Genomic DNA, 139,224 nt, shown 5'->3' with positions numbered 1-139,224 from the left:
CAAACCAGGATATTCATTTATGGGGCCACCTTAAGAGCAGTTACCAAGTTCAAAAGATTTAACATTGCATCAAGCTTAAGTCCCTATTCCAGTTTTTTCATCTGTCCCAGTAATGTCCTATTGAGCCTTCTCTCCTCCCTCGTTAGAGTCTGTCCAGGACCATCTACTGCATTTAATCGTCTTTGCCTCGCTAGTTCCTCTTCTTGTTTTACGTGGGAACACAGATACAAGATGGTCCCCTTATCTCAACATCTCCTGAACATCCCTTTCTGTGGGATTACTCGTATTCACACTTGCAAAGTCCTTACCATCTTCCATCACTGAAACTTTCTTGTCTCCCCAGGCAGACGGCCTGCACCGGCTATGCCGACCCCCCACGCCCCCTGCCCCCATCCGGTGACCTGGGTTCTCATTTCTGCCTCTTTAAGTCTGCACTCTGGGATGGTTTCCTCGCAGTTACCATGGGGCTTAAATTTAACATCCTAAATCTGTAACAATCTTGTTTGCTTTGACACCAACTCAACTTCAGTGGTTTACACACACGACGCTCCTATGCCCTCTGCCCCCTGCCTTTAGGTGGCTTCGGTCACAGGTGACACATCTATACACTGCAAGTCCAACGCCACTGATTTCCCATTCCAGTTTACACACTTGCCTTTTAGAGACCAGAGGAGGTGGAGGTGCAAAAAGACAATGGTCCTGGCATTTATACTACCCCCCCCCGCCCCCATGCTCCCCTTCCCAGACACCTTCATCCCCTGGCCAGGCTCCCAGCCGTCTCCTCCCCAGCTGCGGAGCCCCCTCTACACCTCCTGGGGGCAGGCCCGGGGGGGCGGACGCCCTCAGCGTCCGTTTGCCTGGAAGTGTCTTCATGTCCCCTACTTTGGAAAGACGGTTTGGTTGGACGTAGAATTTGTGGTTGGAGGTTTGTTTTCAACACTTTAAACGTCACCCTACTGTCTCTCGCCTCCTGGCTTCTGAAGGAAACAGGCGCCGACTCTCCTTGGGGCTCCTCGTGAGTGATGTGCGACTTCTGTCTTGTGGTTGCAGAATCCCCTCTCCATCTTTGGCATTCGACAGCTTGAATATGGTGAGGTGGAGGCTAGTCTGTTTGGGTTTATCCCGTTTGGGGTCCTTTGAGCATCTTGACAGCATATTCAAGTTAAATTTGGGAAGTTTCCAGCCATTTTCTCTTTGAATATTCTCTGTGCCCCTCTCTCCTCCTCCTGGGACCCCGCACTGAGCACGCTGCTTCGCGTGATGTGCCCTACAGGCTGCTCAGGCTCTGTGCGCTCTCCCTCATCCTCTCCTCCTGCCGCTGCTCAGACGGGCGGTTTCCCTGGTCTGACCTTCACGTCCACTGATGCTTCTGCAGCTCGTCTGCCGTGGGCGCCTCCAGGGAACACTCACCTCCTGTGCCTGTGGTCTTCAGCTCTGTTTGGTTCTTTTCCACGATTCCCATCTCCATATTAATATTCTCTCTGCATTCAGCTGCCACTTTCCTTTGGTTCTTTGTCCATATTTTCCTTCAGTTCTTTGAGCATATTTAGCACCAACTTTTTAAATAACATTTCCTATTGTGAGACATAACGTATGTACAAAAGAGCAATAAATTTTAAGGTACATTTTTAATTATTTTTTAATGAGTTTACGGTAAAGTAAAAGACAGATACAGAAAATCACACATAGCCAATGAATGATTAAACATATTGTGACCTGAATACCCTTTTTTTATCACATAGTTGTATATTCATCATCAAGATCATTTCTTAGAACATCTGCATCAATTCAGAAAAAGGAATAAAAAGAAAACAGAAAAAAATTCATACTACCATACCCCTAACCCCCTCTTTCATTGATCACTAGCATTTCGATCTACTAAATTTATTTTAACATTTGTTCCCCCATTATTTTTATTCCATATGTTTTACTCGTCTGTTGATAAAGTAGATAAAAGGAGCATCAGACACAAGGTTTTCACAATCACACAGTCACACTGTGAAAGCCATATCATCATACAGTCATCCTCAAGACTCAAGGCTACTGGAACACAGCTCTACATTTTCAGGCAGTTCCCTCCAGCCTCTCCATTACACCTTATCTAAAAATGAGATATCTACTTAATGCGTAAGAATAACCTCCAGGATAACCTCTTGACTCTGTTTGTTTTAATTTCTCAGCCATTGTCACATTATTTTGTCTCATTTCACTCTGCCTCCTTTTGGTCTAGGTTTTCTCAATCCCTTGATGCTGAGTCTCAGCTCATTCTAGGATTTCTGTCTTGCATTGTCAGGGAGGTTTACGCCCCTGGGAGTCATGTCTCATGCAGACAGGCGGAGGGCAGTGAGTTAATGTCACGTTGGCTGAGAGAGAGAAGCCATATCTGAACAACAAAAGAGGTTCTCTTGGAGGTGACTCTTAAGCCTAATTTTAAGTAGACTTAGCCTGTCTTTTGCAGGGTTAAGTTTCTTATGAACAAACCCCAAGATTGGGGGCTCAGCCTATTGCTTTGGTTGTCCGCACTTCTTGTAAGAATACCACGAAGTCTCACTTGGGGAAGTTGAATTTCCCCCTTTATCACCGTTCCCCCAAGGGGACTTTGCAAATACTTTTATTCACTGTTCAAATCCTTCTGGACAAACCTACAAAATTTTATGCCCTACTCAAAGTACATTTTAACAGTTATAGAATGGATTGTAAAGTTTGGTATGGTTACAGGCCCACAATTTCAGGTTTTTCCTTCTAGCTACTCCAAGACACTGGGGACTAAATAAAATCTCAATATAGCGACTCAGCAGTCACACTCCTTTGTTAAACCCTGACTTCTCTGTTATACTCCTGCTTCTCCTCCAATCCTTTCCCAATCTTTAGGGACATTTGGGCATTGCCCACTCTAGCTTTCTCATGTTGAAAAGGGGTGTCGACAATATGGGCTGGGGGATGGAGCCGGCTGCTCTGGAGAGACTGGCCACTTGGGGGTTCAGGACCCATCTGGCCTAGGAACCCCTCTGCAGGTTTACCCCTCTGAAAAGTAAACTTAGTGGAATAGGTGGGCCAAGATGGCGGATTAGTAATGTGCGCATTTTAGTTCATCCTCCAGAACAAGTACTAAATAACCAGAAACAGTACAGAACAGCTCCCAGAGCCACGATAGTGACCAGACACACAGCGTACCCCAGTTTGGACCAGCTGGACCAGCTGCGAGTCTCCTGAGCCGTGAGTTCCACAAGCCGCGGCGGCCGGCGCCCGGTGCCCCTCCCCGATAGGCGGCTTCCCGGAGGGAAAGGAAAGAGACTCTAACAGTAGCAGGGACTGAGTCCAACCAAACACCAATTGTGGCATTAATAAACAAATTCTGACTACTAAAAATAGGCCCCCAGCTCAGGTGAAACTGGTCAAGGCGGAGGTCATTTATTGGGCTAACCGAAAAAGAGGAAAGGGGATGAAACAGGATTTTGTGGCTGTTTCCACGGAGGCTTGGCTGCCTCTGGATTCAGCGGTGGGACTGCTCGGGCTGCAACTGCCCCAGGCATAGGCAGAAACAGACTGCTTTCAGGGCTGTCTCCCGCCTGTGCCTTCCCCAGGGGAGGGGTGAAGCCCAACTCAGGTGGAACCCCTCTCTCAAGGAATTCAGACCCCAGGGCTTGGCAATTTGAAGCCATTAAAACCAGCCTAAAACCTCTCCTCTGTCTCCACCACGCCCCCAGCATGGAGAGTCTGCCAAAGTTAAAGGTACCGCATCATCTTATGCTGGTGGGACCTGCAGTCAGACAAGCACCACATACTGGGCAGGATAAGAAAAACAGAGTCCAGAGACTCCACAGAAAAGTCTTTCAACCTGCTGGGTCTCACCCTCAGGGAAAACCGACACAAGTGACTCTTTCCTCCTGATAGGAGGCCAGTTTGGTCTGGGAAAATCTGGCTGGGGTATATAATATCTAAGTAGACCCTCCTAAGTGTGGGGGGAGGGGGAAGGCACCACACAAACAGGGCAAGAAACAAGAAAACAAGAACTGAAAAATTCTCCTCTGTTAAACAAAACTTAAGCTAAAGGTCCAGATAAAGCTGAACGGAATGTCAAAGAACAGACAGACAACAAATTCATCCAGCAAGAAAACCCTAGATAAAAGAAGTGAAAGCAATCTCCAGAATAAACTAATTAAGGTAATTAAATGTCCAGAAGCCAGCAAAAAATAACAAATCACACCAGGAAAATTGAAGATATGGCCCAGTCAGAGGAACAAACCAATAGTTCAAATGAGATATAGGAGCTGAAACAACTAATTCTGAATATATGTCAGAAATGGAAAACCTCTTCAAAAACCGAATCAATGAACTGAGGGAGGATATGAAGAAGGCAAGGATGAACAAAAAGAAATCCAAAGTCTGAAAAAACACATCACAGAACTTATGGGGATGAAAGATACAGTAGAAGAGATGGAAAAAACAGTGGAAACCTACAATGGTAGATTTCGAGAGACAGAGGTTAGGATTAGTGAACTGGAGGATGGAACATCTGAAATCCAAAAAGAAACAGAAACTATAGGGAAAAGAATGGAAAAATTTGAGCAGGGGCTCAGGGAACTGAATGATAATATGAAGCGCACAAATATACGTGTTGTGGGTGTCCCAGAAGGAGAAGAGAAGGAAAAAGGAGAAAAAAAACTAATGGAAGAAATTATCACTGATAATTTCCCAACTCTTATGAAAGACCTAAAATTACAGATCCAAGAAGTGCAGCGTACCCCAAAGAGAATAGATCCAAATAGACATACTCCAAGATACTTACTAGTCAGAATGTCAGAGGTCAAAGAGAAAGAGAGGATCTTGAAAGCAGCAAGAGAAAAGCAATCCATCACATACAAGGGAAGCCCAATAAGACTATGCGCAGATCTCTCAGCAGAAACCATGGAGGCAAGAAGACAGTGGGATGATATATTTAAATTACTAAAAGAGAAAAACTGACAACCAAGAATTCTATATCCAGCAAAATTTTTCTTCAAAAATGAGGGAGAAATTAAAACATTTTCAGACAAAAAATCACTGAGAGAATTTGTGACCAAGAGCCCAGCTCTGCAAGAAATATTAAAGGGAATGCTAGAGACAGATATGAAAACACAGAAGAGAGAGGTGTGGAGAAGAGTGTAGAAAAAAGGAAAATTAGATATGACATATAAAATACAAAAGGCAAAATAGTAGAGGAAAGTACTACCCAAACAGTAATAACACTAAATGTTAATGGACTGAACTCCCCAATCAAAAGACACAGACTGGCAGAATGGATTAAAAAACAGGATCCTTCTATATGCTGTCTACAGGAAACACATCTTAGACCCAAAGATAAACATAGGTTGAAAGTGAAAGGTTGGGAAAAGATATTTCATGCAAATAACAACCAGAAAACAGCAGGAGTAGCTATACTAATATCCAACAAATTAGACTTCAAATGTAAAACAGTTAAAAGAGACAAAGAAGGATACTATCTACTAATAAAAGGAACAATTAAACAAGAAGACGTAACAATCATAGATATTTATGCACCGAACCAGAATGCCCCAAAATACGTGAGGTAAACACTGCAAATACTGAAAAGGGAAATAGACGCATCTACCATAATAGTTGGAGACTTCAATTCCCCACTCTCATCAACGGACAGAACATCTAGACAGAGGATCAATAAAGAAACAGAGAATTTGAATATCACAATAAATGAGCTAGACTTAACATTTATAGGACATTACACCCCACAACAGCAGGATACACCTTTTTCTCAAGTGCTCATGGATCATTCTCAAAGATAGACCATATGCTGGGTCACAAAGCAAGTCTCAAAAAATTTAAAAAGATTGAAATGATACACAACACTTTCTCGGATCATAAAGGAATGAAGTTGGAAATCAATAATAGGCGGAGCACCAGAAAATTCACAAATATGTGGAGGCTCAACAACACACTCTTAAACAACCAGTGGGTCAAGGAAGAAATTACAAGAGAAATCAGTAAATATCTTGAGGCAAATGAAAATGAAAACACAACATATCAAAACTTATGGGATGCAGCAAAGGCAGTGCTAAGAGGGAAATTTTTTGCCCTAAATGCCTATATCAAAAAAGAAGAAAGGGCAAAAATTCAGGAATTAACTGTCCACTTGGAAGAACTGGAGAAAGAACAGCAAACCAACCCCAAAGCAAACAAAAGGAAAGAAATAACAAAGATTAGAGCAGAAATAAATGAAACTGAGAACATGAAAATAATAGAGAAAATCAATAAGACCAGAAGTTGGTTCTACGAGAAAATCAATAAGATTGATGAGCCCTTAGCAAGACTGACAAAAAGAAGAAGAGAGAGGATGCAAATAAATAAGATCAGAAATGGAAGAGGAGACATAACTACTGACCTCACAGAAATAAAGGAGGTAATAACAGGATACTATGAACAACTTTACGTTAATAAATACAACAATGTAGAAGAAATTAACGAGTTCCTAGAAAGGCATGAACAACCAACTTTGACTCAAGAAGAAATAGATACAAGTAAAGAAATTGAATCAGTCATTCAAAAACTTCCTAAAAAGAAAAGTCCAGGACCAGACGGCTTCACATGTGAATTCTACCAAACATTCCAGAAAGAATTAGTACCAACTCTCCTCAAACTCTTCAAAAAAATTGAAGTGGAGGGAAAGCTACCTAATTCATTCTATGAAGCCAACATCACCCTCATACCAAAACCAGGCAAAGATATTACAAAAAAAGAAAACTACAGACCAATCTCTCTAATGAATATAGATGCAAAAATCCTCAACAAAATTCTAGCAAATCGAATCCAGCAACACATTAAAAGAATTATACTTCATGACCAAGTAGGATTCATCCCAGGTATGCAAGGATGGTTCAACATAAGAAAATCAATTAATGGAATACACCATATCAACAAATCAAAGCAGAAAAATCACACGATCATCTTAATTGATGCAGAGAAGGCATTTGACAAGATTCAACATCCTTTCCTGTTGAAAACACTTCAAAAGATAGGAATACAAGGGAACTTCCTTAAAATGATAAAAAGAATATATGAAAAACCCACAGCTAATATCATCCTCAATGGGGAAAAATTGAAAACTTTCCCCCTAAGATCAGGAACAAGACAAGGATGTCACTATCACCACTGTTATTCAACATCGTGCTGGAAGTTCTAGCCAGAGAAATTAGGCAAGAAAAAGAAATACAAGGCATCAAAATTGGAAAGGAAGAAGTAAAACTATCACTGTTTACAGATGATACGATACTATACGTCGAAAACCCGGAAAAATCCACAGCAAAACTACTAGAGCTAATAAACGAGTACAGCAAAGTGGCAGGTTACAAGATCAACATTCAAAAATCTGTAGTGTTTCTATACACTAGTAATGAACAAGCTGAGGGGGAAATCAAGAAATGAATTCCATTTACAATTGCAACTAAAAGAATAAAATACTTAGGAATAAATTTAACTAAAGAGACAAAAGACCTATACAAAGAAAACTACAAGAAACTGTTAAAAGAAATCACAGAAGACCTAAATAGATGGAAGGGCATACCGTGTTGATGGATTGGAAGACTAAATATACTTAAGATGTCAATCCTACCTAAGTTGATTTACAGATTCAATGCAATACCAATCAAAATCCCAACAACTTATTTTTCAGAAATAGAAAAACCAATAAGCAAATTTATCTGGAAGGGCAGGGTGCCCCGAATTGCTAAAAGTATCTTGAGGGAAAAAAACAGAAGCTGGAGGTCTCACGCTGCCTGACTTTAAGGCATATTATGAAGCCACAGTGGTCAAAACAGCATGGTATAGGCATAAAGATAGATATATCGACCAATGGATTCGAATAGAGTGCTCAGATATAGACCCTCTCATCTATGGACATTTGATCTTTGATAAGGCAGTTAAGCCAACTCATTTGGGACAGAACAGTCTCTTCAATAAATGGTGCCTAGAGAACTGGATATCTATATTCAAAAGAATGAAAGAGGACCCGTATCTCATACCCTATACAAAGTTAACTCAAAATGGATCAAAGATCTAAACATTAGGTCTAAGACCATAAAACAGAGGAAAATGTAGGGAAAAATCTTATAAATCTTATAATTGGAGGCGGTTTTATGGACCTTACACCTAAAGCAAGAGCACTGAAGAAAGAAAGAAAGAAATGGGAGCTCCTCAAAATTAAACACTTTTGTGCATCAAAGAACTTCATTAAGAAAGTAAAAAGACAGCCTACACAATGGGAGACAATATTTGGAAACGACATATCAGATAAAGGTCTAGTATCCAGAATTTATAAAGAGATTATTGAACTCCACAACAAAAAGACAGCCAATCCAATTACAAAATGGGAAAAAGACTTGAACAGACACTTCTCAGAAGAGGAAATACAAATGGCCAAAAGGCACATGAAGAGATGCTCAATGTCCCTGGCCATTAGAGAAATGCAAATCAAAACCACAATGAGATATCATCTCACACCCACCAAATAGGCCATTATCAACAAAACAGAAAATGACAAGTGCTGGAGAGGATGCGGAGAAAGAGGCACACTTATCCACTGTTGGTGGGAATGTCAAATGGTGCAACCACTGTGGAAGGCAGTTTGGCGGTTCCTCAAAAAGATGAATATAGAATTGCCATACGACCCGGAAATACCATTGCTAGGTATCTATCTACTCAGAGGACTTAAGGGCAAAGACAGAAACAGACATTTGCACACCAATATTTATAGCAGCATTATTTACAATTGCAAAGAGATGGAAACAGCCAAATTGTCCATCAACAGACGAGTGGCTAAACAAACTGTGGTATACACATACGATGGAATATTATGCAGCTCTAAGACAGAATAAACCTATGAAGTATGTAACAACATGGATGGACCTTGAGAACATTATGCTGAGTGAGACTAGTCAAAAACTAAAGGACAAATACTATATGGTCTCACTGATATGAACTGACATTAGTGAATAAACTTGGAATATGTCGTTGGTAACAGAAACCATGAGGAGATAGAAATAGGGTAAGATAGTGGGTAATTGGAGCTGAAGGGATACAGACTGTGCAACAGGACTGGATACAAAAACTCAGAAATGGACAGCACAATACTACCTAACTGTAATGTAATTATGTTAAAACACTGAATGAAGCTGCATGTGAGAATGATAGAGGGAGGCGGGCTGGGGACATAAATGAAATCAGAAAGAAAGATAGATGGTAAAGATCGAGATGGTATAATCTAGGAATGCCTATAGTGTATAATAATAGTGAAATGTACAATGTACAAATTTTAAAAATGTTTTGGCATGAGGAAGAACAAAGGAATGTCATTATTGCAGGGTGCTCAAAATAGATAATACTTTAAAATGTCACCTTATGTGTGAGACTAAAGCAAAAAACGTTTGTTACAAAATTTAGATTTTGACTAGAGCATTTCCTAATATAACTCATGTAGATAGTTTGATTGAATGTCATAAGTACTTGGAATCTCAGGTAGCACATGAGATTTTGTTGGTTTGTCCAGAGTGATGCCCCGATGAATCCCAGAGTGATTTGATCAGTGAGTGGAAAAGTATCTGCAAAGCCCCCTTTGGGGAATGGTGAGAGTGGGGAGAAATTCAACTTCCCCAAGTTGAATTCTTGATATTCTCACAAGCAGTGTGGACAACCAAAGCTATAGGCTGAGCCCCCAGTCTTGGGGTTTGTTCACATGAAACTTAACCCCACAAAGGATAGGTCAAGTCTACTTAAAAGTTAGGCCTAAGAGTCACCCCCAAGAGAGCCTCTTTTGTTGCTCAGATGTGGCCCCTCTCTCTAGCCAACATGACAAACAGTCTCACCACCCTCCCCCTCTCTGCATGGGACATGACTCCCAGGGGTGTGGACCTTCCTGGCAATGTGGGACAGAGATCCTAGAATGAGCTGAGACTCAGCATCAAGGGACTGAGAAAAACCCTAGAATGAGCTGAGACTTAACATCAAGGGATTGAGAGAAACTTCTCGACCAAAAGGGGAAAGAGTGAAATGAGACTAAGTGTCAATGGCTAAGAGATTCCAAACAAAGTCGAGAGGTTATCCTGGAGGTTATTCTTATGCATTAAGTAGATATCACCTTGTTGTTCAAGATGTAATGGAGAGGTTGGAGGGAACTGCCTGAAAACATAGTGCTGTGTTCCAGTAGCCATGTTTCTTGATGATGATTGAACAATGATACAGCTTTCACAGTGAGACTCTGTGAATGTGAAAACCTTATGTCTGATGCTCCCTTTAGTTACTATATCAACAGAAGAGTAGAACATATGGAATAAAAATAAATAATAGGGGGAACAAATGTTAAATTCAGTTTGAAATAGTGGTAAATGAAAGCGAGGGGTAAGGGTATGGTATGTATAGTCTTTTTTTTTCTCTATTATCATTTTATTTCTTTTTCTGTTGTCTTTTTATTTCTTTTTCTAAATCGATGCAAATGTACTAAGAAATGATGAATATGCAACTATGTGATGATATTAAGAATTACTGATGGTATATGTAGAATGGAATGATATCTAAATGCTTTGTTAATTTTTTTAATTAATAAAAAGTTTTTTAAAAAGTAAACTTAGTGTGTACATTAAAAAAAAAACAAAAAACTTAGTCTCTTTTTTTTCACACCATTCCTATGTGGTATTACTTCTTAGGATCAGAGGTGCCATTTCGTAACCAAGGGCTGTGGTATGTGCAGGGACGGAGCGCTGAGGAGGCGTGTGTCTGTTTTCTTTGTGACACGTGAGCGTGGCTGCAGCATCTGAGAACCTGAGACAGTGCTCGTCTAGGACCAGGCTCGTCTAGGACCAGCCTGTACGGCTCAGGCACGTCCCATGTCCGGGGTCCTCACCAATGGTTTCTGATGCTTTCATCTTCCCCTTTGCCTGGGCCATCACTTCCTGTTTCTTTGTATGTTTTAAATCTCTTGTGGAAGCCTGGGCATTTTGATATTTTGATGTGTCACTGCTCTAATTTAGACTCTGAGGTATCTTTTTAAGCGTGTATCCAGCTAGCGTCAGGACTTTCCTTGAATGCTAGGAGCTGACCAAAATAAAAAAGAAAACCTCTTTCCCACTTTTTGCAGCTGGACAGATGTGAGTGTTCTCTTATAGGAGCTCATCCATACGATGAGTTTAGAGAACAGCTCCAGGCCAAAGCATGGGGTCTCCCGGTCCTTCCTGCCCTGGGGTCTTGTCGTCTTGTCTTGGGCATGTACATGGGGCGCTTGCAAGTCCCTCATGTATATGGAGGGAAATGTCCCTCTTTTCCCTAGGACAGTTCCCTCCTGGCCCAGGGTCGGGACTGCACGTCACACAGCCAGCCCCTGCCCCCAGGTAGCGTGAGCGTCCTGAGAAGGGCGGGGTGAGCTGCCTTCAACACGCAGGACAAGTTCTGACACAGCAGGTGTCTCACCATCCCAGGCTCCCAGTGTGTTCACAGGGTCACTGTGCTCAGTGCAGAACCAGGACCAGGGTCCAAGTTGGGAGAGCAGCCAGGCACAGCAGGCTGGGGGGCCGTCAGGACCCCAACAGATACTACTGCTTTTAAATAGCCTTTTTCTTGATCTGGCACTTGCCCTGTTACTAACGTCCTTTACTATTATCTGGAGATTTCAGAGAGACATTTCTGCCAGTATTTGTAGGTTGTCCAAAGTCATCTCATTCTGGCATCTCAGTCAGGTGGGGCCTGCAGCACGTGTTTGATGAGTAAATTAAACACGAGAACCACTTAAAACTTAGGATGCCTAAAGCACAGGTCCATTTGCAAAAGCTAGTGCTCATATCCAGAACGTACACAGAACTTCTACAATCCAATAAGACAAACAAACCAATTAAAAAATGGGCAAAGGACTATCAAGACATTTTTCCAAAGAAGATATACAAATAGCCAATAAGCTCATGAAGAGATTGTCCACATCATCAGCCATTAGGGAAATGCAGTCAAAACCGCAATGAGATAAAGGTGGAAGATAACAAGCATCTGTGAGGACATGGAGAAATAGGAAGGAAGCCTCACACTGGTGGTACAGCGCAGCTGAGGTGGAAAACAGCCTGGTGGTTCCTCAAAAAGTTAAACATAAAACTACCATATGACCCAGCAATGCCACGTCTTGGTGTACACCCAAAGAACACAGTTGCAAACAGATCCTTGTTTGCCATATGCCCAGTGGCACAATTGCTGAAGGTGGAAGCAACCCACATGTGCATAAGCCACCAATGGGTAAACATGGAAGAAACAACACCCAGCCACGAGAAAGAAAGCAGTTCCGAGAAACGATGCACCCTGGAAGACCTCAAAACATGCTCAGGGAAGTAAACAAGCCACGTGGGACGAATGGTGCATGATGTGACATGTAAAGAGTACGAGAAATAGCAAGCTTGGAGAGAAAGAGACGGTCACCAGGGGATGGGCAGAGCGCCTGTCTGCCGATGTCACCCCCACACGACTCTGCACGTCTCTGTGTGGGTCACTGGCCGCTAAGGCCTGTGGCACCTGTGAGCCCTCTTGACGGTGCTGCCGCTGGAGGCTGCAGCTGCTCCCAGGGCGGCCCTGGGGTGCCCAGGGTTCTGGAATTTACACCTTGGGGGTGGCCAGGGCCTCCCCGCTGTCTCCAGAGCAGCTGCTGTCCCAAGCCTGTCCAGGCCCTCCACCCAGGTCCTCGGGCCTTGTGTGCTCTGGGAACCTTCTGGAAGCCCACGGGGCGCAGTGGCTGTGGTGAGCTGGGGAGCAGAATGTGGCTCTGGTCAGCCGTTTCACGTGTCGGGGCGAGAGCCGGTGAGGGGGCAACTCAGGCCAGGCCGGTGTCCAGGGATCTTCCTCTGGGGTTTCCCCACCGGGCCACGGACCCGGGGCCTAGGCACATACCCTGCCCGGCTACTGCCCCTTTGGCCTTCAAAATCCTCATGGGAGCCGCTCTGGGGGGCTGAGTCCAGCTCTGCTCCGGGGACAGGGTCCTTCCCCCAGGCCGGGCTGCCAGGTCCCAGCTTGCTGTGCTTCGGCTGCTCCTATGTCCACAGAGGGCCCCACCGCCCTTGATGAGGCCACGGGGCCGCCCTGGCCTGTCTCAGCCCCTCACCCACATTCGCACACAGGCGAGCGAGAGGCAGGGGAGTGTGCCCTCGGTGGGCCGAGTGGGGAGGCTGGGGGCCCTGCTCTTCAGCCCAGGGAGAAGTCCGAGTGTGGGGGCGCAGGGGGAGAGGGGCAGCGGAGCGGGGGAGACAGAGAGGGAGAGGGAGAGAAACCCCGGGACAGAGGGTACAAAGCAGAGAGAGGTGGGAGTGCCCGGGGGAGGCCCTGCAGGGAGAGACCCCGCAGTGCCCGGCCCTCCAGGAGCCAAGGGACCCTGACTCTTTTAATGCCCCGAGGCTCCTTTCTGTGCTGTGTCCAGACGCTCCTGAGGCCGCGGCAAGGTTAAGAGCTGCCACCCAGCAGGTGGACAGGATGGACCAGGCACGGGGGGGCTGCAGCCATCTCACGGCCTCTATCTAGCAGATCCCCACCTCGTGCCCCCCCATCTTGTGCCCCCATCTCGTGGCACCCCCACCTTGCAGCCCCCTACCTCGTGGCCCCCAACTCACAGCCCCCCTTCTCGCGCCCCCATCTCGTGGCTCCCACCTCGTGGCCTGGGCAGCGTGCTGTGCTGCGGCCAGGCTGGGCCCCTGGAAGGGCGCCATCCAGAGACATGGGGATGGGGCCAGGCACCTCTGAGGCTCAGAGCCAAGTTTCAGGTCCCCCAGACGGAGGGGAAGGCCGTGGGGATAGGTCAGGGCCCCCCCAGCTGCCGTGATCAGTTTCCCTGTGCCTGAGCCTGAGGGGCACAGCCTGGGGACCCCCACCCTCCCCAGCGCCCAGCCTGTGGGAGCATGAGAGCAAGTGGCCCTGTCCTGGGCCCTCGAGGATAGATGGCAAGGGGAGGTTGCATGTGTCCCCACCACACCCTCCAGCCACCCCATCCCTGAGACCCAATGTCCTGGGCCGTGGACCCCACAGGGTGCCGCCAGGTCCCAGGGAACCCTGCCCCCTGGTCTGAGACCCGTTCTCAGACCTCCTGGGCTTCCTGTTGTCTTCTCGCCCACCCCCTCCTGCCCACATACTTTGTTTTCCCCAGAAGAGGTCTGTTCTCCCCCTCATGACCGCACAGGCCAGGAGGGAAAGTGTCCACCGCGACCCACCTATGTCCCACGGTCATTAGGTTGGAAGCCCTCCAGGACGCTGTCAGCCACTGGCCTGAGGGCAGCCGGACACGCAGGGTCTTATTATGACTCGGCTGGAGGCCAGAGGCAGCTGCTGGCCCCCTCCCTGCGCATGACTGCGTCCACCTGTTCTCGGCTCGCCAGGACTTGCTCCGCTGGAGAGCCTGGAGCCTGGGGTGGGTGGTCTGGGTCCTGGCAAGCGGGAGTGGCCCGAGAGGCCATGGGAAAGGCCCGCAGCCCCGGCCCTGGGCACGGGGGAGGTGGCCCTGTGCCCGCAGCCCCGGGAGCAGGCACACTGTGCCCTTACCCGAGTCCCGCACAAGCCGATTAGCGAGGCAGGAGGCCCTGCCCCTCACCGCCCACGTGGGTCCGGAGGAACCGCACGGGCTGCTGCCTGGAGTCCCGCAGGGGCCCTCCCCGCAGTCCTGCTCGCCCAGCGCGGTGACCCAGGCCCTGGGACTGGGCTAACGGCCAGCAGGGAAGGGACGTCTAAAAATGAGCACAGAAGAATCAAATGAGCTTACGAGAACAAGCTTCCGAGCACAGGCGGTTCTCTCCAGGGCACAGGCGGGGCGGGGCCCGCGCGGCCACCGGGGAGGGGACGGGGCGCGCCGCCCGCGGGTCCAGGAGTCCGGGAGCCGCGCGCAGGGCCGGCGCCGGGAGCCGGGTAGGCGCGAAGGGCGGCGGCGCGCGCGGGGCCTCATAGGCCTGGGGGGCTCCGGGGTCGCGGGCGCCGGGAGGTGCGCGTCGGGGCTGCCGGGGACGGGGGGAGGGGGGCAGGCGGGAGTGGGGTCGGGGGCCGTGCGCCCCCCCGTCCTCCCCCAGCCCCCGCGCCACGCGACCCCACGTGCCTCGCCAGGCCCGGGCCGGCTGGGCTTCGGTGTGCGTGTGCGGGGCGGACCCTGCGTGCCGGGGCTGCGCGCTGTGCCTCGCGGGGGCGGGGGCGCCGGCGCCGGGAGAGGTCGCCCCGCCCCGCTTCCCGGCCGCCGGGTTCCCGCGCCGCGCGGCATTGTGGGCGCTGTAGTCGGCGCGGCCGCTTGTGCGGGCGGCGCCGGCCGGAGCCGCGCGGGAGCCGCCGGGAGCCGCGGCCCGAGGGGGTCTGCGGGGCGCGCTGCCCCCCGGCGCCTCAGGTACTCCGCGCTGTTCGGGCCGCGGGCCTGGGGGAGAGCGCGGGCGGCGGGGGCGCGGGGCCGAGTGCCCGGGGTGTGGCGGCGGGGGGCGCCCTGGGCGCACGTGGGCACCGCGCGGTCCCGCCAGCCGTGAGCGTGCGGCCCCCAACGCGCCCACCCTGCCTCTGCCCGGGCGGGGTCTCGGGCCCCAGGCGTCAAGGGCCGGCGCCCCCCCTGCCTGTCCCGAGCTGCCGTCCACCGCCGGGCGCTCACGCTCGGAACCGTCGCAGCGCGCTGGTGCCCTCCGCCAACTTTCCTTCCCGCCCGCCCTGTCAGTGCGGGTCCTGGGGGCCGACCCCCAACCGCGTCAGCCGCGGTCTCTCCCCGGCTGGACCTTCCACGAGCCACGTGTGCGCCCCTGGGCTGCCCTCTCCACTCGGGCTGCGGTCGCCCCCACGGTCCCTGCCCCGCCGGGGTCTGCAAGGTGCCAAAGGACTCCTCTTGCGGGTTCCAAGCCTGGCCTTCCCGAGCGGCGCCTCCCTGCCGCCCTGCAAGGGGAAAAGCGACTGGAAGTTAACGGGGCACCAGCCGGCCCCTGTGGCCGGAGTCTGCTGGGCAGCGAGGCCTCTGTGCCTGTCCTGTAGGTCAGACTGCCGGCGGCCGCAGCATCCTCGCCAAATACCCTGGTCTCCTGTCTCCAGGTGGCCCAGCCCCAGCCTGACCCCTCTTGGGGGACAGGTCAGGTCCAGCTGGCTTCACACTCCACGGAAAGTGCCTTTTCTCCAGGCCACCCCCTGGGAACACCCTATGAATGGTGACCACGTGCCCCCTGCCCCCAGGGAAGACCCCACACGGCCTGGATAAGCAGAATGCAGCTGTGCAGGTGGGGGGGCCTGGCTTTCCAGCAGTTCTGGGGTGATGGGTTGGGTGGTCCTGCTCTGCCTTTGCAGGGGGTTCTGGGTGGGTTAGAGGACCCGAGCGTGCCAGGCAAGAACAGCAGCAGACCTCGCCCCAGGTTTTCAACTGGAGGGTCTGGTCCCCCAGCCGACGGCCTAGGAACGGGCACTCGGTCGTCGCGAGGCTGGTTTTCAACCGGCAGATGTGGAAAAGTACCTGACCCCCCTGCTGAGTACTGGGTGGTTTAAAACAAAACGAGAAGTGCATTTTCCTGTCTTGGTCTTCGGGTGCAGCGGGCCCCAGGGCCCCAGGTTGGGGCTGCGGGTCAGGTGGTGGGGTCCCAAATCCATACTTCAGCCCCTGGTTGGCGACAGGCCACAGAGCTTTGGGGTGGTGTTGGCGAGCAGCAGCAGGGCATGGGGTGGGGGGTATGGAGAGCAGGGCACATGGGGGGCGGAGTGCAGTGTGCTCAGAGAAGGCCCTGGGGAGGCAGAGACGTCCTGGGGGCGCGGGGACTGACGGGACCTGTCTGCTGAGTAGGACAGCACCTGGGCGCCCCCACACCCTGTGTAACAGCTGGGGTGGCCCCGACCCGCCGTCTTAGGAGTTGCACAATGAGATGCCAGTGTCCAGGTCCCCCTGGGCTGAGGGCTGCGGCCCTGGCTGCCCCCCATCCCGCCCTCACTCCCTGCTGTGCCCTCCCTGCGTTGTCCCCCTCAGGCACATGAGGAGCCTCCAGGGCTGTCCCGCCACCCAGCAGTCAGTACCCGCCGGGAGGGACAGGATTTTAAACAAGACCCGGGGAAGCGTCGGCAGTGTCGGCAGCAGAACGTGAGGTGGCCGTCTCCGAGGGGGCCTGCGAGCAGTGGCTCTGTCCTCGTCTGTGTGCTGTGTCTTTGTCCTTTTGTCCTTCTGCCTCCTCTCCATCCTTCTGTCTGTCCTCCAGGCTGTGGCGTCGTCGTTGCTGCCTCTGCCTCCTCCTGGCACGGGCAGGGTGGGCTGACCGTGGGAGGGTCCCTGTGCTTCGCTGGTGGGGGAATTCCCTGTGCATCCCATGGAGCTTCTCCCGGGAAACCTGGGAGGCTGCAGGGCCTTCTCTCCAGGTGTGCATGGGCTTACCTGTGAACCTGTCAAGGTGCAGAGTCCAGGGCTGCACCTGGGCTGAGGGTGAGGATCAGGGCACCTGGGTCCCAGGGATGCCGAGGGTGGGGGGCATAGGTGCCTGGGGCCCTGGCTTGTGGCATGGGATGCTGGACTCCGTTCACTTCCTGACCCTTCAGCCCTGGCTCCAGTGTCTGGGGAGGGCGTGAGGGAGGCTGCCCTGGCTGTGCAGGTGGGTCCCTGGAGCCGTGCTTTTCTCCCTAGGAGTGTGGAACTGAACTTGAAGGGGTCCTGGGGGCTGAAATGGGGTCCCCAGTGGGCGGGGTGGGCAGTGGCTGCCCCTTCCCCTCTGGACATCACGGCAGCATGTGGAACTGCTGGGCAGACCAGGAACGCTCTCAAGCCCCCCCGGCTGTCCCTACACCGGGCTCCCACAGAGGTTTGGAGGAAGCACGGCCAAGAAAAGCAGTGCTCAGTCTCTGTCTGCAGTTGCGAGGCCTGTGCTGCCTGTGCTCCTGGGCTGACCTTTCCCAGGGACCCCCAGGAGGGCCGGGCAGGAGCCCCCTTACTGTTTTCCTTCCTGCCTTTTGGGAATGTCAGGACGGTCCCAGGACTCGGAACTTCCGGGGCCACTGCCTCCAGCTTCTTTCCCAGCCTCTTCTAGCCATCTAACCCCCCTTTGGAACTGTCTGGAATTCTTGTGGCTGCCCCCACCCTGACCCCACTATTCCTGCAGCCACCCCACACAAGTCCCCCCCAGCACCTGCTTCTTCAGGGACCCCCTGCTTCCCCCCCCAGCCCTGAGTCACAAGAGCAGCCTCAGCCTCAGGACGCAGCAGTCCTGCATTTGTGGCGGGCCTCGCCTGGCACCCATCCTCAGTGCCCTGTGGCTCGCCCCCAGGCCTGGGGCGGAATATGGGGATGGCCCAGGGGTCTCTGCTGCACCTGACCTCCCTGCCCACAGCTGTGATTGGGGGTGGGGGCGGGAGGAGTCCTTCCAGCTGGGTCCCGGGCCTGCCCCACACCACAGGCCCTGTGCCTGCACCAGGGACTGAGGGGCTCTCCCCAGGCTGGGCCCCTGACAGATGTCCTCGAGAGCAGGGCCTGTGGCAAAGGTCAGGGTGGCCCAGCGACCCTGCAGCCACCCAGCCTCGGAGCAGATGGATCAGGAAACAGGGAACGGAGGAAAGGGAGAGTGGAAAACATTCCTGCCTGCCCTTTTCCTCCAGGGCAGTGATTTCAAAGAGGCAGCTGACCTCCTAGTCCAACGAGTGCTGCCTGCTGTCCCCAGGGCCACACCCATTTGCAGGGGCGGGGCCTACCTGGGAGTGCTGGGGCTGGGTGGGAGTACACCTGGCCAGCTCAGGTGGGAGCACACCTGCCCAACTCCAGCCCAGCACGCAGCTCGCGACTGCCTCCTCCTCACGGCACCCCGGATCCCTGGGCTCAGAGCCTCAGACCTCATGTCCTCCTCCACCTGTGTCCCTGCCTCGGTATGTCCCCCATGTGGCCCCTGCCTCCCTGCCATCCACTGCTCCCCGTGCCAGCTCAACCTGCAGAGCTCAGCCCATAGGCAGACGCTCACGGCAGGTTCTTGAGCTGTGCTTTCTGTCTGTCACCACCCCGTGCTGACCCCAGCCCTGTGCCTAACACCCCACCCTGTGCCGACCTCCCCCTGGTGCCACAGGCCTGTAGGTGGTGTGTGCCCCCAGTGTGAGCAGTCGCTGATTCCCAGCAGGGTCTCTTCCTGCCTGGACCCTCCTGGGACCCCTGCCATGGCCAGGGTGGAGCGGGGCAGAGGCTTTGAGTCTGGGTTGCATGGGGCTGTGCCCGGGCCCCCATGTGGGCTGCCCCTGAGCTCCCCGGCGAGGTGGGAGAAAGAGTGCCCGCCCTCCTGCCACGCGGTGCCACAGTGTGCCCAGGAGCTGGGGTGTCCTTTTATTTAGCTCAAGTCTGAAGTCAAGCTGCCCCGCATGGCTGGGCACTGCTGGGTGGGAGCGGGAGACCCGGTTCCCACCTGTCACAGGTGTGCAGTCGCCCCCCGGGGCGGGCGGTGACTGTTAGCAGAGCTGCCTTGACTCATCTCTCCCCCCAGGTGGAGCGGCCACATCTGCCCGCTCTGGCGGCCATGGTGCCCCCCGGCCCCGTGGAGGAGAAGCAGCTGCCCCTGGATGCCGACCTGGGCCAGGAGCTCAAGTCGTGGCGCTGCCTGGTCTGCTACCTGTGCTTCTACGGCTTCATGGCGCAGCTGCGGCCCGGGGAGAGCTTCATCACGCCCTACCTGCTGGGGCCCGACAAGAACTTCACGCGTGAGCAGGTGAGTGCCAGGCAGAGGCAGCCCGTCTCCGGGCACCGGGAGGCCTGGAGGCCCCGCCAGCCTGTTACCCTGCCCAGCCACGGAAGGCACCTCCCTGCCTCCTGGTTTCTGCGGGAAGACCTGGGGGCTGGTGCCCAGCACTGCTGTCCCCTCCCCATCCCCACTTCCCTCCCCCTCCCACCCTCTGCTCACGTGCACAGCCCCAACTGGGAGGGGAGGCTGCACAGGAAGACCCCCCTCGGGGCCCATCTGCAGGTTGGTGGGGAGCCAGGCCCCTGAGGACAGACCCCTGCTGGTACCAGCCTCCAGCAGAGACTTGAGCAGCTGTTTGTTTGAGAAGATTAGCAAAGGAATTTTCCTCTTAGTCAGCGGCTGGGAGCAGGGTTTCAGTGGTGGAGAGCTCCGACAGGAGTCCAGGGGTCAGCCCGGGCAGCTCGAGCTCACGCAGACCCAGCAGCCTCAGGTTGCGTCTGGAGTTGCCTCTTTCCTTGCAGAGCTGACACTGGCTGCCCGTCCGGCTGGACGCTGTTGCGGCCCCTGCCTGTCCCCTGGGCCCCGTTGGGGCTGCGCTATGCTGCTGTGCTCGCTGTGGCCCCTGGCCTGGACGCGGCCATGGCACAGCCTACCTAGACCTTGCTCCTGGGAGAGGCCAGGGGACCCGTGTCTCGGCCAGCTGGGGTGTCCTCGGTCACAAGGCCCCTTCAGGGCACTGCTCCGAAAGTGTGGCCCTGCCCACCGCTGAGGCTGCCTGCGGAGGCAGCCTTGGTCATGACGCTGACCTTGGTGACAAGGGACAGTCAGGAGCCCAGGAAAACTGGGCGTTACAGTCCCAGCTGCTTGTCTGCACAGGGCACAGTTCAGGTGGCTGCAGAGTCGGTTCTGACCAACAAGCCAGTGGGTCCTTCACCTTCGCGTTTATGGGGCTGGAGCTGGGGATGAGGGTGCAGAGCCGAGGGTGGCGGCCGACCTTTCCCCTGGCCGCCGGGTCCTGGCTGGGCCGCGCTAGGAGGTGCTCAGAGGTGCTCTTCAGCGGCGCGTTTGGCTGCGTCTTTGTGACCTGCCTTCCCCCAGCCAGGTGGTTGACCCCGCGTGCTCCTCCCCCTGGCGTCTCGGACGGGATAAGCCCAGATCCTGGTGATGCGGCTGAGGGGTGCCCAGGATGCTGGCCTGGCTCTCCAGGTGCAGGAGCTGCCCTTCCTCTTGCTGGTGCCTGCCCCACTCAGCCCTGCCGTTCTCCGGAGCTTTGGCCGCGCCTCGCTCTGCACAGGTGCCCCTACTTGCGGGATTTGGCTGACTGCGTTGGAGACATCTCTCCCCTCTGGGGCTCGTCTTTTCACTTCCTTTACGGTGTCATATTTTGTTTGGAGTTTTAATTTTTAATTGAGTCCCATTTTCCTTCATGGCTCACGCCGTGAGTCCAATCCCTGGGACACAGCCCCCTTGCCTCACGCCACGGCCTGAAGGTTTCGCTTTGCGCGTTCAGGCCCTTCAGTCTCCTAGCGACGCTGTGTGCACACTGTGGGTGCGCCCTCCCCCTGGAGAGCCCGGGTCCTGGGGGGGCCCTGTCCCAGGAGGGCACCCACGTCCCATGTCCAGGGGGCACGGCGCCCGTGTCCCGAGCCTGTGCACAGGGTCCTTCTTTCCATGCTGTGACCACCTGCCAGCAGTGGGGTTGCACCTGGGGTGGGCTGCCTCTGCTGTTCAGGCCGCGGGGTTCCCGGTGCTGAGCACAGGTGATCCCAGCGGCTTCAGCTTGGTGTGGCTGCCTGGGGGTCCCCTTGGCTCCTCCTGGGAGGCCTGATCCTCCCCTGTACTGGCCACCCCTCTGTTGCCCCACGACCTCAGTGCAGCCTCTGCAGTCTCAGGCCACTGTCTGCCCCCACCCATCCCCACACCCTCGGCTCCAGCTCTGCCATGTGGCACCAGGGCTGGGGGCAAGTCTGTCCTGTTGGCCTGTCCCCTGCCTGTGCAGGGCCTGGCCACACCCCCTTCCCCTGCACCCCTTATTCAGACACTGAGGGAGGCTGTGGGCACAGCTCCTCTGGCTGTACCCGTTAAGCTGGCACCTAGCCTGGCACCTGACTTGGCACCTGGCCTGGCACCTGACTTGGCACGCAGCCTGTCCAGACGAGGTGTTTGGAATGCATTTGGGGGAGTGAGGGAGTGAGTGCTGGGACTATTTCCCACATGCCGCAGGCTGCAGTGACAGGTGGACAGCCTGTCCCCCCAGCAGCCTGTTCCCCCCCAGCAGCCTGTGCTCCCCAGCTGCCTTCTAAATGGGGCATGGGTCAGTGTCCTTGCAGAGAGCCTCCATGTCTGCTTACTGAGCCCACAGGGAAGTAGAGAGACAGAGTAGGGGTCAGAGGGGTGGGGGCTAGGAGAGGCAGGGGGAGGGGTTGCCCCACAGTACTGTACCCTGACTGTGGGGCGGATGAGCCTTGGGGATGGTGGGGCTGTGGTACTGGGGGGGGCTGGGCGTGGGGCTGTAGGGGATGGGGATGCCAGCGTGGACCGTGATGGGTGGGGGTGGTGGGTGTTAGCACAGGGCTGTGGGGATGGGGGTGAGGGGTGGCTGCATGGGGGTGAGGGGTCACTGGCCTCTAGGACAGCAGTGCTCTGCGGCCCCCGGCGAGGGGGTCTCCTAGGAGGGCTGGGGGGGGTGTTTGGCAGGGCTTTTCTCCATGTGCTGGGGCCCCCCGACAATCCAGCATGGGTGGTGTTTTCAGAGAACACTACAAAACAGGGACATGTTGGTAGCATTGGGCCGGGCAGATGCTTGGGGTCCCAGAAGGCACAGTACCCTTGGTGGAAACACGTGTCCAGTTGTGGGGCCCTGGAAGGGGCTGCGGCCAGTCCCATCGCCCCGTGGGCCGGCAGCGCCCTGCAAATGTCATTAACGTGCTGCCTCCCCAGCCTGGCTCAGCTGGGGGGGGGTGCAGATGGGGGGGGGTGCCAGTGGATGGGGGGAGCAGGGGGTGGCAGGGTCATGGCCAGGGTCTTGGGTATAGGGGTTGTAGGTGGGTGTGGGGTCACGGGTGAGGACAGAATGGTTGTGGGTAGCGCTTGGTGGGTTTGGAGAACGTGGGGGTTGCAGGTGGGAGGTCATGGGCTGGGTGGCCTTGGTGTGTGTGTGGGTATCACGGGGTCTCGCAGCCGGGAGATGTAGCAGGCAGGGGTGCGGGCAGGTGGGTGGGGCTGCGGGTGGGTGTCTGGGGGGTTTGCACTTGTTGGTTGGCTGGGTGGGGCGGGTGTCTGGGGTTTGTCAGTGCAGGTCCAGGGTTGTGGCCTGGATTTGGGGGTCACAGGTGGGATGGATGTGTGGGGGAGGTCTTGGGTGCAGGTGCAGGGTCACGGCCAAGGTCTTGGGTGGGCTGGCGGGGTCGTGGCAGGTGTGGAGGCTGTCGGTGCGAGGCAGGGGCAGGGCCCTGGCCACGTGCGAGTGGCGGCCTCACCCTCCCCCTTCCCCCAGGTCACCCAGGAGATCACCCCAGTGCTGTCGTACTCGTACCTGGCTGTGCTGGTGCCCGTGTTCCTGCTGACTGACTACCTGCGCTACAAGCCTGTGCTGGTGCTGCAGGCGCTCAGCTACGTGGCCGTGTGGCTGCTGCTGCTCCTGGGCCGCTCGGTGTATGAGATGCAGCTCATGGAGTTCTTCTACAGCGTCACCATGGCCTCCCGCGTCGCCTACTCCTCCTACGTCTTCCTGCTCGTGCGCCCCGCGCGCTATCAGCGCGTGGCCAGCTGCTCACGCGTGGCGCTGCTGCTCGGCGTCTTCACCAGCTCCGTGCTTGGTCAGCTGCTCGTGTCCGTGGGCCACGTGTCCTTCTCGGCGCTCACTCGCGCCTCCCTGGGGCTGCTGCTTTTCAGCCTGCTGCTCTCGCTCTTCCTCAGGCGCCCCAAGCGCAGCCTCTTCTTCCACCGCAGCGCGGCCGCGCCCGACAGTGCGCACCCCGAGCCGCCCGCGGGCAGGACGCTGGCGCAGAGGCTGCGTGGGGCCTGCGGGGGCTCCACGCTGGGCCGCATGCTGTGGGAGCTGGGCCGGTGCGTGCGGCGGCCGCAGTTGCGCTTCTGGTCGCTGTGGTGGACCTTCAGCTCGGCCGGCTACTACCTGGTGGTGTACTACGCACACATCCTGTGGAGCGCAGTGCCCGGCGCCGCCAACAGCACGGCAGTCTACAACGGGGGCGCCGACGCCGCCTCCACGCTGCTCAGTACGTGCCCTCCCGGCCCCGCCCCTTCCCCGGGGCGCCGGCCCCTCCCCCCACCCCCCACTCCGGGACCCACCCCCCTCTGGTGCTGGTCTCCCTCTAGTGCCGACCCCTTCTGTTGCCCCCCACCCCCGGCACCCATCACCCCCAGGCACCCATCCCCCTCTGGCACCCTCCCTGCTCTGGTATCTGCTCTCCCCGCTGCAGTGCCCACCCCCTTGGCGCTGCCTTCCCCTCTCAGCCCCTGCCCTTCTCTGGCACCCACTCCCCTCCCTCTCCAGCACCCTTCCCCCACCCCTGCCTGTGCATCCTCACCTGTCTGGCATCTGCTCCCATGCCCACCTGCCCACCAGCGGTCCAGCTGGTCATGCCTCGTGTCTCCGCAGGTGCCTTCACATCCTTTGCCGCGGGCTTCATCGACATCCGCTGGGAGCTGTGGTCCCCGCTGGTGGTTGCCAGCGTGACGGCTGTGCAGGCAGGCCTGGTGCTCCTCATGTACAGCACGGGCAGCATCTGGGTCTGCTACGTCGCCTTCGTGCTCTTCCGAGGCTCCTACCAATTCCTGGTGCCCATTGCCACGTGAGTGGGGCCCGGGCCGGCCCTACAAGGCCCTGTCCAGCCCTCCTGTGGCCTGAGAGCACTCAGCCAGCAACCCATGCAGTTGGAGGGACACTCCAACCCCTGCAGGGTGGGCAGCTGGTGTCTCCATATGAGAAAGTTCCAGGGCACGGGGTGCAGAGGGGTGCGTGCCGGGCCAGGGGTGCAGAGGGGTGCGTGCTGGGCTAGGGGGGCAGAGGGCTGCAGAGAGCTGCATGCTGGGCCAGGGGTGCAGAGGGGTGCGTGCTGGGCCAGGGGTGCAGAGAGCTGCATGCTGGGCCAGGGGTGCAGATGGCTGTGTGCCAGGCCTGCCAAGTGGAGTGAAGCAAGTTCGAGCCCGAGAGAAAATGCTGTGTTCTTGCTCTTGCTGCAGTGGGGACCATTGGCTACCATGAGCCAGGGGGTGTCTGTACCTCCACACCCCCTCAGCTTCTTGGCCTGGCTTCAGGGCTCTGCAGGGGTCCCACCAACTTGTTTCTGCTGCTCAGCCATCTGGCGTCCGTGCCACTCCCTGGCCAGCCTCCTGCTGCCAGAGGGGCTGGGGATGCTGACCATGGCAGGAGCTGGGTCCCAAGAGCCAGACAGGAGGTGACCGCAGCTTCATGCCAAGCCGCTGCTCGGGTGCCACAGAGCCCTCTTGGCCCCCTGTGCCCTTTTCTGGGCCCTAGACTGCCCACGAGCTCAGCATCTGCCACCCCACCCAGGCCGACAGCCTTTCTCATCCTCTTCTTTCCCCATTCCAGCCGCAGAGTGGGTGGCCAAGGTCCCTGCCTCATTGTTGGCTGACGCTGCTGCTTTCCTCATACCTTGCCCTACTCAGCACCCCGTGTGCCCTTCCGTACCCTGGGCAGGGTGGGTCTGAGCCCTCGAGCGTCCAGGGCTCACTGGCCAAGGGCTTCACCCCGAACCTGCCTCTCACGGGCCCTGCTGCCGAGACCCCGGCCAGAAGGGCGGGCGGCGTGCATGCCATCTCATGGTGCACGCACACAGTACCGCATGCTTGGCCCGTGCACACCACATGTGCAAATGTGAGCAGGCATGCACACTGTGCACACCCACACAGCCTTCCCTCACACCTGCTGCACCCAGCGAGGTGTCTGCAGTAGCTGTCATCACCCCCTCACCCCCCCAGGAGTCCTGCCCTGGCCCCGCCCCTACCCCCCAGCTCTTCCAGGCCTGGCCAGGCCCCACCCAGCATGTTCCCTGCCCCTGGGGATGTGGCTGCCCGTCCTTCAGCATACAGGAGCCCAGGGACGTTGGACCCCGGGGGGCCTGACGCCTGGAATGGCGTTTGGGGCCCCAGCCCAGGGCATGAGCTGCTCCGTACTTCCTCTTTCACGGACGCGCAGTCCACAGTGGGCGCCTCTGTCCGCTGGCCCTGCACACTGGTCCTGCCCGGGGCTCCCGCGGCAGGACACCTCCCACCGCATCCCAGCCCCCCCGGGCCCCTCTGCGGGGTCTCTCCAGAGCCTCCGTGGGCTCCGAGCAGGGCAGGCCAGGGGCGGCTCGGTGAGAGGCTCTCGGGAGCCTGGAGCAGCGCCCACCCGGGCAGTGTGGGGTTCCTCCTCCCAGCTTGGAGGGGCCCAGCCCCCAGCCCACGGCCACTCCGCGCCCCCTGCCCCTCCGGCACAGCCACGCAGCTGTTCTCGCGCTGTGACCTGCGTCTCTCCCTTTCGCTCTCCTGGCTGGGCCCCTTCATCCTCACACACCTGTGAGTGCCCACCCTGTGGTAGGGACAGTGCACCCCACCCCCAGCACTCAGCGGCCCCCTCGAGGCAGCCCCTTGCCTGGATCCGTATCTGTGCTCGTGCGTGGTCCATGCGTGTGCCGTGGCCTAGTCGCGCGGCCTTACCTGGGCTTTGCCCGGGCCTGCATGGCCCCTGGCCGCCCTCCCCGCCCCGTCCCGGGCACCTCATGCGTGTCCCCGCCCTCCACGGGCGCTGGGGCTCGGCCTTGCGTCTCTCCCTGCACCGCCGGCACCGTGGCTGGTTGGTGAACGTGTGGCGTGGCGGGGGGTGCTCCACCGGAGGGCACCCTGCACCCTTCCTGCCCCCCCGGGCCTCACCCCCCCCCCCGGGGTCTCTGTAGGTCCCAGATTGCCACCTCGCTCTCCAAGGAGCTCTGTGCACTGGTCTTTGGGCTCAACACCTTCTCGGGCACCATCCTCAAGACTGCCATCATCGCCATCGTGTCCGACAAGCGCGGCCTGGGCCTCCCGGTCCACTCGCAGGTGTGCGGCCTCCGGGCTCACGTTGGGGGCGCCTGGGCGGGTGAGGGACGGGCTGGGCCGCAGCTGAGCAGGGCTCTGGGGTCTGGGGGCACCCTGGCCTCAGGCTCGCACACATAGCCTGAGTCTCCTGGCCGCCTGCCCCATGACTGCAGACCCAGGTGCTGACCCAGGGCTGTGCAGAGCCAGGTGCAGACCCAGCTGCAGACCCAGAGCTGTGCAGAGCCAGGTGCAGACCCAGCTGCAGACCCAGAGCCGTGCAGAGCCAGGTGCTGACCCAGGTGCTGACCCAGGGCTGTGCAGAGCCAGGTGCAGACCCCGGTGCAGACCCAGGTGCAGACGCAGGGCTGTGCAGACCCAGGGCGGTGCAGAGCCAGGTGCTGACCCAGGTGCTGACCCAGGGCTGTGCAGAGCCAGGTGCAGACCCAGCTGCAGACCCAGAGCTGTGCAGAGCCAGGTGCTGACCCAGGTGCTGACCCAGGGCTGTGCAGAGCCAGGTGCAGACCCCGGTGCAGACCCAGGTGCAGACGCAGGGCTGTGCAGACCCAGGGCCGTGCAGAGCCAGGTGCTGACCCAGGTGCTGACCCAGGGCTGTGCAGAGCCAGGTGCAGACCCAGCTGCAGACCCAGAGCTGTGCAGAGCCAGGTGCAGACCCCAGTGCAGACGCAGGGCTGTGCAGACCCAGGGCTGTGCAGACCCAGGGCCGTGCAGAGCCGCGCCTACTTGGGCTGGGCTCAGGGTGGGGGCAGCGGAGAGTGACTCGTGTCGGCTGCAGGACCGAGGCCGGGCTGGGCAGTGGCTCTCTGGCCGCGTGGCCCCACAGCTCTCCGGCAGCACACAGTCCCCAGAACAAACAGCCGAGCCCCAGGGCTGGTTCCAGGGGCGCGTCCTCCCAGGTGTGGGGGTGTGACCGTCCAGGTGTGGCCTCCCCTGGAGAACAGCAGCCAGGCAGGCGGCGTGGCCAGAGGTCCCAGTGTCTCCTGCTCACGGGCAGCAGAGCAGTGTGGATGGGAGGGTCTGTCCTGGGACACGTGGCTGTGCCTGCCCCTGCCCTCTGGCCCCCTCCTCCACTTCAGCCTGCTGTGCTCCTTCCACGTGCCCTGCAGAAGGTCCCTGCACAGCAGCTCCTGGAGGGCCTGGGGTCTCGTGTCAGAGGCCAGGCAGACTGCCCTTGAGGGCTGGCCATGAGGTCGCCCCCTGCCCAGCCAGGCCCTGGCTCCACACCCCCCGGCACTTGGCTGGGCGGACCAAGGAAAAGCTGATTTTCTCTCCTGTTTTTCTGTTTTCCATTTCTCTGATTTTTTGCTTTTTCTTGTTTCTTTCTGTTTACTTTGGGTTTATTTTGCTCTTTTTCTCAGTGTTTAGAGTTTATATTATTGCTTTGAGACTTCTTTTTTAATGTATGCACTTAGTGGTTTAAATTTCCCTCTGAGCGTTGCTGTAGCTGTGTCCCACAGATTTTGGTAGGCTCTATTTTCATTATCAGTGTATTTTTTATTTTCCTTTACATTTCCTCATTGACCCATAGATTATTTTGGAATATGTTTTACTTTCTGAATGTTTAGACATTTTCATGTTACTTCCTATTGTTGATTTCCATTCTGATACCCCCTTAATCAGAGGACACACTGTCTAACTTTAATCTTTTAAATGTGTTGCTCTTCCTTGACCCTCCAGCACCCAGAGTGAGTCTGTGCATGCTGCCGGGGGGCTGCCAGGGAGCTGCCGGGGGGCTGCCAGGGGACTCCGGCGGGCCCAGCAGGCCGGCTCTTGTCTGTCCTCACTGATTTTCTGTCTAATTCTTGGGAGGGCTATGGAAGTCTCCAGCTCTAATTGTGGATTTGTCTATTTCTCCTTTCTGTTCTGTCAGTTTTTGCTTCATTTATTTTTAGTTCTGTGTCTTGTTGCCTGCCCATTTAGGATTCTCGTGTCTTCGTGGTTGATTGGCACCTTTCCCATCCTACAGTGCCCTCACTGTCTCGGGCCGTTTCAGTCTACTTTATCTCGTTTTAGCTTAGCCACTCTTGCTTTCCTTTGGTTTAAGTTTCTGTGACGTCTCTTTTCCTATCTCTGCTTGCAACCTGCCTGTGTCATTATAATTGAAGTGAGATTCTTGTAGAACAGCATATAGTTGGGTCATGTATTTTAATCAGCTCTGCCAGTGTCTCTTAAAATTGGTGTATTTCAGTCATTTGCATTTAATATAATTAATATGATACGGATTAAGTCCTTCGTTTCATTTTTTTGTTTTCCCTTTGTTCTCGGTTTTCTTTTTTTGTGACATCTGTGCATTACTTAAACACTTTAGAATCCCGTTGTGATTTGTCTGCAGCATTTTTGAGTACATCTCAGTATAGCTTTTTTCCAGTGGTCACTTTGTTACGTTGCCAGCCCGAGTGATGTATGAAAACTGGACCTCCCTTTCCGTTCCTTCACACGCATGGTCCCATGGTACAGTTTTCTTTGCACACGTTGAAACTGCATCTGAAAGGGTTGTAAGTTTTACTTCAACCATTAGAACACTCTAGAGGAGAAGGCAGGTGTTTTGTTTTCCACCCCTGTTGTTCTTTCCCTTTTTCCTTCCTTCCTGTTGTTCCAGATTGCCGCTTTTATCTTTTCAATTTAGAGAACTTCCTTAGGTGTTGTTTTAGGGCAGGCCTCCTGGCCACAAATCCTCTCTTTTTTTTCATCTGAGAATGTCTTAATTTCCCCTTCACTCCTGAATGGTGTGTTCATCGCATATAGAATGCTGGGTGGGTTTTTCCTTTCTGCACTTGAAAAACACTGCTCTACTCCCTGTGGGGCCTGCGGTTTCTTTTTTTCTTTTTCTTTGTTTTTGTTTGTTTTTTTTATTGGTTTCTCTTTTTTAAATTTTATTTTTTTAAATACCAAAAAACATGTAACAAACGCAAACATTCCTCTTTTGATCATTCCGTTCTACATATATGATCAGTAATTCACAGTACCGTCACATAGTTACATATTCATCATCATGATCATTTCTTAGAACATTTGCATCTATTCATAAAAAGAAATAAAAAACAGAAAAAAAAATTTATACATACCATACCCCTTACCCCTCCCTTTCATTGATCACTAGCACTTCAAACTAAATTTATTTATTTTTTTTTTTTCAAATTTTTTTTTTCTTTTTTTACATGGGCAGGCACTGGGAATCGAACCCAGGTCCTCTGGCATGGCAGGTAAGCATTCTTGCCTGCTGAGCCACCGTGGCCCGCCCATCAAACTAAATTTATTTTAACATTTGTTCCCCTATTATTTATTTTTATTCCATATGTTTTACTCATCTGTTGATAAGGTAGATAAAAGGAGCATTAGACACAAGGTTTTCACAATCACACAGTCACATTGTGAAAGCTATATCATTATACAATCATCATCAAGAAACATGGCTACGGGGCATTCACGGTGGCTCAGCAGGCAAGAATGCTTGCCTGCCATGCCAGAGGACCCAGGTTCGATTCCTGGTGCCTGCCCATGTAAAAAAGAAAAAAAGATTTAAAGAAACATGGCTACTGGAACACAGCTCTGCATTTCAGGCAGTTCCCTCCAGCCTCTCCACTACATCTTGAACAACAAGGTGATATCTACCTAATGCATAAGAATAACCTCCAGGATAACCTCTCACTCTGTTTGGAATCTCTCAGCCATTGACACTCTAACTTGTCTCATTTCTCTCTTCCCCCTTTCGGTCAAGAAGGTTTTCTCAATGAGCCCGTGGTTTCTTAGGGGAATCTGCTGTCATCCACCTTGTTTGCTCTAAAGTGCTGCTTTTTTTTCCCCTCTGGCTACTTTCAATATTGTCTTTCAATATTGTCTTGTCTAACTGAAAGACAAGAATATAATATGTCTTGATGTGGACTTATTTGGGTTGGTCTTGTTGGGAGTTGATTCATCTTTTTGAATCTGTAAGTTTGTGTCTCTTGCCAAGTTTGGGAGGTTTCGGTCATTATTTCTGCAGATAGTTTTTCAGCCCCACACTTTCCTCGTCCACTTCCCAGACTCCCATGAGGCTTTCATTGCAGTTACTGTCTTTCCCAGTTCTGGATTTTCCGTGGGGTTGTCTGTCTCCTTTCTTTCCTGAGACCTACTTTTTGGTTTGTTCCAAGCGTGTCTTGGTTGCCTGTTGCAGCATTTATTTGAGGGCTGCTTCGGCATCTTTGCCAGACTCTCCTGGCACCTGGTGTCTCAGTGCTGCCCCTGTTGATTGTCTTTCCCCTTGGTGTGTGCTCTGCCTGGTTCTCCATCTGGTGAATGATTTTCAGTTGAAACCTGGACATTTTGGGTGCTGGTGTTCTGACACCGCATCCTGTTTTAACCTGCCTACCTACGTGCTGTGACTTCGCTCTGATGGGGAGGAGCGCCAGGCTCCACCACCCCCGTTGATGGCGTCAGGGGGTACCCACTGGCCTCCAGCCACACCTGGCTGGATAGAGCAGGGCCAGCTGTGTGGCCACCAGGTGGTGGGTGCCTCGGTGTGCCCCTTTCCCGCCCCTTGGCTCTAGAGGGCAGCGGCTGTTAGCTGTGTTCGTGTGCCCCTGCCTGGCCCACCCTCTCCCCCACCTTCCAGTCTCGTACGTGTGCTTTACCTCTGTAGGGGAGCAGTAAGGGAAAAGAGTGTCTCTTTCTGAAAGTGAGTCCACAAACATTCATCTCCCAGTTTGCTTTTAAAACGGCTTTCTAGAAGCTGTGGGGCCGCGCTGAGGGGGCAGCGTGGTGGAGTCAGGAGTGCATGTGGGGGTCACACAGAGATGGGAGGCCCAGGGATGCAGAGCAGAGCCTCGGGGGCAGGGCAAGAGCCAGTCTGGGGCATCCTTGGGGAAGCGGGTGGAGCCCCCCCCTGCCCCCCTGGTGGCTCAAGGCAGTGTCTGGGACAGGGGGAACGAGGGGTGGCCACCCATCATGTACAGGAGGAAAGGGGGACCTGCACCTGGGGGTCTGAGGGGGCAGGGTGGCCAAGCAGGTGGTGGTCAGGGCCTGGCCCCAGGGTCCACCCTGCTGCCCACCTGTCCTGCTCCTTCCTTGTTCAGTGATGGGCTGTGAACCTGCGGAGACACCGTGAGGAGGCATCCCCTTGGAGCCCCCAGGCCCCCCCGGCACCCTGGGGTACAGAGGGGCTGAGCCCAGCACCTCAGGCCCCGCCCCACGACCCCCTAACCTCCACCTGCCCTGCTCCCCCGGCCCCGGCCCCCTCCCTGCCCTCAAGCTGACCCTCTCTGTTGCAGTTCCTCGTCTACTTTGGGTACTTCCTGGTGCTGACCGTGGTCTACTTCCTGGGCGGCGTGCTGGTGGGTTTGCGGCACTTCCGGCGCGGCCGCCACCAGCCCCTGCCCCTGCCCCGGGAGCCGAGGCGCCCCCTGGAGGAGAAGTCTGTGCAGATGCTGGACCTGCAGGACGGACAGTGTGGGGCCCTGCTGCCCGCCGCCTCCCCACTGCCGCTGGACCAGAGCGGGTGGGCCCCGGGGAGCCCTAGCGAGCAGAACCCACAGCCCGAGGTCAAGGCCTGACCCTGCCTGTGGGGCCCAAGCCCTGGCTGGGAGCAGCGTGTCCGTCAGCATCAGGTCCAGCCCCGGCCGGGCGTCCTTGCCTGACTCACGGGCCGTGAGCTGGGCTCCCAGCGTGGTCAAGACCCCATTTTTGGAGGGTGGAGTAGGAGGGCCACCCTCTATGAGCAACTCCGCGTGTCCTTACGACTCGGCCGCCCGCATCAGTGGAGGCGTCCCCTGTGCCCCGCCTTGGTGCTGTGCGTGGTCTTGGCCCTGGCTGGGGCTCTGGGCAGCTGCTGTGGGGGCGTGCCCATGCCCACCTCCCCCGGATGCTCCGGGGCCCCTGCCTCCCACCACACAGCTGGGCGGGTCGGTGCACTGGAGCCACAGCTGGACTGCAGTTCCCAACTAAATGGGCATTTCCGGGCACCCCAGGTGCCAGGGTTTTTAATGATGCTGTATTTGTTTCATAAAGAACTGACATAATGTGAGAACTGTGTTGATGTCTCTGTGTCAGGGTCTGGTGACTGAAAATGGGGGCCCTAGGTCCTTGGAGCAGGACCCCTGCCTCAGGGCCCACCTCCAGGAGCTTCCCCCCCCCCCCCACCTCCAGGGAACTCGGCCCTGTCAGGGTGGCAGGCTGGCTCTGGGCCTCAGCACACACACCCTCCCTCACCTGCGGGGGACTCGGCCCTGTCAGGTGGCAGGCTGGCTCTGGGCCTTAGCATGAGCTGGGCTTGCTCAGGGCCAAGGGTCCCCTGGACCTGCACCTATACCCTAGCAGCCCCGGAACACGTCTGTGCAGTGGGACAGCCTTGCACAGCCAGCTTGGCAGTGGAGGGACATGAGAACTTCCTGTGCCCTTGGGGAACAAGCATTCCTGCTCCTTCCCATGAGACATGAAACCACAGCCTGAGCATGGGGCCTAGGGTGGGGGTGGGGCACCCTCTGTCCCATGGGGAGACCAGGAGCTCCAGACCTGGTGTCCAGCCACGGACCTGCCCTTCTGCAGTGCTGCCCCGCCCTGTTGCTGTCGCATGCAGGAGCCCACAAGTGCCGCTGCTCAGCACGTGGGCCCTGGCTTGGGGTAGATGGCGCCCCCCACACCCTGGCGTTTTTGCAGAGTCCCTGAGGTGCCCCCCTGTGCACCTGTACGTGCAGCTGCATGCTGGGCAGGGCAGCAGGGGTGGGCGCAAATGCTCAGGAAGCAGCCACCCTGCCCCAGCGGTCAGCACACCCCGTTGGGGCCCCAATCCCTGCAGCATCTGAGTGAGGGCTGGCAGTGGCTGGGGCCTGGGGGTGCTCACAGGAGAAACATGCCAGCACCTGCCTCTAGGAGACCCCAGGAGAGGCCAGCTGTGGATGCTTGCAGGAGGTGGCACGACCTGTCTCACCCCAGCCAAGTTGTGGCCCAGGGACGTGGGGGGCAGCCTGCCCTGGCATGGGACAGCATCCCACCGTCTTGGCGTGCGAGGACCCAGCTGGTGCCTCTGCCCTAGCTTCTAACCGTGGGCTCATCAGGCACCCCCAGGTGTGCCACCTGTGCCCAGGGCCACAGCGCTGACCCCCTTCCCATGTCCCGCACACCCACCCGTGTGCCAAACTGTTTCCTGCCATCTGCACGTGAGCAAGGCCCGGGTGTGACACGCCACACCCATCTCCACGGCCTGCGCACGCCCACGCGGCCACCCAGGGCCTTTACCCCTGTGGTTTGGCAGGTTCTAGGAAAGCTGCACAGGCCCCACCTGCACCACGGCCAGCCTCCAAGGGCACAGCAGTCAGGGCAGCAGCTGGAACCTGGTGGAGCCCCAAGAATACTGGGCACAGGGGGCACAGAGCTGGGACCCAGCTCCCCTGCACAGGCCCAGGCTGCCCTGACTGACCATTCTAGGGGGAGCAGTCGTCCCCCGGCGCCCCCACCCTGGCTGGTCAGCACACGGGAGCGGATTCGGCGCAAGAAAGGATGGGCACCAGGCAGGGACGAGTCAGAGCTCCAAGCAGTTGCGGCGTCCTGTGTGCGGGCAGTGCCTGCTGGGAGAACCCGTCCAGCGCTGGCAGGCCTGGCCCAGCCTCTCGCCGAGTCCAGCCAGGTCCCGCCTCAGGGTCCGACCCAGGCCCGAGGCTCCGCAGGGCACTGGGACAGCGCCACGTCGGTGCTGGAGGCTGGAGCTCCCGGTCAGGTGGACGAGCGAGGACGGGACAGGATCTCTGCACCAGGCCTTCTGTTTTAAACTTTTTAAAAAATACTCTTTGGCTCTTTTTATTTCTTGAGGGATACATGAAAACACGACTACACAGGAAGGCGCCGCTGGACCCCCTCCAGGGCAGGCAGTCTCCTCCCGGCAGGCGGTGGGGCTTCCTCTGCCCCACCCGCGGCCTGTCCTCCCCTGGCTGTCCGTATGCCCGTCTGTCCGGGGCAGAGGCCCTACTTGGAGGAGGAGGTCGCGACGCTGTTCTCGATGCAGAGGACGATATAGGAATTGTGGCATCTGGAGGGCCTCTGCTCCAGCAGCCTGCCCGTCAGCAGCGAGGACGCCTGACCTGTGGCGGCCGTGTCCTCCCGGCGCCAAGTCTCGCAGTAGCTCTCAGTCAGCCGGCGCCCGCTGGGGTCTGAGCCATGCCACACGGTCTTCTGGGGCCTGCGAGAGCGCCCAGGGTCAACCATGGCCAGCCCCACCTCTCGCCCCCAGCCACGCCCAGGCCCCGCCTCCCGGGACCCAACCACGCCCAGTCCCCGCCTCCTGGGGCGGGAGCAGCCCCCCCTCCGGGTCTCAGCTGCCCGGGCGGTTCAGGGCCTGGGGAACCCTCCGCTTCCCTGTGGCATGTGCGGAGGGCGGCGCCGCGCCACAGCCCGGGATGCTTTGCCTGCTGCGTGCAGGGCAGAGGTTGTATGGGCTCAGCCTGGCCCGGGCCTGGGGCCGGGCAGGTCAGACAAGGGCCTTCCCGGGAGCTCCCAGCCCCTGCCCGCCGCCTCCAGGTTGAGAACAGACGCCACCTGCGGGGACTCCCGGACTCTGGCCAGCCCCAGGGACCGGGCCCTCCTCGGACCCCTCCTGGGCTGGGGCCCGCCCTAACACCCAGAGCCTGTGCAGTCGTGCCCATGCTCTGGCCGAGAAACTCCACCTGTGGGCCTGCATTCTGCAGAAGCCAAAGGCACGTGTCCAGGCGCCCGTCTGAGGAGGGGCACGGGGACGGTGGCAGGGACTGGCAAGGCCCTTGCGGTGGGGGTCCCTGGGCAGGCCAGCTCGCCCTGACCCTGAGGGGCGCACATGTCTCGGCCGTCTGCACGCCCCTTCTCGGGCAGCAGGAGAGGCAGCGGCAGCCACGCTGCACCTGAGCGGCGCAAGGGCTTCTTTGCTGGGGTCTTGTCAAAAGGGGGAGCACGCCCCTCCAGCTGCTCCCCTCCGGCACGGCCCAGGCTGGGTGACCTTCGGTGGGGGTGGGGGACCTACCAGGCGGGGTGCCTGAGGACGTCCCTGCCGTCGAAAGAAAAGATGCGGGCTCCGGGGTTCAGCTGGCCCTCCGGGGTCGAGAACAGGGCTTCCCAGCTGGGAGACAGCACCTCGTCCTGTGGGCAGGAAATGGGTGCGGGACAGGGCTCAAGCTTTGCTCCCGTCCTGCAGGGGACAGAGTGACCCAGGAGCCCGTGGCCCCTGGAGCCCCACGTGGGGGGGAGGGGCACAGGGCAGAGGGGAACCCACGTGGGGGACGGGGTTCTTGCAGGGTGTGAACCCCCAGCAGTCAGCAGCAGTGGGGGGGGGTACCTGCACCTGACCACCGAGACCCCTGAGAGAAGCCCCTGCCCGGAGCTGGTACCCGGGACCCTGGAGCTCGGCCACGCTTGCCCACCTTGAGGTTGACGACGGGCACGCTGGCGCGGTCGGCGCGGCGCACGACGCTGTAGAGGTCCTGCAGGCGCGACGAGAGGAAGGCCCGGAAGGTGCCGGAGAAGCCGGCGGCGCGCGCCTGCTGGAAGCACTGGAAGTCGGCGCCGCGGATCCCGCGCAGGCCGCCCGTCAGCGGACTGTTGAGCGCCACCAGGTGCAGCTGCGGGGACAGGCCCACGTCACGCTCGGTGCCCTCCCTGGCTCCTGAGCCGCTGGGCACACCCCGCCGTGCTCTGCCCGCGCCCCCCGCCCCCGCTGCAGACAGGTCTGGTCCACTGTAAGGCCACTCTGCCCCGAGACCCCTGCGTTGAGCTGCACAGGCGCCTGAGCTGCGCGGGCCAGCACCTTCCCCCCACCCGGCTCCAGCGCTCACCACGGGCTGGAAGTCCTGGTGGGTGTGGGCAGGTGTGGCTGTGGGGCGTGCTGTCGGCCGGGGGTGCATGTAGGATGCCTGGTGCCTGACCCCAGGGTAGAGTTGGATGTCCGACAGGCGCGGGAGACCCCCCAGAAGGTGGTCTTCCCAGGGCTGTACCCTGGAGGGGGCCTGCTCCCGGAGGGGGGAGGGGTTGTCGTCGTGCAGCTGCAGCACAGGGGGTTGCAGAGCAGCCACTTCATTGTCCTGTGGACATGGAGACAGGCAGGGCCTTGGACAGAAGCCCCCCAGGGCGCCCTCCTTCACCTGCAGCTTCTTGTTCTTGGGGGACAGGAGGGGGCTGGCCTCATAGGTGGTGAGCTGGAGCTGCACCCCCAGACCCTGGGGGGAGGCCACGGCGGGGTAGCCCTGCCATGCTCCATGGAGAGCCATGCGAGCCTGTTTCCGCGTGGGCAGCATGCAAGGCATCAGCAGGACGGCAGCAGGGCCTTTATCTGTTTTATCCTGTCCCCAGGACGGTTGGTTGAATGTATAGATGAGTGAATGTGTGAGAACAGGCTCACGGAACCTGTGGCACACATGGCTTAACATAAGGCCTCATCCTGTAGCATTTTAAAAGTTATGACTTCCACTGCAGAAAGGGCCTGCGGCAGTGGAAACCAATACTTAGAAAAGCTCAAACACTTCCATTCACCATCCACCCATCCACCCATCCCCATCCCCCATCCCCCCGTCCATCCATCATCCTCCATCCATCCATCCATCCCAGAGGCACATATCCCTGTGTCTGGCCTGAGGGAAGACAAACAGATGGGAAGTGTATTTTGTCCCTAAGGAGCGTCTAGCCTGGAAGGATGAGCCACGTGGGGAGCCAGGTGAGAGGGGGTGCCATCCTCACTAGGACAAATGGCTGGAGCTGGAAGGGCTGCCGGGGCCCCACACTCTCCCAGCAGGGGCCGGACAGCCGTGTGCACACACTCGGCTCCAGGGAAGGTCATGAGACAAGAGCACGAGGTGCCCACCATCACACAGCCTTGTGTCCTGGCTGCCCACAGGCCCTGAGATGTAAATCATCACAGCCGTGGGAAACAGAAATGCTCCTTACCAGGCCCCGTGGCAGAGGGGTCCGGGCCTCCAGCTGGAAGAAAATTCCAGGATTATTCTGGGACATTCCAATCCGGGCCACTGGCAGAATGCCCAGGTACCTCCTCCCTCCCACTGCTTGCCTCCCTGCCCGGTGCTGCCTCTGCAGCGCCTGTTCACAGGGCACCTGTCTCCACCACCATCTGTCTCCCCCCCAGCCATGTCAGGTGAACTGTTATTGCTGCCTCCCCCTGCGAGGACCTGAGCCCCTCGGGGCTGGAACACGGCTCCCCCAACCCCTAGCCCCCCTCTGCTGAGAACACGGGCCTCCAGGGACCTCTCCACGCCAGGAGCTGGGCAGGGGCTGAGAAGGAAGGGATGGAGGAGGCCCCCAGATGCTATGTGTCCCCTCAGATCCCTCAGGCTTAGACTAGGGAGGCCCCAGGGACAGGGAAGGGGACGTCCTGTCGGGACCCTGGGCTGGCCTCTACCCTCCCTCCAAAGGGTCCAGGTGGCTCTGAGAGCTGACCCGAGACACCTGGCCTAGCACAGGTGCCCCCGTGGTGTTGGTAGCACGCTGCGAGCACGTGCACACACCGCCCCCCAGCCCCGCAGGCCACGCCCCGTGGCGCTCACGTGATAGGTGCAGGTGAGCAGCCCCACTGCCCGGGCGCGGACGGCGCCCATCCCGCGCCCTTCCGGCACCCCCCGCCCCGCGCCCCCCGCCAGCCCCCCCCCCCCCCGGCGCTGGGACGCTCACCAGGACTTTGCGGAGCCCGCCCTGGACGCGGACGTAGAGCTCCTCCCTCTCGGCCACAAACACGAGCCAGCCCTCGGGCACCTCGCCGAGCTCGCTCAGCATGGTCTGGTACGTGGCCCAGACCCTCACCTGCTGGAACCCCAAACCCGGGGGAGCTGAGCCCTTGGGTCTTCCCAGGCCCGTGCGGGGAGGGGGCGCTCAGAATGGGGCAGAACCACACCCCCCACACGCTTGCAGGCAAGACAAGCCAGGTCCCGCCCGAGGGGCGGCATCGAGGAGCTGGGGCTGGACGTTCCGGTTTCGGGGGGGGGCGGGGCGAGTGGGGGGCAGCAGGGTTCCAAGGGCTCTGCGGGGGGGGCAGCACTGGCTGAGGCCGCCCTTGGGGAGCAGGGAGAGGAGGGGCCTTTGTTGGTGCTGGGGAGGGTCCTGCGGGGTTCTGTCAGCCGCTTCCCCCTCCTCCTCCCCCAAGCTCTGTCCGGTTCTGCCCAGCTTTCACTTTCACTGTGGGAGCCACTTCTCTGTCCTTTTGGGACTCCCTGTACACCACCCCCAGAAACCCCACTGGGGCCCGTCCTGGCCTCCTCCCAGGCAGCCCCTCCCCCACCCTCCAAAGGGAAGGGGCCGGGCTGGGGGCTGTGACCCGGCAGGCTGCGGGGCGCTCACCCCGGAGGAGGTGCCCATGGATCCAGGGGGGCCTGGGGGCCCAGGCGGGCCTGGGGGGCCTGGAATGCTGACCGCTGCAAGAGAGGCAGAGGTGATCACAGTCCGCCTGGCAGGGCGGGTCCCTGCTGGACGGGGCCGCAGCACTCACCAGGCTCCCCCATGCCTTACTTACTCTGTCTGTGGGGGCCAGGAAATGAAGGGGGGCCGGGGGGCCCTGGGGGTCCAGGCGGCCCCTGGCGTCCTTCATAGCCGATGCCGGGGGGCCCCTGGGGTCCTGGGGGTCCTGGCGGCCCCTGGATGCTCTCTCCCTTGGGACCCTAGAGGTGAAGGCAAGCACAAGGGAGGGCCACCTGCTGCCCACAGCCACGGGCAGGCGGCCCCAGCTTCCTCCCGGGGGGGCTTCCTCTCAGGGGGGATTTAGATGGATGGCCCGTCTCGGGTGTAGCCAAGCCCTGCTCAGTCAGGGTGCGGACGGGACTGGGAGGGCAGCTAGGAGGCCGAGGTCTCCTCCCCATCCCGGCTTCGAAAGGGTTCTCTGGCCCCGGGGCACCCTCAGGGCTTACCGGGATCCCGGGGTATCCTGGAGGACCAGGGGGGCCGGGGGGCCCAGGCACGCTGGAGCCGAAGAACCCGCCGCCCCCCGGCTCGCCCCGTTCACCCTTCCGTCCCACGTCGCCCTGGTCTCCTTTCTCCCCCTGCGGGCAGAAGCGTGCCTGACACAGCCGTCTCTGTGGGGCAGGCAGGGGCCCCCCAGCCAGGGAGGGGCTGCTGGAAGCTTCTGGAACCCAATCTGGCCAGGCTGCATCATCCAAGCCCCCTTGGCTTCAGGGTCCTCCCTCTGGGGTTGACCCCACAGGGGTGCATGTTGGCTAAGGGAGTGCATGATCCAGCGGGCAGGACCCCCAGCCCCCTGGCGCCCTCCCCCAGTCGGCTGGGCAGGGACGTCACCCACCTTCAATTCCTGCCCCAAGTGCAGGAGGTCAAAGGGGAACTGCCCTGCGGGACAGGAGACAGAGTGAGACCCTCCTGCGGCCGCCGCGGTCCCACCCTCGCTCCCCGCCAACCCACCCCCCAGCTCTTCCAGGCTCCCTCGCCTGCGGATGTGCCTGGGGAGGTGAGACTCCAGCTCCAGAGCCCCTAAGCACCCCCACGGGAAGGGCAGACACTTGGGTGAGCACCCCACAGCCCCTACCACCCCAGAGCCCCCACCCCTCCCCAAAGCACCCCCAGCACCCAATCCCTCCCCCTTGTGCCTTCCTCCCAATGGCACCTGATCCCCTAGTGGGTGACACCCTGTGCCCCTCCCACATGGCCCCCCAGCACCCACCCTGCTAGGCCACTGGGCCACGGCAAGGGCACTTATGCCCAATGGGTCTGCTCGGCCCCTGCTGGGGGCACACGCCCCCCCAATCCCTGACCCACCCGGAGGTCTGTCCATCCTCCCATCTGGAGCGGTCAGTGGCCTGACTCCCAGCCTGAGCACCTGCGCCCCTCCCCTCCCGCATCCACTCGGCTGGCCCCGCCGCCCCCCGAACACCACCCAGGCACCCTGAGTGTCCTGGTTCGCCTCGCAGGCGCCCACTGGGTAGCACCCCCTGACTAGGATGCAGGGGAGCCCCCAGGGCTGTGGGCCATGCCGCCTGCTTCCCACCTGGATGGAGGTGGGTAATGAGCAGCGGACTCTCCCTGACTAGCTCTTGTTCTCAGCTAGATGTCAGAGTATCACCGTGTCCCGTGTGGGCTGCTGGCCCGTCATCAAGGCAAAGTGGTGTCCAGCGTGTGGACATGCCACGGCCATGCATGTTTCCCCACAGGTACTGTGGAGGGTCCCCGTTTGTGGCTGTCCTGAGAAAAGCTGCAAACTGCACAGGCGTCTTTCAGTGGAGACAGGCCCCCACTTCTTGGTCTGCATGGTGGTTTCAGCCCAGCTCGGGGTCTGCATCCACCCAGCCTCAGTGGCTGTCACTGATGGTCTCCCCAAGGGCTTGTACGGGGCAGCTCCACCCCAGGTGAGCTGCGGTGGCTGTGACTGGTGAGGCTCAGTGGATTTATGCTGCAAGCCGCCTGGTCAGGTCTTTCCTCCATGGCTCCATGGGTTACCTCTTCTTTTATTGATTTGCAGGTGTTCTTTATATATTAGGGGCACATGTCTTGCAAATATCTCCTTCCGTGCTTTGCATGTGAACACTAAGTGGTGTCTGTGATTTGGGAAGCTCTTGATTTTAACGTCATCTGGTTTACCCAGGACCACAATCCCTGGTGCTGTCTGAGCATTGTCTGCCCCAGTATGTTCCCCTTTACCTCCCGGACATTTTGTGGATTTACCTGCCACACGTGCACCTGCAGTGCACCTGGAATAGAGTCTTTACTGGGGATGATGTGAAATAATTGAACAGTTGACACAGTACTGCCACTGGCAGGACCATCCTTTCCGCTGCTCCGCGGGCCCCTCTGCCGTCCCAGCTGTCCGCGCTGCGCCCTGCGGCTCGGCCCCAACGCTGCCCGTGGGGTGGGTGCCCACCTCTGCCCACAGCCGCGTCCACTCCCAGGGCGCCTGTGAGCGGGTGGAGAGCCCTGCGTTGTCCTTCAGGAGCCCCTGCAGTGCAGGTAGCTCTCCAGCTCACACCCCCACGACCGGGGGGGTCTCCCCAAAATGCCCCTTCACAAGGCTGTATCTCCCGTTCATACCCCTGCGTGTTTTTTTGTCTTTCTTCCTTTTTTCAGTCACTTTCGTATTTCTCAGCATAGAGTTCCCATTTATATTCTGTCACACTTATTCCTAGTTAATTGAGATCTTTTTATGTTTTTGCCAGAGCTGCCTTTAAAAAACATTTTTAAAAAACATGAGTATAACATATATACAAAGAAAAGAAAGAGAAAGCAATGATTTTCAAAGTTCACTGAACAAGTAGTTACAGGACAGATTTCAGAGACCAGTGCCGCCTTTTTAACTCCATTTTTCAGTTGTTCAAGGCTGGCCGTGGGTTTTGTGAATTGCCTTTGCATCTGGTAACCTAGGCAGATTCACTCCGTGCTCTCGGTAGCTCCTTCAGGGCTGTTCACACTGAAAGAACGTGCTATCCATGAGGACGCCAGCTGTGTTTCTACTCCAGGCACCGCGTGCTTTATTCCCGTCTCTGGCCCTGCTCCCTGCTGGAACCCCGCGCCCTGGGAGACCCCTGGGTGACGTGGCGGGGGCTCTGCCGGCTCTGCAGGGGGTCAGGAAGCATCCCTCCCACCGTGGAGCCACTCTCTGCTCTTGGCATTTACACGCCATGCCGGTCTTCACAGAGCAGCCGTCTGGCTTTCTTGACCCTTTCTGTTACAAGAAATATTTTTTTCTGTATCATTAATACCTGCTCTTCAATATTTCATTTCATCTATTTTCATCAAGTTAAATTTGCTGTTCATTTCCAGCCTCTTGAGCTGGATGCTGAGAAGCGTAAACTGTTGAGGGCAGTGATGCAGGGACTAGGCATGCAGAGGCGCTACCTGTTCTGGTGGGACAGCCCTGGCCCTGGTGTTGGCTGCGGGGTGTGCCATCCAGCCTGTCACCCGGCTGCGGGGTATGCCGTCCAGCCTCTGCACGCTGAGGGTGGTGAGGGGCTCAGGGGATTTATGCTTTTACTGTCTTCGTTTCCGGAGCGGCCTCTTGCATTCCACGCCCCCCCCCGCCCCGTCCACAGCCTGTGCAGTGTCTCCACCTTGGCGTGGCGCAACATCACCCTGGCAGCCCTGGACTCCTGCGGGCCCAGCATGCCCACGGGCGCTGGGTGCAGCCTCTGCCATGTCTGGTCTACATCTGCTGTTCCACTGCCCACTTGTCTGTCTGTCCGTCCCTTCTCTGCTGCCCTCCTGTCCTTTCATCCCTAGCATGTCAGGGTGGCCTCTGTCCTGGCTCAGACGTCATGGGCCGGGCTGCAGCGGCCCTTCTCGGTGCCCCAAGCACTTTTAGAATCTGATATCTTTCAGTGGTTCTTGAAAATTCTTGGCTGGTCTGTCTGCCACGGGTGCTTGTACCCAGTGCCCCTCTCTCTGCCCCCCCCACGTCCTCCCCCCCCCCCCACCTGCTGTGACCGTCCCTCCTCCTCCCCAGCCCCCACCTGCCGTGACCATCCCTCCTCCCCCCAGGCCCAGGCCCTGTCTGGCTGCACATCCTGCGCTGGCCTCTCACTCCCGCTGTCTCATCTGTCGTTAAACTGGCTCCCAGAGAGCTTAATTGAGTCGTTGTGCTTGGATGCTCTGGAATTGCTGGACTGCCGAGTAGTTCCCAGTCTGCTGACACGCTGTGCCCGTGGGTTTGTCTGTAGACTTAGTCGAGTGGAAGCCCGAGTCCGGTGTGGCATCCGCTAGTTCTCCTGTGGCTGTCCTTTCGCCCTGGCTGGTACAATCGCGCTGTCCGCCAGGCCCTGTCACGCTCTGCCTTTGTGCTCGGGCCGGAGAGAGCCGGGCCGGCTTGGCGTGCTTTGTTCTGCTCTTGTCTCCGCCTGGCCTCACCCATTCCTGACTCACCCCCACCCAAGCATGTAGCCCCTGAGGCTGGCATGGTGAGGACACCCAAGGCAGCCCCTTCACCATGGCAGGCCCTGGGCGGGGGCATGGTGCCCGCCTCCGATGGGTGCTGCCCTGTGGGCTCCCGAATGCGGCTGTGGGGTGCAACCTCTCTTCCCAGTGGTCTGGGGGGCCCAGCCCATGCTCCACGTCACGGGGGGCTCAGCAGCTGGCCCTGGTCCCCTGCTGGGAACAGCCCCTGCCCCAGCACAGCCCCAGGTGGGACCCGCCGAAACGGCCGGAGCAGCCTCAACCACATGGGCCACTGGGAGGCACGTCTCAGGTGCTGGTGCTGGGGTGCTGGGGCTCCTCAATGCCGCAGGGAGGGGTGCCACCGCTGGGTGCCCCCCAGGCCCAGGTCTGCAGCCCATCCCACGGCCACCCGGCACTGCCCCAGCTGTAAGGCCAGCGGTCACCCCATGCGGCCCCCGCTCGCCTCACTCATTGCCATCAGCTGGGAGGGGTGGCCTTCCGGGGACGCCCGTGGGTGAGTCCTGCCCAGTGAGTGTCCAGGACCCAGGCCCACCCCTGGCCCCTTACCTGGCGACCCGGGAGGGCCCATGTCTCCTTTGTCCCCCTTGGGTCCTGAAGGCCCCTGGTGTCCTAGAGGAGCAGAGAACAGCTGTTACCACTGCCCTGGACAGGCCCCTGCCTGCCTGACCGCAGGGGCGTGTGCCCAGGGTGCACAGAGTTCACGGCTGGGGCAGGCCACGAGGGGGACGTGGGCATTGGGGGTTGTCACGGTACGAGTGCATGGCCAGCGGGCCACCTGCCTGTCCATCTGTCCGTCCATCCATGTTCTCAGAGGGCTGCTGCAGGCCAGGGGCCCCAGCCCATGGCCTGCTCCCAGGGGGCAGAGGGGAGTGGGGGCCGCATGTTCACGAGAGCTGGCAGTGCCGCCTTGGCCCCAGTGGGGTGGGGGGCGAACTCTAGTCGGGGGCAGGGGATCTCTGAGCATCGCCACCTCACAGGGTGCCTGGAAGGCTGCCCTGAGAACTGGGGTGCCCGGGAAGGCAGGGTGGGGTGTGGGGGCCAAGGGGACCACAGCTTCACGGTCTTGAGTTCGGCACCCACTTCATCAGCTGTTGGGGACAGTCGCCCCCTCCCCACGCTGAGCCCGGGACACCTCTGTGAGCTGCCCTCCTGTCTCGGGGAGCCTCTGCGCTGCAGCGGGACCTGCCTGGGCTTCCCGGCCAGCTGTGCTTACCTGGCAATCCTGGGGGCCCAGGGTGAGTGGACTCCACAAACGCCTGCAAAGCATGTCCCAAAGCCTGCCGTGAGGGGCCGCCACCCTGCAGCGAGCTATGTGGGCACTGCTCCCAGGAAGGGCAAAGCAAGGGGGAAGGGACCACCCCGGCACTTCCTGGAGGGCAGCGGGATAAGTGAGTGTGCGGCAACTTACATTGGTGTCATAGACCGGAGTCCCGGGGGGACCTCGGGGTCCTGGAGGCCCTGGGGGGCCGGGTGGACACTGTGGGGGTAGAGGAAGGCTGAGGACACATCTACAGCAGGCGCTGGCCACTGAGGGCCACAGGGTGGACGGAAGCTTCCTAATGACCCGTCGTTAGGACCCCAGACAAGTGTGACGACTCAAAAGCAAAGATGAATGCAAGGATGAAGAAATAACATGATGTAAAAGTCAAAAGTACACCAGGGGACTGACAGTGCCTTCCACGAAGGGGTGGAGACGAGGTGTACCAAATTATGGCGTCAGTGGCCAGGAGAGCTCAGGTAGGGTCAGGAGGGCCTCCTGGAGGCGGCTCCTCTGCCAGCTGCAGGTAGCAGAGCTGAGTGCCATGGTTTGCTAAACCCCACCCAGCGTCACCCGCTGACTCATGAGAGCACCTAGGGCTAGAACGGAGACTCTGTGGAGGTTTGGTGCTCTAGGTTTGCCTTCCTGCAACCTGTAATTCCCAGAGGGGTCCTGGGAACCCAGAAGTTCCAGCCTCTCCAGGATTATCACTTAATTCCACCCCCCTCCTCAATGTGAAACAGTCAGAACAGGCATTGTCTGAAGATCCCTACCGGTTGGGAGAGGGATTGAAGGAGGAGGTAAAACAGAGAAAATGGCAGGTAACAGGTGAGCGCGGCCGCTGCATCACTAGGGTACTGTTCCTCCAGCCTCCCGTGTTTGGAGCAGCCGGAAGGAAACATCTGAGCTGGTGGAAGGGCAGCCCATGACAGACTCTGAGATCCGTGCTGTAACTGCTTGTTGGAGAGGCTCTGAAAACTATTGCTTTTTTCTTTCTTGGCTTTGTATATATTATACTTTGCATTAAAAAGATCAAAGGTGTGAACCATTAGAAATGTTCACTTGCAGGATGGCCATGTTCTCTGCCCAGGCCCGGCCACACATGTAGACGTGGCGTCCAGCCAGGCTGGGGCGTGGCGAGCAGAGCGTCCCTGTCCCAAGGCTGTGGAGGGCCGCGCTGACTGTGGCCTGTCCTATCACAGCCTCCGCGGCAAATGTCACGGTCGAGGCCAGCACCCCGCGTCTCAGCTGACCGACATTAGGAGGGGAGCCCCTAGCTGGACAGCGGCCCCTTCCCCGTAGGCTGGAGTGGGGCACCCAGAGAAGGAGTTGTGGGCCCCGGCGTGGGAGTACATGTGGGCACATGCACACGTTTGTGTGCTGGTACACGTGCACCTGTGTGTGCAGAGGTGTTGCCGTGCTCCAGGCCCTGGATGCCCGCCCCCCTCCGCTGCCCGCACCCCAACACCTACCCTCATGCCGAATCCGTCTCCAGGCTCCCCCTTCTCCCCTTTCAGTCCGTTCATGCCGGGCCGACCCTGCAGTGCAGTTGGGGGCTCTGATCAGCCCATGTCCTGCAGAGGAGGCTGCCCCTGCCTTGTCCAGTCCCAGCCCTGGAGGTGCTGACCCTGCAGCCCAGGCTGTGCCTGCTGTCCCCACCTGGGGCCCCGGGGATGCCGGCTTCCCTGGGTGCTGACTCCCTGCAGGGATGGTCCAGATGCCCCCGGCCACGTCCAGGGAGGCTCAGGTGGGCATCGCATGGCTGACCTGTTTGGGGCGAGGCTCCGCTGTCCCCCCTCCCAGGCCAGGCTGGACACTGACCCCACCAAGGGCTGCTCCCGCCCCTCGGAGACCCCCGGCTCCTTACCGGCCGCCCAGGGAAGCCGATTTCCCCCTTGTGCCCGGGACGGCCGTATGGACCCTGCAGGACAGACAAGCACTCAGGTCACCTAAAAGGGGGCTTAGGGGGGCAAAGGCCACTGAGGCCGCAGGGGGCAGGGTCCCACGTGCCCAAGGAGGGGGAGGTGGCCACGCAGAGACCCCTGGGCTCTCCCCCCCTACCTCCCGCAGTGTTCCTGGGCATGTGTCTGTCTGCCCCCAAGGGGAGAGCCCAGGCCCCCGAGCTCTGGGCAGACGCGGGCACAGGCGAGCGGGATGGGGCCCGGGGGCCGCCTGTGTCCCTGAGGGAGGGCGGGGCGGAAGGTGCCAGAACACTGCACAGGGCCGCCCTGGCTGCGCCCCCACGCCCGGCCTCAGACCCTGGCTGCCCCCCCATGCCCACGCCAGCCCTGTGCCACGCCGTGTTCTCGCAGCCCCACAGCTCCAGCCGGAGCAGGCATACTCACGGGGGGTCCTCGGAAACCCTGCTCTCCCTGCACAGAACAGACAGTGCGTCAGTTGTGTAAGAGCATATGGTTCCTGTGCCCCTGTGGGCACGCCATCGCCCCTGCAGGGACCCCGGGAAGGACTGAGGCTGCCGGCACCACCAGGGGGATGGGAGCAGCCGCGGGAGGATTGAGGACTGAGGGTCGTCCAGGCCGGCGCCCTCAGGGCCTGAGACCCGGGAGTGGGGAGACACCAGGTACTCTCTGGGGTTGGGGTCGGGAGGTGGGGGGGCAGCACCCTCCAGGTTTGGGGCCCTGCCCATCCTGAGGGCCCCTGGGGTCCCGGGGCTCAGGGAATGGGAAAGAGCCGTGCAAGGGGGCGACCCTGAGAGCCCTCCTGCCACAGAAGGTTCCAGAACCCTGTCCAGGGGAGGCCGTGTCCACAGGAAAAGCCCTGCCTCAGGAGGATCCATGCACACTGGGCCCCGCTGCCCCACACCCCCTCGGCCCGCACCCCCTCACCCCACGCCCCCTCACTTTGGCTCCTTTCTGGGCGGCCAAGACACTGCCGTGGGGTCTGTGCACTGCACCTGGCTCACCCTTCTCGCCCTGGAACACAGAGGTGCTGGTTGGCACGGTCACCTGGGACACCCCCCCCAGGGCAGCACCCCCTGGATAGCCCCCAGACAGCTCCCCCAGACAACACCCCAGGGCAGCACCCCCTGGGACAACGCCCCCTAGACAGCTCCCCTGGGACAGTGACCCCCCAGTCTTCCCCAAACGGCAGCCAGCATGAGGCCAGCATTTGGGGGTGCTGCTGGAGCCACCCCTCACCACCCTCTGTGGGTCCCCATCCGCCACTGAGATCTGGGTTGCAGCCCAGGAGTTCCTGGGGCCCGGAGCAGTGACGGCAGGATACCCTGAGTCGGAATCTGCCTCTGTGCACAGCTCTGGGGCCGACCCCCAACCCCCGGGACCAGCCGCTGGGGGCTCTGGGACCCCTAGCCAGGCCACTGGGGGCCTGTCCACCTCAGCGCCATCTCGCCTTGGCCGGGGGCCGTGGCTCTGCTCTCCCCAGTCTGGAGCCCAGGGGGTGGGGGGCCCGAGGCGGGCCCAGGACCCTGACCTTTTGTCCCGGAAATCCTGGCTCTCCTCGGGAGCCCAGGTCACCCTTTGGTCCAGCGGGTCCCTGGGAAGGAGATGGGGCCGGAGTGAGGGCTGCATGGTCCATGTCCCCCCAGAGGATACATCCCGGCCACCATCACGGCCAGCCTGACCAGTTCCCACTTCAACCCCAAAAGGGCCATGCTCGTCAACACAGCCCTCCCTGCTTGCAAAGAGGAGGTCATCCTCCCTCCTCCTCCTCTCTCCTCCCTTCTACCTCCACCGTCCTCCCTCCTCCTTCCTCCATCAGCCCTCCCTCCTCCCCTCCTCCCATGTCTGCCCACCACTGTCCCCAGAGTGCAGGGATGGCCACGGGTGACTTACGGGGAGGCCTGCGTAGCCCTGCCTGCCCTGCGGGAGGAAGGGCCTGGTCAGCTCAGGAGCAGATACTGCTCCCCGCCCAGTGCATCCCAGAGCCTGGCCGCAGGGGTTGCTCGGACCTGAAAGGGCACGTACCTCGGGGCCGGGCACACCGGCAAGCGCCTTCTGTCAGCAAGTCGGTAGGACAAGAAACATTAGAGCAAACAGGAAAGACCACGTTTGAAATGAAAATTCAACTGCTCACAATGTCAAAAACTAAACTTACAAGCATTCTACTTCCCAAAGCCTTTCTGGTTTTGCCTCCAGCCCCTCCCGGCTGCCAGGTTTTGGGGCATCCCGAGAGTCACAGGCTGGCAGCGCCCCGGCTGGGGCCCCGTTGTATGCAGTCCCCCTCCCCTCCCCCCCCATGCGCCCGCGCGGATCTGCAGCCCCTCTGGCAGCCTGGGGAGTGGCCGCTGGACAGACGGACCTGCCTGACCCCATGTGTGCGGCCACCAGGCACCCGGACCTCACGACAGCCCCTCACAGGTGACCCCCCGGGGACACTGGGGCTCAGGCCGGCTGGACGCGTGGGGAGGGCCCCTGGGCGGTCACTTCCCACCAGGCGCTGACCGCTTCTGCGACAAAACTCATTCCTCGCTGGACTCACAGACTTGGGTTTTCTTCTAACCATTCTAAAAACCGTCTCACCAGGGAGATGCTCACCGGCTCTGGGCAGACCCAGCACCGCCCCCCAGCCTGGGGCTGGGGTCCTTACCTCCTGGTCTGACAGGTAGATGACTGGCCCCGGGGGTCCCGGAGGTCCCGGGAGGCCCGGCTGCCCGATGCCGTCCTGCCCCGGGCTGCCCTGGAAGAGAAGGCGCAACCCTCACCTGGGACATCGCAGCCGCTGCAGAGACCCTGCAGGAGCCTGGGACGCCGAGGGGTCCCCGGAGCCCACGGGGGTGAGTGAGCCCAGGGGCCAGAGCCAGTGGCCTGAGAGGCGACTTGGGCAGGCGGGTGGGCACTGCTCTCGACAGGCTGCGGCGCCACCCCCCACCGCACACACGACTCTCCACCCAGCTCCGCCCGCCAGAGCCACCCACCTTCTCTCCTTGGCTCCCTTTGTCTCCTTTCGGTCCCTGCAGGAAGGGGAGGGAGCAACTTGTCGGAAGCAGAGCCAAGCGCCAACTGCCTGTGGGGGGTCGGCTGGCCGCCACCGGGCCCCGAGGGCCCCACGGGGGACCCCCAGGCCTGCCCTTTCACACGACACCCCTCGCGCTCACCGCAGGCCCAGCTGCGCCCTCGCTGCCGGGAAGCCCCGGGAAGCCGCGTGCCCCGTCCCCTCCGGCTTCTCCCTGAGCAGGGTGGGGAGAACGCATGTCGGCGCCGAGCGCCCAGCTCCTGGGGACAGGCCCTGCCTGGGGTTCCCAGCCCACGAGGATGGTTCATGGGGGGTGGCGAGACGGTCCCCGAGAGGTGGTCAGTGGGACTGGGTGCTGAAGGGGCCGCCTTTGGAATTGGGTGGGGGACTCTAGTGAACTCAAGAAACAGCAGGCTGGATGCAAGGGGGAATGGAAGAACTGGGGGGCTGACATGTCCCCACGGAGGCCCCCTGCAGACTGAACTTGCCCTGGGGCACCCACCCACGTCACCCCTTTGCTGAGGCTGGGCAGGGAGGGGCCAAGGGGGCGCAGGCCTGTCCAGCTCCTGGCCTCGCTTCGGCCCCCTAGGACCTGTGAAGACGGTCAGAGTTGGGGGCCCCAGAAGTTCTTACCTTGGTCCCTGGGGGCCCAGGTACCCCGGGATCCCCCTGTGTGGACAGAGGGGCTCAATGAGTGAGGGGGCACACCCGGCCACCCCAGGAAGGGGAGCCCCTCCTGCTCCTCAGGGCCTTGGGGTCGGGAACATTGTGCCCCCATGCCCGCTGGCCGATTCAGCCCCTGCCCTGGGGGTGCAGCCCTGGGTCTGGGCAGTGGGGACTGCTGTCCTATACCCCTTCCCCCCCCATTCAGCGAACGGCCAGGTGCACGTCTGATGCCCAAAGCCAGGACTCAGCACCCAGGAGGGGACAGCCTCTGGCCACGCCTCAAGCCAGCTGCCCAGGAAGGGGAGCCACCCGTCCTTATCCCCCTCCACACTCCTGGGCACTTGTAGATTGCCCCCGAGGTGTATGCTGCTCCAGGGACCCGGCCCACGGGGAGGGGGAGAGCGATACCCTTGGGGCGTCCTTGTCACTGACCTTGAGTCCAGGCCTGCCTGGAGGGCCCTGTGGGCGGGAAGGGGGCATCAGTCCTGCGGCGGCCCAAGCTCGGGGGTGTCCACCCCAGGGCCCATGGATGTCTTCCTCTGGGACTCTGGGCTCTGGCTGGGCCGAGGGGAGCCCCGAGTCTGCCCATCACCCAGCCCTGGGGGCACCTGCGCTGACAGCCCAACACGCTGCTCCCTGCCTGGGTATACCCTCGTGAGGACCATCCACACACAGCCCCACTCCCTTTGCTCGGAAAGCTGCCCCCGATGCAGAGATGTTCTCACCGGACTTAAGTGGAGAGCTCAGGCAAGCTTCCTCTCCCTACCCCGGGGCCCGGCTGTGGCCGGTCACGTCCAACAGGGCGCCGTGCCTCTGCCCCCACCCACCCCCCCAGGTGACACGTCTCTGGCTCAAGCTATCCTGATGCTGAAGCAGCTGAGGATGGGAACGTTTCAGTGTGAGAGGAAAGGCACGAGGTTGGGGAGTTCAGTGTCAACCACTCGAGTGTTCACAAAACCCACGTGTATTTGGTGGATTCCGCAGACTGGGGGGCCCAGTGTCTCCATGCCCGGGGGGGCGGGGACCCCTGACCCAGGTCTACACCGTGGGGTGGGGACGGGCAGGGGCAGGGGCTGGCCAGGCGCCATGTGGAGGGGTGGGGGCCGGAGCCCCTTCCACTCAGGTGTCAGGTCGGACAGCCACATCTCACACGAAAGCCCCAAGGAGCGAAGGCCTGGGTTTTTCCAGAGAAGGGTCTGGGGGCCGCCCCGCCCCACCCGGGGGCCAAGACCCTCCCCAGCCGCTTCTGCACCTCAGCATGGGGGCCTGGCCGCGGCGGGGGCAGTACCTGAGGTCCACCGGCGCCTCGGGCCGTCCAGAAGGGCACCCCGGAGCCCTCCATGTCGTCCTGCGGGGAGAGGGCGGGCCAGGCTCAGGCCGCTGCTGCAGGGAGGGACCCCGGGGCCAGGCGGACCGCCCCAGGAACAGCCTCCCCCAGCTGAAGAGAGCTGCAGTGCAGGCGCCCCCCCCGCCCGGCCTCTCGGGGTGCTGCGTGAGCAAGCCTGTCTGCTCGAGCCTCTCCTCTGTGCTGGGGCCAGCCCGGGTGTCCTGCCTCAGAACCTTCCAGGGTGTGGGGGCGGTGGGTGACAGGCCTGGCGCAGGCCACGCAGGCGGGGGGATGCCCGAGGCAGGACGGGCGCGGACCCAGGCTTTCGGGCCAAGCGCGGCAGTACTCACAAATCCCGCGGCCAGTCCGGGGCCCGGGGGTCCGGGGGGTCCGGGGGGCCCGGGGCGTCCAGCTGGTCCAGGGGCCCCTATGGGGCCATTCTCCCCGGGGGCGCCTATGGGGCCGGGGTCTCCTTGGTCCCCCTGCACAGGGAAGAGGCAGCGTCAGCCCCTCTGTGGGTTCCCACTAACCTCCGCCGCTGGGGGCCGCCCCTGCACTGCGCCCCCCACACAGCCGACACCCACGTGGACGCCTTACTCACTCCCCGGGGGCCTCTCAGGCCGGCCCACCCTCCTGGGGCCCCTCCACCTGCCCAGCAGGTCCCGTGTCGCAGCGCCCGCCTCCGTGCGTCCCGGGCCCGCCCGCATCTCTCCACCGAGCAGTGCCTTCACGTCCCCCACCCGTGTCCTGATGCTCCCGCAGCTGGAGCGCGCGGTTTCCTTGTCTTGGTGCTTTCACCCTTTCATCACACTTCATCTCATCTAACTTTTGATCTTTCAAAGGTTCCTCTAAAAAGTTTGTTTTTTTAAACCTGTTTCTAATTTCTTATTTTTTGTGCCAGTTTGAAATTCTGTGCCCCAGAGGAGCCGTGTTTTAACCCTGACCCCATCCTGCGGGGCCTCATCTATTGTTTAGGGGAGACCCCGACAGGACCGTTTCCACGGCGATGGGACACGCCCAGTGTGGTCTTTGGTTAGATGGAGATGGGACCGCCCATTCCGGGTGGGTCTTGACTTGTTTACTGGAGTCCTTTAAAAGGGGAGACATTTTGGAGAAAACCCAGTTGCTTCTGAGCTAACGTGACACCAGGCGTCAGGATGAAGGGCGAAAACGCCCCGGAGAAGCTGTTGGAAACCAGAAGCCAAAGGACCAGCTGAGCCGGCCGCGGGCCTTCCCAGGTGGACAGAGTGTTCCAGGCCCATCGGCCTTTCTTGGATAAGGGTTTGGATTCTTTTTTGCCCTTAGAACTGTAAATTTGCAACTTAATAAATTCCCTTTATAAAAGCTGTTCCATTTCTGGTATACTGCATTCCAGTAGCTTTAGCAAACCAAAATAATATTTATGTTTTTTCCTCCAGCTTTAGCCTTTTCTCTTAGCCTAGACTTCAGGTTGAAAAACAATTCCTTACTTACCCTGAAGTTACATTTGTGTGTGTGTAGCCTGTATGCACACGCGTGTGCCCTTACACGTGCATCTCATCACACAGACGTCGGACCTGCTTTACACCTTAACCCACCTCAGTGCTTCCTTCTAGGCATTGGCACTTCTGACGTTTGTGCTTCCCCCTCTGACTGGCTGGGGGTGCCTGGCCGGGGAACCCCCATCCAGCCCCTGCAGCCCCTGGCGGCTGCCCCAGGGGGCTGAGGGTGGGCAGCAGGTCAGGGCTGCCGGTGCAGGGGGGGCACACAGCCTGGGGCGCGCCTTCCTTCACCATCCCTCATGTGAAAACCCCAGCGTGGGGCCCACGGCCTCCCCAGAGCTGCGGGAGCCCCGGCTACCGGGACCCGCCTGTAGCCACCCCACAAACAAAGGGAGGGGATGGTCCCCACGTGGTGCAGGCTGGGGAGGTGGCGTGAGCAGCGGGAGGGGCCTCTGTGCCTACCTTGGATCCCGGGGCACCCACTTCACCCTGCAGGAGAGAGAAGGGCCGCGTGTGAGCCGCGCCTCGTCCTGCACGCACAGCCTGTGCCCTCCTGCCGGGCAGGGCCCCCCCAAACCCCATCCCAGCTCAGCTCTGCTCGTCCCCACCTGGCGACAGCCCCAACACGGCACCTGCCCTGACCCCTTCCTGGGAGGGCTGAGACGGCGCTGGGACTGCACCCCTGGACTCTGGGCCATGGCCCCACCAGCCCAGGCTGTCCGTCCTTTCTGCCCCATGCTGCCCATGAGCAGCAAGCCCCAGCCCCTCGTTGCAGCCAAGCCCACTCCCCGTGCCGCCCGACGCTGCCCTGTTGACGCTGACCACCCGCCCCCGGCCCGCAGGAAGGTCACGGCAGGTGAAGGACGCCTCCTCTCCAAACCCCTGTCCGCCCGGGCATCCACGAGCCCCTCCAGCGTGCTCCTGAGTGAACTTCAGCCCCCGAGGCCCACGTGGGACCACGCCAGCATCCAGCCTCGGCCCCAGCGTCTACTCCACCGCCGCCCGCCACCCCCAGCCCCGCGGCCGTGCACCCCACCGGGCAGGCAGCAACTCACAAGGCCTCCTTTCTGGCCATGGTCTCCTGGGCGTCCCTCCTTTCCTGGGGCGCCCGGGGGGCCCTGCGGGAGAAGGGCAAGTGAGGGCATGTGGGCCCTGGAGGTCCTGGGAGAACCAGGGTGCTGGGAGCTCCTACACCCCAACATGGGGCCCCCAGGGTGCCGCCTGAGCCGCCCGGGGCATCCTACGCCTGGCTTGTCATGTGTGGAGCCGCGAGCAATCGGGGTCTGTGGAGGGGGCTGGGAGGCGGCAGCTACCCCTATGTGGTCGATGGACAGCTGAGCTGGGACAGCACCCCCCACCGTGCGCCTCCTGGGGTGCGAGCCCCGCCCCCGACACAACCGTCCACCCGTCACAGGAGACAGTGCCTGCCGGCACCTCGGGGCTCGCACTTCAAGGATGGGGAGAGGGGTGGGGCCGGGGGCATTGGGGAGCGGGGAGGGGGGGCTCTGAGCAGTGGGGCAGCGAGAGAACTGAGGAGAGTCTGTGGGGCCGGAAAGGGGTCACCCACAGGCCACCCCAGAACCGCGGGCCTGCTCAGGCTGCCCCCTCACCTCTGCACCCTGGACAGTGCCTCCTGGCTAGAAGGCTGTGGGGTGGGGGCAGGAATGGGGGGGCTAAGCCCTGACAGTGGAAGAGACCTCCACTCCTGGGAGGGGAGCGAGCAGGTGAGGTGTGGGAGGCAGGACTTACCGGCGGGCCGGGGAGCCCGGGGACCCCATCCCGGCCTGGCACGCCGGGCAGGCCCGCGGGGCCTGGGGTGTCTGAGCTGTTCACCCCAAAGCGGCCTGGCTCACCGGGGAGGCCGGGGACGCCGGGGGGCCCGGGGGGGCCGGGAAAGCCTCGTGGTCCCTGGACAGGGGAGACGGGGCGTCATGGCACACGCCCCCGAACGGCCTCGTCCCCCACGGGTCCCCGCTGGACGCCCACCCACAGCACAGGGGATGAACCGGGGAGCGGGCAGCATGGGGGCTTACCCGGAGGCTCTCCAGGTCGCCCCCGAAGCCGGAGCCCTCCATGTCGATGAACGTCTGTGGGGACAAGCCACACACCTGTGACCCCAGACCCAGCCCAGAGACCTCAATCCCACCAGGGGCTCCAGGGGCTCAGCCGCCCCTCCCGGCTCAGGCGGATCCGCGGGGTGGGGCAAAGTGGGGCTCACCAGCCTGTCGGGTGTGAAGGAGGGTCCTGGGGGCCCCGGAGGCCCTTGGGCTCCCGGGGGTCCTCTTGGCCCAGCCCCAGGCTCCCCCTGGGCACAGGAGACAAGCATGTCAGTTGGGGTGCCGGACCGGCCCAGGCCCGCCCCAGCCTGGGCGTGGGTCTCACCTTCTCGCCCTTGGGACCGGCGTCTCCTGGGGTCCCTGGGAAGCCCTGAGGCCCGACGTCACCCTGGAGCACAGAGAGCGGGTCTGAGGCTGCCCTCCTCAGCGGCCAAGCCCTGCGGGCCCGTGCCTAACCCCCCAAGGGCAGCCCCCGACGTCTCGGCAGCCCTGACGGCCAGAGCCCTCCAAGGGGGACAGGGCTGGGCCTCCCGCCATGAGTCCAGGGGCTCTGAGCACTGAGGGACCTCACGGCCAGCCGGGACCCAAGGCCCAGTGGCTAGGTGGGTCCCCCTCCAACGGTGGTGCTCGCGTGTGTGTACACGGACGTGTGCTTGCATGTGTGCTACTTTGGTAGGAGGACAAGGGGCCCTCGTGGATTCAGCAGTGGTTGGTATCACGAGCACTGGACACCTGCTTGGACGCTGTGGGACAAGGAACCTAACACGTGCCACTGGAGGACATGGGGGCCGTCCCAGTCCCCTGCCACAGACATGTGAGCACACTCACACGCACACGCTTGTATGCGTACAGACCCGGGCATGCACACATACACACACGAACGCTCACACTCATGCCACATGCACATGCACACACATGTGCAACTACACAGGTACACTCACACATGCACTCTTACACACACACTTGCACACGCACACATCTGTACACTCACAGTCACACATGCACGTATAGGTTCACACGTGTACTAACACTTGCACACTCACATGCTCACACGTACACTCATATGTGCAGTTACACTCACATGTTCACACACTCACACATGCACACACGTAAACACTCATGCTCCCACACATGTGCATTTGCACACACTAGCACAAGCCACATGCACGATATATACATGAACGTGCATGTGCACACGCGCACACACGCTCACTTGGTGGACGTGTGGTCGAGGTCTGTGAATCTCTGGCCCTGACAGGATCCTTTCTCCCGGGCAGCGCCTGCAGCTATGGCTACGCCCTGCTGTCCTGTGGACGCCCCTCATCCTTCTAAGACCCTTTTCCTGCAAGGGCTGCAGGGGCTCCTGCACGACCGCCTCTGCACCTGTGGGCCCCGCGCTCCCTCACGTCCGACTTGGAGCTTTGTGGCCACCTTCTGTTTATTGGGAATACCATTTGTTGATTTTTAGAAATCCAAATTAAGTGTTAAAAAGGGTGGCGGGCGGGCCGTGGTGGCTCAGCGGGCAAGAGTGCTTGCCTGCCGTGCCGGAGGACCCCGGTTCGATTCCCGGCCCCAGCCCATGTAAAAAACAAACAAACAAACAAAATATAATAAAACAAGAAAATGTTTAAAAATGTTTCCCTTTCTTCCTCACTTCCTTCTTTCTCTGTCTTTCCTTCCCTTCCTCCCTCTTTCTTTAAAAAAAAAAAGGGTGGCGGGCCCCAGGCATGCTTCACTGAGGACAGAGGAAGAAAAGCCCACCTACCGGCTTCCCGGCTTCCCCAGGGTCCCCCTGGAAAGGAGAGAAATGTTAGGCGGGGCACGGGCAGGGAGAAGCCCTCCACTCCAGTCTCTCCGGCTGCAGCCCCAGGCCAGGCCCCCGCCCAGCCCCCGCAGGCTCTCGGCCGGGTCTCCACAGCCTGTCCGGGAATCCTGGAGCTCAGCCACTCTGGGGGTCTCGGGCCTGCTCTGAGCCGGCTGAAGCCCCCACTCCCCCTCCGGGCCAGGCCCGACCCAGGGACGTGCTCACCGGCTGGCCATTGGTGCCCGGGAGTCCGTCCTTCCCTGGCGGCCCGGCAGGTCCGGGGGGTCCCTGCGGCCCAGGGACAGGCTGTGCGGGGGTGCCGTCGGGGCTGTGCACGGCCGGGCCTGCGGGGCCCTGGGGACCCATGGGGCCAGGCCGGCCCTGGACGCCAGGCTCCCCCTTCTGCCCCTTCGGGCCTGGAGAGCCGAGCCTCAGGGGCCCCTGGGAGCAAAGAGGACACGGGAACAGCTGTGTTCACGCCCCCCCAGGCCCGCACCCCCCCCAGAGACTGCCTTGGGGTCTCCGGGCACTGCCCACATGGGGGTCGAGGTGACTCCGTGCATGCTGGCCAGGGAGCCCCAACTGTGGACACCCAGGGCCGGGCCCGAGGAGTCTGCTGGGACTGCCGTGCACCCCCGGGGCCTCACCTCCTCCACACTGCTGCCCAGCTGCCGGGCACTCCCGCCCCTCGTGGCCGCCGCGTCTGGGTCCACACCACCTGCACTGCCCGGGCCTCTGTGCTCCTCGCCGGCAAGCGTCTGAACTGGGGGGGTGGGCTGCATCAGACCCGGGGCTGCCCTCTCCAGGGAGGCGGCCTGCCCCCGTGCTGAGCCCCACACAGAGCACCCCTGAGCACAGGAGCTCCGCAGGTGCCCTGGCCGTGGGGGGCGGCGGGAGCACGGGCCTTAAATCAGCAGTAAACCCCACCCTGCCCCACGAGCCGGGGTGCCTTGGTGCACCATGAGCTCCACGTGGATGCCCAGGCCTTCCAGAATGTTCTTTCTTGCTCCTGTACACTCAGAGACCTGGCCCATCTGAACTGCCTTCTCATCACTCATCGCTTTTTTTCTTTTCTTTTTTTCCCTCCAAATGCTTTTGAAGAGCTGAAAACCCACAGAAATAGTGCAAGGGTCATACACCCCACACCCCACGGCCCACGGCCCAGTACACCCCAGGTCCCAGGCTGCCTTGTTTACAGGGCCCTCCCCCCTCTCCCTCCCTTCCCTCCCCTCCCCCTCCTCCCTGTCCCTCCTCCCCATCCCTTGCCTTCTGTCCCCATCTCCGTTCCCTCAGTCCCCGCACTCCATTTCATGAGTTCCTCTCTCGCTAAAATATGTCCGTGTCCGCTGCACTCACAGTGACCCTTCTTGTGCCCAGACACCTCTGTCCAGTGGGCCAGCCTGCCGGGTGACCACAGTTCATGGGGCCTGGACGTGTTCACACTTCTTGGGGTGTCTACAAGCCCTTCTCTGGATGGAAGCTGCAGGAACCCTCTGCCCCTCAGCTGGGGCTACCAGCTCCCCCTGGGCCCTGACCCTGGAAGGAGGCACTGGCCAGGGCTGCAGCCCGCGTCCTCTTCCCGCAGTCGGGCGGTAGGTGTCAGAGCTGCCAGCACAAAGGGGCACCATCCTACTCGGCCTCCACGGCACTGCCGGGAACACTGCCCCCCAGGCTGTGGGTCTCGGGGTCCCTGGGCTGTATGTGTTGGGGTCCCCAAGCTGAGGGTGTTGGGGTCCCCAAGCTGAGGGTCTTGGAGTCCCTGGGCTGATGGTCTCAGGGTCTCCAGGCTGAGAGTTTTGGGGTCCCTGGGCTGCAGTTCTCAGGGGTCTCAGGCTTTGGATCTTGGGGTCTACTTGTTGCCTGTCTGGGGTCCCCAGGTGGCCCTGAGCCCCGACGTGGCGACGCCCTGGCCACTAGGGGGTGGCACAGCCACGCGGTGGCTCCGGCGGGAACCCACAACCTGCTGCCAGGTCCCTAGGGAAATGTGAAGGGCGCGGCACAAACCCGCCCAGCTCCCGGACTCATCACACAGCCTCAGGATCAAAACAGGGTGCTGTCAGACAGACAGTGGCGCAGAGCCTGTGGGGCAAGGGGGGCGTCCTCCACACAGCTGGGCAACTGGGCAGGCGCAGGCGGGCGGTGCTCACTCGGATCCAGGCCCCAGCCCTTCCATGAGCCCCGGGGCCCCAATTCACCCCACAACTGTGGGGCATCCAGGAGGGAACCTCTGGGCCTGGGTTTGGCAGTGGCCTCACGTGCACCGGAGACACCACCCACGAGCAAACCGATAAGGCGGACGTCATCGAAATAAAAAATGTGCCCTTTAGAGACACCATTAAGACATGACAAAACTGGCCAGAGATGGGAGAAGATATTTGCAAAGCGTGTATCTGAGGAAGGACTTGTGCACAGAACACAGGAAGGACTCCATGCTCTGTTCGCTAAGAAAGCAGCCCCGAGCGAATGGGCAAGGGTCTGAGCAGCTGCTGCCCGGGAGATGGTGCATGGCGGGTGAGCAGGGGGCACACACGCCCAGCCCTGCCCACTGGGGAGTGCAGGTGCGTGTGCAGGGGGCACACTCACGGGCTCACGTCCATCAGGGAGGTGTGCGTTCCGGGGGCACACGTGCCTGGTGCCCGCCCACCAGGAAGGTACACGTGCAAAGTCCAACCTTGGGCACCGAGCCAGGACCCGAGGGAGTGCGGTCCCCACCAGGCGGTGAAAGGGGAAATGGCCGCTTTGGGGAACAGCACGGCAGTTTTAAAAATAGTTACACGTGGAGTGGCCGGCGGGCCCAGGCTTCTGCCCTCGGCACCTCCCAGAGACAGGACGGTGCACGCCCACACGAAAAGGGTCGCATGCCACAGTTTCTGTGTAACAGTCTGAGGCCAGCAGCCACCCAGAGGCCCACCGACAGGGGAGGAGACGGACTAGCTGGACAGGGGAGGAGACGGACTAACTGGACAAGGGAGGGGACAGACTAGCTGGACAGAGGAGGGGACGGACTATTGGACAGGGGAGGGGACAGACTAGCTGGACTGGGGAGGGGACGGACTAACTGGACGGGTGATGGGATGGACTGACTGGACAGGGGAGGGGACAGACTAGCTGGACAGGGGAGGGGATGGACTAATTGGACAGGGGAGGGGATGGATTAGCTGGACGGTGTCCTCCCGGCCGGAGGCTCAGCGCCATGCGGGCAACATGGATGAATCTCAAAGTTATGGCGCCGAGTGGCGGAATCCACCACTTGCTGTGATTCCACTACAGAAGATTCTGGAAATGCCAACACCCGAGAGGGGCAGAAAGCAGATGGGTGGTTGCTTGGGGTGGGGGAGTGGCAGGAGGAAGGGGTGAACTTTTTTGGGGGTACAGCTGTCTCTCTGCCCTGATTGTGTGACGGTTTCACAGCAAGTACAAACCCTAGGACTTATAAAATTGTAAGCTTAAAAATGTGTAATTTATCATATGCTGATTATGCCTAAAATATGTAAAATATAAAAATACACAACCACAAAAAAGAACCAAGGTCCAGCCAGTGCTTGTCCCAAGGAAGGGGTGGCAGGCAGGCAAGGAGGGAGACCGAGGGCTGTCCCTCCGAGGGGGACGTGGGTCCTTGGTGCCCGACTCTCGGGCTTTGGCACTTTGCCCCCTTGCCCAGCCAGGCTGTGCCCTCCTGAAGCGATACACACGGCCCATGGGGCAGAGAGTGCGTGCACGGGCCTGGAGCCTGGGGGCCAGCTCCTCAGCCCCATCCCCTTCGCTCTTCTCTGTCCTAAGTCAGCTGCGAGGACCACAAGCCATTGCAGCCATTAGTAAAGTGATAAATGCACATCTGTAAAGCACGCCGACCACGTGCTGCCCTGACCCGGGGCCTGCACTACACAGAACTCTAAGGGGACCCTCAAGCCTCCTTCCCAGCTGTTCAGCAAACACTGACCGAGTCCTGCTGGGAAGGGAAGTCCCCCTTCCGCTGGCATCAAGGAGGGACAACATCCCAGTGTCCAGGTGCACACGGGAGCACGCGGGCAAGGAAGGCAGAGCGCGAGGAGGCCCAGCCCTGCCCTGGTGGCGCTGGAGATGCAGGAAGGGGCCCCGATTCAGGGTAGTGGGCTGCCAGGGACAGAGGACTAGGGGCCTCAGGCCTGCACCCCCAGGCATGGAGCCCCGGAGGCTGAGCCCCACGCCCACGGAGAGACGGCCCACCCCAGCCACCCACCCGACTCCAGCCTGTGAGCCCTGCCGGACTTCGGGCCCCAGGGCTGCGGCATGATTCAGGGGTGTCGTTTTAAGCTCGAAATGTGCACCGAGCTGTCGTGCAACAGGGGACGGCCAGCGCCACCAGGCGCACTCCCTCCGCCCCACGCCTGCACGGCCACGCCCGGGGCCAGCGGGTGCCACAGTGTCCTGGGCCCCAGGGGAAGTGCGCGAGCCCTGCCCACCCCGGGGCGGGGTCCAGCGGGTCCTGGCTCCAAGTCCCCCCTCCCCACAAAGCGAACCCCAAAGGCACAGGCGAGTGGTGGCATCTCCATCCCGTGGCGGGGTCTCCACAAAGCACCCCCAAAATAGGGACCAGGACCCGGAACCCACAGGAAGGGGGAGGACTTGCCCCGCAGCTGCAGCTCTGCCCGGCGGCTCCTTCCCAGCAGGCCCCAAGCCCCATCCCGGGGTTCCACAAGGGTCAGGCCGGCACCCCCCCCACACCCCCACACAATGACACCCCCACACACCACCCAATGACACATACCCCCCCCACACACCACACTCAACTCACCCCACCCCACATGTGCAAGAGTCTTACCTCCCAGTGAAGGCACCGTCGTTGCTTCCTCGGTTTCTTCAGTTCTAGAATCTTCCGTGTTGCTGCCTCCAGTCAAGGGTGGAGAAATGACCGGGGGAGCCAGGGGAAGGCTGGGCTCCAGGGACGGGCCCTGGCAAGAGGAGGGTGGGGGGTGCTCGGTCACTCGGCAGAGGCGCATGAGGGTGCGTCCATCGGGGTCGGGCTTATTGAGTTTGAAAAATAAAATATTTATAGTTCTAAGTGACGTCTGCATTGGGGCTTCATCTGGGACTGACCCCCCGAGCTGCCTGCTGGTGTCTCTGGCCTTGGAAGCCCGGAGGCTGGGGAGGGCATCACCCCCTCGGCCACCCTGAGCACCGCGTTCCCTCCGCGTCTCCCCCACCGTCCCAGGGCAGCACACTGGGAAGGGGCCATTTGCTACCTTGCCAAGTAGAATCTAGATCAGGATTTCTTTTTATTTGCTATTTCTTGTCAAAACGTAATGCGGGTTTTTTTCTAAGTTCACTTAAAATATAAAAGCCAAGGTGTCAGACACATCATATGTGGATTCTAGAATAGCTGACGGCTAGTTTAAAACCAGTCGTGTGTGTACAGCTTTCTCCCTGCGCCGCCTCCCCAATCTCCCTGCAGACCCCACGGGGAGGTCGGGACCCCCTGCAGCAGCCCCCAGAAATGCCGAGTCATCCTAAATGCACCTGCCCCCCGCTGGCGGGGACCCTAGGCCTGCCCACGCGGCGGCCCTGGCCCCACAGGGGGGCTTGGTGGAGACTGGGGAGGGGCTCCTGGCCGGGGGGGGGGGAGTCCATTGTGTCTGGGGTTTTCTGAGTGGGCGGCTTTAGGGTGGACCTTGGTGTTCCCTCCCCACGGGGGGGCAGGAAGGGGCTTGGGGAGCCGGCCTGGAAGTGCCGCTATCTGAAGCCACAAGCGGCCACAGAGCCCGGCAGGAAAGAGCACGCGCCAGTCCTTCACATGGACCTTTGGGTCATCGCCCACAGGACGGGGCTTTGACTGGACAGGGAGGGAGGGCGAGTGCTGTGTGGGAGAGCTTGCGTGCCGGCCCGGGGTCCCCCAAGCTGCCGTGCAGGGGACCCTGAGGCCCGGCCGGGAGCAGGGGAGCTTCAGGGCAGGGCCAGGCGGGGCCCTCACGTACCCCAGCCTCCCCCACCCCTCAGCGCCTGGTCCCTTCCTCTGGCTGGGGGGGAGAGGTGGAAGTGGGGACAGACACGCCTTGGGAGGGGACCTCTCTCATTTTTATGGATTTGTGGGGTGCAGGTGATGCTGTGAGGCAGATGGGGTCTCGGCCCAGTGAGTGGCCGTCAGAGCCCAGCAAGGGGTCCCCACCCCCCAGGAACCAGGGCCCCCACGGGACGGCAGGACCAGCCTTCAAGGCGCCACATGGTTCCCAGGCTCGGCCACGGACCAGCCTCGGCCAGGCAGCCACGGGGAGCGGGGATGAGGGTTGCCGGTGCAGGTCCCGGCAAGGCCACCCTGGCAGCAAGGCTCTTGCAGCCCAGACCCCGCCCAGGCCCCTCTGACTGCAGGGTCCTCAGAGAAGACAAGGGCTCTGGAAGCACCCGTCCGTGGGCGCAGGGCTGCAAATGCATGAGTAGGAGCCTGTTACCAGCTGTGGAGAGACCCGGGGCAGTGGAGAGGACTAAGCCAGGCGCCATTTCAGCCTGGGCTTGGCCCCAGCTCTGGAGACCCAGTTCCCACGGCTGACCCCTCCTCGCAGCCACTCGGGCTGGAGCCAGGGCTGGGCGTGTCCAAATCCACCCACCGGGGGCAGGAGGGCCGGCGGCCTCCAGGGGCACCACGGGCTCTGTGTCCTGACATGCACTGCCCCCCAACAAGTGCCAGGGGAAGGACCAGGGGTCCATCGCCCACCCGAGGGCAGCTCAGCTCTCAGCCAGCTCGGCACACACAGGCCGGGGGTGAGGGTGGGAGCAGGCTTCCACCCTTTATCCCGTGGGGCCCCGCCTGAGCCCTCCCGTCTCTCCCTCCCCCTCCCTCCCCCGCCCCCGCCTGGCCTCCCCGGGTGTTGATTCAGGTGCCTGAGCTGGAGAAAGCACCACTAGTTTGGCCTCCCAGAAAATCCTCCCCTCACGTCCTGTCCAGCTTTCCTTTCTCGTCCTAGATTTACAAACTGCTTTGTCCCCTCAGGGCCCCAGAAGCTACCAGGGTAGGGGCGTCGAGGCCACCCCAAAGACCAAAGGAATGCTTCGATCAGATTGCAGATTCCCAGGAGCCTTCCCAGGGGGAGGAAGCCCAGAGGCTCCCACCCCGGCATCCCCAGTCCAGGGGGAGTGTGTCCTCAGGGACGGCACCCTGGCGGCCACCTGTGCCCACGCAGCGCCCGCCCAAACCACGCAGCCGGCGGAGGTCTCAGCTTCCAGGCCACTCACCATCTCCGCCCGGAGAAGCTCCCGGTCCTCCTCCAGCCCACTTCCAATGTCTCCCGATGCCTGGAGTTTAGGGAAACAAAGGAAAAATAGGCAGTCCAGGCCACACCCCACTGGCCCCAGCGGATCCTGAGTCCTCCTGGGTCAGTTGCCTGCACCCTCCCATCCCCTGTGTCCCACAGGGAAGGGGCAAGCTGCCGGGCGTGGCCCCCAGGATGGGCCCCTTCCACCCCGGCCCTGGCCGGCACGCGGTCTCTGGGAGGAGGCACAGGTGGGCAGGACGGTGTGGGGGTATTGGGGACACCCGGGTGACTGGAGCCGGAGCCCCCACCCCACGCTGGGGCAGCCTCAGGCAGCATGCTGGCACCGGCACCATCAAAGCAGCCTGGATTTCTCTAATAAGGCAACTGAATAATAAGGCAAAATTTGGAAAACGCCTGCAAGTGTAAGTACATGTACACAGCCCACACTCAGCCTCAGCCAGGACCTCTGTTTAAGAGTTTTCTGTTATAGGCATGACGTTAAAATCAGATGTCCATTTGGGGAGAGGCTGTGCTTGTGATCTGGGCTCTGCCCCTTGGGAGCCCAGATCCTCAACAGCCTCAGGAGTTGGGGTTTTGCTTCCTTAGGTCCCAGGTGACGATAGGAATGAATGAATGAAGGCACATGTGCACATGTACCCTCTCTGCCACGGAGCCTGCTGTTTGCGGTGCTGCACCCTGGCTGCCCAAGGAGGGTCTTGAATGTTTATTTCACGCGTGTTGCGTGTTTGTAGGTGGGAAGTGCAAGGCAGGGAAGGCTCCTTCCCTCCCATCACTTGGGGTCCCGGGGAGAGGCATGCCCTGGGGGGGTGTGGAGACTTACCCCATCCGTGTCATCATCGTCCTCCTCCTGGCACTGCAGGGGGCTCACGCGGGGGTCCGCACGCACCCTCAGCTCTGCGATCGCACCCTAGACGTGGGGCGGGGGGGCCGTGTCACGTCGGCTCGAGGCAGGCGGCTCAGGGTGTGCTGTGGGCCGGGGGTCCCGGCGGGGGAAAGCGGGCCGGGCCGCTTCCCGGGCCACCTCACGGTGCGCAACGCGAAAGGAGCGCGCTGCGGGGCACTGCCTGTGTGTGGGGACCCAGAGCCGACTGTGCACGCTGCAGCGTGAACGTCTCAGGGCTGGCACGCATCACACAACATTTGAGACTTCCCAACTACATTAACCAGGTAGGGCCACACCGTGTGTCCTGCCTGTCCCGGGGTGACCTCGGGCTCCCTTCCTCAGCAGCCCCAGCGTCTCACCACCTTCCGGCTCTGGCATCACAGGCACGTGACACGCACAGTCGCGCCCTCACCAGCGCAGCCCCCTCCTCTAGGAAGAGCGTCTCGGCCCCTCTGCAGGAGGGAGAGCCCCGCCAGGCTCGCATGCGCCCCCACCCTGCTGGCCGTGGGGTTGCGCCCCGTCTCCCTGGGTGTGATGCAAATGTGTGCTTGCCGTGTCTGTTGTGGATGTGCACACCCATGTGCCTCTGTGCACAGGCACATGCGTGCATCTGCGTGTATATGCATGTGTGCCCGTGCACACATGCGTCTGTGGGCGCACACTCACACCGCTCACAGTAACTGAAGGGGATGTTGGGAACCAGCAGGTCTGCAGGGAGGTGGGCTGGAGACACCCACAATCCCCAGCCCACCCTGACCGGTCCTCTCCCCCTCACAAATGCGGTTTCCCACCAGGCCAGACCCCACACGGAAGGGAAGAGGCCAAGGCACAGGAGAGCAGAGTTGCAGGCTCAGAGCAGGTGGGCTCAGCCTGCCACCAAACTGTGTACCTCCGCTTGTGCGTCTGCGAACCAAAGGGGCAGCTGAGTGGTGCCAGGGCAGATGGGGCAGATGGGACAGATGGCCAGTTACCCCTCACTGGGGCAGGGATGAGGGAGCAGTGGGGTCTGGGGTCACCCTCAGAAGGTGCCTCCAAATCACTGTGCTGGTTTTCGAAGACAGCGAGAGCACGTGAGTGTGTTTGCACACGGGCACAAGAGCCAGTACGACTGTACACCAGTGTGCATGTGACCCTAGGAGCGTGTGACCTAGGATTCCTGCCTGCACCCACTTGCCTGCCTGCATTCACCCTACCCACCTGCACCTGCCTGCAACTTCCTCTACTGCCTGCACCCACCCACCTGCCTGCACTGGCCTAACACCTGCCCCTCCTGCCTGCACCCGCCCCTTCTGTATACAACTGCCCCACCTGCCTGCACCTGTTCCGCCTGCCTGCATTCACCTGCCTGCACCTGCACTGCCTGCCTGCACCCGCCTGCACTTGTCTGCACCTGCCTGCACTTGTCTGCACCTGCCTGCACCCATCCCACCCGCTTGCACCTGTTTGCACACACCCCTCCCACCTGCACCCACCCCACCTGCCTGCATCTGCCTGTACCCACCTGCCCACCTGCCTGCACCCACTTGCGTGCACCCACCCCACCTGCCTGTCTGCACCTGCCTACACCCAGCTATCCTGCCTGCAGGCCTGGACTGCAGATTCCCCCCCACACTTCCCTGGCAACAAGGCGAGGGTTCAGGATGCAAGTATTGAACAAACTCAGCCCCCAGTGCTAGGGAGCCCCAGGAACATTGGAACCTTGGGGTCACAGCTCAGCACCCAGTGTTAGGGGGCCCCAAGACCCTGGAACCTCAGGGTTACAGCTCAGCACCCAGCGCTAGGGGACCCCATAACCCTGGAAAGAGGCTCACAGGGAGTTCCAGTGATAACGATCCCTTGAGAAGCCCCGTGCATCGCTGTGCACAGACCGTGTAGCGTGAAGCTATGGGCGAAGCACAAGGATGCCATGCTGGGAAATGGGCCATGGCGCCTCAGCATGCGGCTGCCAGCTGCCTCCCCTCCCTGCTCGGACCCTCCCTGGAACCCCCCAGCACCGCCCTGCAGCCTCTGGAACAGGCCCTTTTGTCTCACACCCTCCTCCCCTCGCCTGGATGTGCAATTGCCTGGCCCAGGGGTACCCCAAAACAGGCAGAGAGTTGGTCAAAGGAACTAGCTTTCTGCCTCCTTGGGCCGGCCACACCCCCACTGGCACTCCACTAGACCAGCCTGGACCCTAACACCATGCCAGCGTGTGCCCGTGTCCAGCCAGCATCAAGGACTTTGTAAGAGAAAGGGGTGGGAGTAAGAGCCAGTCGAGTCACTGCAGGAGAAGGACCCAGAGACCTCACTGGGGTCTGGATCTGTGCAGCCAGGGGTGGCTGGGCTTGTGGGATGTGGGGAAGGGGGGCCTGTAGGGGTCAGAGGGCACCACCCCGCTCTGCCTATTGACATCCTGAGGCTGTTCCTGGGGGCACAATCCTAGCATGGATGGCAGGTCAAAGCTGCCTGCCAAGGAAAATTCACAGCCTTTGCTGTTTCATCACTGAGCAGCACAGATGAAAGAAGTGAGCACCCACCATGGGGTCCATGGAAGCAGGGGGCTCTCTCTTCCTGCCTCGCTTGGCCCCTAGCACTGTGCCAGCTACAGAGGAGGGGTGCAGGGAATGCGCATGGACTGTCTCCCTGAGGAAGTAAGGACAAAAGGAACCCAAGGCAAAGAGGAAGATGGGTTTCATGAGGATGAGCAAACTGAGAGAATGAATTCCCAACTCAAGTCAAGAAAAATGCAACCACAGAGTGTTTGAAACAATAAAAAGCATACATATGTGCAACCATTGAAATAGGAAATAATGTTTTAGGCAAAAGAAAATTATAACTGAATGGGATGAATGATTCTTTAGAAGATATTTATTACCAGATTTAGTTTGAGAAGAAAACACCTTTTACTGACCAGAATGACAAGGAATTTTTTCGATGACAGCACATCCTACTTCAGTGGGAGAGAAGCACTGGGTGCCCTGCAAGGACCCCTGGGCTCTGGTGCTGGGCGGTGCCTGGGTGCCCACGCAGCCCAATCTCCCGGTGAGCAGCTGATGGGGGTCAGCGAGGGTGGGGGGACTGGAAGGGCACACCCAGTTTCCTCCTAGCACCCAAAGGTCTGGCGTTATTTCTGCCAATCGTATAAACTGCAAGATTCTTTCCCAAGAATCTCAACTCAGAAAGTCTGACAACTTTTTGTGCTGAACTGATTTTGTCTTCTTTTCTACTAAACATGCTTCTCGTCTTGCCCAGCTGGAATCCAACTTAACACCCACTGAGAAAATTCCTGAAACCTCTCGCCTGCGGGGGTGTAAGGTGCCAGACTGCCGCTTGACTTAGCTGGATGTGGCACCAGTGAAGCCAACTGGAACACAAACACACTGCCTGGGATAAGCAGAGCTCCAACCCAGAGTCATTAGAAAGGCATCTTAAACTCCCCCCTTTCCATCTTTCTAATCTTCAAAGAGTTAGCTGGCCATGTTAAAAATTGTGGGTGTTTTCTTTAGGCCGGGTTTAAGCACACAAACACTTTAAGCATATTAATATTTGTTTGTTTAAATGACAAAGTGAAAAAAGTATATGACACACTGGAAACTAATATTTGCAGCATATAAAACAAAAGATTGGTTTCTTTCATATATAAAGAGCTCTTATAAATCAATAAAAACGGTTGGACCCATTAAAGTAAAAATGCAAGAAATACAAATGGGCCATTCAAATAGTATAACTAGCTAATAAACATGAAAAAATAAATGCTTTTCATAATAATATGGTAAATGCAAATTAATGCCCAGATACTGTTTTCCTACATATCCAGCTGCCAAATATGTTTTAAAAAGAGTGTGTCGACTAGGGTTTGGTTGAGGCCTGGGGAGCAGCCCCCTGGGGGTCCTCACGGAACAGATGGCTTGTAAGCTCTGCTCTCCCCACCCGCAAAGACCACAGGCACTGCTGCCCCCTCGGTGGGGGCTCTTTGTGCTGTCACGTGGGCAGTGACCCCGATAAGGCAAAGGTTAGGGAGCTCAGAGGCTCTTCATTCCAATGAGAAACGCCTGGAAACCTGACCACAAATTGCCAGCAAACACAGCTTCCACCAGATGAGATAACTTTCCCAAACGTCTTTCCAATTTATCATGTTCAAGGATGGAAATAAAGACACAAAGAGGCCCAGTTTGGTTTCAAAGTCCTGGCAGCGATGGGACCGGGGGTTAAAAGTTCCTGTCAAAGGTGAAGGATCAGCTCTCAGAGCCCAGGACACCAGAGCTTAGGCAAACTCCAAACAGTCGGGCCCTTGTCTGGGCAATAATTAACTCCCGGCCTCCTGGGGACAGAATTCCCCTTGACGCACACACGGTCCCCTGTGTCCGGCAGCAGCCGGAGCTGGCCGCAAGTGGGCGGTGCTGAGGGGGCGGGACTCGGAGAGCCCGCCCTGCCCCTACCCCACTCGGAGAAAGGGGGCGGGGATTCCCCGAAGCGGTGGGGGAGGGGAAGGGCGGCCTGGGGGCGGGGCTGGCCCGCCGGGGGTCACCTGCTCAGCTTTTGCACATGGGTCGTGGCGGCCGTCCTGGCCGTGACATCCCTCCCGACTCGCGGCGGGCTCTGTACATGGCGGGGGGCGGGGAGGGATCCCGGGCTGCAGGCGACCCCAGGCGCCCCTTCCCGGCTGGGTCCTGGGGGTCTGGGGGAACCCCACCCCACCCCAAGACTTCAAGGAGGCACCAGGTGGCCCGCAAGGCCTGGGCCCAAGTCTGGGGACCTGAGGGTGGGGGAAGGGAGCTGCAGCCCCACCCACCCCCATAGGGTCTCGGCCCGGCTCACAGACACCCAGAGCTCCCCCCTCCCGCCGGCCCGTGATTGGGGTGCTGGAAACCCTGCAGGAAGGACTCTAGGCCCCCAGTGCGCAGCGTGAGGGGGCCCGGGGCTCAGCGGGTGCCTGAGCTGACCCTGCGCGACCACCACCGCATCCCAGAATCTGACTGCGACCCCGGGGGGGCCCGAGCTAGGGACGATGCCGCGCAGGCCGGACGGCATCGCAGAGCAGGGGCGGCTCCTCCCGTGGCGCCCGCTGGGGGTGTGGGGGGACACATCCAGTCACCCCAGTACAGGGCCCAGCTCTCCCCCGCCGCGCCCCCCCCCCCAAGCCCCCGCCTCCGCCTCCGCCCGGGCCTACCTGGAACTTGTCGGGGTCGGCGCCCCCCGCGTGGCCCACGAAGAGGCCGGCGCCCGGCTCCAGCTCTAGGCCGCGTGGGGCGCGCGCCAGCGGCAGCCTCTGAAACTCCTCGCAGCCCACGTAGAGCGTCGCGGCGTCGCCGTCCACGCTGAGCGCGAAGCGGGCCCAGCGGCTGGGGAAGGCGGGCAGGAGGAAGCTGGCGGCCGTGCGGGTGGGCCCCGAACCCGGCTCCGTGTACAGCAGCTGCAGCTCCTGCTGCCCGTCCCGGACCCGCGACAGCTTCAGGCCCAGCGCCACGACTGTCTGCGCCGCGTCGGTGATGGCCAGGAGCACGCCCGCCGCCTCACTGCTGGGCCGGACGCGGAAGACCAGCGCGAAGTCCCGGAAGAAGGGGCTGGGGAAGTGCGCCCGAGCCAGCTGCCCGCTGCTGGCGTCCGGTCCGAACACGTAGGCTGGCCCCACGTCGGGGTCGTCCATCAGGGTGACCTGGCGGGGCGGGGGCTCCCCGATGAGCTGCAGGAGCCCAACCTCCGCGACGCTCCCTGGAGACAGGAGGGAGATGCCGCTGAGGCCGCATGGGCGCCGGGGGCGGCACAGAACCATCCCCGCGTCTCCAGGAACAAAGGGGAAACTGAGTCCGGAGTCTCGCAAAGGAGCCCGACCATCCGCCCTGCTCCCGGAGATCTGGCCACGCGGGGCCCACCCCGATGGCCTCCAGGTAGGTCTCAGCCAAGCCGCGAATGACGCTGTGCAGAAGCGGTCCTGGGCGCCCACACGTGCCCGACACCTCGCCACGCCCCCACGCCCCCCACCGCGCTCACGCACAGCGCAGGACCGCACGGGCAGGCTGGGGTGGGTGCACGTGGGGCACATTCACCTTAGGAAGCTCACCAGGGACCAGGAAGGAGAGTGGAAGGCCTCGAGGTGCTCCCTGCTGCTCGGGGTACCCGGGCAGCTGGAAACAGGAGCTGAGTGTGGAGGCTGATTAAGGCAGGGGCTCGTGCTGACGCTCTGCTGCGTCAGCGCCACCCACCCCCTTACCCCGGCACCTTTCACCCTGGAACCTCACCATGTGCCCATGAGGTCAGGTGGCGAAGCCTGGACGAGGAGGTGAGCTGCCCCCGGCGTCCACATGAGAGGGCACAATTGACCTAAAGGGGCTGAGCCATCCACTGGAGTGCACTTTCACCACAGCCAACAAGAATCCACACACATGTGATCCCACAAGGCATACAGTGCCCCCTACACACTCAGGGTTAGAGGGACGGTTGCCTCACTCACGTGCACACTGGGTGTGGCAGCACCTCTTCCAAGGACCCCCCTTGCCAAATGCACCCTGGGCTCCTCACAAGGCGGGTGAGGAGCGAGTGTGCTCTCCCAGTGTGTCATCTGAGTATGAGCATTCTCCCACAGCCTGCCATCTAAGTGTGCCCCACAGCATGCCGTCTGAGTGTGCCCACAGGCTGCCATCTGAGTGTGCCCCAGTGTGCCATCTGAGTGTGTCAGTGTACTGAGTGTGCCCACAGTGTGCGGTCTGAGTGTGCTCACAGTGTGCCATCTGAATGTGCCAACAGCATGCTGAGTGTGCCCACCGTGTGCTGTCTGAGTGTGCCCTCCCAGTGCTATTGTGTGGACCCTCCTGGGGCCCCTGGGCTCCCTGCCCCATGCCTCGTCCTTCCAGGGCATTCCTGATGCCCCCTTAGCCCAAGCGGGGCCTGGACCACCATGTCCCCCTCTGCCCCAGCAAGTGGGGGTGTCACAGGGTGGTATGGGGGGCACCCTCCTGCAGCCCAGGGTGGTGCCGGGGGCACAGGATGGGTCCAATGCCAGCTCGTACAGGCCCTGCTCCCCTGGCTGGGTGCTGCCAGGACGGGGGCCGTGGCCGGCTCTGGCTTCTTGAGCCCTCACCCAACAGAAAGGGTGATGGAGGCACTCCCGGGGGTGGGCGTCCCAAGGAAGGGGGCAGAGAGCCAGCGAGGGCTGAGTGTCAGTGGGTGTGCATGTGGTTGAGTGTGTGGGGTTATATGTGATTATGGGTGTGAGGGGTGTGTGTGTACTGATTCTGTTTGACCAAACATAGTGAAGCCCACCTGCCCGGCCTGGCCCTGTGGGGGGCCCTGGCCCACTCAGTGGCAGCTAGGCCAGCTCCTGCCCCGCACACCGACGCTGCCACTGTCCTCACGTGCAGCCCAGCTCCCTCTGCTGCAGCACGGCACTGCTGCCCCGAGTAACACACTATCATCTGCAAACTCCACTCCAATTTGGCTGCTGACACCCCAAATTAAAACAGGGAACCCCCTTCACTGTCCTCCTCTCCAGCAGTTAGAACTTTCCCAAATTAAACAAGAAGGCCACGTGCAGGCCAGGAACTTTGTGGCGGGCCACCCCCGCGTGTGGCACGACAGCCCCGGCATCCCTGACACCATCCCGCTCCATCCAGCGGCTCAGCCCACCTGCCCTGCCGAGCACTGGGGACGCGGTGGACAGAGGCCGCTCCTGGCTCAGGTCAAGAAGTGGGAGACCCCGGAGGTCTTGCCCAGTGAGGACAGCTCCCTGCCTGCTGACGGCCGTCCGCGTGGACGCCGACCTGCGGTCTCTAATCCTGTGGGGCCAGGCCGCATGGCAGAGCCTCGGCGCGGCAGGTGAGGACGCCCCTGTGGGGCCTGCCCTCTGGTTCGCTGCCCCGTGGGCCCAGCCTGGCCTGGCAGGGAGAACTGCCCAGAGCCCGCAAGCCTGGCCAAGCATGGCTGGCACTGCGCCGTGAGCCCCCCACCCCCAGGAGGTGGCGCCGGGTCCCCCCACTCTCCCTGCTCTGCTGGACACGGGGGCACGAGTGGGCCTGCACAGTCCCAAGCCACTTCAGGGCCCTGGGGATGGAAGTCAGCCACTTTGGGACCCAGGGCTGGCCCCACGGAATGGGGCTGCAGCCAGCCCAAAGCGGCCCCTTGATTCTGTCCCCCTCCCAATTCAGGCTGGGGGTCACTGAGGGCCAGCTGCACTGTGCCCTCTGGCAGGTGCTGACCCAGCCAGAAAACGACCAGAGCAACTACTTGGAAAATGCCCCACTGCCCCAGGCTGGGGGTCTGGGGGTGTGGAGGACATGGGGGTCTCCAAGAACCCACAGCCAGCCCAGCTCCTGCCTGGGCCTCCAGACCAGACCTCATCCTTCCTCCAACCAGGTGCACACCAGGGCCCAGCCCCTCTCAGGCTGCTTCCCCAACTGCCACAGCCCCCGCAGCCACCGTGCATGTGCTGCAGCCCCCACACCCAGCACCCAGGGCACCCCAGGCCAGGGGCTGGAGGTCTAAGAGCAGTGTTCAGTTTCCGGCTGTATGGCTGGTTTCCGGCCTCCTCCAGCTCTGGTGGTGGCCGGCAGCCCCGGGCTTGTCCACATCACTACTCTTTTTTTTATTCTTGGAGGGGTCAGGTACCAGGAATCGAACCTGGGTTCCCGGCATGGCAGGCGAGAATTCTGCCTGCTGAGCCACCATGGCCCCGTCTTTTGTTTTATATTGTGTCAAAACATGCATGACATAAACATCATCTTAACCACTTTTAAGTGGACAGTTCTGTGGCACTGAGTGTATCGACAACATCGTGTCACTCTCACCAGAGCCCATCCTCCCAAACGGAAACTCAGAGCCAATAGCCACACCTCCCTGCCCGCACTGCTGCACCTTCCACCTCTGTGGGTTTGTTAATTCTAGGTGTTAATTTAAGAGAAACCATACGCTAATGGTCCTTTTCTCTGGCTCATTCCACGCGGCTGTCTCCAGCGCTTGTCCACGCTGCCGCGGGTATCAGCGCGGCACTTCTCACATCCCACATCCCACACTGAGACTGCGTGTGTGTCTCTGTCCTCTGCTGAGGGACACAGGTGCTTCCGCCTTTGGCTGCTGTGAGTTGTGCCACGATGGACACTGGTGTACAAGCCTCTCTCTGGGCACCTGGGGGATTGTGGGGTCCCGTGGCCATGCTGCTTCACCTTCTGAGGAACCTCCAAACTCCTACCGCGGCTGCACCGTACGCCCTTCCCACAATGTCTGAGGGCCGTTTCTCCACGTGCTCACCAACATGCGTTATTTTTTGTTTTTTTCTAGAATAGCCTTCTGCCTGGGTCTCCCAGACCAGGCCTCGTCCTTCCCCAACCAGGCCCCTCCCTGGCAGTGTGAGGTGGGTCTCATTATCGTTCGGGTTTGCATTCCTCCCATGGCTAATGATGCAGACCGTCTTTTCAGACGCGTATTGGCCGTTTGCGTCTCTTCTTTGGAGAAATATTTTTCGATGCTTTGCCCATATTTTAATTGGTTTGTCTTTTTGTTCAGTTGTAGGAAATCTTTGTATAGTCTGGATATTAGATCTTTACAAGATATATGGCTCCAAATATTCCCTCCTACTCTGTAGGCTGTCTTTTCACTTTCTTAGTAAACTTCTTTGATAGGCAGAAGTTTGAGCTTTGACACAGTCTAATTTATCATTTTTTCTTTTGTTGCTTGGGTTTTTTCTTGAAACTCTAAAAATCCATTGCCTACTATAAGGTCCTGAAGATACTTCCCTATGCTTTTTGGTAAGAGTTTTATAGTTTTAGCGCTTATGTTTAGATGGTTGATCCATTTAGAATTCATGTTAGCTGTAGGGTGAGGGAAGGTCCAAATTCATTCTTCTCACGTCATAATAGGCGTCTGGTTATCCCAGCACCATTTGTTGACGAGACTATTCTTTCTCCATCAAACTGACTTGGTGCCACCGTCAAAAATCAGCCAGCCGTGGATGTGCTGGCTATTTCTGGACTCTCAACTCTACTCCATTTTTCTAAACATCTGTCCTTATGCCTGGACCACACTGTTTTAATTACCATAGCTTTGTAGGAAGTTTGGAATCAGCTTTGTTCTTCTTTTTCAAGATTGTTTTAGCTATTCAGGGCCCTTAGTAATTCCATATTAATTTGAGGATCAGCTTTTCCTTTCTGCAAAAACCGGCCATTGGGATTTTGATAGGGGCTGCACTGAATTTGTAGATCACTATAGGGAGTATTGGCATCCTAACAGAATTTTGTTTTCTCTCTTGCTTTTCAGTTTGGCTAAAGATTTGTCAATTTCATTGACCTTTTCAAAAAACTAACTTTTGATTTAGTTGATTCTCTTTCTATTCTTTATTTCATTTATCTCTGCTCTAATCTTTCCTGTTTCCTTCCTTCTCCTCACTGTAGGTCTGATTTGTTCCTCTTTCCCTAGTTCCTCTAGATGGGATGCTGGGTTATGGATTTGTGAGCTTTCTGCTTTTTGAATATAGGCATTTGTAGCCATAAATTTCCCTCTGAGCACTGCCTTTGCTGTATCCCACAAATTTTGGTATGTTGTGTTTTCATTTCCATTGTTTCATCACTCCAATCTTTAAGGCCAGTGTCTTCAAATCTCCCTCAGTTCTGTCTTCACATGGCCGTCTCCTCCAGGTGTGCCGTCTCCCCCAGGTGTGCCATCTCCCCCAGGTGTGCCGTCCCCTCCAGGTGTGTCGTCCCCTCCAGGTGTGCTGTCTCCCCCAGGTGTGTCAACTCCCCCAGGTGTGTCTTCTCCCCTGGGAAGTCATCTTCCTCTGCCTCCCTCTTGTGCTGGCTTTTAAGGCCACCAGATAATTCAGGGTAATCTCATCTCAAGATCCTTAACTTAATGACACCTGCAGGACCTTGCCTGTGTGAAGCAGCATCAGGGGTTCTGGGGTCAGCTGGACCCTTTGGCACTGTCAAGCAGCACTGAGGACAATGGCTGCCTCTTTATTCTGCACTGGTCAGCGTGGGAACCACAGGTCAAAGGCCCAGACAGCTGGTGGCTGTTACTCTTCTCTCTCCAAATGCAAGGGTGAGCCCTTTATCCACCTGCAGGGAGTCAGGCAGCTCTACCCAGGCGTTTCATGAGAGTCTCTAACTAGCTGTCCAGACCTGCCAGCGGCAAGGGCAGAGGCTGGGTGGGGCTCTGGAAGCACGGGCTCGGCTCGCTGAGGCCCTGCGCTCTCCCCGGGAGGAGCGGTTGGCTGTGCCCTGCAGCACCCATAAAGCACCTGATGCTCGGGGGAGCAATGTGAGGAGAGGACGTGGCGAGAAGAGGCAATAGAGGAGGTGGTGCAGCGGGAGGGCATGGAGAAAAGACATCTGGGATTGAGCAGCTTGCAGAGAAGCTGTTTGCAACCTCAGAAGTTTTCCCAGGGGTCAGCTCCGGGTCCACCGACTCCCCGACACTGTCTCTGAGGCGTGTATGATCCAGCCCCCTGGCAATGGGCTTCCGACTCGGTCCGTGACCTGACACGGGCAGGACGGCCTCAGGCTAGCTTCCACCCTCGGCACTGGTGTCCTGGGAGCTGGTGCCACGGGCCAAGCCACAGTCCTGCCTGAGAGTGCCCTGAGGCCGGCAGACGCCATACAGGACACGTGTGACAGTGGACTGGATGCAGATGCGTCACTGGGGGCAGCGACGGGGCGGGGGGCTGTTCTGGGCAAGATTGCTCCCTCCAGTATCGGGAAACACTATGCCCAGGGGTTCCTGGACTTGGACCTGGGGAGGCCTGGGTACCCCAAAGGACTGCAACCCCAGTCTCAGAGCCCCTGTCACTGACCTGCAGGGGTGGGGGGCTGGGCCTCCTGTCCCTTCCTCAGTGCTGGCCCACCCTCCCTCACAGGGGCTGCCTTACCCCGTCCCTGCTCACGCTGGGGTGGGTCTGGTAGGCCAAGCAGGGGGGCCGCCAGGGGATCTCACTCCTCGGTGGAGGAGACCTGAGGAGGAGCCGAGACCCTCAGACCATGCCTGGGAAGGGGCCACCAGCTTGACAAATGGCCCGAGGGGACAGCGGCAGTCAGCACTGATGGGAGCTCCCTAAGGCCTGCTCAGAAGATCCCACCCACAGCCACTCCTAGAACACCCCCTTGCACAGCTGTGGATGCTGCCGAAGTGTCCAGGTGTCCTGTCAGAAGTCCCTGTTAGGCCACTAGGCCACCAGGCCAGCAGTGGAAATTCCACCCGTTTAGTTTGGTGGGATCTTGCAGCCATTGTGAAAAGTGCTGGCACAAGATCTCATGCTGCCAAGCCCCCTGACCCCAGGAGCCCCAAGCCACAGGATCCACGTGCTGCCAGAAACTTCCGGCCCCATCGAAACAGATGCAGTGGCAGGACCCTGCCTCTCACCGCTGTCCGCCCTGACGGAGCACCAGAGGGGGGTCGGGGGAGACTCGGGAGGACCAGGCCAGGGTCCCAGGGTTCTCGGCCCCTGAAGATCTGGCCTCCACCCACTGCCTGCCTCTCCCACTGGCCTCTCCTCCCCCAGAGCTCGATGACCACCACCTCCGAGCAGCCCTCCGTGTCCGTCCACCTACGGGGCTGCCGTATGTCTCAGTCTCCACCCCAGCCCCTCGCCGTCCTCCCCACTTGTCTCTGCCCTGAGCGAGCAGACTGCCGGCCTCCGAGCTGCCTGGGGCAGCCTAGAACTCATCGCTCACGTGCCCACGGGGAGGGACTGCACGTGGGTTCCTGGGGGAGCCGCCCCACAGAGCCCCACAGCCGGCGGGACCAGCAGTGAGGGGTCAAGGCCGCCCTCCACCCCCACCCCACGGCGGATGAGGCACATGGAGGGGAACGGGCCCGGCGGGCAGAGGCCGAGGGTGAGTGCCAGGAGTGATAAGGGAGCAGGTGCCGCTCACTGGGGGGCGGGGGCTTCCTCATGGGGCCCCTTCCCCTCTGCTCCTCCCCAGCAGCAGGGGCAGGCTCAGCAGATCTGGGACACAGCCGGGCGCCCCGAGCCTGGCTGATCAGGTCCCCTCCTCGGACCCCACGAGCCTGGGGCCGGGCACAGCCGTGGGCACAAGCAGGGCTGCCCCCGCCTACCGCCCCCATGGCAGCCCCAGCCGTGTGAGCCGGGGCGCGGGGGGAGTGAGGCCGCACGGTCAGCAGGGCCGCCGCCTGGACCCCCAGGGACCTTCCCACTCGCCCTGTCTTGGCCTCCCTGTGATGGGGTGTGATGGCCCTCCCGGGGCCACAGGACAGGAGCCCCCCCTCACCCGGCGTCCATCGCTGCCCCCACCAGGACCTGGGTTCAGCGCGGGGTCTCTGCCCACACCCCACCCCCAGCATACCTGGCAGGGCAGACAGCACAGGGGGGCGCCGTTACCTGCAGCTGCCCCAATGAACACGCAGTGCCCATCCTCCTGAGGGGGCAGTGAGGCGCAGGCTACAGGCAGCCCGCCCCCCCGCAGGGCGCCCCAGCACGCATCCTCCAGGGCCTCGCAGAACTGGCGGCAGGGCGGGGGTGCGGGCGGGGACCCCGCGTGGCACGGGGGCGCCAGCAGCAGGCAGAAGAAGTGCGCCAGGAAGCGGTGGCAGCGTGTCCGGAGGGGCCAGACCCAGGCGCGCGCGGCCGCTCGCAGCTGGGCGTCGCGGTCCTGCCCGAGGTGGTTGGGTCGCCAGGCACGGCGGAGGCCCAGGCGGCGGCAGGCGGGCAGGGCGGGCGCCAGGGGCTGGCAGCGGCCGGCGCCCAGGATCGATCTGAGTGGCGAGGGGGTGGCCTGGCCGCGGGGCGCCGTGGCGGGAGCAGCCAGCCCAGGCCCCGCACCCTTGCCCGCGGGTGGCCCCTGACGGCGGCCGGCCCCGACCGAAGCTGTGCGCGTGGCGTGACCCAGCCAGGCAGAAGCCCCTCCACCGTGCAGGCCCCAGCGGTCAGCAGAGGGGGCGCCCAGGGGACCCATCACCGGGGTGGCCAAAAGGGGCGGGAGTGGGCCAGGAAGGGCCGCCTCGGGGGCTTCTCGGGCGTCCAGGGGCTGGGCCGGGCCTGGGGCGGGCCGGCTTCTCCAGGGAGGGACCCCGGCCGGCGCCGAGGGAGGAGCTCTACCTGGGGGCGGGGGCGGCCCCGACGGCCCCCTGAGGGGAGCGTGGGGCCAGCCCGGGGTGGGGGTCGGCGGGGTGGGCTGGGTCCTCGGGGCTCCGCTGCCCGGCCGGGTGGCAGTGCCATTCTCCGCGGGGGTGCTGCAGGGCAGGGCCGGAGCGGGTGGGTCTGTCGGGGCAGCAGAGGCCCCAGTGGGGGGTGCATCATCCCACAGCTGGACGAAACTCCGGATACCATGGGCCACGCTCAGGATCTTGGCTCCGACGCCAGCCAGGTTCTCCTCCCTCGCGTCTGGGCTCGTAGTAGGGGTGGTGGGGACAGGAGGGGCTCTGTCTCGGCCAGTCCCTGGCCCGTCCAGGGCCGGCTCGAGGCTGGGAGGGGCTGTTCGCTGCTGCAAGGTGCCATCCTGGGGGGCGACGTGTGTGGCGCTTTCTAGGGAGGGCTGCACAGGTGGGCTGCTCGGGGGCGCAGAGACCGGTGCTGCGGTGGGGCCAGTGGTCCCAGTGGACCACAGCCAGTTCAGGCCCAGCAGGTCGGCCTGGGCAGCGGCGAGGCAGCAGGCGAGCAGCAGGAGGGCGCGGCGGCCGCTGGGGCTGGGAGCCATGGGGCTGTGTGCACACTGGAGAGCGGCAGCACGGCTGCCTCCCGCGGAGGTGGGACCGCTCCGCCCTCGCCTCGCCTGCCGCCCTCCAGGCCGGCTGCCAGCTCGCCCATTCCTGTTTCCCAACCCCTTTCTCCCATCGCTTCCCCCTCACAGCAGGCAAAACAAGGCATAGATCAAATCTCAGAACTGAGGTGACCTCTCAGGGCCATCTGACCCTCGAGATGTTTAACTCTTTCTGTCCCACACCTCCAGAAGGCAGCTGTGGGCGTTTTAAAGGGCGTCCAGGGAACCCCGAACTTCTTCAGCCCTGCCACCCGCTTGCCAGCACAGCCCCTGGGTTCTGACAAACAGGCGGCAGTGGGGAGGGGTGGGGCTGTGTGTGGGGCTGGGGACTTGGGCAGGGACACTGGTCAGTCAGGCAGGGGCTTTGGTGCTCCCTCAGAAGCTTCTGGAAGGAGCCCTCTCCCCCCACGGGGCCCGGCTCTGAGAGAGAAGGCCGGTCGCTCAGCCGTCAGGACGTCACCCCCAGGACGGAGCCGGGAGCCCCCAGCCCCGCGAGGCCCGACACCCTGTCACCCCCACACGCACTGCCCAGGAGCTCCAGCCAAGCGCTGGTAAATGGCGACTTTAAAAAATGTTCAGTTTGTCACAACTCCAACGCTTCTCCTGCAGCTGCTGCTCCAGACGTCAGCTTCGGGCGGTGGGCGACGGCGGGCGGGGGTGCCCCGGGAACTGGGTCTGCTCCGCCCCTGGCGGCCCCCCAGGCCCTGGCGTCCTGGCCTCCTCACAGATGCCTGGCCCGTCCCTGCTCCAGCTCACCTGGGGCTGGCACAGGCAGGACGCAGTTTCCCTTTTCATTCTTAAAACCCACTTCAGCAGCGCACCCACCCTGTTACCGCTGGCGAGAAGCGGGCTCTTCGCAAGAGCGCCCTGTGGGGCCCTTGCCTAAGCCCTGGGACCGCAGGCGGGGGCCTGGGCTGCTGGGCGGCATGTGCCGGGGCTCAGGGAGTGGCGAGGCTGCACCATGGCTGCAGGACAGGGGACCCCCCGTACCCCCACGCACCCTTCGAGTCACGCGGCCACCCCCTGGGCAGAGCGGGCATGGCGCCCCATGGACGCCATGGCATCAGCCTTGCCCACAGCCCGGTGCCAGGGCGGAGGTGCCCGACCACGGCGGGGAGGGGCAGCTCCAGTGCACAGGTCTTGGCCACTGGGCAGGTCACCCACCCCTTGGAGCCGTGGTCCCCTTGTCTGTAAGATGACCATCAGTGTCCCTGTAGCTGGACATGTCCCGGCCTTGTCCCCACATCCACTGGGTGAAGTCGGGAGCCAACAGGGTGCTTCAAGTGCCCCCTGCGTGGGGACGCGGAGGCCCCGAGAGGGCAGTGGGTTGGGAAGGACACAGTTGGCATCTGCTGTCCCACCGTCCGCTCTGTCCCACGGTCCGCTCTGTCTACCTGTCCACTCTGTCCTGGCTCCAGTTCCTTGTGTACTAGGGGCTCAGTCTGGGGGTCCCCAAGGCCAGGGCTGCCCCCCCCCGTGCTTTACTTTGGGGTTTAACAAAGAGAAGGGAAACTGCCCCGAGAAGGGGCCAGGGGCCGGGGCTGTCCGGGGCTGCGGAAGGCGAGAGGCCCCAGGTGGAGGCCCGCAGGCCGCTCTCCCAAGGCTCCTGAAGCGGGGCCGAGTGTCCGGGGCGCGGGCGGCATGCCCAGCAGGCTGGCGGGCACAGTGGTGGCTCCTCCCCGAGTTCCTGCACTGCCGGGATGGCACTGGCGGGAGGGGCTAGGCACCCATGCTAAGACCCACCCAGGGTGGGTGGGGTGCATGGGGGGCACTGGGGCCCCTTCCCAAGGTCGGAACTCATGGGCCCAGCAGAGGGCAGGCCTAGGAGGGGCCTCAGGTGGCACCTAGGGGTCCCCTGCCCAGGACCTGGTCCAGAGCCCAGCCCCAAGGCACACACATAAGGGAGCAGGGCTCTCCCAGGGTGGGGCTGTGGAGAAGGGGGGGCCACAGGGAAAGGAGCTGGGCCTGGTTTGGGGGTGGGGGTCCTGCTGGGTTTGAAATTCTCCTCGGCCACGGGTCTGGGTGAGACAGGGACTGGGGGAAACGGACCGCTGTGTGAGCCCAGACCCCGGGGCAGGGGTCTCGGGGGGGCAAAGGGTGGGCAGGGGCTGCCAGTGAATCAGGCAGCACGTGGGAACCAGGACAGTTGGGGTTCAGGCACAGGCCTGGGGAGGAGGAGAACATTGGAAGGGGGCAGGAGGTGGAGGGTCCCAGGAGGATGGGCGAGCCTTGTGTTGGGGGTGAGGGGCTCCAGCCCTCCTTGCCATCACACAGGGACCCCCATGCCCGCGGGCAGTACCTCCGCCCCAAGCCCCGGTTTCTCTTCCTGGGGCCTCGGCTCCCGAGTCCTCCTGGCTCCCTGCAGCCTGGTTTTGGTCCACATTGGCCAGAGGGGACCGGGTCCCGCCTCCCTCTCACTGCCCACCTCTGCTCCTCACCAGGAGAAAGAGCTGGGTGGTGGGACGCCTCCCAGCTCCCGTCCATCGGGGGCACTCCAGCCGGGGGGCCCTGCCCGGCCTGGCACACCCCCTCCCCAGCTACAGGAGAGAAACTGAGGCATCGGACTCCATGGCCTCGCTCACGAGCAGAGCCTGATCTAACGTGGGCAGCCTACACATGCACACTCACCGACACACACTCACCAACACACATGCTCACTCACTCGAGCAATCTACACATATAATCACACACACATTCACATGCACACTCACTCTTCAACACATGCACTCACACAACACACAGGCACATTCTCACATGTGGACACACATTTACACACACATACAGATACACTTGTATACACTGTCACGCCTATGCAACCGCACACACATGCAGTTCACTCCATCATGTGCACGTTTACACTCCTGCCCCTCACCACACACACCCACGCACATTCTCAGACACCCACCCTGGCTGAGCATGGTTTTGACCTTTTGTGCTCTGCACACCAGCTGTCCCCGCTGCCCGGGACCCAGTGGCCCTGTCTTCTCCGAGCTGCATGGCCGGGAGGTCACTGCCCGCCCGTGGGGCGCCAGGACGGCTGGGTCGTTGCTGTCCAAAGGCCAGGGCCGGACTGCTCGAGCCAGAGGCAGAATTTCAGAACAGCTGGTGGGGGGCGTATATGCAGACCCCTGGCCTCAGCAGGCCCGTTCCCGAAGTTAATCCCCACAATGCTACAACTACATCTGAGAAGTGCAAGAAGACAGCCTCTTCTTTGCTTGAAAATCCACCGCCACTAATGTGATTTTACGCCTAAAAACATCTCGGAAAATCCCAGGACAGAAATTACAGCACCTGCTGGCAATGGGGAGGGTATGGGGCTCTGTTTGTGGCAGCTCCCCCAACTCAGCAGCAGACAGGGGGTGCCCTGGTCCCCTTCGTCCATCCTGATGGCCCTGACACTCAGACCTTTGGGATTAAATGTACCCCCACCCCCACCCCCTCTGCCTGCATCAGCTCTGGGCAGATCTGGGAACCAGGAGCCAGGCTGGGCCAGGAGGGGCAGCAGCTGACCCCCCATGCTGCCTACCCCCACACTCCCCCCGCCCTCCCCACTCCAGACCTCCGTCTCTTCACCCGGGAATGGGGGTGGAGTGTCCACCCTCCCACCCCTCCGGGACATCCCACACCCACCTCCTCTGGAAAAGGCAAGGGCGGCCCCGCCCCACCAGGACGCTCCGCCAGGGGGCTGCAGGACACTCCCTGCCGTCAAACCTCGCACAGACCCACAGACCCACTTCCACTCATGTGCTCGCACACCCTCTCACATGCCCTCTCATACACACTCATGAGTCCACACACTTACACATGGCCACTGAGCACCTGCATGATCATACACACGAATTGCACACTCACACTCATTCTCACACATCTACAAGCACACCGTACTTGCTCACTCAGGACTCACACTCCCGCACATGCAGCGCACAGAAGCAGCGGTGCCCACGGGTTCCTGGCAGCAGCTGGGTCCCCGCAGGCCACGGCTGTGCACAGTCAGGGTCCAGGCTTGTGACGGGCCACCCTGTCCCCCACTCGCTCTGCAGGGGACGCCATGGGGTCTGGAGCCCGGCCACCCCCTCCCGGGAGTTCTGTGCAAAGGGTCTAGCTGGCGGCTTGCTCCGGCCGGCGCTGCAGGCGTCTCTGGTGGGTAGGAGAAAGAGGGGCTGAGGTTTGGGGAAATCATTTAGGATAGCCAAAACGCACACAACTTTGGGTAAGTGCTGAGCTTCTAGGAGCCGCTGGTTCCGGAGGCCCAAAGCCCCAGAGCTTCAGCAGCTCCGCCGGGTCCTGGCACACCAGGCTGCCTTCCTCTAGGGGCTGTCACCCCTGGAAAGGAGCGTGTCCTGAGGGGCGGGCGGTCCTGTGCCCTGAGGGCCACCCGATGGCCCCTCTAAGGTGGGCTTGGTTTGGGGTCCCCTCCCAGTAACAAGTGTCCTGTAAGCTTGCTCTGCTGGGCAGCCCTGGGTTTGGGTGACATGAGGTCAAAGTCAGGGCTCCGAGGGGCAGGGTGCCCAGCACAGCCCCACGCGTGAACGCCCCCTTCCCACACCAGGCCCCGCCCTGGGAAGCGCAGCTGTCACTGGCCGCATAGGACCCACCAACACCACTTCCCCAGGCACCCGACCCTGAGGTTGGGCGGGTCGAAGAACCTGTCCCGGCCCCAGTCCTCCGGAGAGGAAGAAAAACCACCCACTTCCCTGCCAGCATCCGAGATATCCCCAGCGCCACGAGCTGCCAGGCCCCAAGCGCATCGGGGCGCGGCGAGTGGGCCGGGGGTCCAGGGAGGAGCCCCACGCCCCGCCCCCAGCCCCCGCCCCGCCCTGGCCCGCTCCGGGCCCACGCCCGCGCCTGGGCGCTTTAAACTGCAGAGTGTGTCGGGGCCACTTGGCTGCGCGGCCTCGGGAGCGCGAGCCCTCCAGGAACACGCGCGCCCATCCCCACGGTCGCGCGCAGCGGAAACGGGCCACCCACTCCCCAAGGGCCGCAGCTACGCGGCTCCGGCCGGCCCCGCCCCCCGCCGCCACTATTGCGGGCAGCTGCAGTGGGGGCTGAGCCTGGACAAGCGGCGAGCGCCCCGCCAGGGCGTCCCCCAGCTTTCCTGGACGAGGCGCCCCAAATCCCCCTGACGATGGGAAAGCCCCTGCGGGCCACATCTCCAGGAAATGAGGCCGCTGTGCCCACAAGCCCACCCAGGAGACTCAGGGTAGTGTGTGGGGGGGGCAGGTTACAGAGGGGAGGGCTGACCTGGGGGGCGGGCTATAGAGGGGAGGGCCGACCTGGGGGACGGGCTACAGAGGGAGGGCCGACCTGGGGGCGGGTTATAGAGGGAGGGCCGACCTGGGGGCGGGTTACAGAGGGGAGGGCCGACCTGAGGGGCGGGTTATAGAGGGAGGGCCGACCTGAGGGGCGGGTTACAGAGGGAGGGCCGACCTGGGGGGCGGGCTATAGAGGGAGGGCCGACCTGGGGGGCGGGTTACAGAGGGAGGGCCGATCTGGGGGGCGGGCTACAGAGGGAGGGCCGATCTGGGGGCGGGTTACAGAGGGAGGGCTGACCTGGGGGGCGGGCTATAGAAGGAGGGCCGATCTGGGGGCGGGTTACAGAGGGAGGGCCGACCTGGGGGCGGGTTATAGAGGGGAGGGCCGACCTGAGGGGTGGGTTATAGAGGGAGGGCCGACCTGGGGGGCGGGTTACAGAGGGAGGGCCGACCTGGGGGGCGGGTTACAGAGGGAGGGCCGACCTGGGGGGCAGGTTACAGAGGGAGGGCTGACCTGGGGGCGGGTTATAGAGGGGAGGGCCGACCTGAGGGGCGGGTTACAGAGGGAGGGCTGACCTGGGGGGCAGGTTACAGAGGGAGGGCTGACCTGGGGGGCGGGCTATAGAGGGAGGGCCGGGTTACAGAAGGGAGGGCTGACCTGGGGGGTGGGTTATAGAGGGAGGGCCGACCTGAGGGGCGGGTTACAGAGGGAGGGCTGACCTGGGGGCGGGTTATAGAGGGGAGGGCCGACCTGGGGGTGGGTTATAGAGGGAGGGCCGACCTGGGGAGCGGGTTATAGAGGGGAGGGCCTACCTGGGGGCGGGCTATAGAGGGAGGGCCGACCTGGGGGGCGGGTTATAGAGGGAGGGCCGACCTGGGGGGCGGGCTATAGAGGGAGGGCCGACCTGGGGGGCGGGTTATAGAGGGAGGACCAACCTGGGGGGCGGGTTATAGAGGGAGGGCTGATCTGGGGGGTGGGTTACAGGGGGGAGGGCCAAACTGGGGGGCCGGTTATAGAGGGGAGGGCCCTGTCTGCAGCTCACCTGCCCTTCCTGCCCCATGGCGGGAGGCAGGCCCCACCACCCTGGCCTCTGGGTGTCTGCTGCTTGCCGGAAGCATCATAGCTGCGTCCGTGTTGGATGGGGCCTGGGCCTTGCCTTCAGGTGACACAGCCTCACTGAGCTTAATAGAAGGCACTTTAATCCCAAGTCCCCGCATCACCCTGAGCCAGGCGGAGAGCCCACCTGTCCACAGGCCAGAGGAGTCTCTGAGAACACCAAAGCCTTGGCGTCTCCCAAAGCCAGAGCCACCAAGAGCAGACCGGGCCCAAGGCTGCCCTTTTCTGGGGGACGGGGACTGGCGGGAAAGGCGCCCACTCCCCGGCGCCTGTGCTGGTCTGGGGCAAGCCCGGGCTGGATGCTCCAACTCTGCTCCCCGTAACCCGGGAGGAAGTGAGCCACTTCTGCAGCTACGCAGCAGGGCTGTGGTTTCAAGGTTCCTGCTGGATGTGCTAGAAATGCCCGTGGGAGGCTGCAGCTCTCTGGGCAGTGGGGCCTGAGGCTGAACGGCCACCCGCTGCAGGGACCCCTGTGGGAGAGGAACCCCTGACACTGCCCAGCCCCCTACGTGTGAGGCCAGCTGGCCTTGGATGGCCCAGGAGGGTGCTGCTGCCCGGTTAGAGCCGCCAGCACCACAAGGAATGTGTGGGCTCCCCAGTGGCCACCACCAGCCAGCTGGGCTCGAGACACAGGAGTGGCCACAGTGGGACTGCCTGGGGATGGTCCTGGGGAAGCTTGAGATGCATGGGAGAAAACACATGTATTTCTCGGTCTCCACGGTGACCACTGACATGGCTCCAAAAAGAGAAACACCCCACTCTGCCAGCTGGGCCATCCTCGAGGCTCCCACAGCAGCTCCCGGTTTGTGCAAGACAAGCTGCACCCTCCACCTGGCACAAGTCACCTCCTGGCTGCCAGCTGGCAGTTCAGGGTCAGCAGCCATCACCACTAGCCAACCACAGCACAGCATCTGCTGTGCTCTCCTCCTGGCAAACTCCTGCGCATCCCTCAAGACCCCACACTCTGTGCTCCATCCTGCTTCCAAGCAGGCTCACTGTTCCTGGGCCTGCCTGTCCTCAGCATTTTGCTCCCTGCCCTCCCTTCCCCACACCTGCCTGCAGAGCCCTCTGACCTCTCACAGAGCTCAGCTGGAGGAACACACCTGGAATGTCCCTGGACATTACCGAGGCAGCAGGGGCGTTTTAAATGGTGAAAGAGAATTCTGGGTAGCGAAGAGCTATAAAGGGCACGCGTGTAAGCAGTGGCTGCCTCTTCCATAAGAGCATCTTGGGACACACGATCTGTACATCCAGCTGTGTCCAGTGGTTGCAGGCTGACCCTGACACCACTCCAGGCTGGCCTGTCCAAGGGGTGTTTCTCCCCTGCCCCTCATCCCACGCGGCACACCAGCCCCTTCCCTGCAGGTGACACCCAGGGCAGCTCAGAGCTGAGACCTGGGGGCCCCCGTCATCCTTCACCCCCTCCCCGGCCCTGCGGATCCATCCCCAGGGCTCTCGACTGTGCGTGCACACATCTGAGTGTGTGTGCATGCACATCGGCGTGTCCTTATGTGGATGTGTGCTGGTGCACGTGTACTGCGTGTGCATGAACATGCATGTGTTCACGCCTGCGGTCTGTGCATGTGTGTGTTCCTTCACCGTGGCTGCCGGTCTCCTGGGGACTCCCGGGTGCCTCGGGTGCCCTGCCCTGGGCGGGGGCTGTTCCGTGGCCGGGACTGTGCATGGCGGGCGCTGGGCTCACCCCTGGCCTGGACCCCAGACCCGACCTCCCGAGTGCCGGGGACCCAGTCTGGGACCACCCCCCCCCCCGGGTGGACGGGCGTGGATGGAACCGAGGTGGTCGGTCAGCCCGGCCTGGAGACCCCTCCTCGAGCCGCATGGGACGTGCAGCCAGCCTTCCTGGGAGGGCGCCCCCTTGCCCCCCGGGGCTTCTTCTGGAAGGGTCCTCCCTGCTGCGGCCCAGCTCTGCTCCCACTTGGCCTGTCTGCTTTGGAACCCTGAATAATGCCGGCTTCTGTTTTCATCTTTTTAAGCACAGAACCTCCCGTGTGAGCGGGGGAAACCCACTCCTGAGGACCAAGGGGCCCACTCTCCCAGTCCAGCCTCCAGCCCAGGCATCTCGCCCACTCAGCTGCCAAGGGCGTGTCCCCTGGGACGGCGAGGCCACCGCTGAGCCCCAGCCCACTCCCTGCGGCCCTCCCCGGGGCTCCCAGGCTGCCCTGGGCCTGGCTCCAAGGCCAAGGGGTGAGGGATGGGGAAGGGCTTGGCCTCCCCTTGACCCCCTCCCTCAGACCTCTGTGCAGACCAGGGACGCAGAGAACCTTCAGGTGGGACGTAGCCCTTCTCTTTCCCCATGGGGACCAGGAGCTGTCCAGAGCCTGTGGGCTGCCAGGAGCCTGCCACTGGGCAGTGTCCTCATCACCTGCTGAGCACAGGCCAGCCCGAGCAGGGGTCTCTGAGCCTCAGGGATTGGGGCCAGGGAAGCTTCCCTCCTGGTGCCTGTGTGAGGTGGTGCGGTGAGGACACATTCCCAGCTGTGCTGAGACAAACAGCCCGTTTTCATCTCCACGGTGCAGCTATTCATAGATGTGACTAAGTGCACGGCCGAATCTGCATGTCCTGGTGACCTTAGGAAACACTGCTGGTGGAGCACAGCGGCTCGAGATGCTGTGGGGACTCACGGGGGGGGAGGGGGGGCGGGGGCAGCTGTAGAGGGAGGGCACCTAGCCCTGACCCCCAGGGAGGGGGTGCTCCAAACCGAGGGGTGGCTTGGCCCTAAGAGACACGCCTGAGCCTAGGGCCAAACGAGAGACAAACAGATCCAAAGAGCCCGGCGCAGCAGTTGCATTGCAACACCTGGTCTAATTTTTAACCCCCAGGGTCTGTGCCGTCCTTTGCTACCTTGGTCCCTGGGGCATCCTTTCAAGCCATTCTCCGCATTTCCCCCCCCACACACACAAGGACTTAGGAGCCAAGCTCAGCTCCTCCTCTTGTCTCAGCACTCTTCCCCAAGCCTAGCCCACCAGCATCTCCCAAGCTCTACTTGTCAGCTCTCTCAGCCCAGGTCGAAATGCCTCCACTTGGTGACAGCGGACCCAGGGGTGTCTTTTTGCCTCCTAAGCAAATACGTAGCACTGCCCTACACTTAGCTCGGTGGGCTGTCCCCAGGAGCCCCCTGAGTGGTCTAACAGCATCCCCTTGGCAATCTATCCTGCACCCTCAACCAAGCCCACTCACAGGAAAACCAAGACCACATCCATGCCACGGGGCCCTCATGACAGCCCCCAGCCCCGCTGGACCTGGCTCCACCCAGAGGCTACACCACCATGGCCACCGGCCAGCCTGGCTCTGAGGCAGCCACTGCCACCCACGTCCGCTCCAATTGAGCAGAAGCTCTCGGTGCCGCCCTGCGTCTGCAGCAGAGCCCTCTGATGGCCGGGCCGTTTAACACCGGCCTCCCGGCTAGGAGGTGCCTTCACCTTCAGAAGGCCACGTCATTTGACAGAAAAATCTGGAATCCAACTACAAAACAATTGGGCAACGATAGGAACAGGCTTTCTTGACCGGCTCTCCCAGAGCTGTCTCATTTACCGTGGCCAACCCAGGGGGGGTGGTCAGTGTGACCTGGGCACCCACATCTCAGACGCCCTCTCGGCAGCTCAGAGTTCACCAGGGTCGAGAAAGGGGCTGAGCTCAGGTGGGCATGAGGTATGGGGCTTTTAAATATTCCCAGCCCACATTCCCCAGGCAGAAGCTATCATTCCCACCTCCTTTCCCGGGAGTGACCTTCCTTGGGTTAGGGTTAGGGTTAGAGAACACTCCTAGATGGATGGTGTCTCCTGCTCCTTCAAGCTGCAGACCCTGCTCCTGCCTCCTCCAGCTGCCCCCACGTCTCAGCATGGCCCCTCTCACGTGCCCAGCCTTTGACCAGCTCATTCCTAGTCATGGATCCTGAGGAAATGATTTAAAATAATTTAAAAATCCCTTCTATGAAGATATTTGCCACAGATCCATAGCAGCAAAAACCGAGATGTGTCCTAGTGTCCAACCAGGGGGGAAAGGCTGAGTAAACTGCGGGCGTCACACCTGTGATGTTAAACACCATTTGTCAAAGGCAGTGGGTGGCAGTGGCTGGATGAGACAAATGTCCAGTTCTCCCAGGCACGGCACAGCTCGGTCCTCGGTAAAATGCCACCTGGACGGGCCAGGGGGGCTGAGGGTCACTGGCCCCAGCCCAGCGTCCAGCCTGCAGGTCCCCCAGCCCCGTTGACCCTGGAGCTGCAGCCAGACACACCAGCGCCCATAGGCTCATCCCGAAACCAGACCCCATCTTCCAGCCACCCGTCCCCGGGCAGTGCAGGCTGCATCTCTCGGATTTCTGGGGAGTGTCTGCACTTCCTCTCCAACAACCTGAGCACTCCGTGATCGCTTTTCTAAGGCGTGTCTGCCATTTAAGACCAAACCAGGGACGGGTCCCTCGGTCGCCTTCGCCGCTGACGCTGCCCCTCAACGCAGTCACCAGCTTTCCTGAGGAGCGAGCACTTCACTTTTCACGCCCATCAACCCCGCTGCCCGGGGGCCTCCCTGCTCAGCTCTGCAGCCCCCGGTGCCCTGCATCAGCCTGGGGAGGGGCAGGCTCGGCCCCTACGGCTGACACGGGCAGTACTGGAGGGGCAGCCCCTGGACCCAGCCACCGGCCTAACCGCTCTCTGCACGGGAACGCCTCAGCCCAGGGGCGTATTTTCATTCCTTCATTTAACTAATACTTCATACACCCAGCACCGGCTGAAGGGGCCCCTGCGTGGACCGGGTGGGTGGGTGTCAGCCTTGGGGGGGCTGGAACGGAGCTGCTGAAAAAAGGGGCGGGGTCCCAGCCTGGGGAGAGGCCTACAGTACAGGTAAGAGAATTCCAGAGACTGAGCGCGAAGGGGCAATTTCAGGCCTGGACGTCGGCAGCGAGGACAGACCCAGCAGGGTGGTGGAAGAGACCCGGGGGGGGGGGGTGGCCAGAGCAGGCTGGACGTCCACAGGGACCAGGGGTGGGAGGGTGCGGGCTGCCCATCGTCGGAACCCTGGGAGGGGGGTCAGTGGCAGCTGCGGGGCACGCGTATTTCCCGCCACAGGCACTCAATGCTGGGCAAGTGGCGTGGGGGTCTGGGTGGGCCACACCTCCTGAACCTCCCACCCGCTGGGTCAGTGGGGCCCCGGGCAGAGGACAGATGGCGTCTCTGGGGCTCTGGGACCTGGGTGTGTATTGCTGTGAGTTGTGCTCAGCGGTGGCCCGGTGCAGGCACCCTCGCCATCTGCGCCAAGGCCACAGGCCTTCTAGAACCCGTGACAGCCCGGCGAGGAGTCCCCACGGGGATGAGAGGGTCGGGCGGGAGTCTCGGGCCGGGCGTGTGGGAGCCTTGCTGCCCAGCCCCATGGCCAAGAGCGAGGAGCATGCGGCCGGTGGCCTGCTGGGCGGCTCCCAGGTGTCCTGCGCATTTGCACCGGGGGCTGGAGGGCAGCTGCGGCCGCTGGGTTCCCACATGAGAGCCGGGTGGGGGGCTGAGGTGACCCTGGCCTGCTTGGCCCCTCGGCCGTGGGGACCGCAGTGATGGGGCAAACACCTCCTCCCCAAGGCCCCTGGCCTGGCTGGCCAACTCCCCGGTCCCTGTGCTGCCACCATGCTGCTCGGAGAGCAGCTGGACTGGGAGGCGGCTGGGTGCCCAGTCCTGCCCATGAGTACGGCCACCAGGTGCGGGCAGGGCCTGCTCTGCAGTGCGGGAACTGCCCCATTGGAAGCTTCTAGAAACAGCCACTCAACAGTGGAATAGAACCCACAGGGAGCAAAGGAAGAAACAAAGTAAACGTGCATAACAGGCGAAGCTGACAATTGAGGGCATGGGGGTCACCGTGGCACATGGATGCAGGGGCAAGGAGGGGCCACACGGCCGGTGGACCAGGGGGATGGCGGCGGCTCAGCCACCACGGGTCTCGGGTGGGTGCGACACTGAAAGCACCCGAGCCCACGCTGCCCCTCAGGTCCCTTGTCGGTCGCTTCCTAGCGGCAGGGCGAGGAGGCAGAGAGCCCGCAGGCGCCACCATCCCGTGGTCACTGCAGTCCTGCCCAGGATGGCTGCCCGGGGGCATGCTCGTCTGCAGGAGAGTGGGTGCTGCCCAGGCAGCCTGGCCCGAGGGGACGGCGACAGGGAGGGTGCGAGCAGGGCCAAGGATTGGGACTCGCCCAGGGCAGAGGGGTGCCAGGGGCCTTAGAGCCCTGAAGGGGGCACAGCCGGAGAGAAACGCCGAGGGGCCTTCTCCAGAACCCATGGCCAGGGCGCTTGTGGTTCTCTGCATCTTCATTTGTAATTACGAAAACAAAACTCAAAACCAGAATAAAAAAATAAAGGGTTAAACAGTGAGATGCAGGTGTTGGGGGAGAAGGGCCCGCAGGATGCTTCTGGCACCAGCGGCAGAGGCGAGGGGCAGCGGACCCAGGGCTGGGCTGGCGGGTGGGGCTGGGGTGGGGGTCGCCCACGCAGAGGCTGCAGCTGGGCTCAGGGAAAGAAGCTGTGGGTGGGCCCTCGCTGGGTGGCTCCAGCCCAGCAGTGGACCAGCCGGGGGCTTGAGCCTGGGGGCCTGGAAGCTCCTGGAAGCCCTTGGCCCCAGTACTCCCCTCCCTGCCCCGGCCACCTGCCTGGCCGCGCCTACCCAACTCCTTCCTCTCCACTGACTGCCTTGGGAGGGGCTGGGGGCCTGGGAGAGCAGGGAGGGGAGGCAGGTGACCCCTGCGTCAGGGGTCTGGAGGTGGCTGGGGTCACAGGTGGCGGGATTCCTGCGCCAGGGCGACGGGGCCAAACAGGGCGTCGGCGGCTCGGGGTGGGGTGGGGTGGGGTGGGAAGGGGAAGAGGGCGGAGGTGTGGGTAACGGGGAAGGGGGAGCGGCAGCGCAGGGCGCTGTGGGGGCGGGTCTGTGGGGGGGAAGGGCCAGGTGGGGGATGCCGAGGGGCGCATCTTGTGAGCAGGCGGCTGCGACGGCCCTGTCCTGCAGGAGGTGGGACCTGCCTGGCACAGATGCCGCCCACAGAGGTCTTGGGTGCAGCAGCCTTGGCCAGGGGATGGCCCCTCTGGACAGCGACGGTGCCGGGGGAGCGAGCACCCACCCTGGGCACCCCTGGCCACCCCTGGGCACCTTTGGCTGCTCTGCGCGCTTGTTTTGCAGACTTGGCGGCTGGAGGGAGATGGGGGTGACATTCCCCCGCCCCTGGCGCAGCGCTGCCTCCTCCCTGGCCTTGCTTCCTTCTCTCCACCACCAAAGAAACACGCAGATGTGCACACACTCTGGGGGGAGCTTTTGTTTTAAAATCATAAAAACAATTCTTAAAAGACCCCTCCAGGCCGGCTCGGGGAGCCACTTAGGCCCTGCCCATGGCGCCCCACCTCCCGATTTGACCCTGCCCTGCTGCACCCCTCAGCACCCAGCCTTTGACTTCACCCCACTACTGGGCACCCCCCATGCCAACCCTCCTCCCCCCACCGGCGTTGCCTCTCAGGCCTGCCCGGCCCCCCCACCTCGGCTCCTGCCGGTGCCCCCCCAGGCCTCTGCCCAGGGGCACAGCCCCTCCTCCTTTAGTTCAACAGAACCTATGTTTCTACGTTGGGGGGCAGGAAACCCCGGAATCCGCGGGGTTGGGAACCACTGGGCTGGTTTAAGATGGCACCCACCAGGGTGACCACACCCTCCAGCAGGCTCAGCTCAGAACAGGGAAGCACACCCCACTCCGAGTGTATCCCAAGTCCCAGCGTGGAGCCCGGCCTCTCACCTAGGATGGGGGCCTTTCTCACGCAGCCCCCTCGGGTGTGGTCCTGCTGAGCACTGCCAGGGGGCTGACTGAACCCCACAGCCGCGAGCACCCCACCCCTGCCTGAACCCCACAGCTGCAAGCACCCCGCCCCTCCCAGGAGCAGCACTCTGTGCCCTCGTGGGGCTTTGAACTCCCAGCCAGTGCTACTCTGCCCACTCACCCACAGCCGGGACCACTCAGCATGCGGGAGGCGAGACCACCCTGCCAACCCCGTCCCCAGAGAGACAGAAGACACTCTCATGCCACATAATAAAGACAAGCAGGGGCAGCAAGGGGTGGGGAGCGAGGGGGGCCCCAGAAGGAGGGGGCATCTGCATTAGGCAAGTTCCAGGAGCTCCTTCCTCTTCAGCCGAGGCTCCCATCGCTGCCCCGAGGCTGGCATCACCCAGAGGCCTTGCCAACGCTGCACTGGGGCCCACCCAGGCGTGCCAGCCCCTTGTCTCGCTCAGGCCTGGGTCCCGGGGTTTGGACACTCCCGGCGGGTCCATGCAGCGAGGTGTGGGTCACAGGAGGGGGCTGCTTCAGGGGCCGTGGGCAGAGGGGACCCTGTGGGCAGGGCCGGCCTGGATGGGGTGAGTGGCTAATGCTGCCAAGCCTAGGGCTGCGCCCAGCACCTCTCCAGGGGCCCGCGCGCCCCACGAGCTACGGAGCCTTGGAGGGACCTTCATAGTCCAGGGTGACCTGCTTCTGGAACTTTCCCAACCCCCCCCCCCCCCCAGTACACATGCTCGGAGAATGGAGCAAATTGCACCTCAATCCAAGGAACATCATTACCCAGGTAGGCTGGTTGCCAAAGCGATCTCCAAACACACAGCCGGGTTCCAGCCTCCAGCCGCCAGGAAGCCTCGAGAACCTGGCCGGAGATGTCTGCTCCAGATAACCAGGAGGGCGGGACTCGGGGCCCCAGGACGCACCCCGCGGCCTCGATGCAGCCCCGGCTGAGGGTGGGGTGGGGGCGCCGTTGGCGGGAGCCCCCATCGGGTCGGCACAGGAAGTGGCTCGGACACCGCCGGGGTCGCCTCTGCCCCCGTTGGCCCTGCTTACGTGTCCGGTGCGCTTTCAGACCCCAGCCCCCGGCTCCTGCGTGGACGTGCCTCGGGGAACGTGCCCTGCGCCCCGCGGACCCGCCCGAGCCCCCGAGGCGCCGCCTGGGGGAGGCCAAGGCTGGAGTCAGTCCTGCTCCGGTTTGAATCGCGAAAGTGCATCGGTGATGCGCATCCGGGAACCGTAAGGACACGCGGCGGAAGGGGAAGGGGGCCGTCCTGGGGGGCGCGACTCTGAGCAGGAGCCCCTCCCTCGGCTCTGCTCCCCCGCGACCCCCCAGGCCCACGCGGAAGAGGCCGTCCCCAGCCGCCCCCGTCCCCGGCTTCCTGACCCCGCTGGATGTGGCCAAGGGCGCTGAGCGGGTCTCCTGGCTGTGGGGTCCCGTTGCGGGGTCGCGGTCAGAGGCGCGACTGAACCGGGGGCCCGGCCCTTCCGACGGCGCGACGGGCTCCTGCCGCCCCACGCCAGGCCGCGCACGCGCCGTGGGCTTCCCGGGGGGCGCGCACGTCTCCCCCACCCTCTCTCTGCCACGCCCGGAGCCCGGCGCTCGCGAACGTGCGTCAGGTGGCTGCGGAGCTGGGGGCACGGGGCGGGGGGCTGGCAGTGACCTCGAGGGGCCCTAAGTGGGTGGGCAGAGGGCCAGGGCCCGCGTGGCCTCCAGAGGCGGGAAAAGGTGGAAGGCAGTGTCCCCAGCATCCCAGCGCGGGGCTGCCCGCAACACCTGGCGTCACCCGGAGGCTCTGTCGGTGGTGGGTGAGCGTCCGGCTCCTGCCCCCAGCCCGGGAGGCTCTGCACGCGCCCCCACTCTTCTCGTGGGAACCGCCTGCCTTCGCAGGCCGCTGGGGCCGCCTCTCCCGACTTCTCCTGCCTCCTTCCGGCCTTGATCTGCTCCTTAGGTAGTGAGACCTGCACACCTTCCCCTGCCGGCTCCTCAATGTCCGTGTCCCGAGCGTCCCCTGTCCCAAGAGTCCCCTGTCCCGAGCCTCCGTGTCCTGAGCATCCGTGTCCCGAGTGTCCCGTCCTGAGCGTCCCGTGTCCCGAGCATCCTATCCCCAGCGTCCCGTGTCCCGAGCATCCTCTGTCCTGAGTGTCGTGTCCCGAGCATCCTGCTTGTTTACGCTCCCCCACGTGCAGCGCCTCTCCCCTCCTGGACAGCAGCCCAAGGCTAAGTGTCCCTTTCAACGTGAGCGTGAGGCCACGGCTTCACACCCTAGGGAAGGAGCAGGTTTTCCTCCAATCGCTTGTAGATAGATACTTTTGTAAAAATGCCGTGCCGATGCAAAATAGCTCTGAAAGCTTCTAAACATCCTTTCTTTCCATCTGTATCTCAAGTTGGACCGGGCAGAGTGTCCTCCAGCCCTGGCCGCTCCCTGAGACGCTGGGCACCTGGGACAGTTTGTGATGGCCGCGGCCCCCGAGTGTGGGGTCTGACCTGCCGTCTGCAGACACTGTGGGGCTGGCGGCCACTCCTCCTGCACGGGCCTCAGCGGTCCCTGCGGGCACCCGGCCAGGGCTGGTGGCAGGAGGCCGTCCCTCACGCAGCGGCAGGGGAGACGACAGGCAGAGGCAGAGGTGCTCGCTGTTTGTGCCCACGGGGACACACTATCCGAGTGTGTGCCTGAGTGTGAGCACATGAGTGTGCGAGTGAGGATGTATTTGCAGGTGTGTGGGTGAGCGTGTGTGCTGTGAGTGTGAGGATGTATGTGTGTGTGAGTGCGATGGGTGTGCGAGCGCACATGTGTGTGCGGATCCAGTTATGCCTGACGCTCCCCCTCCGTGGCTGGTCGGGCAGCTGCACGCCCACATGTGGGCGGCCGGGGTGGGGGCTGGGCCAAGGGGCGGCTGGGGTGGGGGTGCCCCCCAGAGGCCAGGGCAGGAGGGTCCAGCCTCGGCGTGCTCTGCCTCCCCGCCCTGGAAGCAAGCACCCAAACCAAGGGAACCGCGTCCTTCTCCTTCCACATGACATCAGGACGACATTCTTCTAAGCTTTACAATCACCAGAAACCGGCCCAAGGGAACTGTGGACACGGACATTGATTCGCCAAAGACGGGCTTGCTTTGTGGGGTGCTGGGCCCCCGATACCCCTCGCCACCTGCTGCCCAGTCCCCGCTGACCCACACCTGGAGAAGGTCCCGGGGCGGGGGGCAGCTGCTCCATGCCATGCGTCCCAGGCAGGCAGATGCAGCAATGGGGGTCACCCGCCCTGCCTGACACCCATGGGGCAGGGTGGGGCCCTGGGGCGGGCACGGCGATGGCTGGAGGCCAGGACTGTGGTTGGCCCAGTGCAGGACATGGGGACAGTCGAGAGCCGCCCTGCCCATAGCCCACCCCCTGCCCTGGCTGTGGGAAAACCTTTCCCTCAGCCCTCGGTCTGCTCTTCTTGCCCTCTCCCCACCCCAGGAGCTCGCTCGGCCCCCCGCAGCTCCCGAGATGGGTCACCCTCCCCCGAGCCCACCCCCCATGCCCATCGTGGCAGGAAGGGGTGGGGCACAGGGGGCACCCCTCACCCAGACAATCCCAGCACAAGCCCGACAGGTGGGTGGGGCCATAACAGGGAGCCAGCCCAGGGGCTGTGACCCCAAACCCCTGGCCATCCTTGGTCCCCTGCCGGCAGGCACCCAGGGCCCACTGTGGGGAGGGTGGACCAAAGCGGGCACCTGCTGCTCTGAGGGGCTCTGGCTGTCGGAGAGACGAGGCGCCTGCGCCCGACCTGCCTCCTCAGGGGCCCCCAGATGTGTTCTCGGTCCTTCCCAAGGACACACCCAGGTCACAGTGGCCAAAGCGCCGCACTGCGGGGGGGACAGACAGGGCAGCCCCCAGACTGTTCCTATCAAAGAGAAACACCGCAAAGCCGAATAGGTCCATGAGGTGCTCACAGAGGCCCCACGTATCCCCTTTGCCCTCTGACCCACCGGCCCTCATGGGAAGAAACACAACAGCCTGAGACACTCGGAGCGGTGCCCAGGGGAGCACCTGGAGAGGCACTTGGGAGCACACAAGGGAGCAGACATGGGAGCATGTGGGGAGCACCTAGAGCGGCACTTGGGAACACACAGGGGAGCAGACATGGGAGCATGTGGGGAGCACCTAGAGCAGCACTTGGGAGCACGCAGGGGAGCAGGCATGGGAGCATGGGGAGCACTCAGGGGAGCACCCGGGAGCACGCAAGGGAGCAGACATGGGAGCATGCAAGGAGCACTCAGGGGAGCACTCGGGGGAGCACCCACGGCAGCACCTGGGGGAAGACCCGGGAGCATGCAGGGGAGCAGACATGGGAGCATGCGGGGAGCACTCAGGGGAGCGCCCAGGGCAGCACCCGGGGAGTCTCAGCTCATCTGGTGTGGCCCCGGCCACAGCTGCCCTCCACCGGATGGGGACAGGGACGCCCTTTCACTGCCCGCAGCACGTATGAACACCAATACTCTGAGTTCTTTTGAGAATGTTGCCTAGAAAAATAAAGGATGTTTTCTTACATTTTAAAAGATTGAACTAGATGTTCCATCCTACCAAAATCTGAACAAACTTCGTTCTCCTTGTTCTTTTACACTCGCCGCAGCGTGCGCTGGAGGAAACGCGCACAGCAGGTCTGCGGCCTCTTCAGCTGGAGCCGCTTTTCCTTCGGCTCAGCTGCGTCTCGGCCACGTCTTGGCGAGGCCACGGCTGTGCGCACCGCTGCTCTGGGAGGGGCTGGTGGCGCTTCTGACACCCCATTTCGGTGACGGGGGTCACTCCCTGGAGGGGTGTCCGGGGCTACGTTCCGGATCTTGCAGGGTTGCAGGGCAACGGCGGTGCTGGGGGCGGGCGAGGGCATCCTCTCGTTCCAGGGCAGCGATCCCCACGCCAGGCCCTGCCGCCCCCTGCTGGGCCCGTCCCCAGTGGTCCACCTGGCCCCGGGCGCGCTGCAGCCTCTGAACCGGGCTGGGGGCATTGCGATCCGACACTGCCCGCCCCCGTCCACGCAGTCAGCTCCGCGACAGGGCTCCGCATGCCCCTCACAGCACGCCACGGGGGCCTTGGCGCGACACCCCCCACCCCGCTTCTGGGCACCAATGGAAAACGGGACAAGGTGCTGGGGGCTGAGGCTGCCTTGCTCTGTGGGGGTCTGCGGGGCCTGTGGGGATCCGTGGGGGTCTACAGAGGTCCATGGGGGTCTGCAGGGGTCTGCAGGGCCTGTAGGGGTCTCTGGGGATTCGTGGGAGTCTGTGGGGGTCTGCGGGGGTCTGCGGGGGTCTGTGGGGGTTCCCAGGGCCTGCAGGGGTCTACAGGGTTGGTGGGGGTCTATGGGGGTCCGCAGGGGTCCACGGAGGTCTACGGGGGTCCGTGGGAGTCGGGGGAGTCTTTGGGGGTCCGCGGAGTTCTATGGGCATCCACAGGGGTTTGCGGGCTCTGCCTCCTCCTGCCCCCCGTGCACCTGGGAGCTGGCCACCTCCCTCGTGGAGAGGCCGCTGGGACACAGCTGGACGCTTGTGCCTCGGGGCCGCGTCCCTCCAGAGGCGGGTCCTGTCCAGCTGCAAGGACGGATGCCCGAGCCTCGGCCCCTCCCGTCAGGTGCGACGTGCCCGCTCAGCGCACTGTGTGCTCCGATCCCCCCAGATGCCCCGGGTGGCACGTCCAGAGTGTGCAGAGCAGACGCCAAGGGTTGCGGGGCGTAGGGGGACGGGGCAGGGCCTCCCGGGCGCTGGGAACCTTCCAGAACCCAGCGGTGTGACGCCGCACAGCCCTGGGTGAACGACAACGGGGCTTTTTAAGGGAGGACTGCATGTCCCAGGACGGCAGGACACAGAGCACAGGGTCCTGGCACCTATAACTGGCCGGTCACCGACCTGACTGCACTGCCCCTGCAGCCAAGGGTGGCCCCCTCTTCCCCACCCAAGCCCACCTCCCCCCACAGTGCACCCAGCCAGGCTCAGAAGCCACCCAAGCCTGGGTCTCCAACCATTTCATATTCGAGGCCCATGGCCACCCTCACCCCCTCTCCCTAAGCCCTGAGGGTGCCCATGCCAGGACCCTGCTCTGCCCTCCCCCAGAGATTTCCATGGACGGACATGTGAGTGGCAGTCATGGAGGGCTGCCGGGAGGAGGTGGTACTGACGACTCGATGGGCATGGGCAAGTCTGCGGCCCCAGAGGCGGCTTTCCCTTGGGCATGATCTTGGAAATGGCCTTTGCAGAAGCATCCCAGGCCGGCTGTGCCCAGGTGTGAGTCATGTCTGAGCATGTGGCCCAGGTGCCAGCGCCTTCCCGACCCAGCCGCCCCACGTCCTCCCCTGGGCCTGAGTTCCCTCTGTGAGGGCCCCAGCTATGGCCAGTCCACGGAGCCCCCTCGGCAAGGGCCCCCAGGCTATGGCCAGTCCACAGAGCCCCCAGAGCAGAGCAGAGCACACCCGTCAGCACACACACCACGGCCCTCTACGTGGCCAGCACACGTGTCCCAGCACACAGGCTGTGGGGTCAGACCCGCCATGGGGCGGGGCAGGTCTGGGGGCTGAGTGAGGGGCGAGGGCTGGGAGGGGAGGGGGCTCAGCTCTCCAGCAGACAGTCTGGGGTTGGGGGAGGAGAGGCCTCAGGGGCCTCCAGGGAAAAGGAGTGCAGTAGGAGCCACACGGGCAGAGGGGGAGGGAAGACGACGCTTTAATTTAAAAGCACCGGAAGGAAAAGAACACGAGATGGAGGCAGACAAGGGGGTCCTCAAAGACCCTACAGGGGTGCGGGTGGAGGCCCAAGCTGCGGCACTGGGAAAGGCTGCGGGAAGCGGGGAGCCATGCGCAGCCTGCCGAGGCATGCTGGAGGGCTCTGCTCTTCGAGGAACCTTGGCACCTGCTTTTCTTGGGTGAGTACGTGGGGCTGGTTGAGGCGGTGCCTTGCCCCCGTCCTTGACCTCTGGGCCCACCCAGTCGGGTCCACGGTGCAAGGCCGGAGCACTGGGCAGGGGGCGTCTGCAGGGCTTGGGGTCCTCAGAGCCAGGAGGGAAGAGGGTGCAACGCAAGGCATGGTGAGCCCCCCACAGGGACGCCCGTCACCACCCGAGCTGGTGCCGCCTCCCAGCCCGGTGCCTGCGTGTCCCGGCCCACAGCCAGGCAGGGCTGCACGCCACATCCCGCCAGAGAGATGCTCGGCGTCGAGCCCCGGCTCCCTTCCGGAGAGACTGCTGCCCACACAGGGTGCAGCCAGCAGACAGAGCTCCACCCGGGGCCCCACCGATGGGGGGGCCTCTGGAGCACCCCATTCCTGGGCCGGATGAGCAGCAGGCACTCAACAGCCGGGGTTAGCACTGACTTGGCATGTCCCTCAACAGTGGGACACAGCACGGCCCCAGGAGCTTCCTCCACCCAGGGGCTCCTTTGCCCAGAATGGCACTGACCCCCAAGGCAGAGCTTGTGCCCCCTCCCAGGCAGGGCCTGTGCCCCCTCCCAGGCAGGGCCTGTGCCCCCTCCCAGGCAGGGCCTGTGCCCCCCTCCCAGGCAGGGCCTGTGCCCCCTCCCAGGCAGGGCCTGTGCCCCCAAGCCCGGCAGGGCCTGTGCCCTCTCCCAGGCAGGGCCTGTGCCCCCTCCCAGGCAGGGCCTGTGCCCCCTCCCAGGCAGGGCCTGTGCCCCCTCCCAGGCAGGGTCTGTGCCCCCTCCCAGGCAGGGCCTGTGCCCCCTCCCAGGCAGGGCCTGTGCCCCCCCTCCCAGGCAGGGTCTGTGCCTGCACACTGAGCCACGCAGCAGAAGCTCGAGTTGGAGAGTGAGCAGGAAGAATCTCCAAGCCCGGGGCTGAGCAGCAGCCAGGGGTCCGCACGAGGCCCCTGCACGCCCTTATTCCCTTCCCCACTGATAAAGCCAACATGAAATGTGCACGATTCTCAAGGCAGCAAATACAAGATGCCGGCGGCCCTTCCCAGTGCCCCCAGCGCCCATTCCTGCCTGAGACTCAATCTCGAGGTGCGCGGGCAGCTGGCCACACGGCCCCGGGGTCCCCCAAGCTGGCTGAGCCCAATCAACAAGGAACTTGGGTGCTCCCAACACGAGGCCTGGGGAGGCTGCGATGCCCGGCTCGGCAGGCACAGCTCGTCCTGCAGGGCCCGACGGACGGAGGGGTGGGTTGGGCCTGGTGGGCTGGACAGCCATGAGGCTGCGGCGCCATCCATGTCCCCATCCATGTCCACGGGAAGCAGCCCCTCCACAGAGTCCTGACGTCACCCCGACCGGCAGCCGACCCCCCAGGCCTGTGACTCGGCCCCGCAGGAGCAGCCCACCCCAGCTCAGGAGGAGCCTCGTCCTCTCTGCGGGCAGCGAACGGAGCGGGTCCCGACGGGCACTTCCCATCTGCCAGGCGATGCGGCAGGCGCCCACTGCCTGCGGTCAGACATGAACATGGGACCGAGACGCAGGCCTCTGACCACGCGTGAGGACGGAGGGTCTCCCGCTGTCCCCTCCCGCCGCCCCTCAGCAGGGCCACCATGGAGATCAGACCAGGGGACCAGGGGCCAGCGGGGCCAAGAAGCAGCCAGGGGCAGCAGGAAGCTTCACCCCCCCCGCACAGGGGGGCCCGGACTAGGGGGCTCCCAGTGGGTCTGGGGCGTGGCCCCTCTCGGCCCCTTCTCTGCGTGAGAGGGGTTCCCACGCCTTCTGTCTGCCACCCCAGGACACGTCCTGCGAGGAGACCGGGAGACGCAGAGGCCCTCGGCGGGCTCCTGGCTGAGCACAGCCAAGTGACTGCCATTAAGGGAACGCAAGTGACCGCAAGCGTCAGCTTCCTTCTGCTGCGATTTTCAACACTGACCATTCATAGTAAAGACTCCACAAAAGAGGAAAAATAAAAGTGCAGAGGAAAAAATGTCAGAGGAAGTTCCTCAGGCTGAAGGGAAATGAGACCATGGAAACTTGGAAACATGAAGAAAGAGCACAGGAAGCAGCAGATATGTGGGCAAACATTTCAAAAGAAACATGTTTCTCTTTTCTTGTTTTTTCTAAAAGACAAATGGTTAAAACAAAGGAAAAAAGTTAAGGAATTGGATGAAGAACCTAAACATAAGTGAGGATTTTCAATTCTCTTCAGTGACTTCGTTTTCAAGTCAATTGGTAAGGATGCCCTCCAGGCAAAGGAAGGGCAGTGACTGGTCACGGAACCTTCTGGAAGCCTGGAGCGAGGGTCTCCTGCAGAGCAGCCCCTCGGCAGGGAGAGCAGCCCTGGGCTCTGCCTGCACCGCGGACCCTGCGCTGGACCCACGGCCCTGCTCTCTCCGTCCACCCATGGCCCTGCTCCCTCCGTCCACCCACGGCCCTGCACCCTCCGTCCATCCGCCGCCCTGCACCCTGCAGGACCACAGAAGCAGGAGGGAGGGGCCGCAGTGCACCGGGGACCGGCGAGCCCAGGGATTGTTTCTGTGCCTGTCTGAGTGTGTGTGTGTGTATCTGAGTGTGTGTGCACATGTGTGTGGGGGTGTGTCTGGGCGTGCATGTGTGTGTGCACACGTGTGTGAGTGTATGAGTGTCTTTCTGTGTGTGCCTGTGTGAGTCCATGAGCGTCTGTGTTCTGCATATGTGTGTGTGCTGGGTACTGGGTGTGCTGGGTGCTGGGTGCTGGGGGTGTGGGTGCTGGGTGTGCTGGGTGCTGGGTGTGCTGGGTACTGGGTGTGCTGGGTACTGGGTGTGCTGGGTGCTGGGCGTGTGGGTTCTGGGTGCTGGATGTGTGGGTGCTGGGAAACATGGGGGCTGGGGGAGGGCAAATGGGTCGTGCTGAGGTCACAGTGGCGCAGTGGCCCAAGCCCTCAGGCTTGAACTGCGATGGCACTTAGAGAGCCCTGGGGAGCCAGCTGCCCTCGAGGCCTGACAGGGTGCTCGTGGGTGTCTGCTGCGCCCCCAGGATGCGCTCCCACATGCCGTCCATGCCCATCGGTGGTGTGGGCCTGGGAGCTGGCCGCCACGAGGGCTCCGTGCACAGAAGTCACACACGTCTGCATGTGCCGTGAAGTGTGTGGGCTGCCGCAGGCACGGCCCCCGCGGGAGCAGACGCAGAGCCCGGCCGTGCCCCCCATTCCTCGGGCACGGCTGGGGTGGGGCTGGCAGAAGGGACCAATTTAAGAGACGGAAGCTGAAACTTTCCAACCAAATCACTAGTGAGATAGGCGGGTGGAAGGGAAGCCCACGTCCACTCTGAGTGGCTCTCAGGTCCGCCCCCGGCAGGCCACACTCACCTGGGGTGAGCAAAAGCTTCCGGTAAGCAGTGGACTGTGCACTACGGGCTGGCACTCCACAGTCGGAGACCCTGCGGGTGTGGGCAGCATCGTGGGCGCTTCCCGGCCCTGGCTGGGGGCCGTGCATGGAGCAGCAGTGGGAGCGGGAGCGGCGATGCATCAGGGACAGAGGCCCCGAGGACACACAGCAGTCACCTGGCTCCCAGGTCACTGGGGGACAGGCCCTGCTGAGTCACAGCGAGCTCCGCATGTCACCTGCTCTGCACCCCTTCCTGCCCCACCTCGGGCAGCTGCTGCCCTTTCCTGCAGTGGACATGCGGGGCAGCTCTGGAAGGTTCCTCGTGACAGCCCTGAGGAGGGCGGGGCCCCTGCAAAGGGGCACGAAGAGACCTGAGCACGGAGCAAAACTGCAGAAACCGCAGCGGTGAGGGCGACAGGGAAACTGCATAAAGACTGCAGCCAAAGCTGTCTGTCTTGCTGTCTGTCCGCAGGGACCCGGAGGGGACACGACACCGATGCCAGCTCTGCTCAAGCCGGGCAGGGACCAGGGTGACCCCAGGAGCCAGTGCTTTCCCTGCCCTGAGGACACAGTCAGAAGACAGAGAAGGGGCCATCAGCAGCGAGAGCCTTCGTCCTACTGGGTCAAGGGCAGGGGTCGGGGCTTGGGGGGCAGGGCAGAGACAAGTCAGGCCAACCTTGACCCCAGCCCCCCAAGTCCCTCCATGCTCCCCAAGGCCCCCATGCCCCCCAAGGCCCTCCATGCCCCCCAAGGCCCTCCATGCTCCCCAAGTCCCTCCATGCCCCCCAAGGCCCTCATGACCCCCAAGGCCCTCATGGCCCCCAAGGCCCTCCATGCTCCCCAAGGCCCCCATGGCCCCCAAGACCCTCCATGCTCCCCAAGGCCCCCATGGCCCCCAAGTCCCTCCATGCTCCCCAAGGCCCTCCATGCCCCCCAAGGCCCTCCATGCCCCCCAAGGCCCCCGAAGTCCCTCCATGCTCCCCAAGGCCCCCATGGCCCCCAAGTCCCTCCATGCTCCCCAAGGCCCCCATGGCCCCCAAGTCCCTCCATGTCCCCCAAGGCCCTCCATGCTCCCCAAGGCCCCCATGGCCCCCCAAGTCCCTCCATGCTCCCCAAGGCCCCCATGGCCCCCAAGTCCCTCCATGCTCCCCAAGGCCCTCCATGCCCCCCAAGGCCCTCCATGCTCCCCAAGGCCCTCCATGCCCCCCAAGGCCCTCCATGCTCCCCAAGTCTCTCCATGCTCCCCAAGGCCCCCATGGCCCCCAAGGCCCTCCATGCCCCCCAAGGCCCCCCAAGTCTCTCCATGCTCCCCAAGGCCCCCATGGCCCCCAAGTCCCTCCATGCTCCCCAAGTCCCTCCATGCTCCCCAAGGCCCCCATGGCCCCCAAGGCCCTCCATGCTCCCCAAGGCCCCCATGGCCAAGGCCCTCCATGCTCCCCAAGGCCCCCATGCTCCCCAAGGCCCTCCATGCTCCCCAAGGCCTCCATGCTCCCCAAGGCCTCCATGCTCCCCAAGTCCCTCCATGCTCCCCAAGGCCTCCATGCTCCCCAAGGTCTCCATGCTCCCCAAGGCCCTCCGTGCTCCCAAAGTCCCTCCATGCTCCCCAAGTCCCCCATGGCCCCCCACCGTGTGTACCTCTCCTGCCATCTCCTTGCCCGGGTGCAGGCAGCACGGCCTCCTCAGGGTGACCTGCACAGCTGGCCTCTGCACCCGGTCAAGGGCACCAGGCCCTGCTGGCCTCCCGGGGTCCTCCACCAGGCCCAGAAGGTCCTGTCTGTTCACTGGGTCCTGCGGCAGGAGGGGCCCCGAGGCTCGGCCGCGCCGGGGCGAGTCCACACGGCAGGACGCCCAGCTCTCCTGGGGGACCCGAGGCAGGAGGCCGGAGCGTGGCTCGGGGGCTAGGCCAGCGGCCAGGGGGGCAGAGGCGGGCGGCCGGCCTCGTCCTGAGGCCCTTCACAGGGGAGTGGGGGACGTGCAGCCACTGGCCGGAGTCACTCTCCCCTGCGCAGCAGGGCCACGGTGAGCTGGACCCGGTCGTGGCCGTGGCATTTTATGTCCCGCTTTTTGTCCAGAAGCTTTTTCATTCCTGCTTGTCCCCGTAAAGGCTCAAAACTCCTTTCAATTCTGGAGCCAGGACGACCCGGCCCGACGCCAGGCTGCCTAAGGGTTGGGCCCTGGGTGTAGAGGCAGCTGTCCCCACTGGAGATGGGGGTCGGGGCCGTGCGGGGTGCCCCCAGGGGGCCTGCAGGGCTTGAGCAAGGACAGCTGCGCTCCTCACGCCAAGGAGGCCGGTCCCTCGGCCCTCAGACACCACGCGTGCCCCTGTGTCGGACAGCGCGGTTTTAAAAAATGAAATTGTTTAAAAAATCATGAAAATGTTAAACACACGAGGCAGATCTGATCCCTTCTCCAAAGCAGACACCCAGCAAAGGCCCTTGTCGCCACCACCTGGAGCCCCCGCCATAGCCCCCAACTCGCGCTGCTGGTAAAGCCGGGGGGGCCTGGGGGAGAAGGACCCCCTCACGGTTCTCTCCAGAACTGAGGCTGGTGCAGGGTGTGCTCCGCCCACTGGGCCCACCGCCCGCACCCACGCCATGCCACGCCACCTCTCCTGGCCCCACCCGCACCCACCATGACCAGGACTGGCCGTCTCTCCTGCCGCTGTCCTGGGCCCTCTCCGGCCCTGCCATCTCCTGGGGCGGTGGGGCAGCCTCCTGGAAGGACTCGACATGGATGCCAGTGTGGACGTGAGCCCCTACGGGCAGGCCCCGGCCCCCCACGGCCCCCCACGCTCAGGTCAGAGGCCAAGGCCGAGGTGAGCGCCTGAGCCAGTCCCACAGAGCTGGGCGCAGAGCCCGGGTGACTGCTCCCCGGCTCCTGAGCTGCCCGAAGGCGAAGCACAAGGCCCAGTGACCCGCTGCCTCCTGGGCCCAGCGCTCTGAAGTGGCGCAATCCCGGTTTAGTTCCTGCAAGAAGCAGCTCCCCATCCTTGCCCAAGGGCAGGAAGGAAGGGTGCAGCGGCGTGCCCCTACCAGGGGCGCCGGGCGAGGGTGCCGCACGCCCCGCACAGGCCTCCTCGCTGCCCCGGCACCCGGCTCTGGGCAGCAGCGAGTGGAGGGTCCGCAGGACACCCGGGGCCCTTCCCGGCATCCCTCACCTCTAAAAGAGGAGGTGAGAGGCCATAAAGCTGGAAAGGAAAACGGCCATAAACCCAAAAGCCTAAACCGCCCTGCTTTACGCGAGGGCTGCTGCTGCCGACAGGAACAGGAACGTGGAGACCACGAGTAGGGGTGCGGGACGTGCAGGTGCAGTCCGGGCCCCCGTGCCCACCTTGCTCGCCATTGAGCCTAGCAAAGGAGAGTCCGCCCCATGGTTTCCCCACGTGCCATATGGGCAGGGCTTTGGACACGACTGGTGGCTTGGGGTGCTCTCTGGAGGCAGTCCTCCACACCCACACCCCCACCTCCCACACCCCCACTCCCGACCCTACCCTGGCCTACCACAGCGCCCATGGGGCCGCCCTTCCCGCTCACTTGATGTCCACTGCTGTGTCACCAGGGCCCTCCCAGCCTCTGGGTCCCCGGGCTCCAGTGCACGCCCCGTGTTTACCTCCTTGCGTCTTGGAGCAGGGGTGCAGACAAGCGCATGCGAAAAGGTGAGTCAGCGGCTGGCTGGGCAGAGGGCCAGTTGGCCTTCCCTGGCAGCACCTACAGGGTGACCAGTCGGCCCCACTCTCCTCCTAGCCCAGGGCTGGCCAGGTGAGAACCGGCCTCCCAAATTCTCCGCCCGAGGCCTCTGCAGCCACTGGCTCTGTGGGTTGACGGCTCACTCTGGAAGGGCCCCGATGCCCCCTTTTCCCCTGGGCCCTCCTGCATGGGCCCTGCTGGCTGCCACTAAGGGTCCCACACTCACCCCTAACAGGCCCCCCAGCAAGGCGAGGGTGGGCCTTTCTGGCCAAGCACCATCCAAGCAGCAGAGGCCAGTGAGTCAGTGATGCTTTCCAAAGTCAGGGCCCTGGTTTGCTGAAGGGAAACCTAGAAGGAAGGTCTCTTCCTTCCAGCCCTGAGCCAGGGGCATTTTTGGACTCAGGTCGCTGCAGAAGTGTGTCCACCTGTGGCCACCGAGTGGCTGAACTGACCCGCTCTGCCTGAGCCCCCCCACCCCCCGCCAGGGCCCAGGATGGAGAGGAACCTGCTTGGCAGGGAAGCCAAGATGAGGCTTAAACCACTGCTGTGACCCCCCTGCGTGGTAGCCTCGGGCACTGCTTTCATAGCAGTTCCCCAAACAGAGGGCATCTCTCCCCTGCTGGGCCTGTGTGGGCAGCCCGTGCAGACCCAGGAGCCCCAGCTGCCAGGACCCGAGCCCTCAGAAGAGGTCTAAGCGGGGACCGCAGGCAGAGGGAGCCCCACTGCGGGCAGGTCTGAATTCACTCAATGGAATGCAAAAAAAATGTATAAACGAGGATTTCAAACCAAGACAAAGGAGAAAGAAAAGAAGGAAAAGGGTGTGTGTTTTCTGCAGAGAAGAAACCCAGCTCCCCCCAGCCCCCCACCAAGCTCCCAGGTCACACAGTTCCCGGCCCCCGCGGAGCCCGTGGCCTGGTCTGGTGTCCTTTCCCCGGGAACAGTCTGCAGCGGTTAGCCCTGACCACGGCCAGCACCGGGGCTGCCCGGATCCCGTGCCTCCTGGTCTTTGGGGTGCCCCTGGCCTGTCCTGCCTCGTCCCCAGGTCCAGCATGACGTGAAATGCCCACAGAGGGCCAGCTACAGAATGACCTGCCTGCCAGGAGGAAATTCTGGAAAGAGGTCTTGGGCCTGTGGCAGGGCTCTGCCTCCCACAGCTCCTGAAGACAGCCCAGTGGGCCCCGCTGGGGCTTGCCCGAGCTGCTGCAGGGCACGGCAGGTGGCCGCAGACATTGCCCGCCGCCTCCAAACAGAGCCTGACTCAGCGCAGCCAGGACCCAAAGCGCCTGCCGAAGGTCCTGCCGCAGCCCCACCCCGTGCCGCCGATGCAAAGGATCACCCCACCCTCGCTGGTGCTGCTCCCCCACCCCCTGCGGCTACCGCAAAGAGCTGGGAACAGACAGCAGGACCCAGGCAGGGTGTAAAGCACAGGGCGTGGTGTCAGGATGCAACATGCTCGTACGTGTACAACGCAGGATAGACAGATTGAGAGGGAAGAGAGAGTCATGACACAAAGATACAACGTGTCATGTAAGGAGACAGTGGGTGGCAGAAAGATCAAGTGATGAAGAGATAATGTATCATGTAAAGACACGATATATCAGTAATTATGCAAAGGATGACGGAAAGATACAATGTATGATAGAGACAGCCTGTGACATAATGGTATGTACATGTAAAGAAACAATGTATGATGGGGTATGTAACGTACAGTGTGAAGACACACGATATGACAAAGATACAACGTATGGTCTAAAGACACAGAGGGTGGTATGCGGGGGGTGCAGAGCTGTTCCTGCCCAGATTGGGGCAAGGAGTGGTGGCCCAAGGCCAGTGACACCTGGCATGGAGGGGGACCCGAGTACTGTGCTGCCCTGGGGGGGGGGGGGGGCCCGGTGCTGGCTCCTTCCAAGACCGGTGGGGGAGGAGCTGCTTCGGAGGCTCAATCATTCCCAGGAGTAGGGCCTGGCGAGGACCTCAGGAGCCGCCAGTAGCCCAAACTGCATCCCAGCTGCTCCCCTTATCTCTCAGGGCACTGCATTTCAAACTGTACCAAATCCAATAATCTTACAAGAAGGCCAAACATATATTTTCGTTTTCCTAACATTTTACAACCCTGTCACCAACATCTGCAAGATGTAGGAAATTTTACAGATTTGTTTCCTCTGACATCTGCCTCCTGCCCAACCAATGTGGAAACGCTGCGCATTCAGACCTGTTCTCTGGAAGGGGCTGGATGTGGGCGCCTCACGTGGCTCCCTCGCAGGTAGCACAGCACAGGCCAAGGAGCGGGCGGGGCGAGCGTGTCCTCTGCGGCCCGCCCCCACGGGCACCCTGGGGAGAGGACAGACGCAAGCCCCCATGTGCCCTGGAGAGGGGGTGGTCCCCAGCCTCCCGCCTCCTGCCTCCAAGCAGCGCACAGTCCATGAGGCCAGACAACCACCGATGCCCTGAGAAGGGGCCGCTGCCTGGAAGGCCCATAAGAACTGGGTTTGCCCGGCTCCACCCCCACCAGCCGGGTGCATCTGGGAAGCAGCAGCCTCTCCAGGCCCTGGTCCCCCTAGACAGGAGAGGCTGGAGGAGATGTTCCCTAATGAGCCCTCTGGCCAGGCCCTGGAGGGAGCATGGAGCCCTTGGGGTGGGGTCTGGGCAGTACCTTCCTCAGAAGCAGCTGTGGCACCCCACCACCAGGCAGCCGAACAGTGAGGGCACCAGGGGGCCACCTCCCTCAGACTGCAGCTTCCTCTCCATCTGCCCCTGCAGCCCTGGCCCTTCTCTGGGCCGTGCTGCCACCACACCAGGGGACAAAGAGGCCGGACACCCTGCATAGAACCCGCCTGCTCTCCCACTGGCCCAGAGAACCAAACCTTTCCAACAGCGAGATGTTTGGGACTGAGAGAAAGAGTGTATCTGTGTAAGCAAGTGCACACGTGCATTCGTGTACGTACATGCCCGTGCATGCGTGTCCGTGTGTGCATGTGTGTATTCATGTGTACATCTCTGTGTGCACCTCTGTAGCATGTATCTTTCCTTAAGTCAGGCCAGCCGTTCTTAGGCATGTTCCTGGCGTGGGGCGCCTTGCCTCCACCCAGCACCCTGCAGCCCGTGCACAGAGGCAGATGAGTTACACTCCTTCTAGGTTTCCTTGCACAGGTCTTGCCCCCTCCTCTCCTCCTTTTAGAGGAAAACAGGAGCACCTGAAAAACAAGTTTTGCTGAAATTCAAAACTCTCTTTGAGGTCTGGCTCCACACCTGAGCCTGGAGTCCCTGTGGATGGCCAGCCTTCCCTGCAGCCACACTTCGGGAGAGCCCTTGCCTGCGGCCCTGGTCCCGTGTCACCCAGATGGCCTGTGCACCTCTGACTGACAGACCCCACGGGTGGGGTCTAGGGGTCCTGTGGTGCCTCCTCCAGCCCCCCACCCCTGTCCACAGGCCCACAGAGGGAAGGAGAGGCCCAGGCGCTGAGGGTCCCAGCTGGGGGCAAGCACCCTGGTGCTGCAGGAACACCGGGGTCTGCACTGACCCTGCCCAGGCCCATCCTGGCAGCGAGAGGGACTGGATGGGAGGTGGCTGGGCAGAGTGGGAGCTGAGCCGTGGGTGGGAGAGGCCGAACTGTGCCCCCTCAGCCCACAAAGCTGCTTGGGTAGCACAGCTCCTGCGGGTCTGCAGACATGTGAGCTCACGCAGATTCACCCCTATCTGGTGACACCACGGCCCACAGCTGCATGAGAGATGCCCCTTCCACCTCCTTTCCCTCGGGGTTAGTGCAAGGGGACTGCTGCTGCTGAGGACACATCCCAAACCCAAGACACCACAGGGCTCACACACTGCAGGGCTCACACAACTCAGAGCTCACACACCACAGGGCTCACACAACTCAGAGCTCACACACCGCAGGGCTCACACAACTCAGAGCTCACACACTGCAGGGCTCATACAACTCAGAGCTCACACACTGCAGGACTCATACAACTCAGAGCTCACACACCGCAGGGCTCATACAACTCAGAGCTCACACACTGCAGGGCTCATACAACTCAGGGCTCACACACCGCAGGGCTCACACAACTCAGAGCTCACACACTGCAGGGCTCACACAACTCAGAGCTCACACACTGCAGGGCTCACACAACTCAGGGCTCATGCACTGCAGGGCTCACACAACTCAGAGCTCACACACCGCAGGGCTCACACAACTCAGAGCTCACACACCGCAGGGCTCACACAACTCAGAGCTCACACACTGCAGGGCTCACATACCACAGGGCTTGCACACCACAGGGCTCACACACTGCAGGGTTCACACAACTCAGAGCTCACACACTGCAGGGCTCATACAACTCAGAGCTCACACACCGCAGGGCTCACACAACTCAGAGCTCACACACCGCAGGGCTCACATACCACAGGGCTTGCACACCACAGGGCTCACACACTGCAGGGTTCACACAACTCAGAGCTCACACACTGCAGGGCTCATACAACTCAGAGCTCACACACCGCAGGGCTCACACAACTCAGAGCTCACACACCGCAGGGCTCACACAACTCAGAGCTCACACACTGCAGGGCTCACACAACTCAGAGCTCACACACCGCAGGGCTCACACAACTCAGAGCTCACACACCGCAGGGCTCACACAACTCAGAGCTCACACACCGCAGGGCTCACACAACTCAGAGCTCACACACCGCAGGGCTCACACAACTCAGAGCTCACACACTGCAGGGCTCACATACCACAGGGCTTGCACACCACAGGGCTCACACACTGCAGGACTTGCACACCGCAGGACTTGCACAACTCAGAGCTCACACACTGCAGGGCTCACACAACTCAGAGCTCACACACTGCAGGGCTCACATACCACAGGGCTTGCACACCACAGGGCTCACACACTGCAGGACTTGCACACCGCAGGACTTGCACAACTCAGGGCTCATGCACTGCAGGGCTCACACAACTCAGGGCTCTCACGCTTCGAGTCTCACACACCTGGGCCCAGGTGTCGGCAGGGCAATTGTCCACCTTTAGAGAAAAGGCATCTTAAAGCATTAACTGGCTCAAAGGCTTTTAACTTAAAAATCTTGTAAAGGCGGAAAGGCCCATTATCCCAACTCTGCAAATGAAAGGCCTGAGCTCTGGCCCTGCAGGAAGAGGAGATGGTCCCCCACCGGCTACCAGGGCCCCTGCACCTGAGGGAGGGAATTACAGCTCTGCCTGCTAGTGCAGCGGGGGAGGGGAGGAAGGCTCCGACCTTGTGGCTTTCTTAGGAAAGTTCCATGATAGAGCGTGGGGGTCCTGGCACTCCCATATTACAACAGCAAGCCAAGAGGGGAGCCCCAAGCCACACAGCCTGCCGCAGGGCCCTGATAGTTCGGGAAGTCCAGAGACACACTGCCCCCAGCATGGGGGACGGCAGCCCCAGGGGGCCCAAAAGGTCCACCTCAATGCCACTGACCCAGCTGCACGGCGGCCAGGAAACCGAGGCCAAGAGAATCTGGAGGTGCTGTGGAGCCAAGTCTGACTCCCAGGAGGGGCGCCCCCAGCCCTCCTCACTGCTTTGGTCAGAGGTCCGAGGCCCTCGGCTGCTTTAGAGGCGTGAGCGCAGGTGTGTTGGGGGCGTGCACAAAGTGCCACTCCAGACCCACAAACAAAAAAGCAAGAGTCAGTGCAACAGACACAGACACAGGAAAAGGCATCACTTTTGGTTTAAAAACCTGCAAATCAGCAAACAGGGCCTCAAGCCTTGGATTCCCAACAGTGACTTCTAGGACAAATCACTCATCTCTTGGGCCCTGTTAAGTCAGGGTTTCACACTTCACTGCTTCTCCCAGCAATGCCGAGAGGGGACAATTATTATCCCACTCTTAGTCCATTTCAAGGGGCCAGAGACACGGTGACTCAGCCGGAATTCCTGGCAGGAATCGGAGCCTGGGCGGAGGGCTGGGGGCCCTGTTCCCTCAGCTCCCTGGGGGAGGCGTGGGGCAGCACAGACCCACAGGAGTCTGCTTCCGGCTTTAATCCGCGGGGAAAGAGCGCCGCATTCCATCCCGGACACCACGGAAGGGCCTCCCCCTGCAGAGGGCTGAGCCGCCCCCGCCCCCGCCCCCGCCCCCGCCCCCCTGCAGCGCAGCCCCCCACAGCCTCTCCCTGGCCCCTGCGCCAGCGTGTCGCCTTCCTCTTGGGTCTCAGGACTTCACTTCACCCAGGCTCACCGGCAGGATACTGGCAATGTTATTTTTCTACCCCAAGGATAGAAACCAGCAGCCTTCACTTCCTCTCTCCGTAACAATAAGGACCCTCGGGCACTCCCGCATCTGCATGGTTCCTTGTGGTCACGTGACCCTAACAGAGGCCCCCAGTTTTCCAAATCTTGGCGCGGGCGGCAGTCCTGTCCCTCCAGGCACCGTGCGGCCACGTGGAGGCGGTCAGAGGATGCCGGAGCTGGGACAGACCCTCAAGTGGCCGGTGAGGATGTGCGTTTCTCCTAAACGCCTGCCTGAGCAGCTGCGGAGGGGCCAGGAAGGGGCGGCCTATGGCTGGTTGATAAGGTGCTTACTTTAAAGGGTCTCGGCTGTTCCTTAACCTGGGACTAAGCTGACCGGAAACAAGGAAACAAATGCTTTCTCTCCCCAGAAGGCCTTCCCTCCGTTCATTCCGTATGGCCAGCTGTGGCCAGCAGGTGTGTCCTGCCCGGGGCACTTGGTGCACGTCTGGCTCCCCTGCCTGGGGCTCCAGGCTGCCAGGGGAACCCCCTCGCGCCCCGGTGCTGCTGGGAGAAGAGGACCTGGCCGCGGCGGGATGGGGGCGGCTTTGGCAGACGCTGACTGCAGAGGAAGTTTGAAAAGGGGGTCCCGTGAGAGCGCGCGGCTAGAAGGGGCCCCGCTGGGCGGCCGCGCTGCTGGAGGAGAGGCCGGGCCAGGCAGGCGCACCGCGGCGCCCGGGGCATTGTTCTCGGGAGGGGCGCGCTCCGCGGCATCAAAGGGGACCGCGCCAACCCGACACCGCCGCGGACGCCGGGCAGGACCCTGGAGGTGGCGACGTACAAAGGCCGGCCGACTGGCCAGACAGCCGGCCTGGACAGACCGGGAAGGTCGCCTCGCCCGGGGAGCCACCGTCCTTCCCCGGCCCCGCAGCGCCCCGCCCCGCGGTCATTCCCAGGACCCGCTCTGGGAGCGAAGCAAGAGGACAGCGCGCCGCAAGTGGCGGAGACTCAGGCCCGGCAGCCGGTGCCTGGGTGCTTCCGGACGCCGCGTGTGGAGCGGCCACCACCAAGGCCACGCCCCGGCCCCGGCCACAGCCACAGCCCTCGCTGGCCACTGGCCGGTAGCCTGGCCTCGAGCTCACCAACTCGCCCGCGGGAGCACGGGGGTCGAGTCACCAATCCAGCGGCTCACTCCATGGGCGCCCTCGCACCCTCCGGGCCTAGCCGGGCCCGGCCCCCGCGGCGCAAAAAGTTGGCGCCAAGCCACCGGGCCGAGGAGTGAATGGGGGGCGCGCGCAGCGGGGTCGGACACTTGGTCCCTGCGCGTGCGTGTGCCGCCCCCGGGACTCCAAACTCCCGAGCGGGTGCCCTAGGGCGCCGGCACCATCGCCGCCGGGACGGGCCGGGACGTGCACAGAGCACTCCGCGGCAAACTTTCTTGTCCCGCCGGGGTGGGCGGCCCGGCCGCGGGGTTCGGATTCCTACCTGGTTCCGCAGCGGCCGCGCAGGCTCCGAGCAGCAGGACCAGGAGAGCGGACACATCCAGCAGGCGCCGCCGCCGCCGCCGCCGCCACAGCCAGGGCCACCTGCGCGCGACAAGCCACAGGTCAGGACGCCTTGCGCCCCGGCCACCCCGCGCCCTGGCCACCCCGCGCGGCCCTCACCTCGGTGCCATGCTCCGCGCGGGCCGGGCGTCTCGCCGCGGGATGCTGCGCCCTCCGCTCTGCCCGCAGCTCCCGCAGCCGCCGCGGGGGTGGGCAGGGGCGGGGCGGGGGGCGGGGAGGGGGCGGGCCCGGGGACCCGCAGCTCGCTGGCCGTGGCGCCCTCGCGCGGCCGCCGGCGCCGGCCCCTCCCTGTTCCCAGCACGCGCGCTGGGCCCGCGCCCCGGACCGAGCTGCCTGCGAGGGATCCCGGGTTCAAAAGCCGGGGCAAGGGCCGGGCCAGCCACCGGTTAAAGCGCAGTCGCGCTTTGACTCGGGATGGGGTGGGGGTGGGGTTTCAGCCACCGCCCCCCGGGAGGTGATGTGCCCTGCGGAGTCCGGTGGGGCCAGCGGGAAGATTTGAACAAAGACCTTTCCCGCCAGGGGACAGCAGGCGGCAGCGTGTCCCTATCCCCACCTGGGGGCCGGGTGTACGGTGGCCAGGGCAACGGGAGCTCCCGGGAAACACCGCCCCTGTTGGGCCCACCCCCACCCCCACCGCCTCCCGCTGCAGCCAGCGCCCCTCAGAGCCTCAGGTGGGCACCCCACACGCCCGTGCTCTCCTGCCAGCATTCCATGGGAAGTTTTCCTCTTGTGGTCCCTGCCGCCTAAGGGACCTGGCCAGGTCCCAGGAGGGACAGTGAGAAGGGCAGACCCCTCCCCCAGGCGCTTCCTCTGCCTCCCCAAGCGCCCCTCTCCCTCCTGGAGGCCCAGCCCCTCCCCAGCCCCAAGCTGCCCACTCTTTATCTCTGCCCCCTTTTCCCATCTCTTCTAGCCACTTTCTCCTCCTTCCCCACCGGACCTGAGCCCTGCACCCCTCCTTGCTGTTGCCTGCAGGAGGCCACCCTGCAGCCCCCCAGACAGCTCCCCTCCGTCCAGGACCTACGAGTGTGCTCTCTTCTCTCACCATGTGCAGGGAACGAGAACGGGAGCCACCCCCGTGGCTTTAGCCAAACTGCCCTCCTTCCCTGCTGCCCTTCCTAGCAGGGGCTCTCCAGCCTGACCATGGAGGGGTTTCCATGCTACGTAGGAGGCCGTGCAGATCCCCCTGCCTGACCCAAACCCCAGGCCAGTCCAGAGGGATGCCCATTCTCCAGTCCTGTCATTTTCCCTCCCCTACCTGGGCGGGCATCCCTCTGCCTGCCCGCCTGCGGCCGCGGCCCCCTGCCTGTCCTCGCTGCCCCCGAGGTGTCTGCTTTGGCCTCCAGCTTGCCCCGCACACCGTCTGCTGCTACCTTCCCGCCATATCCCTCCTTGGACCCCCAGACCCTCCCTGTGCCCCTCTACCTGCTCCCTGTCCGCACAGGGCGCTCGGTGCCATCTCCCATGGGCAGTGGCTCGGTGCCTTCACCTAGGGCCCAGGAGCAGGACGGGGGCTTCGCGAGGGCAGCACCTGTGCCCCCCACTTCCGCAGGCCCCACGTGGGTGTAGGAGAAGCCCAAAGGCGCTGGGGTGGAGGCCCAGCAAGGACAGGCAAATGGACCCGAGCACGAAGGCAAGTGTCCACGGCTCAGGATGAGTGACCACGCGAGGCAGCAAAGGCCCTTGTGCTGTGGCCTCATGTTGCCCAGGGCAGCACTTCCTGCAGGTTTCCTGTGGTCAGTTCCCTTCCCCTTACACACCTACGCCCTTTGCAGACCTTCCTGCGGCCGGGCGGAGGACTCAGCAGGACTTGCTCCCCACCGTGGGCCCCCGCTGAGCCTCAGCTGCAGCTCTGTCCCCTGGGGATCATGGGGGGGGGGGGCCCGGCCGAGCCTGCAGGTCATCAGGTTGAAGGGAAGAGATGAGAGCTGCGTGCCGACAGACAGACTGACTGACAAACAGTGAGCCCAGGATGTGAACCACCAGATAAATGCGTGTGCACACGCGGCACAAGGTCATAGGAGCACGTACATGTGAACATGCATGCAGCCCGGAACACACTCACCACACAGCTTACAGGTGTACATGCTCCTCACACACCCACGGCACTCACACAGTCCATCCTCATAGAAACAGCCCACCACGCACACACAACAACCGCAGATGCATACACACTCACATCACATGTGTGCATGCACCCCACCCCACACAGGCTCTTGCACACTCACTACACAGTTGTAGAAACACACACACACATGGACACAGGCGCACAGATCACCCACCCCGATGGACAGACACCCTAAGACAGACACGCACACACACTGCACGGGGTGCCCACCCCTCCTCCTGCCTAGGAAACGGAGGTGCCAGGGAAGAGTGCACGCCGCCCTCCCTGCTCTGCCCTGTCCTGTGCCCTTTAAGAATGGGGTCTCTGCCCTCTGGGTTCGGCCTCGCCCCCCTCCCCCCAGGGGCCACAGCACCTGCACCCCACAGGACCTTGGGCTCACAGGGGCCTCTCCCAAGTGCCCCTCGTGTGTGGGGTTGGCCTTTCCTCTCCGTGAAGCAATGGCCTGGGGGTCTCGAGCTCTGGCCCCACCCTGTCCCATTGTGGCTCTGTGGACCCGTGGGCATGCTGTGCCGCAGCACCCCCATGGACATATCCCCCCCGTGGACATCCTGGGCGGGGCTCGGGCCGGGCCAGGTCTGTGGGCACTTGTCCACCGGCCCTATAATGGGCACAGAAGGCTCAGCCAGCGCCCAACACTGCACTTGGTTTCATTGTGTTTTGAAATCGATTTGAAGGTGATTTAGGAAAAACGAACTTGGGGGTTGTGCCAGGGTTTTCTCTTAAGGCTGGGGTCCCGTCCAGCGTGGGGGGTCTGAGTGGAGTGGGGGGACGCACTTGGCTGCCCAGGTGAGCCAGCAGGGCTGGCCTGTGGGACCAACAGCTGCGTCACTTCAGGCAGCCCCGGAGGGCCCTCCTGCAACCGGCCCACCCTCCGAGCCCCTCTGTAGCAGGCCCACCTTCTCCCTCCCCAGCGTGCGCTGCCAGGGTAGAGACGGTCTTTGGGGTTCCAGAGAAAACCTGCATGGAGGCCATGGGAGGAGCACAGGTGCGGGGGGGCCCCAGGGGGCATGGGGACAAGTGGGGTGTCCACGGGGGGACCTGAGGGGCAGGTGTGTATGTGTGGGATGATATGGGGGGACCTGGGGCAAGTGGGGGGTGACTGGGGAGACCTGGGAACAGGTTCAAGGGAGATCGAGGCCCCTCCTGTCCTGCGCTGGACCCCCGGCTTCTGCAGGTGGCCCTGTGCCCACAGGGATGCTCCTGGGGCCTCTACACAGGAGGGTCCACAGGGGAGCCGCGTCCACGGGGAAGCCGCATCCACGGGGAAGCCGCGTCCACAGGGAGCCGCAGTCACAGAGGTCCACCCTAAGCAGCTGACCCCCAGCTCCTGGCCCAGGCCCTGCCTCCAGGCCCTCGCAGGACAAAGTCTCCTGCAGACCAGGACATGGCGGGCAGCCCGCCTCCCAGGTGACCTCTCCCAGGTGAGCGGGACGTGCTCCCTGCACCATCCCCCCCAGCCACACTGCTCTACAGACTCACTATGGACACACCACACGCACACACACACACACCCCGCAGATGCACATGCCCCACGGACATACACCACAACAAACACCACACACGACACACTCCTCACCCATCCACAGACACACACAATACCACATACCCAACACACACCAGCACCACACACACACCACCACACAATCTAGAACCAACACACCCGACACCACACACAACCCAATGTGATACACGTATCACACCCAACACAGCCGATACCGCAGACGCACACCAAAACCACACACACAACAGACACCTATACATGCCACCACTGAAATGTAACAACACATACCCAACACCACACCCAGTACCACACACACACCAAACAACAAGCTGGGTTTGTTCATACTCGAGGTTGGTATTGAAACATCTCCATCCCATATAGACCCCTAACCCCTGGGGGGCCTCACACAGCCCTCCCCACTCTCCCTGGGCCCGCCCTCACTGCCCAAAGCCTCTGCTGCAGTCTCAGCCTGAAGGTCCTCAGACGGCCACCTGGATGGCCTGGCAGAGCCAGGGGCCAGCTCCACCACTTCTGGTGGGTCTCTGCAGGGCCCCAAATCATCGTGTTCAGCCTTCCAATTGTGTATTTACCTATGGCCACCCCCTCCAAGTGAGTGGGGGCCCATGTGGTCACACGTGGCTTTGCTCAGCACTGTGTTCCCAGGGCCCAGGCAAGGCTGGACTTGGGTCAGTGGCCACTAAATTCTTGTAGAGTGAGTGAGTGGAGTGAGTGAATGAGTGAGTGAGAGTGAATGAGTGAGTGACTGAATGAGTGAGTGAATGAATGAGTGAGTGATTGAAGGAGGGAGTGACTGAATGAGGGAGTGACTGAATGAGGGAGTGATTGAATGAGTGACTAAATGAGTGAGTGACTGAATGCGTGAGTGAGTGACTGAATGAATGAGTGACTGACTGAATGAGTGAGTGAATGAGTGAGTGGCTGATTGAATGAGTGAGTGAATGAATGAGTGAATAAGCAATTTGTACTGGTTTGAAGGATGTATGTCCCCTAGAAAATCCACGTTTTAATCAAAATCCAATTTCGTAAAGGCAGAATAATCCCTGTTCAATACTATATGTTTGAATCTGTAATTAGATCATGTCCCTGGAGATGTAATTCAATCAAGAGTGGTTGTTAAACTGGATTAGGTGGAGACGTGTCTCCACCCATTTGGGTGAGCCTTGATTAGTTTACTGGAATCCTATAAAAGAGGAAACAATTTGGAGAACGCAAGAGGGTCTGAGAGCAGAACAACATAGCCACGAGAAGCACAGAGTCCACCAGCCAGTGATCTTTGAAGATGAAGAAGGAAAACGCCTCCCGGGGAGCTTCATGAAACAGGAAGCCAGGAGAAGAAGCTAGCAGATGATGCCGTGTTCGCCATGTGCCCTTCCAGATGAGGGAGAAATCCTGACCGTGTTCGCCATGTGCCCTTCCACTTGAGAGAGAAACCCTGAACCTCATCGGCCTTCTTGAACCAAGGTGTCTTTTCCTGGATGCCTTTGATTGGACATTTCTATAGACTTGCTTTAATTGGGACATTTTCTCAGCCTTAGAACTGTAAACTAGCAACTCATTAAATTTCCGTTTTTAAAAGTCATTACATTTCTGGTATATTCCATTCCGGCAGCTAGCAAACTAGAACACGATTGAATGGGTGAGTGAGTGAGTGAGTGAATGAGTGAGTGAGTGAGTGAGTGGATGAGTGAGTGAGTGAGTGAGTGAATGAGTGAATGAGTAAGTGAATGAATGAGTGAATGAGTGAGTGAGTGCAATAGTCGGGCAGGGGTCTCAGACTCCTCCTCGCGTGTGACCCCAGCCCCAGTGTGAGACCTGCTGCAGCCCCAGCCCCTTTCCCAGCTCCTTGCACTAATGTTACTTCTGCGACTGCCCCCGCCCCCAAGTGGGAGCCGTTCCCACACGTACGGCCAGCACGCGCTCGTCGTCTCACTGGGAAAGGCCACGCTCTGGCCAAGCAGCTCCCCTCCCAGTCTCCTGCTCCGAGATGAAACTTATTCCGGAACTTGCTTTTTAAACTCAGTATATCTCATAGTTACTTCCATTCGGTCTAATTAATTTATTTAAACTGTTGCATACATATCCCATGGTATGGAAATAGTGTAATTTACTTAGAGATCCCATCATCAATGATATTTAGATTGTTTTCACTTTTTTACTTAAAAGAATGTATTTTCTTGAAAAGAGGGTGAACCAGTGAGATTCATTGATAACACGAAGATAAAAAGCACAGTATTGGGATGAAGAAGAGCTCTGGCAGGCTTGTCGAGCACCACGACACAGCCAAGGAAAGAATTGGTGAGACACTTACGCAATTGAAACACACACACACACACAAGAGAAGGAGAGAAATGGGGAGACCTGTGCATCCGATAGCTGTAGATCAATGTCAGAGAGTCTAACACACATGACACTGGAATCCCAGAAGGAGAAGATAGAGTACGTGGCAGAAGAAATAGTTGAAGAACCAGTTAGCCGGAAAGTTTTCCAAAATTACTGACAGACATCCCAGAAGATGAGAGACCCATCAACACAAATGCCAACAAAGTCCAAGAAAACAAAACAAAAACCCCAAAGAAACCTATACGTACCATATTCAAACTACTGGGGAGAAAGATATAGAGAAAAGTTTGTGAAGCAGCCAGAGAAAAAAGATGTATTACATGAGCCTGTTTGAAGCTATTATGTACCCTAGAAAAGCCGTATTTTAATCCTGATCCAGCCTTGTGGAGGCAGCTGTTTCTTTTAATCCTGATTCAGTGCTGCAGATTGGAAACCTTTTATTAGATTATCTCCACGGAGATGGACACACTGATTGTGGGTATGGCCTTTGATTAGATGGAGATGTGACTCCATCCATTCCAGGTGGGTCTTGATTAGTTTACTGGAACCCTTTAAAAGAGGAAACATTTTGGAGAGAACCAGAAATGACAGAAGTGACAGAAACAACAGAGCCGACAGAAATGACAGAGTCAACAGACACTTCATAGCAGAGCGGACACAGGTGCCAACACTTGGAGAACAGAGACGCATGTTTGCAGATGCTTGGAGCCCAGCAGATGTTGCCATGAGGTGGTAAGTAAACCAGAACTTGGACAGAGCCAAGGGAATGAAAGCCAACCCAGAAGGGGTCCCAAGGAGCCCCCACAGGAACGGAGGCTGAAAGCAATGCAGCCCAGGAGCCAGGGACCGGCAGAGCCAGCCACGTGACTCCCAGCTGACAGAGGGGCTCCTGGCCCATCAGCCTTCCATGAATTAATGTGTCTTTCCCTGGATGCCTTATCTTGGACATTTTTATAGGCTTGGAACTGTAAACTTGTAACTTATTAAATTCCTCCTTTTAAAAGCCGTTCCAGTGCTGGTATATTGCATTCCAGAAGCTTGAAAAACGAGAACACATTCCATAGTCAAACTACTGGGGGAAAAAGACAGAAAAAAATCTGTAAAGCAGTCAGAGATAAAAGATGCATTACATGAAGAGAAACAAATAATTGTGTCAGACTTCTCTCCAGAGACTATGTGAGTTACATGACAAGTGACTCATAAATTTATGAAAGAAGAGAAATGTTAATTCAGATCTTCAGAATTTTATACCAGTGAAAATATCTCCTAAAAATTAAGGAGCTATAAGGGTATCTCAGACAAGCAAGAACTTTGGGAATTCATTTCTGGTATCCCTATTCTACAAGAAATGATAAATGACATTCATCAGGCTGAAAGAATATGATACCAGAGTTCAAATTAGATCTTTACAAAGACTTAAAGAGCACCAGAAATGAAGTAAATGAATAGAAAATAATATTCATTTTTTCTTATTTTTAATTGATCTAACTGACAACCGTCTAAAGAAAAAATAGCAGCAATTGATCATATTCATAACATACATGAAGGCATACTATATGATAACAATAGTGCAAAGCACAAGAGGGAGGAATTGGAAAAATACTTTTGTAAGGTCTTTACTGTACAAATGAAACACTCTAATATGATCTGAAGGTCAGCTGGTTAAGATTTATATTGTGGCCCTACGACAGCCACTTAAAATTTTTTAAAAAGGTTTAAGTACTAAGTCAAGAGGGCATGAAAGGGGGAATGATAAAAAATGCTCAATTAACCAAGAGAAGCTAAAAAAAGAGGGAAAAACAAGAACACAACAGCTGAAACAAGTAGAAAACACCCAGCAAAACGGTAGAATTAATCCAATCTTATGAATAATTACATTGAATGTGAGTTGTCTAAACAAATGTCATATTGGAGTAAAAGCAAGAACCAAGTATATCATGTCTATGAGTGATCCGCTTTAGAGGTGAAGACATGCATAGATTCCAAGTGAAAGCATTAAAACAAGACGCACTATTCAAGCATTCACAAAAGAAAGCCACGCGCCGAGCTGCACTACAGCGTGGATGAAACTTGAAAACATTATTCCTAGTGAAAAAAGTCACAAAAGGCCTCACATTATATGACTCTACTTATACAAAATGTCCAGAATTGCAAATCTGCAGAAACAGAAAGTAGGTTATTGATGGCCAGGAGCTGGAGGCAGGGGGAGTGGGGGCCTCTGCTCACGTGCGGGCTTCTCCTCTGGGTGATGACGTTTCTCTGGAATGAGAGAGTGGTGATGGTTGCACAACTTTGTCAACATAATAAAATCTACTGAACTCTGTGCTTTAAGTTTTTTTAAATAAACAAAAATAATAATAAGTGGAGAGACGCATCATGTCCATCAGCCACAAAAGGCCACTCTGGAAAGCCTACTCCCCCAAACTGATGCAGAGACCCCACGTGATCCCAGTCAAAATCTTGGTAGACATTTCATAGAAATTGGGGGAACTGATTCTAAAATTCATACGGAAATTCGAAGGCTGTAGAATGACCAGAACAACTGAAAAAGAGCAAAGCTGGAGGACCAAACTCCCTTATTTCAAGAGTGGTCATAACACTAGAGCACACAGGACACTGCAGAATTGTCTTCAGTGCATGTACACAGATCAGTGGAACAGAATGGAGAGTCAGAAATAAACCACAGGTGAATGGATAACTGATTTTTGACAAAGGCTTAACAGCAGTTCAGTGGAAAAAAAGTGTTTTCAACAAATGGTATTGGGAAACTGAACTTCTGATCCATACCTCAAACTATGTACAAAAAGTATGCAAAAGGAATCATCAGACTTAACTGCAATATCAGAAACTATAAAACCTCTAGAAGAAAACATAGGAGAAAGCTTTCATGATCTTGGGTTAAGCAATGATTTCTTAGATATGACACCAAAAGCGCAATCCCTAAAATTGAACTTCACCGAAAGGTAAAACTTCTGTTCTTTGAGAGACGTCATGACAAGACAGATAAGGCAAGTCCAGAACTGGAAGAAAATATTTGCAAAGCGCATATGTGATAACAGATGTGGGTGGATAATGTATAAAAGGACTCTCAACAGCCAGTGAGAAGAAAACAAACAGCCTAATAAAATGAAAATGGGCAAAATATTTGAACATACCCTTCACCAAGGAAGATGGATGGGCGACAGATATATGACAAAACAGTCAACATGACTAGTTGAATGGAAGTGAAGACCCCACCGAGATACCACTACACGCCTATTCAAATGGCTAAAGTTTAAAAGACTGACCAAGTGTCAGCGAGAACTGCCATCACTAATGGTGGGGATGTAAAATGGTGCAAACACTTGGGAAAACAGTTTGCATGCGGCTATCCTATGGCGTGGCCGTTGTACTCCCAGCTATTGATCGAAGAGAAATGAAAGAATTTGTCTACACAAAGACTGGCATACAAATGTTCACAGCAGCTTTATCTGTTGACCCTAAGCTGGAAACAAAAAGCTATCCATTAAGAGGCCAGCAGATAAACAAATGGCGAAATTCCTCCACAATGGAATCCTACTCAGCAATGAAACATTATTGCCTGCTGACGTGAAGGACAACATAGCAACATCTCAAAGGAATTTTGTGAGTGGGAGAGCCCAGGCAGAAAGGAGTGTGTGCCGACGGAAACTGCTGTGCACCCCAGAAAGCCATGTCATGAATCCTCATTCAATATTGCCGGGTGGGAGCATTTTTATTGTTTCCATGGAGATGTGACCCACCCAATTGTGGGTGGTCACTTTTGATGAGATGGTTTCCATGGAGATGTGTCTCCACCCATTGGAGGTGGGATTGCTTCCAGAGCCTTTTATGAGGGAACCATTTTGGAAAAAGCTTCAGAGCCGGCACAGCCAGAGACCTTTGGAGATGCACAAGGAAAACACCCCCGGGGAAAGCTGTTTTTAGAGAAAGCTAGCAGACGTCCCCTGTGCCTTCCCAGCTGAGATAGACCCTGAACTTCATCAGCCCCTTCTGTGCAGTCAAGGTGTCTTTCTCTGGTTGCCTTGGTGTGGGTATTTCTAAGGCCTTAGAACTGTAAACTTGCAACTTAATAAATTTCCTTTTTAAAAGCCGTTCCATTTCTGGTATATCACATTCTGGTGGCTTTAACAAACTAAAACAGAGTGCCTGCTACACGGTTCCATGCGTATAAATTTCTAGAGAATGCAGTGTGTGGCAGGGTGGGGAGGGGAGAGACTGCGCAGGCCTGGGGAGACACTGGAATGTCGACTGCCTGCAGGGATGGAGCCGGGCAGGTGCAGGGTGCTGACGGCAGGTGTGCCTCTTATAAACCCTTCCTCACACAGGCCAGGACAGGTTATTTTAATCCACACCTTATGTGGTGGGAATTTGTGCGACAATTTCGAACCACGCTGCACAAGTGGCCACATAGCACTTCATTCATACTCATGTCCCAATGACAACGGATTTTTTCTTAACCATTAAATTGGAAGTTACAGATGGATTTTCATTGGCAAAATTAGGGGTTCAAAATACACGGATTGTCTAGACACCTTGTAGAGTGCAGGCCCCAGCTGCGTGGACAGGCCGGAGGAACCCAAGGACTGTGGCGACTGGGCAGGTGCTGGCGTTGGGTCCTGGGTCCACCCCCAAGGGCCACCTGCTGAGAAAGCTGGGCATTGGCTGGGAGAGTGGGCTGCACGCAATTCTGGCCCCTGGTGATGCCCCAGAGGCCCCTGCGGATGCTGGTGACCTGCCTGACCAGGGCCCCGGTGGTGACTCCCAGCGTTCCCACAGCCGAAGGCTCTGAGCTGGGTGGACATGTGTTGGCATAGGGAGCCGCAGGCCTGTGACCACATGGGGAATGCACATGGAGGTCCCAGGTCCAGCTGGACGCTGGCTGCGGGCTGCTGGGCTGCCGGGGCTGTGGGAGCTGCGGAGGCTGTGGAACTCAGGGCTACGGGGGTTGCGGGGCTCAGGCCTGCGGGGCTCAGGGCTCGGGGCTCTCGGGCTCCCCTTTGTCCCCATTAGAAGGAGGCTGGGAGATGTCAGGAGACTTCGGTGCGGCTGCAGGAACCTCCCGCCTCTACATATCCCCCACCCGGTGTTTCTTGTTTCCCCTGCTATCTGCGTTCTATTTTGTGTGAGCGCTAGTGCGGGTTGTTTTGGAACTTTCAGGAGGAAAAACGCTTCAGCGTGCGGTGGAGGCGCGTGGCCGGGTGCGGGAGGGTCTGGAGGAAGCAGCCGCGGTGCTCCCCGAGGGGCGGCACTGTCACCGCGGGCACCCAGCTGCGGCTGAATCCCGTGGCCTGCGGGTCACCCTGCACCTGGGCACCACGGTGTGTGTGTGTGTGTGTGTGTGTGTGTGTGCCTTACACGCGCATGTGCTTGTGCATCTGCATGTGTGCATGTGTGTGTTTGTGGGTGTGCACACACGCACTGGGTCATCGTGTAGGGCGTGTTCACAAGTGTCTGCAGGAAGCTCTCTTGGAGGAAGTGTGGCACGTGTTCCCAGCTGGCACGCCCAGCCGGCCCCAGGCAGCTCTCTTGGTGGCAGCTGTGGCCTGGCACTGTCCCTGCGACCTTCAGCAATGGACGCACCAAGGGACATTCCAAGGGACACGCTGAGGGGCGCTGTGGACGGGCTGAGGCCCCATCCCCCGCCCTGCCTACGCCGCCGCCGTCCCGCAGGCCCTGGCCCGCCCATGGGGGCGGCAGGCATGTGCTGGGGTGGGGTGGGAGGAGGAAGTGCGGTGCTCGCGCCCCCACGCCCCCCGTCCCCGCCCTCCGTGCTCCCGGGGCTGCTGATCCCTGCCTGCCCCCCACCGTGCGGCATTTCCGCCCTCCCCGCACCTGGGGGTCCCGCCCCGCCCCCCACCCCGCCACTCCCTGCAGGGCGCCCAAGGCAGGCCTGGTTTCCCGTTGAGAGCCCAACGCGCAGCAACACGACCGGCCTCAGAAATGCTGCCCTTTAGGGGAAGCTGAAACCCCACATCCAGTGACACACACGATCCCCTGAGCAGGGCCAAGTCTGCGGAATAGCTGTGGGGAGGGGGCGCGGGTGGGCTAGGGCTCCTGCTGAGAGGGGCGGGGAAGACTCCTGGGTGTGGCGGCACCTTTTGGGGCACAGTGATAGGGAAAGTCCTTGCCAGCACCCTGCCCTTTGCCTGAGGTTGCCCCGTGTGCCCCCGCAGACCCCCGAGCTGCCCCAGCTGCAGGGGTCCCTGCGCCCAGCTCCCCTGCTCCTTCACTGCACACCTCCCAACCTCCACGGGCCTCACAATCTTAAAAAGTCAGTAAGTATTGAACTGTGAATGCATTCCTAAGATAAAACATGACCTCTCTAGGAAAGTTCCTGATGGGAGAAGGGCCCCCCAAAACCGCGCCTTCCCTGCACCAGGGTGCTCGGCTCAGGCCTCTGAGCCCCTCAGACCCTCTAACTCAGCAGGCCTGGGGTGGGGGTCGGGGGCAGAAAGCCAAGGGACTCTCAGATGTAGGACGGGAGAAAGTGGGCCGGGCTGGTGGGGTTGGTGATAGGACCCAGCCTGGGCGAGTGGGGGGTGGATGCCATGGCCTGCTCTGCCTGTGTCTGCCCCTCCCGGCCCTCCCCAGTGTCCCCTTCATTGTCCCCCTTTCCTCCAGGCCCTCACCCCAGCTCCCCCACCTGCTTCCCCTTTTCCTGTCCAGCCCTTCCCTTCTCTCCCCTCAGCCTCCCTCTAGGGGCATGTGTGGAATGAGGGGACGGACAGCGGGGGATGGCGCTGGAGCAGAGAACTCGCCTTCCTGAGCTTCTCGGGCCCAGAAGAGGGGCTTCTGTCTGGCTGATTTTGGGTTGGTCACTTGCTCAGGCTTTGCCTGCAGCCTGTGCAGGGCTAGAGGGTCTTCAGAAGCTGCGGCCGCCTCCCCACGCTCTGCCTGGAAGCTCACGGGAGCGGGTGGTTTCCAGCCGCAGAACATTTTCACCTGGCTGACAAGTCTGTGCAAAGTTTCCCTGAAAATACACCTTTACCTTGTCTTTATGCTATTTATGGAGAAAGGAAAGGAAACCAGCCCAGCAAGTCAGCCAGCTCTCAGCACACGCTCGCTCGGAGCTGCAGAATCCACGCCCGTGGGGCACCCCCACCCCCTCCGCAGTTGCCCACGCCTCGGCCACGTTCTCGGCTCGGGGGCAGGGCTCTGCTGGACAGTGGGAGGGCTGCCCGTACCGTCCTTCCACAGTTTCCCAGTGTGTGGGCGCACACGTGTGTGTGTGTGCGTGTGGGGCTCTGTGTGTGTGTGCACACACTTATGTATGTTTTCTGATTTTCTCATATTAGCTAAAAATTCGAACACCAGTTTCCAGGCACCTGACTTTCCTTCCCACACCCGGGATCTCCCGTCCCTCCCGCCGGCTGTAGAGACAGTCTCCGCTTTTCTAAAGAGCAAATGGGCAACATTAGTGAGTCAGGGAAATCCCCCACATCTCCGTCCCCGGCCGAATCCTAAGGAAGTGATTCGGGAGCTGAGCGGCACCCTCGGGAGCCATGCTCAGAGCGGGACTCACATATGAAATGAGAACTTGACACTTCCAGCTCCAGGGAACTCACTGGGTAAATGGGTATACATCAGCACATGCGATGTTATCTGGTCTTGAAGACTGAGGAGAAAGAGAGGGTAAGAGAACGGGCTGGGTGAAGGGTGGCGCGTGTGACAGCAGGGGCCTGGGCGGTGGTGGAAGTTCGGAGGCCCTGAGCAGGCGGGCGGCAGAATGGAGAAGCCGGCGCCAAGCCATGAGACTGCAGAACGTGTGGCCGCTGCTGAAGCCCCCTGCCACGCTTGCCTGCCGTACTGGGGCCCCGAGCTTGGGCCGCCAGCCTCACGGCTCCTCAGAGGTCCAGCCGGAGTCGCCAAATTGTTACCGGACAAAGGCTGTGGATTCTTTTGCCCGATGCGCTCAAATGAACAATTTCTGAGACTCCGGGTTTTCAGAGAGAGAAAGTGTTTATTGCTATGCACAAAGCAGAGATCAGATAGTTTTTGCCCCCAAAATTTGTCTCCCCAAACTGCAGTAATCCTGGTAGTTTTATAGACTAAAAGATGGGCAGGGTTTAGGATAGCCGGCAGGGTTTAGGATGGCCAGCAGAGTGTCCCAGCTGACGGAATCAGAGGAGATCTGATTTTTGAGCATGCACAGATTGATGACACGCTTAGTCACAGAGTGTGTGTAAGAAAATGGTGGCCTTAATGTGACGATGGTGTGATTTTTAGTAGTATGATGAGGTCTGGGTGACATATAGATGAAAGTCTGAGCCACTGTGCATGCTGGGGGGCCCACTTTGGTTAGATCCGGTCTTAGTCATCGTGGTAACTTTGGACGTGGGGTGGGTTAGCTCTAAGCTGACCCAGGACCCTTCATTAGTAAGAATTAGGGGCTGTGTTTGTGGTCACAAGACTCTAAAGTTGAACAACTGGATAAATATGTACAAGTCACAAGGTTAGTCACAGGTTTCTACACTCACAAGGGCACAAGATAAAGACTGTACAACCATCACCAGAGATCACGGCAGCTGGATTACAGGTCGGAGACGTCAGCTCTTCCCTCTGTCTGCTCTGATATACCAGAAGGCAAAAAGCAGCATCTGTATAGTGGCTCAACAACCATAATCATCCCTTGAAACCTACTTGTGTCTCAGTCTTGAGGGACATCTGGGCAACGACTCTTCTAACTTCTTCTCGGCTGCAGAGGGGCGCGGACACCATTGGGTAGAGGGATGACCCCAGTGGTTGTTTCGGACAGTCCAGTACTTCTGGGTTTCTGAGCTTCTCTGGCACTGAAGCAACCTGGAGGCTTTAAGTCTCTGAAAAACAAACTGAATAAGTAAAATTTAATCGAGCCCAGAGCACCTGGAAGCACTGTGGCCTGGGCAGTTTGCAGTGCCTGGCTGACACCTGCAGGAAACTAGCCTCCAGAATGGCCTCCTGTCCCAGTTTGAACTCTCAGCCATTGAAACTCAATTTTTTGCTTTTCCCCCTTTTGGTCCCATGATACCAGGACCAGGCTCATCCCTGGGAGCCATGTCCTGCGTCGTCGGGGACACTTCCACCGGGAGCCGTGTCACACGTGGTAGTGGGGCGTGCACAGTGGCCTTGGGAGAGACCACACCTGAACAGCAGGAGAGGTTCTTGGGGGTGATGCTCGGGCATTGGTTACAGGTAGACTCATCATTGCCATCGCCAGAATAAATCTCCTGAGGGCAAGCCTCAAGATGGAGGGCTTGGCTTACTAAATTGGGAGCCCTTGTTTCTTAAGAGAATATTAGGAATTCCCTAGCTGTGGAAGTTGATGTTTTCAACTTTTTTTTTGCCCCAAATACTTTGAAATGCATCAGCGTATAAAATTAACTTATACAGAATATCAAGATTTTATTCCTTACTGTAGGTTCCCTGTCAAATAAGGCTAAATGAGGTTGTTTAAGTAAACTGACTAGACAGGCTAAATTAGATAGTGTGCTGCAGAAAATTTAAATTCGGAACAAAATAAACATCTCTTCTTTTGGTCTCACACAAAAGTTAAAGTTATAAAATACAGGCAATGTTATCTTTTACTCTGTATTTTGATTTACCTTAGCTTTAACCAGATGCGTTTCAGTCCCATTTCTGACCAGGGTCTGATCTCTTTCTCAGCTGTTCAGCATCTGCGGTACAGAGCGCTCGCTGACTTTCGGAGCTGGAGCGCACGCTCTGAATCTCAGGTGTCACACGGCCACTTACATCCCCGAGAACCACCAGCTTACACAAGAGCAGCGTGTCTCAGAATTTAGAAATAACAGTTAAAGCTCAAAAGTGAATGTGACTGCTGTAAGAACTTACAATTAAGTCAATGTTCTTATAAGCGTTTGAAAATGAAGGTACTTTCAGAAATAAAAACATCTTGACAGTTATCTTATATTGACAAACTGTAGAAGTTTTGTCCTGGTTTACCCTTACACATTTGCCAGAACTATATTAATTAACAGATGAAATATAATTTATATATTTGTCCTGCCTCTCTTTAAAAGTCTTTCCTTGTTTTAGATGGCGCTCTGACCTATGGCTGATCACGTATACTTTCAGAGAAGTATTCGAGCAAAGCAGTGTGACTGACAGGTACATTTTGTTGTTTCTATGATCTGTAGCCTTTTTCCAAGAATAGCTATAAAGCGTGACTGACAACATCATACAGATCAGCATAAGACACGGTCAGTGAGAACACAGTCACACCGTTAGGGATTGTTATACACTCTCTAGATATATGGCCAGCATCTTACCCATGCAAATTTAGCTAACAACAGGAAAAAAGTCCCCTTGGGCCACTGTATTATTTCCCAAACACCTGCCATGCAATGCTGAACTATTTTATCACCTCTCTTTTTCAAGGTGAAATTATTCACCTCTTGGAACAGTTTGTTTTTGTAAGTGAGAAGACTTGTCTTCTGAAATAACGGATGCTAAGGGCAATGTAAGCAGGAACAAGAATACTATCCTGATGTAAAATTTTTGTCTTCTAGATAGAGTACTTGGATAGTTAAGGAAAACTTTTCATAACTTTTCATTAAGAGCAGACTAACAAGCCACATTATTTTAATGGAGAGAAAACTAAACTTTAGCTTTGTATGAATATACAGTTTGACACAAAAATTTTTTTAATATATAATAAACATGTTTTTATATTTTGACCAGCACTGACTATGGCAGGCAGAATTTACTTTTAAAAACTTTTTACAACTTCCCATACTATTCCAGGCTTGTAGTCAGATACAAACACAATTCAATTTAATAAAAAAAAAGATCATCTCAGTATGAAAAATAGTAAAAACACTATTCATCCCACCTATAGTCTTTATTCAGACTGCACATAATCAGAAATAAATTTGATAACAAATTCACAGAGCTTTTTGAACATGCATATTTCCTTCCAACAACGTATACATGAAGGGGAAAAGAGATAGAGATACTACAAAGTAATGGAAGAAGGAAGAAATTTATGCTTGGGCTTCAACACAGTTAGGCATTTATTTGCTTTAGAGTTTTGTTTTTATTTTTGGCATGGTCAGGCACCAGGAACCAAACCCGGGTCTCTGGCATGGCGGGTGAGAACTCTGTGACTGAGCCACCGTGGCCCACACCATTTATTTACTTAATACTCACAACACACAAGTGATTACTTTGCAATATGCCTAAATTTGCTCAGTCCAATCCAGCATTACCTTTAAAGGTCAGAAAAGTCCCATATTTGTAATGTAATCAGCTTTTTCAATGTTTAAGAGATTTACATCCAGAAAAAAGCTCTATTTTTTTTTCTCAACATTAACCCCAAGTGTTAAATAATACCAGGAATATGTTAGCTTACAAAACTAAGTTATGGCTTCTAACAAAACTAGTTCAGAGCTCTATTTTTTAAAAATATAAATTCCCCATTTAAAGTGTGTCATCTTTTCTATGAGGTCTTCTTAGGTCATTCTTTATCCATCTGCTTTTAGACTTCTTCCAGCATTTTTATTTCTTTATTACTACTGTCCTATTCTATGCCCTAGTACAAGTATATTCTAACTAGAATATGACCTCTTTGAAGCTGAGTTATGTCTTGCCTATTCATGACAGCACTTACTAACAAAAAATGTACCGATTGAATTAACCAGGCACTACAAATGCAGATTCCCCCACACGCTGAGGGAACAAATGGAAAAGTAACTAAAATGCCAGATTCTTTGAAATCAAGGAGATGAAAAATCTCATTTATATTTATTTCTAAGCTTAACTGATTTCTTAAATGGGATATATGAACTTTGAGAATGTACTTATAATACTTAGCTTATTTTATCAGTAGGCTTGTATAAATTTACTGAAGCAGGATAAAATTGCACTTGTTTAATTCAAATATTCACCATCAAATTCCTTCTCTTGGAGGTGAAAAATCTCTTCATTTTCATAATATCCTAAAATTATAAACAACTTTAAAAATACATTGACTATCGAGTTCTGGAAAATATATAGCAATTGTTTAATTTGTCCCAAGCCTAAATCCCGGAAAACTTTTCCCAATCTCTCAAAGACCTTTCATTTTCTTCCTGAATTTTGGTAGTTGGATTTTCCCTACTCCCGTCCTGGGGCTGTTCACATGTTGGCAGCCTCCTCATCGCTGGGGCTACCTTTGCAGAGGTGTTACTGGGAAAAATAATTTTTTTAACCAACCTGGTGTCTTCTGCAGCATTTTCCACGCCTGCATTCCTGATCTGCTGGCCCAGTGAAAGAACTCCAAGCAGACCCCCCTGCGTCCTGCGCCCGGCCCGGCCCCGCCCGTCCAGGCAGCTGCCGCAGGTGCCTGAGGCGGGGAGCGGACAGGAGGCCTGGCCTGGGCAGCTTGGCTTTCAAAGCTCAGGTGAGGCCCGTGGAATGTTGCGTCCCCGCCCTCCTTTTAACTGCTTCCAGTAGTTGCAGCTGTTTCAATCAAGGCTGCGGCCTGGGCAATGGAGAGGGTCTTGGCCTTTCCCGGAGACCACGTCCTCGGTCAGCCTTCTGCTGCCTGAGGGAAATTCCAGGGCATTTTTACTAATATCCAGGTTTGTTCATCACAATTACAAAACCGAGGTTTGAGCTGTGCTGCTCACAGGGCAAACCTGCTCTTCCCTTCTACCTCAGAAGTTCAGATCTAAACATTTGGGTAAGGGTGCCTGTATCTTTTTAAGCAGTGGACATGGAGTGCTTTAAGAATTTTTTGTTTATTTGCTATTATGGAGGCCTGAGAATAAACACTGACCCGGCAGAGGGACATAAACAGAAAGTTAGTTACACAGAAACAGGAATACTTGGAGAGGGACAGATAGAGGACTGAACATACTTGCCTCACCCCACTTCTGCCCTTTTGCAGAATGACTTCAGCTGTAATGTATCTTTCTGTGGAGCCACGCACAGGGCGTTTCTCTCCTGAGTCTCAGTCACACTGAGGCTGGATGTGTTACAGAAATAGACCTTTTTCTCACAGGCTCATAACTAAGATCTCCCTCATTTTCTACACTGCCTAATGGTTCCCATTTTAAAATTATTATTTTTTTGCAATCAGGAACCAATTAGGAACAATTATGCAATATGAACGCAGGAACATGCCAACTAACAAATTTAAACAGACACTTAATACTTATTAAGTAACATCCTGTTAGTAGCTAGACCGAACACACCAAACGACAATTAAACAGGCTTAACACACTGATCCACAATTAAACACGCAGTAAGCACGTCGCCTGGGTCACACACAGCCAGCGGTGAAGCAGGCCTATTTAGTTTCGTTGTGCACCTATTAATTGTTGGATGATTTTACTTTCCAGCCGTGCACTCAGCAGCCACACTCGGGCAGGGCCAAGCCCCACCCAGCAAGCAAAAGGGGTGGGGTCAGAGCAAGGGGGGGGCGTCCGGAAAGAGACCCAGGTCTTCAGGCCTTGAGGCCAAGGGATTCGAACCCCCACACTGACCCCCCGTCCACGCCTACCCTGATGACCCCTCACCCCGTCGAGGGGCTAGGCTTGGCACTCAAAATGTTTTCTCTCTTTGAAACTCCTTAAGGTGCCAAAAGGGTTTGGAGGGCCGCAGAACAGAGAAGCCCGGTGCCTGCCTCGAGCGGCTGCAGAGGTGCCCTGCCCCACCTGCCTGCCTTACGGGGGCCCCTGAGCTCGGGCATCCAGCTTCATGGCTCCTTACAGGTCCTGCCAGAGTTGCCAAATTGTCACCACGTGAAGGCGGTGGATTCTTTTGCCCAATGCACTCAAATGCCCAATTTCTGAGACCCCCAGGGTTTCAGAGACAGTTTAATGCTGGGCATGAAGCCAGAGGTCAGACGGCCTATAGGCCCCCCAATGTCTCACTAAACTGGAGCGATTCTGATAGTTATTAGAGAGAAGGATGGGCAGGGCTTTGGATAATGAGCAGAGTCCCCAGCTGCTGGAATTAGAGGCGATCTGACTATTGAGCACAGACTGATGACACGCTCAGTCACAGGACCCATGTAAGAAAATGGTGGGCTTAGTGTGATGATGGCGTGATTTTTAGTGGTATAACGAGGCACAGGTGACTTGTAGGCCAAAGTTGAAGCTACTGTGCGTGCCAGGGGGGCCCACTTTGGTTAGGTCCAGTCTCGGTCATCAAGACGACTTCGGGCTGGGGTGGGTTAGCTCTGCGCTGACCCAGGACCCTTCATTAATAGAATCAGGGGCTGTCGTTAGTGGTCACAGGACTCTAGCTTGTGATGCACTGGCTAAATGGGTAGAAAGTTAGTCACAGGTTTTACACTCACAAGGGCACAAGATAAAGACTGCACAACCATCACCAGAGATCAAGGCCGCTGGGTTACAGGTCGGAGATGTCAGGACTTCCCTCTGTCCACTCCAGTACCCCAGAACTGTCTGGATAATGATGCATTCGCTGTGACAATGCCTGAAATCCCCACTGCTCAGTCACACTATCTCCCAAATCAAGGAGGGGGTGGCCAGGACTAGGGGGACGGCAGGCCGCTGGGGTCCCTGTCCGCTGCTAGGGGGGCCGCATGGCTTCTCGTCGTGTCGTTCCTTCCCTTCTGTAAACCGGCATCAGCACGTGTGCTTGGCGTCTGCACTCACTGCTGTCCGCTGCGTGTATCACACTCATGCCAACAGGGGCAGTGCTTATGGATGGAGACCCCAGGCCCTGCGTCTGGGGGTCAGTGCCCCTGCAGGCCAGGTGGCCACGTGGGTTCCTCAAGCCCATGCCGAGAGACCCCAGCCCCAGCCTTGTGGCTGTGGCCCTAGAGTTCCCAGACAGGTGGGTCACTGCAGGGGAGATGGGAGGTTGTGGGTCACTGCAGGGGAGGTGAGGGGTTGTGGGTCACTGCAGGGGAGATGGGGGGTCGTGGGTCACTGCAGGGGAGATGGGGGGTCGTGGGTCACTGCAGGGGAGATGGGGGGTCGTGGGTCACTGCAGGGGAGGTGAGGGGTCATGGGTCACTACAGGGGAGGTGAGGGGTTGTGGGTCACTGCAGGGGAGATGGGGGGTCGTGGGTCACTGCAGGGGAGATGGGGGGTCGTGGGTCACTGCAGGAGAGATGGGGGGTCGTGGGTCACTGCAGGGGAGGTGAGGGGTTGTGGGTCACTGCAGGGGAGGTGAGGGGTCGTGGGTCACTGCAGGGGAGATCAGGGGGTCGTGGGTCACTGAAGGGGAGATGAGGGGTCGTGGGTCACTGCAGGGGAGGTGAGGGGTTGTGGGTCATTGCAGGGGAGGTGAGAGGTCGTGGGTCACTGCAGGGAAGATGAGGGGGTCATGGGTCACTGCAGGGGAGATTAGGGGTCATGGGTCACTGCAGGGGAGATGAGGGGTCGTGGGTCACTGCAGGGGAGATGAGGGGGTCGTGGGTCACTGCAGGGGAGATGAGGGGTCGTGGGTCACTGCAGGGGAGATGAGGGGTCGTGGGTCACTGCAGGGGAGATGAGGGGTCGTGGGTCACTGCAGGGGAGATGAGGGGTCGTGGGTCACTGCAGGGGAGGTGAGGGGTCGTGGAGGCAGGTCGGTACATCGCCCACCCGCTGAGCCTCTCCTCAACCCTGCTGGGACCTGGGACCTTCTCCCAGGGTTCTAGAAATCTCCTCCTCCAAGGCAAGCGCGGCCCAGACTTTAGCCGTTGGCTCAGTGTAGGGAATTGTCCTTAGGGAAGGAGGCTAGTTCACCCAAAGCCACGGACGGTCTCTAGCAGGGCAGGCCGCAGGCCAGAGGCACCCCCAGTGCTGCCTTCAGACATACCTGCTCTGGGTCTATCTCCCTACACCCTTCGGAGTTGGAATTGGCAGAGCTGGGGTCACGCTCCGTGATTCTTTGAGGTTCTGAGGATGGGCCAGTCTGGGGAGCTGCTGCTGGGCAGGGGCAGGAGATGTGGGCCGCCCTGACAGCCCGGCCTCCAGGCCACGCGTGCAGGACAAGAGGCCGCGAACCTGCCACAGGCCCTGGGGAAAGGTGCTGGGGGCTGGGCCACCTGCCCTTTGGGTAGACGGGAACTTGGAAGCCAGGGGGTGAGGGAGGCTGCCCAGAGTGCTTCCAGCTTCGGGGCACTAGGCTTTGAGAATCACTGCCCTCAAGAGCAGGAAGAAAATTAGGATTGCATAGCAGCAGCCCTGGAAGACACTTCAGGTTTGTGTAGATATGCGATCTCTGTGCACCAGGCTACTCTCCTCCACTCAAGAAATGTGGTGTGCGCCATTTCCGTGTCCCCTTCCTGAATAAACACAATTTATAGAGGCTGTCCCATCTGCTTTGTGCTGCTTTAATTGCTAGAAAGTTATTTTCAATATATGAATGTAGAGCCCACAACCCTGTAACTTCTACCCCAGAGTCCAGAAGCTCGTCTAATATTTGGCGTGATGCCACAGAAGGGTTGAAAAGGAGGGAGTAAAGCTGTCATTGTTTGCAGATGTCTACCTAAAAAATCTGAAAGAATCTGCTGGCACATTATTCCTATAAATAGGAGATTAGAAGTCAGTAGATAGAAAATTAATATTCAAAATTGGTTGGATTTCTACATCATCAGGAAACAATCCAAAAAAAGGAAAGAAAGAGAAACCACATTATAATAGTATCACAGAACATCAGATACTTAAGTGCAATCTAACAAAAGACATGTCAGAACTCAGTGGTGAAAATTACAAAGTAAATATATAAATGTTTAAAAACATAAGTAACTGGAAAGGCATACCGTGTTCATGGACAGGGACGTGTTGTGAAGATAACGGTCCTCCCCAGATGGCTGCCGGCGTCACGAGCCCTGAGAATCTGTGCATCTGTCACCCTGCCCGTGCCCCGTAATGTTCCCTTTCCTGAGCGTGTCCTCTGCTTCTTGCCAGGACCTGGTGGTAAAGTAGTAAAAACCTTGTGTGTAAAGTAGTAAAATCCTTGTATGTCATGAAGTCTTTTCCAACCCAAGCTCTGAAAGACTCACTTATGCTATCTACTTAGAATTTTATGGTTGGTTTTTTGACATATAGGTGCTCAATCCATCAGGAGCTAATTGCATCCTTTCCCATGGGAACAAAGATTGCAGCCCCACTGATGGGTGGTTCCTCCCTCCCCACTGACCTGCTCTGCCCTCTGTCTGGCAGCAGTCCATCGCGCCAGTCCGTCCTCGGTTCTCTCTCCGACCCCTGTGCCCGTCGGTCCCCGCCATCTCGCAGACCCTCAGTCGCTCCAGCTTCATGACAGGTAGGGAAGCCCCTCCCTCTTTGGAAGTGCCTGCCGTTCCTTCCCCTTTACTCTGTGGCATCCCTTTAAGAATGGGCTCATCCTGTGAGACACTCTGTGGGGGGTTGTCCTTGCCTTTGGGACTCGCTGCTCAAAGGGAGCTGGCAGGGAGGGAGCCAGGAGAGGGGCACCCAACCTCATCCTGCTCCCCTGTGGCTGAGCCACCCAGGGCGGGGCAGGGGGCCCGAGGCACCGTCCACCCTCGTGGCCTTCGAGCAGGGGGAGGGGTGCAGGGGGCGAGGAGA

The 139,224-nt window shown here is 60.0% G+C and overlaps 2 protein-coding genes across 5 annotated transcripts; one reads left to right on the top strand and one right to left on the bottom strand.

The window, feature by feature from the left end:
- The first annotated feature begins 14,377 nt into the window (after positions 1 to 14,377).
- SLC19A1 (solute carrier family 19 member 1) lies at positions 14,378 to 32,698 on the top strand. 4 transcript variants are annotated; one of them, XM_077119163.1, is made up of 7 exons: positions 14,378 to 14,425; positions 16,060 to 18,849; positions 19,452 to 19,673; positions 23,143 to 23,884; positions 24,268 to 24,460; positions 26,567 to 26,708; positions 31,952 to 32,698. In XM_077119163.1, the coding sequence occupies exons 2-7, from the start codon at positions 18,442 to 18,444 to the stop codon at positions 32,231 to 32,233; spliced, it is 1,989 nt and encodes a 662-aa protein (XP_076975278.1). In that variant the 5' UTR covers positions 14,378 to 14,425; positions 16,060 to 18,441; the 3' UTR covers positions 32,234 to 32,698. The 4 variants fall into 4 exon arrangements, with proteins under 4 accessions (XP_076975278.1, XP_076975279.1, XP_076975280.1 ...); XM_077119164.1 differs by lacking the exon at positions 14,378 to 14,425 and adding an exon at positions 15,324 to 15,379; XM_077119165.1 differs by lacking the exon at positions 14,378 to 14,425 and having other exon boundaries at positions 15,832 to 17,091.
- A 1,758-nt stretch (positions 32,699 to 34,456) lies between these two features.
- Positions 34,457 to 79,794, bottom strand: COL18A1 (collagen type XVIII alpha 1 chain). Its single transcript, XM_077119194.1, has 41 exons — positions 79,193 to 79,794; positions 70,325 to 70,866; positions 65,113 to 65,199; positions 64,252 to 64,311; positions 61,850 to 61,979; positions 57,696 to 57,811; positions 57,274 to 57,489; positions 57,010 to 57,036; positions 55,570 to 55,632; positions 55,406 to 55,492; positions 55,221 to 55,274; positions 54,937 to 55,095; positions 54,243 to 54,305; positions 53,650 to 53,676; positions 52,057 to 52,188; positions 51,668 to 51,727; positions 50,812 to 50,838; positions 50,347 to 50,382; positions 49,856 to 49,927; positions 49,676 to 49,711; positions 49,348 to 49,437; positions 48,726 to 48,755; positions 48,594 to 48,620; positions 48,232 to 48,294; positions 47,643 to 47,714; positions 47,127 to 47,153; positions 46,649 to 46,702; positions 46,254 to 46,319; positions 44,932 to 45,000; positions 44,737 to 44,779; positions 44,070 to 44,132; positions 39,931 to 39,974; positions 39,542 to 39,673; positions 39,151 to 39,295; positions 38,979 to 39,052; positions 38,316 to 38,444; positions 37,578 to 37,610; positions 36,473 to 36,718; positions 36,062 to 36,259; positions 35,665 to 35,780; positions 34,457 to 34,851 (listed from the first exon to the last, which is right to left on the bottom strand). The coding sequence occupies exons 1-41, from the start codon at positions 79,788 to 79,790 to the stop codon at positions 34,638 to 34,640; spliced, it is 4,527 nt and encodes a 1,508-aa protein (XP_076975309.1). The 5' UTR covers positions 79,791 to 79,794; the 3' UTR covers positions 34,457 to 34,637.
- Between the last annotated feature and the right edge of the window lie 59,430 nt (positions 79,795 to 139,224).

The sequence above is a fragment of the Tamandua tetradactyla genome, chromosome 10, assembly GCF_023851605.1.
Source record: "Tamandua tetradactyla isolate mTamTet1 chromosome 10, mTamTet1.pri, whole genome shotgun sequence".
NCBI lineage: Eukaryota > Metazoa > Chordata > Mammalia > Pilosa > Myrmecophagidae > Tamandua > Tamandua tetradactyla.
The sequence above is the reverse complement of the archived record's forward strand: the minus strand, read 5'-3'. Positions and strand labels throughout refer to the sequence as shown.

What these genes read in the sequence shown, in the direction of transcription:
- SLC19A1 (XM_077119163.1), top strand. Translation starts at nt 18,442, where the DNA reads ATGTCCTCGAGAGCAGGGCCTGTGGCAAAGGTCAGGGTGGCCCAGCGA. An exon ending in TTCCTGGTGCCCATTGCCAC is followed by an intron (nt 24,461 to 26,566) that starts GTGAGTGGGGCC and finishes GGGTCTCTGTAG; the next exon opens with GTCCCAGATTGCCACCTCGC. An exon ending in GCCTCCCGGTCCACTCGCAG is followed by an intron (nt 26,709 to 31,951) that starts GTGTGCGGCCTC and finishes TCTCTGTTGCAG; the next exon opens with TTCCTCGTCTACTTTGGGTA.
- COL18A1 (XM_077119194.1), bottom strand. Translation starts at nt 79,790, where the DNA reads ATGGCTCCCAGCCCCAGCGGCCGCCGCGCCCTCCTGCTGCTCGCCTGC. An exon ending in CAGGATTTCCGGGACAAAAG is followed by an intron (nt 47,715 to 48,231) that starts GTCAGGGTCCTG and finishes TCTGTGTTCCAG; the next exon opens with GGCGAGAAGGGTGAGCCAGG. An exon ending in CCGCCCAGAAAGGAGCCAAA is followed by an intron (nt 47,154 to 47,642) that starts GTGAGGGGGCGT and finishes TGTTCTGTGCAG; the next exon opens with GGAGAGCAGGGTTTCCGAGG.